Below are 138,244 nucleotides of genomic sequence, written 5' to 3' on the forward strand. Positions count from 1 at the left end.
AACAGCTCTTACTGTCAGGAAGTTCCTGCAGCGTGCATCCATTGCTTAGTGTCCTTTTCTCTGGAGCAGCAGGGAACAAGCTAGCTCCATCCTCAATATGACATCCCTTCAAATATTTAAACAGGGCTCTCATATCACCTCTTAACCTTCTCTTCTCCAGGCTAAACATCCCTAGCTCCCTAAGGTGTTCCTCATAGGACATGGTTTCCAGGCCCTTCACCATTTTAGTCGCCCTCCTTTGGACACATGGCTCCAGTTTCTCAACATCCTTTTTAAATTGCGGTGCCCAGAACGGGACACAGTATTCCAAGTGAGGCCTGGCCAAAGCAGAATAGAGGGGTACTACTACTTCCCTTGATCTAGACACTATACTTCTATTGATGCAGCCTAGAATTGCATTGTTTTCCACCTCTTGTTCGACAGATGCAGAAATTGTAGAGTTCTCTTACATGACAGCTGGCAAAATTATGGCCCTGGACTATATGGAATCTGAATTACTATTTCCTTTACAGACCTCTGTCTCTTGTCCTGATCGCCTAAGGTTGGATGGGCATCTTTCAAGAGAGCTGTAGATGTAGATTTCTGCATGGTAGGGGGATGGACTTGATCTTTGCAATTCATTCCAATTCAGTGATCTATCATTCTATCAAATATCCTTCCACCAAAACTGTTAGAACAATTCTGTCTCTCCATGTTCCCTACTGCAACTTCCCCTCCTAGCACATTTGTTTAGGAGGAACAAAGAGTCTTTTGAGCTTCTGGGTTGGTAGAGACACACTGCCTTCTGCCGGATGGATGTGGGATTTGTCAGTTATTTACCTAGATTTTTTAAAAGCAGAGGGAGAACCTAGCAGAGACTAATTAATTCTTTTGCATGAGCCCCTGAGAATTTCAGCTCACTTCTTTAGATGCTTTGATGAAAGACAGTAAGTATGTTATTATGCCACAAGTGAATTTTCAGTTTCTGCGCTGAAAGCTATATAGTTTCTGGAAACAGCACAACTTTTGTTTTTTTTAAATGCACAACTTTCCCTTCATTGCAAGGGAAGAATATACTCCTGAGTGTCCCAAAGCTACAGGATGAAAAACAGGTTGATTGTTCTTGATGTCTGTTGGGAACAGGGAAAAAAATATCGAGATTTACCACTCCCAGCATAGGTTAAAAGGTGCCTTCTTTGTTGCCATTACCTCCCAACCTCGCCACTCTTGTTCAGCTAGGAAGACAGCAACATGACAGCATGTTAACCAAAAACTGGGTGGATTTGCAAAGAACTCAAGCTGCAGTTCCTAGCCAAAGTGATGTGACTCGGGCAGGGAACGGAAAGACTATGGTTTGTACTGTACTTCCTTGAAAGAGCGGTGGTCAGTTCTGAACCAGGAAAAACAAACCTAATGAAGTGATGCAAAAAGTACATTTGACTGTATCAGTTTGATTTTTACATAATTTATTTGGTAGCCACAGGAAGGGCAGGGCAAGAGCACATCCAGTAATGGGAAAGTACAGCAGTACTTCACTATACTTGACAACAGATTGTGAGGCTTAGAACTCTGAAGCTATTCCAAGCCTTAAAAAATTGTTGTTCTGAAAGAGGATAGCATATCCTTCAACATTTCTTAGATGAAAACCAGGACACCAGTGGCCAAGCAACCTCAGAGTGAGTTCAAGATGGCAAAAGTTATTAATGAAGAAGAACAGACTAGCTAGGAAATGCTGCAGCAGTTTGCTTTTGCCTTAGTTTACAGGGAAGGGAAAGATTCTGCTACCGCCTCTCTTCTCCATCCACTGAGTTAATTGAGAGCAACCTACTTTTGCACTTCAAACTCAGTTTGTAGTAACTGAAATAAACTGAGGTGGTTGTCGAGAAACTGGGAGATTTTCAAAGCAGCTGGAAAAGTGGAGAGCTAAGGCTTCTTTCCTGATTTTAGCATAGGAAGTTGCCCTATTTCCATGTTTGAGGAAAAAAAAGAGCCACCCCATGCCAGGCATGGTGATCTTAGTTTGGTCTAAGTGACAGAGAGAACTCTGGGAAGATTGTCCTATGCTCTAGTCGGCAAGCATCCTGGGATGCAGGGGGTTACCATGCAAGAATGGTCAAGCAATCAGTTCAGTCCAGGTCAGTCACAAGATGAAGGGCAAAACAGAAGAGTGGTCATCAACCGCTCCAGGAGTCATCAGCTGGTCCAGAGGCCCAGATATCAGTAACTAGCAAGGAGTAAACAAAGCTGTCAAAGCGAAACCAGTCAAAGATCAAGGAAACACAAGTGCCAGCGTACAGTCAACCATTCAGATAAGATGGTTGTAACCAATGAAGACACTGGGGGCTGCTGGGAGATTAATGGACAGCTCCCTCAACAACTCCAGGTGCCTAATTAATCAACAATGCCAATTTAGCAGCTTCTGGATTGGAGTTTATCTCTTCGTCGCTCAGCAAAGGATAAGGATGTGTCGTCACCATCTTCGGCTTCTGCCACTTCCTGCTTGGGAACGGAGACCGCTACTGCCTCAATTCCCAGCTCCTGGGACTCAGAGAAACCTTCATTATCAAGAGCAGCAGATTCCTGGCATGTTGTCTCCTCTTCATCTGAATTGTCCAGGGAGTGAATTATGACAAAGGGAAATATTAGTAGACTAACACAGCTCCTACCTCCTTATAGCTTCAGAATGGAGGTGGGGAAAGAGCACCTTGGCCACTTTAAAATCTAGACTTCAGACCTGAAAACTTCTATTCAAGATTCTTCTTGGTTGAGACTTTATTCCCAAAAATTTCTGCCAAGCCAGAGGTTCAGAAACTTGGCCAACCTATAAGCAGTTAAAAGGAATCGTCTGCAAAGTCCCAAGGTTTATTCAGTCTGCCACTGATTGCTCCATGTCTCCACTTTCAAGGGCCTCAGTCAAACTTTTGGGTTCCTGGAGCAAAAGAGAATCAGTGGCAGGTAGGGCTCCATCTTTGGGTTTGTACACAAAACTCCCAGGGGGCCTTTTGGATCGGAGGATTGCTGAGTGGAGCCGCTGAGGGTAGCTGTCCTCTGCTAGGAGTTGAGAGGATTCACCTGACACCAAGAAAAGGCCATAGGCCTCACGGTCAGAGATGCCATACTTTTCCGCACACACTGCGCACACTGAGGCCGTGGTCATGTCAGTGGTAACTGAGATCGTCTTCTGGTTGTTGAAGGGTTCGTGGAAGGAAATGTAGAGGATGTTCTGAAAGAAGGAAGCCAATTGTTGTTTACTTGTTACACAGATATTCTGCTTTTCCTTCAACGACCTCAAGAGGATGCCTATGGCTCTCCTCTCCACTTAATGTTCACAACATCCTTTTAAGGTAGATGGATCTGAAAGTACTATCTCTAGGTCACCTAGTTGCTTTTCTAGCCCTGTGAGGACTAGAACCAGGACCATCAAAGTCTAATATACTAACCACTACTCTGGCTCTTGTGTAAACCTAAATACCCTGAAGGCACCAGTTACCATCTGGTCTGAGATGCTAAGCAGGGTCAGGCCTGTTTAGTGCTAGGAAGGGGACCACCAAGGAAAATCAGGGGCCCAATCACACTATACAATGATAGTGCTATGTTACACTGTCATGGCGGCATCCTTTGGAATCCTGGGGCTTGTAGTCTGGCACTAGAACTTTCTGGAAATATCTCTGTTCCAGATTTGGATTTAATTACAGTATGTATCTCAAACATGTGGAACATGGGAAGGATAAACTTCTGACCTTTTGCTCTGCTCTTGTTTGCAAAAGGCCAGCTGAACAGGCCCTAACATGAGGCAGGGTGAGGCAACTCCAGTGAATGGTACATAAATCTCTGCTATGATATTTTAGAATTTCATTGTAGAAGCCAAAAATGTGATTTCATGTACGTAAGCCCTTACATAGTCTGTTTTGATTCTGGTTTGGGTTATAAAACCTCTATCCCTGGAAAACCAGGGGTGAGGCCAGTGTTATGCCTAATGCTAGAAAACAAACACAAGTTCTGCATAAAGGGGGTTTACAATTTTCATAGCCATGTTAGTCTGGCATATTAGTATGCAAAAGGATCTTGCAGCACCTTTGAGACTAACTGTGCAAAAGAAGCTGTAGCATAAACTTTTGTAGACATGGTGGTTTACTTCCACAGATTGATGGAGTGAACTGATGCCCAGGGAGGACCTTTATAGACTTTAAGAATAGCCAAAGAAATGTGGGTATGCTGATGAGGTGACAAGTTCACTTTTAACAATGGTTGTTAAAGGACCTCAGGACAGCAGTCCTTGAACAAAAATACTATAAAGGAAGATTGGAAAGAGAAACAGCTGAATTAGGATATATTCACGAACTCCAGTCCATTACCAGCAGGTTGAACAAAAACAATGGCTTCCTGGTACATGGACGCCTTAGCCAGTTTAACATAGCTCCTTTCTAGTTCCTAGCTTGTACACAACACATCGCAAAACTCCCTCCACCATTCATTTAGTCCTCCATCCACAATGAATTAGGTAACATGTTCCTTTCTGCCCATATCCCTAAAGCTCTTAAAGCTGGACTTGTCACTTCATCACCATACTCACATGCTCTGCATTTCTTTGGGTCTCAAAGGTGCTGAAAGATCCCTTTATATACAAATAAACCATGTTTAACTCAGACCACTGTTTTCACAGCCTATCTGTTTAAATAGGGCTGAGTAATACCACAACCAGGGAGCAGCATATGCCCCTATGCACCTGTTTTCAATGCCTGAATTCTAAATACTAAACCACAGTTAAGTATTTTATCAGCATGGGACATACTACATTGGACTTGCCACCCATAACCACAACTAGGAATCAGAACAAGGGGACCTGGCTGCCAAGATCCTTTGCATTCCCCCATCTTTCACTTGTTTTGTCCCCATGACCAGTTCTCCTTTCACTGATTCCAACTTGTGGTACCTGGGAGTGACGCCGGATAGGATGATGGTGGTGAGGGTGAATGGTGCGTCGCCGATGCCACTGGTGGATGGAGTGCTGGGCCTCAATGCTGATTTGCCGTGTTATCATGGCAGCTGGCTGGAAGTTCGCAATGTGGAAGAGGGCCCCAAACCAGGTTGTGAGGTAGTATCCACCTAATACATAAGAAGAAGCAGTACGAGGGGACAGAATGCAAATAAACAGTTCAAGATGGCTCTGTTGTCATAACAGTTTTTCAAAAGACTGAGACGCATAGGCAAGTTTGAGGGTGACCAAAAAGCAAAACGTTGCCCACTGTTACTTTCCTTGTCAGTGGCATCACTAGGGTTGGCGTCACCCGGTGTGCTAACACATAGTGTCACCGCCCCACTGACCTTTTGCCATACCACACCATAGAAATGTTTTTGTACTAACGTTACTCAAAAATCATAATTCCTGTAGTATCACTAAATGCAATTGTTGAGACATAAACAACCAGTAAAATTAAAACCAGACTTTTAAATTACATTCTCATATGCCCAGCCTATGTATATGTATTTACATGTACACCGTTTCATGTAGATGAAGTAAAAATTTGGTACGTGGTTTCCCCTTTCTCCTCCCACTGAGCCCCACTCACATGATCTCTTCAGTGTTTTAAAGGGATGCACTAAATGCCTGTTTGTTTCTGCTGAAAGGCAGATGCAAAGTCTACATTTTGCCTGGATCATGTCCCTGTGCTCTTTGCACACCAGGACATAAGTTGAGGAGGGAGACTGCTACTGCTCCTAATTTAGAATGACATCTGAGCAACTGCAAAAGTCCAGAAAAACTGCAGTATATCCAACACAAGGAAACAAGTTCAGAAGTGAGACACCCCAATACCTTCTCCCTGCAGCTGGCTGGGATCCATCAGTTCCATCATGTACTCCACATCCAACTGCACTGAAACAATGTCACAGTTCACCAACATGTAGATCAGAACTGGCAGGAAATCATCAGCTCCAAATGGCTCTTCAGAAATAGAAAATGAAGAAATACTAAGGTTTGCAATAACTCAGGGACAGAGAAGCTGAAATATCTCTCCCTAAGCCAGGGGTGGGCAATGCATGACCCCAAGGGGTTTTAAAGACGCAATTTTTCAATTTTCTTTGCTCCAAAAGGCCTCAAGCGCCGCAAGAGCACTCCCAGGAGTCCCAGGCTTAAACAAAAATTTTACAGTTCCCCCCCCCCCCATTTCTTTTTGCTCCAAAATGCTTTCTACAGGGTGTGTGGGGCATTTCCATCATGTTTTGGTTTGACCGTGGGCCAATTTGGGTCAAGCAAAAGCCTTTTTGGAAACAGTAAGTGAATAGGAAGTAACTTCTGCTCATGTCCTTTTATTAGCCCCTCCAATAGGGTGAAAATGCCCCCCATACCACCTACAAGGAATTGGGGGGCAAAAGGTTGGGTGTTGTTATTTCTTTAAAAGAGTGGGTATAGCAGTGGGGTGAGGCCCTCTAAGGTTTCTGGGGGAGGCTAATATAGTCCTCTACTCTTCCACGGTTGTCCACCTCTGCCCTAAAATAAGAACTTACAAGTATTAAATTCTGTCCTTGGGACTGAAAGAGGTTGCCCACTCTTGTCTTCGCTTTGTACATGACACTCTTCTAAACAGGGGCACAATCCCTGCCAAGGTGCCTCCGTACCTGTCCTGCCAGCAGTCTGGTTCATGGATTCATAGAGCATCTTGCAGATCTTGAGCATCTGGGTCTCCTTCTTCCTGGGGGAGTAAGCCTGGTGCAAGAGGTCCAGCTTGGTTTGGATACGCTCCAAGCCAGCTGCATCTGGCACATTGGAAATCACTCCCAGCTCAGCCAAGCTCTGCTTGCTCATGGTGACCTGGTGCTCACGCAGCTTGTTCATGGTCCCATCGCGGGAGCGAAAGTCCAGCAGTTGGGTGTAGATCGAGTCCCGGAGTGGCTTCAGTATAGATTTGTACAGGGCTCCTTCAACCACAGAACCTAACAGGAAGAGAAGAGAGGGCATGTGTTTGTGTGACTTTGAAGGCAAAGCATGGCACTTAGGTGGAGCAAGGAATGGCAAAGAGCAGACCTCTAGCTGCAGCACTGCAACTCCCATCTCCCCCAGAAAGCACAGTCAATGATGAGGAATGTTGAGAGTTAGAATCATACAGGTGGAAGATACGCTAAGGACCATCTCATCCAAACCCCTACTGAACCTGACTAGCAAATAGGTACAAAGCATCCAAAGACGGTTGGTGGGTATCTCTGGGGCTGCCCCCCCCCCAGTTTAAATGAGTCTGTCTTGGTTTTTCTTCAGAAACTGTGCTTTTCCCCTTCCTCCAATGGCCTCTGCCGGATATGGTGCTGCCTACAACATCAGACCCTCGACCACAGAGACGCTGGCGGTTTCATGAACACTGTACTCCTGCTGACGTGGGAGCCACTGATGTGGCAATCCAGCCACGGCTCAATACAGAAACCACAGAAGTAACTTTGGCTGCTTAGAGATATGGTGAGAGGCACATATAATTGGCTTGCTCAGAAACAAACCTGATGATGTGCGTTTCCACTTTGAGGGCAGAGACTTACATTTTTTGTTTTGCCAATCCCATACCCGGAAATTTTAGTCAATGAATGCAAATCAGTGGAAACAAATAAGGAGGAATAAGGTTGCAGGATCACACCCTCCAAGTGGCCTTGATCTAGCAGGGACAGTCCATACTGATCCTCTGCTGTCCCACTTTTCAAGGGCTTTTAAAATGTTCCAGCTTATCTCTTCTACTCCCGCTTTTTGCTCAGCATAACTAAATTGGTGCAAATCAAGTTGCAAGTGCAAAAGTTGTTTGCATTCTGTTAACTCAATAAGAGGGAGAGCAAAAGATGGGATGGGATCTTGTCCTTCCCTACAGGCTCAGGCAGTGCAAACTGTGCTGCCTGTCCCGACTTGTGTGGTCTTCCTCAATACCTTTTTTCATCTTGACCACCTTCTGATTTTGCCACATGAACCCTGGTTTTCATCTGCTGATAAGAATAAGGTACTTCACCCACCATGTTGACTAGTAACTACCCATTGGAGGCATGGTGGCCAAGCAGAAGCAGCCCGAGACATTTTCTTGTCTGAAGTGAAAGAGAAGATGGTGCCACCCCCATCCCACCCAATTATACACAGAGAAAGTGACTAGATGGGCAACTAAATCTCACTTTGACATTGGTGATGGAATAGCAGACTAGTTTAGGGGGCTACAAGAGAGCCAGCTCGGTGTAGTAGTTTGAGCATTGGACTATAACTCTAGAGACCAGGTTTTAAACTCATGCACTGTGACTTTGGGCAAGTCACACTCTCTCAGCCTCAGAGAAGGGCACGGGCAAGCCCCCTCTGGGAAAACCTGCCAAGAAAACCCCATGATAGGGTCACCATGGGTCAGAAACAACTTGAAAACACACAACAACAAGGGCTGGTCCTGTAGCCAGTTCTCTGAAAGGCCTATGGATAAGCCACTAGGGAAGAAGAAGGAACCTTGTTGTGTGGCCTAGCATTAGTATTATGCCTATTAATCATGGCCATTTGAAGGAGCTGCAGCCTCAGGTGCTGCTTAGCAACCACAACTTTCTCAACACACCTTTCTCTACACTCAGGGAGATTGCAATGCCAAACTAGACTTGCCACTTCATTTACATACACAAAGGATTTTGAATTTGAATTGACATTCTCACACACCAATGGCATATATGTCTATCCCTGGCTTTCCGCTCCACAAATTCATCTGAGGAACTAGACTTAAATCTACAAAAGCTTACGCTGCCAACTTCTTTCTTTCAGTTAGTCTCAAAGGTGCTACAAGATCACTCTCCATACATTCTCAACACAGTGGACCCTCAAGACCATCTCCAAATCCAAGCCCTGCTTTGAAAATCTTCCCCGTTTCATACCCAGGTCCATCTCCTCCGCTTCGCCATGTTCACAGATCGTGCGCAGCTCTGAGCTTTCACACAAGTAGCCCTTGAGGTTGCTGATCATCTGCCGGATTTCCTGCAGCATGTCTGTGCTGGTGGGGTGCCGCATCCCGCCACCCCGCAGGATGTGTCCGACAAAGCTTTGCACGAGGCCTCCGACGTAGGACGTTGGTTCCTGGGCCAGCTCCTGCACCCGTTTGGAGACCCGTCGCTCGGCACAGAGGAAACCACCCAGGGCACTGCCCACGGCAGAAAGACGATGTAATACTTTGTAGGTCAACACAGCGGAGGAGCGGCCCTGCCGCTTATGCGATGCAGCAGGGGTGAGTGGAAGGCCTTCGGGCTCATCCTCGACGCTGCTGACTGAGAGCGAATCCAATTCTGGGATGGGGGGCAGCAAGAGGGACTCGCTCAGTAGGGAAGATTCGGAGCTGGACTTCTTCAGTGACCAGACAGGAGGGATTTCGGCTGGGATGCCTTCAATCCAGGAAACACGGTGTGGGGACTTGATCTCCTTCTGGTGCAGACCAGGGGATGAAGGCAGATCCTCAGAGACATCTTCGGAAGTATTACAGGCCAGACTGCGAAGGAGAAGCTTGCGTCGTGCAGAGGCTGAGGATGCCAAAAGGTCACCTGGAAGATGGCAGCATAGCAGGAAATAAAGGATGCTAGGTAAATTGTGGCAACGTTATTCCAAAATGTTTGCAGTAACTTTAATGGGAGGGGTGGGTAACTCCGCTGGGTTTCCCCGCCCCCGGATGGACCTTGTGGGCTGCACCCCTTCAGAAAGTGCAAATATCTCAATTTTTCCCTGAAGTCCTTCTCAAAATGGCAATAGCAAGTAACGCTGATTGCTTCCACACTGGATAAATAAAGTGGTTCGACATCACTTCAATTGCCATGATTCAATGCTATAGAACTCTGGGAACTTTGGAATAGGATTCTGAGAGACTAGGGTTGGCCATGGAAACCCACTCAGCAACCTTGGCCAAGTCACACACTCTCAGCCTCAAAGGAATTCAAAAACAAACCCCCCATGAACAAATCTTGCCAAGAAAAGTCTGTAATACAGTCTCTATAAGTTGGTACTGAATGACAAAGTATGAACACTCTCCAAGGCCTAACACTAATATTTGAAAAAAGTATGTCTGTTTTAGTACAGTACATTGTAGAAAAGCAGAATAAATTTGGGAGCAAGATCTTTAAGGTGAAGAACAACCTCCCAGTATTGCTTTTCCTTACCTTTCCCCATCTTCTCTTCTTCCTCCTCCTCAAGAGATTTGGGATTATTCTGACACCGCCGGACCTCTTGCTTGCTAGGTGCTGCTTCGGTGGAGCCATTAAAGACCTGGAGAGCTGCTCTTCTGCTGCTCAAGCGACAGGGGCCTGGTGCGAGGTCAAGCCAACTCACATCGCTGTGCACTGAAATGAACAGCGGGTTGATGATGCAGAGCGCTCCATCCTCAGATGTCACTCGGATGGAGCAGGCTGGCTGGCTAGCCTCAAGAGGCTCTCCATTGGAATCTATGGGATCCTCTTCTTCTTTGGCCAAAGTCAGCTGATTGCCAGGTTTAAGGGGCATTGTCCAGAATTCTGACAATAAAAACAAGAGGGGACAGAGAATGCTCAGATGACCTGCTTTATTATCGGTGGGGTTGTTTTTTATGAAGCTGGCAGAGATGCACAGATTAAAACAAATAAAGCTTTTCAACTTGGGAATAGAGAGACATACAGAATCTCCACTACATAAAGATCTGATCTCATTCATGACTAGAGCTGCTATAGCCAAAATAACAAGATACTAGAAAAAATGCAGAAAGATGATCTCTCTGATGATGGCTGGATAAGCTCTAGCGGACTGCTCCAGCTGAAAAACTTACAATAAAGGCTCAAGTGCCAAGAGGAGAAACAGCAAAAGACAACTTTGTAGAAATATGGAATCTGTTGATATCTCAAGGTTTGGTCTTAACAATGGCTCTGGCAACCATTATGTTTCACCTAAACATTAGGAAGAACTTCTTGACTGTAGGAGCTGTCCAACAGTGAGAGTTTGGTGGACTTTGGAGGTCTTAAAACACAGGTCAATGGGCATCTTTCTGGAGTGATTTAGTTGTGTATTCCTCAACAGCAGGGGTTGGAGTATATGACCCTTGTGGTCCTTTCCAACTCTAGGATTGTATGATTAACTCACAGGGCTTTCTGGTGTGACACTTTTAAAAAAAGCTAAAGGTATGTAATATAAAGACTGACATGAAGTAGGTTGTCCAGAGGGCAAAGGGAACAGCCAGGCAAACAGGGTGGGTGGGTTGGAATGGGTTCACAGAAACAGAGCAAGCAAGTCTTGAGAGGCAATTTGTTTCATCATTTTAAAAAAACACATCAGGAGTGGGTTTACTGGACCATTAAAATGTCACTCACTCATGCCCAGTGCAGCGACTGCATGTAACTGAGATTGTCGTGGAAGTCGGAAGGCATCCGGGAGCCTTAGCGGACAGGGCAGGATATCCCTAAAACAAATAAACATGCTGATACATTCATCAAAAATGATATCCATAGAGGCAAATGGGATCATAAGGAAGAGGGGCAGAGACCTTAGCTTCCCCAGGCATCCCCAGCCTAGTGCCTTGCAGACAGACTGGAGTAACAAATACATCCACAACCAGCATGCCTAATGGTTCAAATGGAGGCGGAAGAAGTCCGGGTCAACATCCCCTTGGATACCTCCCCAGTCCCACCTCAGCCACTCACCTGCTCACAGTATGAAAGCTGACCAGTTCCAATACATTTCTGAAATGCAGCTGGGAACCCTTGAGATAAACAGCTATGGGGAAAAGATGGGAATCAGGACAAGGCAAAGCCTCACTGAGGACAAGTCAAAATTCAAACATATAGCTGTGTTAGTCTGTAGAATCATTATGTAGTGAGATCTTGTAGCACCTTTGAGACTAACTGAAAGAAAGGAGTTGGCAGCCTGAGCTTTCATAGACCAAAGTCTACTTCCTCCAAATGCATCTGGGGAAGTAGACTTTAGTCTAGGAAAGCTCATGCTGCCAACTCCTTTCTTTCAGTTAATCTCAAAGGTGCTGCAAGATCTCTCTACATACTGAGGATATGTCAGATTCCCATTTCCCTCCCTTAATATGGACATACAAATTATTTGGGATTATACAGGACAGAAGATAGTGAGAAAACGGTGTGCATCATCATCATCATCATCATCATCATCATCATCATCATCATCTTAATTTGTATCCTGCTTTTCTCCCAGAATTGGGACCCAAAGCAGCTTACAGTCTAAAAACATAGTAGTTAAAAACTTACAAAAGTGACAATTAAAATGGAATCAAGCTATTGCAATATTAAAATAGAATACAATTAAAAGATAAAAGCATTTAAAACCATACACATTAAAACAACACACCACTGAAATGAAGCACAGGGACTCAGGGATGAATCAAATTAAGCATTTCAAGTCCATTAATTAATTAAACAGCCAAAAGCAAGAGAAGTGAGTGCGTCCCATAGCAAAGCCAAATCAACTTGTCTCCAAATTAGAACAGAAGAACAGAAACATAGACTCTTACAAGCCCTCCCTTACATTAAGCATTCAATCTTTCTTTCTCCTTCCTGTCCAGAAGATAATGATTTATATCATTGATTTGTTAAGTGCTTAAACTCTGCTAAGTGCATTAGAATAATCTCCTTCCTCTTTAAAAGCTCTTGCCTGAATGTTTACAAGAATCAATAAATGAGAAGAGGAGGAAACCGAAGAACAGAAAAGCAGACCTGTCTTCATGCAATGATTGCACATTCACAAAAAACTGCAGTCTTGGTAAGAAACTAAGGAGGAAGGAAAACACTTGGTTTTTAGGAAACCAGTAGTGTATCCATCCACACTGCACAATTACAGCAATCTATGCCAGTTCAGTTGCCTTGACCCTATCCTATATAATCCCGGAATATGTAGTTTGGTGGGGAATGTGAAATTCTCTGTTGGAAGAGCGCTAATCTACTGTGCTAGATGTCTTTAAGTGCCTCACCAAACTACAAGTCCTAGAGAGGATGCAGCCATGGCAGTTGGAGTGTCATCAAAATTCTACATGCAGCATGGATTAAACACTCTCATACACAGAAAAACAATATTAAGAGCAGAGTGGTCCTTTGTCTGATTAGATATGTGAGCCCAGACCTACTTCAAACCATGTAATTCAGATTTGGATTATACTTTGCATTTGCTCAAACCATGACCACAGAGCTGAGAAATCTGAGCCCAGTTGGTTCCCATTTGGGCCAGATTCTAGATAGTGGGACCGTCTCTCTCTTAAGTCTCCTTGGCTGTCTTTTCACAGATCAAGGAAGACACATGAGCACAGATCAAGAGATACACTTTTCTGAGAACAGGCATGACGTTTGGATTACAATAGGGCATGGCTTACAGCTTGCCTTTCTTTCTGAGCATGCATGAATTATTTGTTGGTGTAAGTAGAGAGGGCAAAGAATCGATTTCTCCCTGCTGTAAAAAAACCAGCAACAATTCAAATGCTTGGCACACACATAGAAAACCCTCCTCCTGCTCCTAAATCACTCCTGGATGAAATCTCTAGCTAAAGCAGATCTTGGGGAAAGGGGGGGAGGAATCATAGGAAAATCATGGCCAGTTCCAAGGAGAAAGCAAGGACCTGGACGCACCAACAGACACCTGACTTAGCCCATAAATAGAAGAGCTGGGCATGTTCAGCCTGGTGAAGAGAAGACTGAGAAGTGGACATGATTTCACACTTCACATTTTGAAAGAACTATCACCAAGAAGTGGGGGAGGCTTGATCTCTGCTGCCCCAGAAAGTAGGATGAGGTCTTATGGTTTTAAATTGCAGGAGGGTAGATTTTAATTGAAAATTAGAAGTCGGTAAGAGTGGTCCAGCAATGGAACTGTTGCCTAGACAAGTGATGGATGTCTTCCACTGGGCATCTTCCAAAAGAGGATGGACAGCTAACTGCTTCTGAGGATGCTCTACCTGGAGTTGGGGAGGGGGGATAGGACACAATTGCCTATGGAGTCCCTCCCAACTCTATGATTCTATGAATGGATTGATGGGGCAGAATATCCATAGGTCAGTGGTACAACAGAGGAAGAGTCTATAGAAAATCTCAGATTCAACCCCCAGACCTCTTGGATTACACTCAAGGGATAGCAGCAACTTTGGCCAAGACCTCAGGACACCGCCAAGAAGAAGAGAGTTATCAAATTAGTTTGGCACAGCATAAAACATTGTTGTGTATCATCTTTGCCTGTATCTATAATATATAAAGTATTATACCTACGAACACACCTCGAGTCCCGCATTACACAGATGCAGCAACACAGACACTAATGATACAGAGAAAACTGTACTTAAACCCACACTATAATATACTTAAACCCACTCTGTATCTGCATTTCTCTCACACAAAATGTATTTTCCTTTTGCAAGAAACATGAGGAAAGTCTTGCCTGCTCATTTACACTAGTTACAAGGTCCAATCCTGACATGGATTTACTCCTGACATGAAAGGTCCTTCTCCTCCCCCAACTTCATAACCTCATTCATTTCCTCACACTCACTTCTCTCTGAGCGTGGTCTACTTTGCAGGGCTATTAAGAGGAAACAGGGAAAGAGAGAAACCATACACACTTCTCTCAAAGTCATTGGAAGCCAGGTGGGATAAAAGCCAGCACTTGCCCTAAAAAAGAATTCCTTACCTGTTGCTGAGCTCAGAAAGAGGGAGTGTGAAGCCGAAAGCAGATGAGTAACAAAGAGCAAGTTGGCTGGAAGAACTTAAAGCAGAAGAGAGAAGGGCATTTGAAAATCCCCTGAACAGTGTTTGAAAAAAGCTGCCTTCTCAGTGAGAAAAGGAGAAAAGAGAGCATTCAACCTGCTGCAACGGAGGCTGCAGGAGCATTGGTTTCTCTCCACCTCTTCCTCTTTTAAGTAGAAGGAAGTTATGTTGCAAGATGACCAAAAGGGACAAGATAGCTGTTGAGATAGATTTTGAAAAGAACAACTGTGGGGTTGCGAAAAGGTGAGGGTTAGAGAGTAGAGTCCAGAACTGCATCTGCACTGCAGAAATAATGCAGATTGATAACATTTTTTGCCATGGCTCAGTGCTATGCACATCATCTGGGATACAGGCTAAACACATATAACTGCATACAGCACCAGCATCCACTCACCTGAACTGTCTTCCTTAATGGGAAAATGGCTGATAGCATTGCTCTTGCTTCCTTGAGTCCGAAGGAAGAGTGTCTTGGCATCTCCAGTTTCATTTCTGGTAACAACGAACGTCTGATCGAAGAAAAAGATTCGAGAAGCAGAGGGAGGAAGAAAATAGAGAAAGAAAGAGGTTGGGTGATTACTATTTCTAGGACAAGATGAGTCTCCCGTATCCAAAATGCTTGGGACCAAAAGTGTTTGGGATTTTGAAACTTTTCAGACTGTGGAATACCTGTGTTTGCCCTTCAGATATTTAAAGAGGGTTATCATGTAACCTCTCAGTCTTCTCTTCTCCAAATAAAACATATACAGGTCTCTGGAGAAACTGTTACTCCACTGAAGTGTAAGGAGGATATACCTTCCCCCTCATCTCTCCCATATCAGGCCTGTTGTGTTTTTAAAGTTTTCTAAGATTTACCCCAGGTGGTTGTGCTGAGAGCAGCTCCGCAGCTTGTCCTGGATGATCCTCAATGAGGTCCCAAATGCTCCTGGTGATGGAAAGTCTGTCCAGAAACGGGATCGGGTTCGTTTCACATCTTCCACTGACTAGTGTGTGCTGTGAGCTATACAAAACAAGAGAAACAGGAGAGTTAATAGGAGCTTAACTACACAGCTCCTGAAATTGCTCCAGCTAGCATGGCTAAGAGCGATCATCATCATCATTGTTGTTATTATAACGCTGGGGCTCAAGGCAGCTTACAAATTATTTAAAAATATTAAAAACCAATATAAATTTTAAATCACATGAAAACATCAGTTACTTATAAAGGCTGAGTCTCCCTTATCAGAAATTCCAAAATCTGAAATATTCCAGAATTCAAAATTGACCGCTTGGGTGGCTGAGGCAGTCAACACCTTTGCCGTTCGACGGCTTACTATACACACATTTTATTTCATGCACAAAATTATTGAAAATGTGGTGTATGAAGTTACCTTCAGGCTATGTGTACAAGGTTATACAAAACATAAATGAATTTTGTGGTTAGGCTTGGGTCCCATCTCCAAGATATCATTGATCATTGATCAGTTTTCATTTTAAATTGATCTTACTTTAATTTTTATTATTTTAATTTATTTATTATTATAATTTATGCTGTTATTGTTATTATTATTACTACTACTACTACTACTAGCAGTATTAGTATTTTATTTGCACCATCAAGGCTCCCATAGGGAGTTTGGGGGTGATTCTGCCATATCTTTGGCTCTCTCTGGGCACTTTCCTCGCCCCTGATCTAAAAGAAACTAAACCCAGATAAGTGCTAAACTGGGAGAACTACCCGCCCTTTATAAGAAATAGATGTGGGAGCATAACCATATTTTAATGACTCAAAAATATCCACAGTTAAAATGGAAGGAGCCCACAGAAGCTTGCGCTGCGCTCAGAGAACATGCTCCAGCGTGGAGGTATCTTTCCTCCTCTATTTTTGCTTGCTTACCCAGGTTCATTTCCTGAATGGTTCTGGCAGATTCCCGGCATATTTTCAGACATCTTTCATGCCCAGTTGTCCAGACTTTGAACATCAGTCTTTGAACATCATGCGTCTTTTTTCCCCCTCTTAAATGTTTTCCTTCAGGAGAAGAACAAGTTAGAAAGATGGATCTGGGTGACTGTTGGTCAGGTGACTGTAAGACAACAAAACCTAGCTGCAGTTTAGAGACAAAAAGTGTGTGTGTGTGTGTGTGTGTGTCTGCCCAGACATGCTTCCACATTGTAGAAATAATGCTGTTTGACTCCATTTTAACTGTCATGGCTCCATCCTACAGAATCCTGGGATTTATAGTTTTTGTGAGGGCTTGTAAAGTGGTACAAAGACACGTGGAGCAGCGTAGAGAAAGCTGCTACTCTTCCGAGCCATTTTGCCTTTCTTTTTTGTGCGGTAACAACCTTAGACCATGTAAAACTACAAATCCCAGGATTCCATAGGCTGGAGACATAAAGCACATAAAGTGATGTCAAATTGCATTATTTCTACAGTGCCATTGCACCCAGCGACTGAGAGAGAGAATGAGTATTTTAGTTTGCTATCTATCTTGGAGATCTGACATGTGAACAATGGAACTGGGCTATCTACTGTGCTGAAGTCCAAGGATAGTCCTTTAACAGAAACTGAAACCAGATTAGTGCTAGGCCATGGGAGCTACTCATCCTTCCAGGAATTGAAGTGATTGTAACAATACTTCTAAGATTAAAAAGTGTGTGTGTGTGCATGTTGTGTGCCTTCAAGTCGTTTCTGACCTATGGTGACCCTAAGGCCAATCTACCATGGGATTTTCTTGGCAAGATTTGTTCTGAGGAGGTTTGCCATTGCCTTCCTCTGAGGCTGAGAGCATATGACTTGCCCAAAGTCACCCAGTGGGTTTCATGGCCGATAGAGAATCAAACCCTGGTCTCCAGAATCGTAGGCCAACACTCAAACCGCTACTCCACACTCTACCCACAGTTAAAGAGAAGAGCCTACAGAAGAAAGCCTGTTTCCTTCCACCCTGTATCTCCTTTCTCAGTTTATTCTGCATATGAAATTAACATTCAGGGACCACTCAATTCTCCATTAATTTTTCCAAGCTCCAGATCAGAAGAAAAGGTACACATAGTTCTGTAATCTGTTTCCAACAAACTAAGTCACAGAATCACAGAATATTAGTGCTGGAACCAAAAGGGCTATACAGTCCAATCCACACCATGCAAGAATACACAAATAAAGCTCACCTGATGTCAATTCAGCTTTAGTTTACCAGGCTCCAAAGGAGAGTCCACTGTCAAATACAGTAGTTCTTACAGCAAAGAAGTTCCTCCTAATGTTGTTTAGGTGGAATACCTTCTCAAGAGCATGATATTAAGGTAATTGTTTGTTTCCAACATCTGGTCCATAAAGATAGACTACTAAGGTATTACATTTAGCTTCCATTGCTTTCATCTATACATCTCCCTTCCTTAAGTCTGTCCTAAGTCTTCCAGTTTAAGGTCACCATTCTGCTCAAAGGTCACAAACATCCAAGCGTGTTTGAAGGACAAGAGCAGAAGATGTGAAGATCACAAAAGACCTTACCTTGTGTAGGAGCAGGAGGCTGGTGGTCCTACGAAGTCACAGCAGAAAGACGACTGTACACAGACGACTGTGGAAGGGACAGCAAACCGTGAGCAAGAAACAAAAGCAAGCAAGCAGCAAAAATGGAGGAAGACAGCTCTAGAAGACAAAGGCAGGGATGTGGTTTGAACACCTCCGCCAATTGCTTTCACGTGGTCTCGGGGCCCTGTCATTGATGCTGAAAGAAAGACAGCAATCGAGAAACCTAATGTAGGGCAGAAAGATATACACACACATTTGGTAATCCAACATAAGGCATTTTGCCTATCCTTTTGGAGTTTTAGTCTTAGGCTAGGTAAGGTTTCTTAAATTGCATAAGCCAGGCATTTAAATAAACCAAGAGATTTAAAACACATCTTTTTTTGCTTGACTCTGCAACCTATCCAGGGATGGAGAACTGCAGGCCATTTCCAACTTCCAATAGGGTCCAAACTTTAAGAAAGTATTAATAGGCTTAGGACTTCACCACATGAGAAAAGAAAGGTGAAATGGATTGTGAGAGTAGTGGCATTCTCCATGCTGCTCCTTATGCCATCATTGCACTTCTGTTCTCTATGGTTGTCAAGGCGTGCCTTTTACCAAATAGGAATCCATTCCAAACACCAAGAGGTACCAAGCACTGTGTACCTGTTTAATCCTCACTGAACAGTTTGGAGGCTTCCTCCAAGGGATTTCCCCTCTTCTGAAAATTTCCTGAGTTACTCTGCACATCCATGCAATCCCCTCAAATATGTCAGTATCTCCCTCTTGTGGGTGGATGCTGCCATTTTAGCTAGATAAAGATGTATGCAGAGAAGACATTTGCTACTAGCATAGCCTGGTTGCAGTGCCAGCGTATTTTTACCTTGCTAATTTGAATTTAAGAGTATCCTATGGTTCCAGTGTGTGCTCATGAAAAGATTATTGGTTTTGAAATAGAATCAAGTCAGCAAATTGCTATTTCTCTGCGATTCAAGGTTGAGGTGCTGAATTGCTGAATTTCCACCCACCGGGCAGTTGGGGAAAAGCACAGCAAGCCTGCCAGCAAGAGAAGCCACCAATATCAAGCTTCATTGGCAGATTTCGCAAATACTTCAACCTGCTGAATGTTTCAAGAGCCAGGAACTAAAAGAACTAAGAAGTCCACAACGTTCTTTTTCTAGTTTATAGAATAATTTCACTTTAAGGAACAAACCGGGTGGGTACTTTGAAAACACACTGCAATTCTCGTGGCCTAGTGAAGTTTGCATACATCCAAGCTTGCTATACAAGATGGCATCCATGCAGATTCCTAAAAACAGTCCCTGTTCCCTTTTCTGCCACTTTGGAAGGTCTGGTTGGTGGGGACATCAGAATGGGGTCTCCTCACTGCTGTAAAAGTTGCCACCCCATCTAATTTGTTGCTTGTTGTGTTTGATTTTGCAGGCAGATCCTCACATATGGTAAGAATGCTGACACTTCTGTTATATGAGTAGCTATTTTAGACATATAGAGATATATTCAACTAGATAGAGAGGGTTAGTATAGATACACAATACTTTTGTGGCTACCTTCCAACACTTGTCCACCCCTGCTATGCCTCTAAAAGCAACCTCTGGCTATGTCAGTGTCTACTACTGCTGTAAACAAAGGCAGCTGAATTCAGACAGATCAAAAGTCCCCACTTGAGATGCGCTGAGGGGCTGGGACTTACCATCAAGGTTTATTCTTAAATAGCCCAAATGAACAATCCACAACAGTTGCGTTATTCCCCTTTGGCAGCATATGTACCAGGAGTTCTTAAGTCCAAAGTTCTTTCAGTTATGACTGTAAACTCCTGGGCCTCCATTTGTTTCATTCCAAAGCCTGCTATAGTCCTATGCACTGTGTGTAAATCTGCCATGTGTTTCTCCTTTATGTTCGCTTATCTAATTATGTATTGTTGTGTGTCTCCAAGTCGTTTCCGACTTATGGCGACCCTAAAGCAAACCTTTCATGGGGTTTTCTTGGCAAGTTTCCTTCAGAGGGTGAAGACAGTGTCACCCAGTGAGTTTCCACAGCTGAGCCAGGATTTGAATCTTGGTCTCCCAGTGTCCTAGTTCAATATTCAAACCAATACACTACACTGGCTCCCACAATTTATGCAGCCACAATTAGGGAGGGGTTGGATTACTCCTCTGGGCCATCCAAGAATGAACCTTCACAGTAAGTACCAGCACCTCATTCTCTGGAGGAGTAAACCAAAGTTAGGATATAGCCAAGCTCATCACTACTTGGCAAGTACAGCTTCCTTGTAAAATTACACAAATGACTTGGTGCAGGAGGAAAAGAATAGCCTGGAGGGCCAAAATGAAGGCATCATACCATTCTGCATTTTTGCTTTTTTGCACTGAGCAAAAAAAATTGGGGTTTTAGCTTGACGTTTCCTCCAGAAGCAAATATGCCAATTTGAAATGGCCCTAAGTTGCAGTCATTTGAGGATTTGATTAGAATTTTGGGAAACCAGAGTTTAAATCCCCGCTCAGTTTTAGAAACCTATCAGGTGACCTTGGGCAAAGTTAAACCCTCTCAGCCTCAGAAGAAGGCAACAGCAAATCTCTTCTTGCCAGGAAAATGCTATGATAAGCGCATTCATCGTGACAGAGTTGACACAAAGGAATATAACAAAAATGAAAACACATAAAATAGGTTAGCATCTTCCTTACTGCAACTGACAACCAAACAGTCCCCAGCAAAGAAGCCAGACTCGTACCTGTGGAAGTGCATGCAGAAGCTGGGTCACACACGCAGAAAAAGACACAATATCCTTTTCTAGTATCAAGGTGCTTGAATTTAATTGCCATTATGACAGCTTAATGCAAATGACAGGGGCAACAGCTCAACACACACTGCTAAAATTACTGTCCTTCAAGATAGATAAAGATAGATAGAACAAATAACTTCAAACATCACTTCCCACAGCTGCCTTCTTTGACCAGGCCAGAACTACTTCCCAAGAGTAAGTGCAGGGAGGTAGGGTTAAGATCAAGGCTGCTTTGTCCAACCACTCAACATCACCCCCAATTAGAACCATTTTCTTTCACAGATCTGCTGTAAATTAACATTAAAATAAAATAAACATGTGCATTGCTGATTTATCCACCTGACCTCACATCCATAGTTTCAGCAATTCAGTGGGACTTCCAAGCAAGCACTCCCCAAGTCAGTAGAGAAGACTTCTAGGAGTGTTGCCTTGGCTTTAATCACTCCACAGTTCATCACACTCTCTTGGATTCCCCACTGATCTCCTAAACAAAAGCCTTTGTCTAATCCCTGCTCTGATCCAGTCCCTGAAGTAAGACAAGTCAGAGAAGTCTGCAAGCCACAAGGATCGCTCAGCCAATGGCGGTTTTGATTTTTAATTCATCCACAGAAAGGGTCCCCCAGTTGGGTCCAAGCTCTTCATTCATCTTTGTTGTGAGGAAGCTTTTCTTTCTTTGGGGATGGATTCCGCTGCTGGTCCTTTACTGGAGAACGGAGGCACTTGCCCCATCACCAACAGCCTGCCCTGATTTAGCATCTATGGCAGCATGCTCCTTTCTCACCAGTTCTTCCAGCTCTTTCTGTGGAGGAAAAAAGGAAACAAAGCTAGAAATATAACCAAGAGATGGATGAAAAAGTAACCTGTGCATGGATAGCAACCCGCTCATTCTACAATACAAGGTGGAAGCAAAGAGGAACTCAGTTAATTTCTCACTAGGTGTTTGGGATGCACCCCAATGAACCCATACCAAGACACATACCTTCCATCCCAACATCTCTGCCAAAGCAAAGCAGCCTTCATCGCAATCTCCGATCCACGCAACATCCCTGAGAGAGGAGAAGACAGGAGGGTATAAGGTTCTCCCCATAAGAAATGAGTCAGTGAACTGTATTTTCCATTGGTTTCCAAGTATACCAAGCAATTCACATACATCTCAGTGAACAGGACAAAAACATCTTAATGTAAGGCATTTTATTATTCCCATACAGCAGATGGGGTGAGTGAGAAAACACTGAGGACAGCTTCTCTAGTACCAGCCAATGAACTCAGCATCTGTCACTGGCCTCCACTACAACTTACACCAATAAAGCATCAGGACTACGGCACATCTATCACTGGGATGAACTCCATTGTACAAAGCTCCAGATTCCTTTTGCCTAGAAACCTTGACACTATCTATTTACCACTTTTGGCAGCACAACATCCAGCACTCCAGCCCCAGAATCCAACTGAGGCATCTTTGGTTTATATTCCCACCATCTGCTACAGCCCATCTTGAGTCTTTGTTATTACTTGCCGGTATGCCTTTTCTGAATCAAAGTCCATCCCACATCCGAAGCCCATCAGGGACATGACAGGGTCACTCTGCAATGAGACAGAAAGCAATACCATGATAATGGCTGTTACTCTTGGGGGAATGCTTTTTTAGGTATTAACTTTCATTGTAGTATACAACTTGCTGTATCATCTTCAGATGGAAGTTTTTATTAATACTTTATCCCAATCCTGTCCCTACATGATTTGCACAAGTGGCTTGGAGTTGTGAGCATGCTTCTCATACAGCCACAACATATCTCCCTTCACCAACAATCGGCTGTGAAAATAATCTTCCCAGAATTTTGGCTTGCTAAGTATTCTGTAATTTCTCAACTAAGTTATAGGAGCTGCAGAGTATGAAAATCAAACCTGCTCAACCTTGCTTATGCATCCCATCCTTCCTATTAAAGATATGGCAGAGGATGGGGGTAGGACAACGTCCTCCCTACTCTCACTAAAGCATCCAAGGTTATATACTCGTATCACTGAGAACCAATTCAACGTCCAACAGAGGAAGTATGAACCAAACCTCGCCTCACCTCTCCAGTCTTTTCCTTATTGATAAGCAGCCGTGGTGTATTTGTGGGTACTCTGGAAGAGGAACGGGGGAAAGATGTAAACAGGATGCCTTGAATAGTAAAGATCGCCCCTTGGTCTTACAGTTGGCCCACCACATTCACAGATTCTGCATCCACAGATTCAATCATTCATGACATGAAAATATTAAATAAAAATCCAAACAACAAACCTTGATTTCACCATTTTATATAAAGAAAACTATTTTACTCCATCGTTGTATATAGCAGGACTTAGCATATAGCATCCATGGATCTTGGTATCCACAGTGGTCCTACCAAACTGCAATGGATACCAAAAGCCCTCTATCATGTTCACAGTGAAAAAATTCACCTACCTGGTGACAAGTGAGGCAAAGGGCTGGACCTGAAGAGAGGTGCCCATGATAATAAGCAAGTCCACATTGCAGAAATCCTAAAAATAGTTAGGAAGGAGAGATGAGATAGAGGGTTGTTGCCAAAGACTATGCACACAACAAAAATACTATCATGGGGTCTCCAAGCTTAATCACCTCCCCCATTCCCTATCTTTCTCAAATCATGCCATGTGGCAATCTGCCTTCTTTTCATACATCAGTTTTACAAAGCTATCAGTAATGCTGACCTAGACAAGTCACACTGTCCTAACATGGCTATGTTCATTATTGTTCATGGGAAAGCTTGAAGTTCAAAGCCCAGGAAGCCATAAGCAATTATAGCTAGTCAGCAGAGAGGAAAACCACAGATAGCTGAAATGCATGTAACGCATTAAATGGTGCCATCCTACATGGGAAGTGATTTCCAACCACAAAACTGCAGTACAGTAAAATAAGCTAAAATACACTTCATAGTGTATAAAAAAATATACAAATATACAAAGTTTACTTTCAAATCATGCCAGTTCAATGTTTACTGTATGTGTGAAAAAAATTCTTGTTGATCTAGAGGCCATGGACCTTTGTGGACATGTATACATGCGGCTACTAGAACCCTGGCCTAAAGTACTTACTGAATCCATCAGTGAGAAGAAACGGGAGGGCAAATTTTCCCCAAAGAACACGATATCTGAATAAAGGGCAGGGAAAGAGACTTTATCGTTGGTCAGGGCTGCATGTGTGCTAGGTTTCTGTGGACTAGGTTACAAAAATATCCTGCCTTCTATGAAAAGAAATAAAGGAACATGTTTCTAACCCTTATGACTATGAAGATCGGCTTATACAATGAAAATCATCTGAAGTCTCTGAAGCAAGACTTGCTGCTAGATATGATTTCCAGAAGACTTCAGACAGGTCTTCACAAAAGAAGAATCAATTATGCAAAATAAGAGTATTGGCCGCTGAACTCAATTGTTAGCACAACGGCCAATTCCAAATCCTATCTGCCAAAATAGAAATCAAAAAGCATTTTGCCAAAAGGTGCTACCAGTAGAGTGACTGCTGTTATAAAAGGAACTTTTCAAAGGGGATGCTCACCTGGCTTCACTATACTCTCACATTTTTCACATTTGGGGATGAGAGAGGAGAAGATCTTTTCTGAAAGAAAACAGAAAAGTGATCTACAGTATAATGATACAAAATGTAAATGAATGCAGACAATTGCCAGCGTGCACATTCTTTTGTCCTATCTGCTCCCCCCCTCCCTGCACACCTTCAGCTCTTATTCCCATTCCACAAAGAGCTACTCTTTCAGGAAGCCATTCACACAATACCCATGTTGTTGATACTAAGCAGTCACAAATGTTTCCTCTCTACCTTGAAATATCAAGGAAATGCTCAAGAGAGACTACAGGATGCTTCTGAAGAAAGTTCTGTTTGTTCTAAATACCTCTTTGATCCTCCATAGAAGACACCTGACAACTCCCTCCCAACCTCCACCCAACTCATTCCATAGCATCACCTTTCATCCACTCCAAGCTGTACATCTTCTTGCAGGCAGAGCTGATGCAGTGGGAGGTAAAGAAGGTGCCATGAGCTTCTACCAAGTCTTCAGTATCCAGACCAGCTACCCGTTCCAATGTATCAATGTTCTGGGACATAAATAAATTGTCTAAAATAAATGGGTGGGAACAATAACCTAAGCCTGTCAGGCATTAAAAGTGAATAGAGGCAACAAAAATTTAGGACTATTTGAAGAGATGCTCTTCCTACTCCATAGGCTAAATCTTCACCTCTCTCTAACAACACAAAACAATGGGAATCATACTCCTACCAGCAGAACTGTTAATTTTGAGGGAGGTGGTGTCAGCATTGGGTCAATCAGTTCCATATATACACTTTATACTCCTCCATCTCTCTCTGACAACCAGTGGCCCACTGACATATTGCCAAGGGCTTCAATTCCAACAAAGCATTAGAACTGAACTTGGAAGAAAACTTCCAAGATTGCTTTTCAGCCAATTTCTGGCTGAAATTCAAGATGCAGCCTGCTGTTGGAGTGGAAACTGCTTCCTACATACCAGAAGTTATAGCATGTTTCAGCCAGCCATCAAAGGGTGTTTCATCAGGAATGCATTCAACTCTTTCCTCCTGCTACTCGATTCTCCTTGCCTTATTCTTACTACAACCAGTACTTGGGTAACCATCGGGATTTTGTCCACTAGGTGACGAAAATCTTTTATCCCTAGAAGAAATATCACTAAGAGGGATTACAGTCTTCTGACTTTTTGCCCTCTATTTCTTGCTGCTCCCAGGCACTTTTGCCCACAGTGCTTTCAAGCAACACAAAAAGGATAGGCAATACTGCACTCATTACCTCTTTTCCTGGTGTTTTTAAGTTCTGTATTGAACCAGGTTTTCTTTATGATAACCAGGATCTGAACCAGATGATAACCAGAATCATGTGCTTAAGTTCGGAACCCCTTGATGAACTGCTACAGACCTGAATTTCATTCCCTCATTTATGAAAATGCTTTGCTCCCAAATCACTTTTCTAACTGCAGTACTTTCTAATATTTTTTAACCCCAACCCCACTTCAGGTTCTCTATTGATAAATCCTTCAGGACTAACACTTTAGTTACATCATCCTGAACCCACTAACTGGACTTTTCTTTTCTTGTGTTTATCAAAGCTAGCCACCTACACAGACTCTAGGAAATGCCACCAAGATCAGAGGTTTCTCTCCAATTGTTGCAGATTTAAAAACACACACACACATTTGGGCAAGACAACTGTAAGAGAAGGTTAACTGCTCTCTTTCTTTTCCAAGGAGAAGGGTACGTTCACTCACCTGTGTGTAGCAACGTAGCAGCAGTCCTTTCTCCTTTAGGAGACGCATGAAGTAGTGACAAACTGTGGGCTGAAACAGAGTAAAACTTGGATTAAATCTGTACTTCTCAGAAGTAAAGGAAGTAGGCAGACATTGACATGAGCTCTTCCTAGATCCTTCTGGTTCTGCAGTTTCTCCTTGCTATTGCTGCCTACCTGCCCTCTTCAAGCACACAAGGAGTGGGAACTACTCTTCTAGTTGCTCAAATTGGGTCCAGAGGTAATGGGTGAGTGGCAGGAACAATGTACAAAAAAGGGGGCCCTGAAGAGAAGGTGCCAAGCCTAGAGACCTCCCAAAATCCAGAGCAAACACTACTGAGAAGGCAACAAACTTGGTTGGTTTTACACAGCTAAAAAGGTTTGGGGGGGGGATTCTGAAAGAACATTATACAGCCCAGTATTCCAGACCTCTCCCATCCACAGGAAGATCCTCTTGGATCCAAGTGCCACATTCATTCAACTATCCAAGACAGAAGGAAAAACTCTGCATGCTTTTCAAACCAGAACTGCAAATATTTTTACATAGTCCAGGCACACTACTACTTTTGCTGTTATATGCCATAAAGGAGGTATGAAATCTACTTTTTTATTCTTTAATCCCATCAAATCAGACTCCAAATAACCTCCAACTATTTTAAAACACCCAACTACTTGAAAATTACTATTGGAAACAACCACTTTCTCAATCATTGTAACAGACTATGATTAGTGCAAAAAAGAAAATCACAAGGTAGAAGTCACAGTAGTGGCTCAAATCCGGGGAGAGATCTTTAGAATCCTCACCATTAAAGCCCTTCCAAGACATTTAATTTCTAGTCCCCTACCTCAGCAGTGCTCTAAGTGAGAAACAACAGGCTTACCTTAAACTGTCCTGGATACAGCTCTCGGGCCAATGCAAAAAATGGCTCTGGGTGTTGCTAAATCAAGACAGAGAAACAGAACTAGTAGCACAAAGAAAAAAACCTCAAGAATGAATTTACTGTAGCTGATGTCAGATGCAGGCAGGGGACTCAGTTTAGTACCTTGAAGTAGCCGATCTCAAAGATGGCTTCAGGGTATGGCAGGTTGTACTGCTGCAGGTTGGCATAGAGCCCTGTACCTGGGGAGCGGAAATCTGGGATCCCAGCAGCTGGAAGGGACAAAGGGATTTCATCAATAAATTCAGACAGTGAAAAAGAACCACAGAGAATTCAGAAGTCCCACTCCGTAGTTTTCATAGCAGTTGTCACTCAAAAGCACACTCTGCCCAGCTGTTCACTTTCTATGAAAATAAACCAGAGACAGACAGATAATAAATCATAGAGAGTGCAGTACAGCCACTGTTACACTCACCAGTCGAGATTCCTGCTCCAACCATACATATTACTTTCTTGCCTGAGAAAGAAAGGAAGGCACATGTTAAATGCATCCATTCATGCTTGACAATACTTCGTCCATATTTCCCACCATGTTCTTAGTTAGCTAAACTGTGTTTTAGGGTAGATACCAAAAGGAAGAGAGCCTTTAGTTAAAACATCCAAAGGAAGGGACTCAGAAAAGAAAATAATGGATCTAAGAATACAAGATTCACATTCCTTGCTAACCCAAGAACTTATGCCTTGGAAACCTTACTTTCTGTCAAACTGAACTCCTCATCTTTAAAATGGGAGAAATGAATGCTCCAATGCAAGATAACCAAATGTAAGAGTGGATCCCGATAACAGTATTCATTCAAGATTAGCGAGACAAAAGTTGTGTTTCTCCTCTTCACACTCATATCTCAATTCTCAACCATAAGCCATTTCTTCCACTCCTCTTCATCAACAGAAACAAGTACAGTGGGCCCTTGTCAGGACTTCCCATGGATACCAAAATCCGTAGATGCCCAAGTCCCATTAAATACAATGATGTCCCTTATATAAAATGGCAAAATCAAGGTTCGCTTTTTAAATTATATATGGGTTTCAAGCTATGGATGCTTGAATGCATGGATAAAGAACACACGGATATGGCGGGCAGACTGTAATTCTAAACTCATTCATCCATGTAAAAACTAAACCCATTATTCTGGCCACATAAAAAGGAGCTTGATACACAAATCTGACAGAAAAAAATAGGACATAGTTGGGTGACACAACATCTTAGAGAATCTCAAAAACATTGGTTTTTCAGTCATAAGCAGCACGTGCTCAACTCAATTGCCTGCAGAGGGAGTAAATAAATAGATGATGGAGCAAAGCTTATCATGTCATCTGAATGGGGGCACTTTCTCTTTTCTGGTTTGTTTGTTTTCCAACAGACTAGGGAATAAATCTATGGTTTGTTTTTATGTTTTGGGGGGAAGAGAAACAAACCAGGGAGATGAAGCTATTCACATCCAGAAGACACAATAAGCAGAGGGAAAAAATCTCTGTGCAAGCAAGAATTAAGCAACCTGGGCCAGCATGCAGCTCAACATGATAAATAAGGGTTCCTGTAGTTCTCTGCCCCATCTTGTTGTCTAAACCTGATTATGAGTTACTCTTGATTGATGGTAGCCCTATGAAACAAGTAGATTTAACTATACTTCTCATCCATACCCAGAAGAATAAAAACCACTGCATATACATAGGAGCATTAGCTGAGATACTGGTCTGCTTGTTTCAGCTTATCCTTGGTACCACTTTATCTCAGCACTGTATGGTTGCTTGAGAAGCTGAGGCCCCAAGGAACTAAAGAAGCAGAGTATGAAAACAGTTGCTCCTGTCCACATCCCAACCCAGATTCAGAGGGAGAACTTGCTTACATTTATCAGTCAGCATGAATCTGCTCACACCCTCCAATGTCAGCTCATCCAGCACCTTTTCGGGCTTCTCGCTGCCCAAGTTTAATGTCCGGGACAACAGATTTCGCAAGAAGTCCACTGAAAAAGAAGAAGAAATCTTTAAAGCTAGCCACAATGGCTCTCAGAAACTGAGCTCATGCCTGAAGGAAGTTCCTGTGTTGTTCAAAAGCTCACTATCCAATCCTACTAGCAGTTCAATAAAATGCCAGTTCTGAAGCGTAACATATCCTGCAGCCAAACAAGACAGCCTCACATAACAATAGACTATAGGAAAAGCAAAGAATAGCCTCATTGGTTGTGTTACCCATTTTGGAGAAACTCTGGATCTGAACAGTAAGGCAGAGAGAACTCTGATGTTTCATATTTTAACAATACAACAAATGAATGAATGAATGAAATTAACAATACCACAAGAAGAATATGGATTGTTAACCTGGAGACAAACATTCCAGATACCTAGAAATATGATGTTCCTAGATACTGAACCAATTCAGAACACCGTCCCAGGAAACGAAGGGTCAAGCAAGGCCCAAATATATAATCCCTGCCACTATACTGGCTGTTCTGCAAAAGAGAAGCTAAAGCCTGTGGTTTAGATATCACAAGTCTTATTTACTCTAGCCACAGATTCTTTAGGCAACACACACTTGGATAAGGTAATGGTAGCAGGTTGTCATAATCGAGTAGTAGATATATTTGGCCCCGATTTGTACATAAGGGTTCCTTTTGTATCACTAAATTAAAATGTGCATCAACGCCCCAAAAGGGCCACCTACTTTCAGTCAGACTGGAAGCTCCACCTTCGTCATCAGAATCTGAATCCTGAAATGAAAACAGGGACAGGAGAAAGAGCAGAGATTAGGGACTGAAGCTCCAAATTGTCAATTCTGAGTTGTCCACAGGGAAACATTGGGGGATACGTTGATCAGCATCGAATATTAGGGAAGAGTGAGAAGCAGATGCCCATAGGGAAACATTGGGGAATACTTGCCCATAGGGAAACATAGGGGAATACTTGCCCATAGGGAAACATAGGGGAATACTTGCCCATAGGGAAACACTGGGGAATACTTGCCCATAGGGAAACCATACTTGCCCATAGGGATACACTGGGGAATACATAGATCAACACCGAATATTAGGGAAGAGTGAGAAGCAGATGCCCATAGGGAAACATAGGGGAATACTTGCCCATAGGGAAACATAGGGGAATACTTGCCCATAGGGAAACATAGGGGAATACTTGTCCATAGGGAAACACTGGGGAATACTTGCCCATAGGGAAATATAGGGGAATACTTGCCCATAGGGAAACATAGGGGAATACTTGCCCATAGGGAAACACTGGGGAATACTTGCCCATAGGGAAATATAGGGGAATACTTGCCCATAGGGAAACATAGGGGAATACTTGCCCATAGGGAAACACTGGGGAATACTTGCCCATAGGGAAACATAGGGGAATACTTGCCCATAGGGAAACATAGGGGAATACTTGCCCATAGGGAAACACTGGGGAATACTTGCCCATAGGGAAATATAGGGGAATACTTGCCCATAGGGAAACCATACTTGCCCATAGGGATACACTGGGGAATACATAGATCAACACCGAATATTAGGGAAGAGTGAGAAGCAGATGCCCATAGGGAAACATAGGGGAATACTTGTCAATAGGGATTAGTAGGTTAATATGCATGTGCCACCCATGTTTCCCTATGGGCAAGTGTCCCCCAATGTATCTCTATGGGCAAGCAATCCCCAATGATCCCCTATGGGCCAATATTGCCCAATGATCCCCTATGGGCCAATACTGTTTCCCGTTGGGCGAGTGCTGTCATCTGTTTGATTTCTACAGCGTAGGTAGAGAGAAATGATGCAGAATGGACCCCTCGGCCTGGTTTCGAACTCAGGCCCCGGTTCTTCTTCTTCTCCTCACCCAGGAGCCTGGGCCCGAGTCCCTCTCTGCGGCGGCGTCTGAGGAGGCGGCGGCAGCGGCGGCGGCGGCGGCGTTTCCCGGGTCTGTGACCGAAGAAAACATAACAAAGCGGCGGTTGCCTCAGCGGGAGAGAGGAGGCCTAGTAGGCCTCAGTAGGCCTTTCGCCGCCTTCCCCGTCGGACTACGCCCCAAACCCCTCCCGGCCCTTAGCTACCTTCCCGTTTGTCCATGGAAGATCCCCCGCCGCCGCGGACTCCGGCACCAGAAGGGAAGCAACCGGGGTTAGAGCAGAGCTTGTCGCTCTCAGAGGAAAACTACAACCCCCAGAAAGCATTGCGGCAGAGGCAGGGTAGTCTCCACCAATGAGAACGCAGCGTCCCAGCATGCACTGCGGTATTTATCACCACAAGAAACAAAATCGCTGAGCTTTACCACGAGGTCGATGTCGACCAATCACAGTTCTGCAAAGGGAGGACACGCTCTCCCGGCATGCCTTGCGTGGCTGGCTATAATTAAAGGGATTGAAACTGTTACGCTGTGGGCTATTTATGTTTATTCATTTGTAATTATTTAAACGTTAAATATAATACATTTAACTTTTAAATAAGTAGATAAACATTCAATATTTATTAAACGATTAGTAGTAAACAAGTGTCTCGAGAGGCGAAGGCGGACAAAATGGCGTCCGGAGAACGAGAGTTTTAAACGGCGCAGTACCCGGATGTTGACGCGAATGGGACTACAACTCCCAGGGTTCCAAGCGAGGCGGAAAGACTACCGCTCCCGGCATGCCTCTGTGAATGCGACACAGTCAGAGGCTTGTTTTGGGGAATTCCCCGGGCTGCTCCAAAATGGCGCCTGCGTCTGGAAGAGGCGCTTGAGGAGCGGGCTCTGCGCTCTTGGAGGGCTCCCGATGGCCCTGAGGCCGCCGAGGCCGCTCTGGTAGTCGACTGCCCTCAGCATGGCCTCCTCGGCCGGGCAGAGCGCCCAGAGCGGGCCCAGCAAGGAGCCCAAGCGAGGGGAAGCCGGCGACGACTGGTGTGACAGCGGCCTGGGCTCCCTGAGCGAAGGCCAGCTGGGGCAGCTCCAGGAGGAGGCAGCGGCAGCAGGCCTCTTGGGGGCCCCGGGCCGCGTGGAGATGAGGCCTGGCGGGGAGCCTAAGAAAGCCCTCCCCGAGGAAGAGGAAGAGGAAGAGGAGCTGGAGCGCCTGGACTCGGCCCTCGGGGACTCCTTGGCGGGCGACGAGGGCCTGGGCGACATCGTGGAAGCGGTGCAGGCCGTGCGCCTGGAGAAGAGCGAGGCCTCGGTGGCGGTGGCCCCTGAGGCCTGGCTCCACCACGTCCTGGGCTTCGTCACCGAAGACGGAGACACGTACGTGCGCACGGTGCCTCCCCACGCTCCCATCGCAGCGGAGGGTCTCTCTCCAAAAGGAGCCGCGGCTTCTATTGGCCAAGATGGAGAGTCTAATACTAGAGGTTTTTGGGAGGGGGGGGGGGTTTGGGGCTACGTGGCCCTGTTCTGGAAGGGTTCATTGCTGACGTTTCGCCAGCATCTGTGGCTGCCATCTTCTCCTCTGAAGGTGCCAAAAGCCACAGATGCCAGCAAAACGTCAGGAATGAACTCTTCCAGAACATGGCCACATAAGCCCCAAAACCCCACCAAAAGATCTATGGGTGCCGGCCATAAAAAAAGCCCTCCACTTGACAGAGTGTAATACGTGGCCCACTTGGCTTGGCTCCTCCACGTCCTGGGCTTCGTCAACAAAGACGGAGACACATGCGTACGCACACTGCCACCCTGCGCTCTGTTAAAGGCAGAGGAGACGGACTCCATGGCACAGGCCTTTCTTGTGCCCCGTGAATATGGAAAAACTGCAGATAACAACAAAAACACCATGTTTTTACCTGTGAGGACACCTCTCTAGGAATCTCTAGGTCCTCCAGGGCAACTCTATGGTCAACGCCCAGCAGACACTGACCATAGAACTGCACTGGAGGAGCTACAAAGGCCTAGTAGAGTGTTCCCTTTAGGAATCTCTAGGTCCTCCAGGGCAACTCTGTGGTCAACGTCCAACAGACCCTGGCCATAGAACTGTGCTGAAGGAGCTACAAAGGCCTAGTAAGAGCATTCTCTCTACAAATAATCTCTTTCAGTGCAACTTTGAGTTAAAGCTGGCCATAGCGTTCCACCGGAGGACTTAGATATTCAAATTATCAGTCATGTTTTCATGCCTCCGAGTTTTGCCTTCTTAACAGTATCTGTTCTCTACTGCTGCCTCCAGGGCTCTCCACTTGGCGGTCATCCACGAACACGAGGCCTTTCTGGATTCCATCCTCCAATACACTCAAGGGACGGATTACCTGGACATTCAGAACGACCTTGGACAGGTTGGGTTGAGAAACACTTTGCTTTTCATTGCATGAATCTTGCGTCTCCTTCCTTCAAAACCACACAGCCAAAACTACAGTTTGCTTGTTACTAATTAGAAATCATATATTCAGTTTTCAATTAAAATCTTTAGGTGGGAAAAAACCAAGGTTAAAACATTTCAGTAAGAATAATGGCAAAGGGAGGTAAATCACATTCTTTTCAAAATGACTGCAGCAAAGAACAGGTAAAAATAATAAGATGCCAGCAAAAATAGCAATTAGAGCAGCAGGTACAATTAAAGTAATTGTTTGTCTTAATATGTGGCCTAGAAAGGGACTGAGCTGACCTCTTTAAGAAGCATTCTCAGTTACAGAGGCCCTCTTTCTAGTTGTAGCTTCATCTTTGACAAGAGATGTAATGGGAGAAGAGTATCTAGAAAAGGCCCTATTATTTGGTTTATAGGGGAGCATCCCATACTCTGAGCCTAAGCTGTATAGGACCAATATGTTTGTGTGGTACCTCAAAACATACAGGATGCCAGTTCTGCATCTCATTTCCCTTTAATGTGCTAAATTAAAGGTTGCTCCCAGCCTTTGGAGCTCCCTCCCTAGAGAGGCCAGGAAGGCTCTGCTCTTTTCTCCTTCTGGCGGTAGATCAAAACATTTTTGTGCCGACAGGCTTTTACTAACAGCTTTTAATGCTCCGCAGTTCTGCCTTTAAAGCTTGTGCGTAATCTTTTATTGAATTTTAATATTTTTAATGTTTAACGTTTTAACTTTATAAACTGTTTAAATGTTATTAACTATTATGTGTATACTTTTATTAATGCTTTTGCAAAGTTTTGGATTTGTATTTTTAAAAATACGTTGTCAGCTGCCTTGAGTCCCATTATTTGGGGGAAAAGTGGGGCATAAATGAAAACAATAGTAGATCCAGAGTTGTGCAGGAATTGTCAGCCTGTTACAGGCTGTCAGAATAAAGCTGCTTCGGGTCTCTTTGGAGGTATGCTATTTAAATGATGCATGGGTCCTAAGAGTCCAGAGGTCGCACCAAAGCCACACTCCATTCCTAAGCACTGGAGTGCAGCTTTGGTGCAGCTTCCGGACTCTTAGAATGCATGCATCATTTAAAAAGCATACCTCCAAAGAGACCCGAAGCAGCTTTATTTTGGCAGTCTGTAACAGGCCATCGAGACAGACACCTCTCCTGTTCTCTTGTATCTTTGGCTGCCTGACGCACAGAGAAAAGACACACATTGCTAAAGTTTGCTTAGAGAGGAACCATAGCTTAGTAGCTGAGCACCTGCTTTGCATACAGAAGTCTTAGTACCAGTCCTTGACGTTTGTAGTTAAAAAGAACTGAGTCACATTTGATGTGAAACAGTCCCTGGAGGGCTTTCCCAGTCAGGATTGACAGTCCTGGGCTTTAAGTCAATCCTTTATTCAGACTCTTAAGTGCAAGCCCATCAGCTAGTGGTAAAGTTAGTTCTTGGCCTTCAGTGGGTCCTAGTTCAACATGTGGCATCTCCAGTTAAAAGGATGAGATAGCAGGTGGTGTGAGGAGACACTTGCTTCCTTGAGAAAACATGAAGAACTGCTGCCAGTCAGAGTATTGGACTAAATGAAGAAATAGTTTGGCAGTTTAAGGGCCTGTACCGACAAGACAAAATAAAGCTGCCTCGGGTCACTTCGGAGGTATGCTGTTTAAATGATGCATGCGTCCTAAGAGGCCAGAGGCTGTGCCAAAGTTGTGGTCCAGTCCTTAGGATTGGAGCATGGCTTTGGTGTAGCTTCCAGCCTCTATGGCCCATAAGCTTTCTGTGTTCTTTGTTCCTGTCACTCAGCTCCCTGCTACACAAAGCCTTCTCTGCTTCAGTTGTATGCTGGATTCTTTTTAGACGCATAGGTGGCCTTTGAAAAACCACTACCATCAGGCTAAAGATTTCACTCATGTCTCTGTTCCCAGACGGCGCTCCACATTGCAGTCATTCTGGGGGCATCTGATTTCGTTGGCAAGCTAGTCTCAGCAGGAGCCGGTCTATCTGTGCAAGAGAAAGGAGGACACACAGCACTACACTTGGCATGCCGGGAAGGACAGCGGGGTTGTGCACAGAAACTGCTGGCACCAGCCATGGGACAAAGGCCTTGTGAAGGGAACAGTTCCCGGGCCCAGCTGGACTGCACCAACTATGATGGTATCTTTCCTGGGACCCTCCCCTTCAGGAATAATTTGCACTGTTCCCTTGGATGTAACATGGAATTAGTTGGGCTACGCAAGAGGAAGTTTAATCAAGTTTGTAGTCCTCATGGTTATGGGGGGGAATGGGTAAGGAGAAGACAATCGGCACAAGTTTTCTAAGGCCAGTTGTAACTCACAGTTAGACACATTGAATTAGTGGAAAGTTCATTAGTCAACACCCATGTAAGTTTTAATGATTCTCTGTGTTTCCTATAGTTAGGACTAACCTTACATTTAAGCCTAAATGTTTAAGGTCTAGACAGCCAGTGGAGAATTGGGGATGGCATAGATGGGCTTTTGCTGCCTCTAGTGAAGGTTTTCTGAGCTTTACATATGTCTGTATTACATTATTCTGTCCTCCCTTTCTGTATCTTTCTTTTAAATCTGCCTTTGTTCCTGTTGCTCTGTCCTTTATCAGTAATTTCTTTTAACTCAAGAAAGAAAACTCTGAATGTTGCAATCGAAATGATATAAATTATCAACACAAAACACATTTGTGCTCTAGAAGTTATCTATGTGGGATTTCAACATGCAGGGTGCGCATGTATAAGAACAGCAACAAAAAGGTGGGTTGTTTCTTCAGTCAGGAATCTGGGTTCAGTTTCAACAGATTTGCCTGCTTTCTCTTTCTGTAGGCTTCACACCCCTGCATCTTGCAGTTTTGCGAAAAGACGTGGACATGGTCAATCTACTGATCTCTGGGGGATCAGATCTCAACAAACCGGTTAGTTTCGGTGATGTTACCAATAAAATAGATACGTATAACTATCCAGTGCAAAGCTGTACTTGTAATGCGCATATGTTTGTCATGCCTAGGAGCTTATCAGGATGTTCTTTGTTTTCCTCGCCTTCTTTTCTCTTGCTGGCAGGAGCTGAGTTGTGGCCGGAGCCCCCTTCACCTGGCTGTGGAGTCACAGAGCCCCGAAGTGGTAGAGTACCTGTTACGTGCTGGAGCTAACCCTGAAGCCCGCATGTATGTTGGCTACACCCCCATGTACAGTGCCATCCATCGGCCCAATGAAAAAATCCCACAGCTGTTGCGAGCCTTTGGCTCAGAAGAGCCTGACTGGGACTCAGAGGAGAGCCTGGATAGCAACAGTGAGGTGAGTTTTATCTCCAGAGGAGACACCTGTGTTTGGAAAATTTGTTCCTGAGGGTAGTGTGTGTGTTCACCTCAAAAGTGCTGGTCATGACATATAAAGCCCTATACAGCTTAGGTCCAGACTGTCTGAAAAACCATATCTCCCCATACACCTGCTAGAGCCCTAAGAACTTCAGGGGAAGAATTTATCTCTGTTCTGCCACCATCATATGCTCACTTGGTGAGGACACGGGAGAGAGCCTTTTCAATGGCTGCTCCAACCCTCTGGAGCTCACTTCCACAAGAGGCTAAGTTGGCCCTCTACCTGTCCTTTTACAGGCAAGCAAAGACATTTTTGTTCAAGCAGCTTTTAACATATAATTATTATTTATTTACTAGGGAGGCTTTTATACAGGGCGCATGTTTTATTTATTGTAAAATAGTGGATATAATATGTTGTGCAATTTCAGCTGATAAGTTTCTCTCTTTCTCCCCACTAGCCTGTGGAAGTAAAACTGACAATATTTTTTGGTTTCCCAGGAAGAGTATGACGACATTGTCATCAACTGTGGACGTTAGAAAGACCAGTTCAGGGGGAGACCGCTTTGTCCCCTGGGACCCCGATCCATTAAACATGCCTCCCACCATGGCAGCTGGCTGTGATTTCTGTAGCAACTGCATCTTCACTGTGAGCTAGATCTGTTTTATTTATAAGGGCAAGGCTGCGGATGTCTAGCAGATCCCTGTGCCCCATTCCGACGTAACCTCAGTGGTTGCTTTGTTTTTCTGTCTGGTTTCCCAAGTCCTCACGATTTATGTCTGTTTTGATGTTTGATATCCAGCACTGAAGAGCATGCTTTGGGAGGTGGGGTATACCTGTTTCAGCTGCCTTTCCATCTCAGAAATGAACATCTCTTGTTTTTCTCCGGATCCCTCCACTTCCATTTCTGCCTACTGAATCTTGCCTCAGTCTTAAATGTGGTCTTAGTGAACACTGGAGCTGGGACAGTCATCCACATCTAGGCATCCACAGTGCAGAAATAATCTAGTTTGACACCACTTAATGCTTCTGGAATTCTGGAAGTAATTCGTTGTGGCACCAGAGCAAAGTTCTGGTGCCACAACAAACTACAGTTCCCAGAATTCCATAGCATTGAACCATGGCAGTAAAAGTGGCGTCAAACTGGGTTATTTCTGCAGTGTGGATGCAGCCCTAGTCCCAAGGTGTGAATTGTTCTGGACTTACAGGATTTATTCCTAATGTGGGAACCTGTTACCAGGTTTTTGTCAAAAGTTTTATTAACATCATATTTACTCGTGAGTGCTTGAAACCACATTGTGGATAATTCAGGGTCAGTATACATGCACACTCTGTCATGCTTCCTTTTTCTATTTCTTGGAGTTTGCTTTTAAAACCCTCCTCTCTGATAAAGTTAGTTTCTTGCCTTTTTAAGATAAGCAGGATTTGGATTGGGAACTGATAGGCGCTAAAAGCAGGGGACTGGGAATGGCAGCTGGAGGGGAGATCCATATCATTGTCAGTGGGTGGAACAAGAACTAACTTGTGGAATGACTCCAACCCGGGATCTGTGACATGCTGTGACTCTGATTATGTGAAGACTGCTTTTTCATTGTGTCACTAACCAGCTGGTAACCCTCCTCTAAGGTTAGGGATCATCACCTTCCTTTGTCTCCCCCCCCCTCCTTTTCCTAGAAGTAAAACCACTATCAAGAGCAGTTCTTTCCAAGAAGAGCTAGTGAGAGCCCAAAGCTGATTCTAGCTATGTAGATGCTTTTCTAGCTTTCTACCTCCTCCTGGCTATATGGTTTCTCCCTATCCCTTGCTTTCCCTGTGTATGTTCTCCTTTTAGATTCATGCCACTGTATCCTTTCTTTTGTATATGTCAAGAATGGGGAGCATGTAGCCCTCCAGATGTTCTTGGGATACAGCTGCAAGCATTGCTAAGCAGTGGCTGTGATGACTAAGCCTCATGGGAGTTGGAGTCCTGCAGGACCACAGTCTCCCCATCCCTAGTATACTTAATATCTACCAGAGCCAGATGAGCTACCTTTAGGGGGGCTGGGAGGAAGAATGGTGAGAACATCATTAAAATATAGGTATTTTTGGCTCCCCTGAGACAGGGAGAGTTCTAGAGGGCACCAGACAAGAGGACTGCCATATTGGAACTGTGAAAAGGTCAGAGTGATGCACAGCCTGTAGTTTCTGCTGCCTATGGGAAACACCTGGGATGTATAGTGGTGTTTTTTTGTGTGCGGGAGGGTGGGTTTTCCAGGCTATGTGGCCCTGTTTTGCCACATAGCCTGAAAAACCCACAAAAAACTAAGGATGCCAACCGTGAAAGCCTTCGACTTAACTTTGAACATCTCCCGGGATGTGCTTCTGCTTCTTTCCCCATATAAAAAAGGTGGGAATAATGCATAAAGTTTATGTGGTATGGCTTGTATTGTTTTCAGTAATGGAAGATGGTAAAATATTGGACACTGCAGCCCTAGCAGAGTGTCTTTCTCATGACTGCTAACCAGAAAGTCTGCCTCCCCCCCCCCCTTAGTCTGGGAAGATTAGTCTTTGGGAAAGTTAACGTTTTTAGATTGCAGTTCCCAGCGTCCCCTAGGCAGTGTGATCATTGCAGTCCGAAAAAAGGGTAACTTTCCACAGTAATAGCTGCTCTGAGGCCAGGCTGAGACATTTGAATGCATTTCTTGGGAAACTTCTCAGTCCCAGCTGCCCTCAACTAGGAAGAGACAATACCTTCCGTGAGAAACCTCCAGCCTTTATTTTGTAGGCTTCTTGAATAAATGCAAGTCAGCAGCTCCACTTCTTCTTTCGGGTGCAGAGGGGGTGGGGGTGGGGGGCTCTGTGCTTCAGTTTTGCCAGAGTGTGCGTGTTCACTAGCACAGCTGCCACTCCAAACCCTCTCTACCCTGTAAACAAAGCTGTGTCACCATTAGTGACATACATAGCATTTTCACACTGCTCAGGCCATCAGATGGGGCCTGGTGAACTCTACAACCCCAGAGGCAGCAAGAAGGAAGACTCAGCTGAGAGGGAAAAGGAAGGGAATGGGATGGGCATTGGAGTCTGAACACATCCAGAGGTCAATATATCAGGGCCAACAGCAAACCCACCATTTAGGTAGGCCATGGATTGTTTCAGGAAGTTGGAGTTTAGACTGGAGTAGGAGGCAGGACAGAGGTCTTATAGCATAGCCTTTGCATGCTGGTTGTGGATGAGGGTCTGAACAAAGATGGAAGGCACCATGTTGAAAGAGGCTGTTCTAGAGTAGATGCTGGAGGACTGTAGCAGCCATTGGTGAGCAATGTTGGGAGCTGTAGCCCTTTAGCCTAACCAGGGCTGTGGTTTTGTCCCGCGCAGAGTTGTTTTGGAGTTGGTGACATGACCACATGAATGAGGGGCTGTGTGGATTCTGCCAGCATTTGATAAACTGACTTTTGAAGCTGTACAACGCACTGGGCTTTTTGGATTGGTGAGGCATTTTCTCATCCAATGTATACACAGCCTCTGCCTGTTCAGCAAAGAGAAAACTGTCACACATTGTATACAAAACTTCAAATTCCTCCGCCCCATCTTAAGGAATTTGTTCCTCTATTCCCCGTGGCTTGATGTTTTGAAGCTACAGTGTGGTTTTCCTGTGACTTTGTTGTTTTATTCCATGTCTGTAACTCAGTTCTGTCTCTGCCTCTTTGTGTTTATTGTATTATGTAGGTCCCTCCAAACAGATCTGATTAAAAGCTGTGGATTTCTGTGTGCCTTTCTGTGTGAGTGTCATGGCTTTTTTTAAATTGATGCAGGGCTCAACATCTACATATATGGAGGAAACTGTTAAATTGCTGTGTACAGTATTCCATGGGGCGATTCCAAGGTTGCCAGCCCCTCATTTTACACAGAGGGCTTCTTTGAGGTGGCAGGTGGCATTCCTCTTAATCCTCAGAGTGTACTCTTAGCAAGTTCCCTTCTCACTTTTTTTGTGAGCTTGGTTCTGTGTATTGTTAGAGATGGCAATCATTGGCATGCAGGCTAATGGCTTTTGGGGTAGAGTAACTCATCTGAACAGTACTGGGTTGAGGAAGGCTGCTCTTCAATAAGAGCTCTTAGCGCTCAAATGTAATAAATACTTAGGGATAAATCTCATTGGAATCAATTAAACTTACTTCCCTGTAAACCTATAGCAGCTGAGCCTGTGTGGATAACTTCTAGGCTCCTGGCTAATTCACATTGTAGGGGAATATGCCTGCAAATATATGGTATATATGCAAATATAAAGGTATATGAAACAGCTTTTAAAAGTCTGAAACCAACACACATGGACATAACGCAATTCCAGTTTTCACACCGGTTATTTTATTTATTTATGTAATATTTTATTAAGTTAACTCCACACCAGAAATTAAAGCAAACCCTCCTCCATGGCAGAAATCCAAACAGAACAAAACTGTTCCACCTTTGCACTGACATCTCAAGAGGCCAGACAGAGGAGGGATGGAAGATTTCAGTCCAAACAGTCAAAGCAGTAGATAGGAAACAGGTCAGGAAGGACTGGAGGATTACTGGCACAGCAATAGCTTGTGCTGGACCTTGGCAAAACTGAGTAAAAAATACAAGGAGCTCAGACATTATTGGGAGAGATTGTTTTTTCATATACTTTTAAAAAGACCCAGCTTTAATCCTGGAGCTTAAATTGTTGCATACAGATAGGGGAATATTTGTATCTTGCAATACACTGTTCTCCTAAGTGAATGCTATAGTTAGCTCTGTTGTGGAAATCAGGGTTTGACTCCCTACTCGGCCATGCAAACCCACTGGATGACTTTAGGCAGGTCATACACTCTCAGTCCCTGAAAGAAAATGGGATACATCTGTTGTTGTATGCTTTCAAGTCCTTTCCTACTTATGGTGACCCTAAGGCAAATCTTTCAGGGAGGTTTGAGAGCCAGCATGGCACAGTGATTTGACTGTTTGACTCTGGAGACCACAGTTCAGTTCCCACCTCAGCCATGAAACCCACTGGGTGACTTTAGGTAAGTCATTCTCTCTCTCTCACCTTAGGGTCATCATAAGTCAGAAACAACCTGAAGGCACAGAACAACAACAATGGCAAACCTATCACCTTTTTTTAGGGGCTGAGAATGTGTGATCTGCCCTAGGTCACCTAGGGACCCATGGCCAAATGGGGAATCAAACTCTGATCTTCAGAGTCATAGTCCAACACTCAAACCACTACACCATTCTGGCTTTCTATAGTTAGTAGCTACTGATACCATTTTCAAAAGTCCACCTTTATTTGTGAATTAAATTTGGAGGCACACAACTGTCTTGCCCATGAAAAAGCTCGGCTTTCAGAGTGGGTAAGAGGAAGATTGCCTTGTGTCAGAATGACAGAACAGGCAGCTGCTCCCACCTCCAACAGTAGATCATTTTGCTTTTGACAGACCAACAATTGGGTGCAGAGATTCAGCACAGGCCAGTTTGGGAGAGGCAAAACTGGAGCTATTACTCACAGTACATAAAACTCCTCCAAAGAGGGATAGCTCTGTTCTTGGCTGCATTTGGACGGATTCTGGGATGGAGAGAGGCAGCAGAAGTAGGTTGGAGGCAAGTCCGTAGTAGTGAATCACAGAGGTACAACGTTTCACCTCCTCCCAAGGATGGGAAACCTCTTTCAACTAAGGACCAGGTTTCATTTGAGTAGTTCTTGACAGGAAGATATATTCCAGTGGTTGGTGTGGCCAAAGGCCAGGACTAAAATATCAAGCTCTTATTGCCAGTAGCTAAGCCTTTGCTGTTATTGTGTGCTTTCAATCATTTCCGACTTATAGTGACCCTATCATGGAGTTTTCTTGGCAAATTTCTTCAGAAGGGGTTTGCCATTGCCATCTTCTGAGGCTGAGAGAGTATGACTTGCTGAAGGTCACCCAGTGGGTTTCCATGGCTGAGCCAGGATTCAAATCCTGGTCCCCAGAGTTGTCTGACATTCAAACCACTACGCCATACTGAACAAAAGGAAGGAAACCACAAAATAATGAAGGGAATATGTAGCTATTTGAAGAAGCCCAGAGAGCTGGATTTAGCTTTAGGTTCCCCACCCTTGCGGACTCTTTTGTGTTTAATTTATATATATTTCCCTGGTACACTCATGAGGATTACAAGACTACCATATTTGACAGGCAATTACAGCATCTTCCCTGTTTTTCCAGCAGCAAAAGTGTGAGTGTGTGAGGACAAAACTTGGGGCCTCTTTAAGTATTTTGGATTTCAGCTTCCAAGCCCCAGGCGCTATGTCTAATGGTATGGGATTGTGGGAGGAGTTGTTGTATGCCTTCAAGTCATTTCTGACGTAGGATCACCCTAAGCCGGCGAACCTTGCTTGGCAAGATTTGTGCAGAGGACATTGCCTTCCCATGGCTGAGCAAGGATTCGAACCCTGGTCTCCCAGTCCAACGCTCAAGTCATGACATCATGTTAGCTCTTGCATGAGTTGTGGTCCAAAGTATTTGACGAATTAAAGGTTCCCCAACTTCCTCCTGTTGAATTTGTGTAGAAGGTCTGTGCTACCTTGGATTTACCCTCTAAAGCTCCATTGGTGTGTTTATAGAGGTGGAAAAAGAACATTTAGGATATGCCCAGGATCCTGTAAATAGTAAAGCAGATCCCGATGAGCAGTTGCCCAGAGCAAAGTGTAATTGTGGGACTGGAGCGGTCCTGAGGGACAGTCCCTTTAGCCAAGTGACAACACTTTACACAGCAAGCAAATAGGAGCCCAAGTACTTTTGCCCTTACGGGAAGATAGTGTTAAGGGTAGAGGGGTTCTGTTTTGGGGGATCTGGGTCTTTTGAAGCAAGGGGAAGCTCCATTAACAGTCCAAAGCCAAGCTGAAGAGAGAGAGAGAGAGAGAGAGAGAGAGAGAGAGAGAGAGAGAGAGAGAGAGGTTATATTTACAAAGATTGCATGTGTGGAAGGAAGTGGGAAAGGACTGGGAAGAAGAATATCCCTTTCACAGCCCTACCCAGCTCCCAAAAACAATGGATGGGGACTATCCTCTCTTGAGTGCCTCAAGTTTCTCGGCAGCCCTTTTCAGCTCTTGCTCGATCTCTTCCAGCTTCTTCAACTCCTAAAAGGACAGAGGTTGTAAGAGAAGAAGAACCTTCATTAGCTATGCATTATTATTATTATTATTATTATTATTATTATTAATTTATATCTCATCTTCCTCCCAGTATATGGACTCAAGGCACCTAACAAAATTTAAAAACAGTCCAATACAAAAAAATGCAACGCGTTAAAAATACAACATTTAAAAAACAAATATCTTTTCCAATATGTTAGCATAAGAGTCTTTTGAATGGTCCCTTCCTTCCAAACCAGCATCTCCTGCTCCTCTTCCTTCCTTCCCCCATTTTGGGTCCTAACTTTCCTTCTGTTTTTGGAAAACTTCAGGAATCTCACTGACACGGATGTCAAATCTGAAAACACCTGACCCCAGCATGCAAAATCATGAAGTACGACTACTGACCTCATCAGGGCTGGCTTCCCTTTCGTCTTCCTCCCCACTGTGGCCGTGATGTCTGCCCTTCGGATACATTACATCCTTCTCGTGTCTCTTCTTGAGGTCCAAACCAGCTCGCTTATGGTGGTGTCCATGCCTCAATTCCTCCTCTTGCTCTTCCTTCTGCCAAGGTTTCCATCCTCCATGGCGGTGGATCTGGGAATTGGAGACCTTAACGCCTTTCTCTTGCTCTTCGAACTGAGCTGTCTCCTCATCGCTAGCCTTTTCGGCCACTCTCTTTGCCAGAGAAGGCCTCTTCTTCACCTCCTCGTCTTCCTCCTCGTCCTCCCAGTTCTCATGATGACGGCCTTCATTAAATCCTCTGTGGTGGTTTCTCTTTGGCTCCTCTTCAGAGCTCTCATCTTCCTCTTCCTCCTCCACTTTAAAGTGTCTCTTGATCAATCCGTTCCTCTTATCATCCTGATTTTCTTCAAGCATCACCTCCCTGATCTTTGGCTGATCTGGACCTCTCTTCTTGATGTGGCCAAAATACTCCTTAGAAGACCATGTCTCTGAAGAGCTCCTTCTCTTCTTCTTCTTCCTTGCTTCATCCTCTTCCTCTTCCGCCTTCTCCTCGTCTTCCTCCTCCATCAGCTCCTTGACCTGCTCCTCCAAAGCTTTATGATGGTCCTCTCCTTCGGAAACCTTCTCTTCCTTCACCTTCTCTTCGGTTTTTTCTGTCTTCTCGTATTCCTTCGTCTCTTGCTCCTCTTCCTTCCTTCCCGCATTTTGCTCTCTCATCTGCTCAGAACCAGCTTCTCTGTCCAGAATTTGCTTCTTGTCCCTCTTCTTCACATCTTCCTGTTCATCCTCTTCTCCTTCCCAAGCATCACGGCCCCCTTCATGGCCCAAGCGATGCTTTATGTTCTCTGAAGAATGAATGAGAGATATTAACTGAATGGCAAAAAAAGAGGGTTCATAGTGCTTGGCAGGGCAAGGCAAACTGTTCCCTGGTGGAGAAACGTATTGTGAGAACATTTACCCTTTATGTGCCTGCTAGCAGACATTTTTGGCAGCCTTGCTTTGGCATTACTTTATCTCTGTATTAGGGCTTCAGTCACTACATAATTTCACCCTGTAGCCATGGCATGTAGAAAAAGTGGAACCCTTGGCAATGCCAGGGATCCACAGCTGCCCCCTTGGGCAGCCATAGTTGTAGCCCCCTTCTTTGCTTATAACCCACCTTGCCGAAAGTTCTAGTTCTGACTGTGGGCCTTGTTTTTAAACGTTATTTCATAAGGCTACCTGGTCAGGAGTACCCCAGGCTCAAAGAATTCATGACCAAAGCATAAGACCTAGGAAGGATTCTGTGTGATGTCACTGGCCAAATCTGCACGGCAGAATTAATGAGGTTTGACACCGCTTTAAGTGTCATGGCTCCATCCTGTAGAACCCTGGGATCTGTAGTTTGTTGTGGCACCAGAGCTCTCTGACAGGGAAGGCTAAATCTCTCACCAAATAACTCATCTCAAATTCTATAGCACTGAGCCATGGCAGTAAAAGTGGTGTCAGATTGCATTATTTCTGCAGTGGAGGTTCAGCCATTAAGCATCACAACAGCTGAATTGAACATGCCATGCAGATTTGTTTTTAAAAAGCTGCTGCGAAAGTGGGATGGCAGAGGATTAACCAAGGCTAATGTTTGGAGGGTATGCAATTTTTTTATGCTCAGGAAAACAGAAGTCTTACCTTGATGCGTGAGTTCTTCCAGTTCATTCAGGAGATGCTGGTGATGGAGCATAGCCAGGACTCTTTCATCTGAAATGGACACACTGTAAACACCTCACACACAACCACAGTAGGCGTATAATGCACACAGGCATGTACAATACACATATCACACTCAGCCTGCACCACACAGGTTTTGGATTCAAGCAGGAGGCACACAGCAACAATCCAAATACATTGTGAGGACCATAGTTACCCACTACAGACTAGAATCCGGGCATATTGAACCTTGCATTTCCACCTCACTGCTCCAGAGGTGGAGAATTGGGGCAGTTACACAGAGACCTGCTTTGCAAAGGACAGCAATATCCACTTACCCTCCCTAAGTATCTTCATGCATTCGCCGGTCACAGGGATCGGACTAGGTCTGGAGAGAGTGTCTGCCAGGATCTCCGTGATGCATCTAGTAACCTGGTAAAGAAAATCAAAAGATGTGGGCATCTATTGGCAGACCCAAAGATAGCTTCAGAAATTGCCAGGCCTTCTTCCCATACACACATATGGCCACAGAATGGGAGCTCACCCCCCTCTTTCTTATCTTTCTTGAGTCTATCCATCCTTTCCATCGCTATTCCAAAAAATAAATTTCCTTTTCCCTTCATGGCTCTACTGCAGATAGACATCCATGGAGAAAAGCCATCCTGTTGAATTTCTGTCTGCCCAAGAATGACGTGGTAAGCTTAGCATCTCTCAAACTCCATAATTATAACCCACATTCCTTTCTTATGCCATTAGCCCACTGTCATTAAGGTGTGATTTGCACTGCAGAATTAATGCAGTTTGACGCCGCTCGAACTGTCATGGCTCCATGCTATGCAATCCTGGGATTTGTTGATTGTTGTGGCACCAGAGCTCTCTGACAGAGAAGGCTTAATAGCTCACAAAACTACAAATCCCAGCATTCCATAGCATTGAGCCTTGGCAGTTAAAGTGGTGTCAAACTGCACTGTTTCTGCAGTGTGAATCAAACCCTAGACTAAAATGTAGGGGGCTCACGCTATTCCACCTACACATGTATAGATGCTACTTTATTCTTCACAGGGATCTGACGTCCTCTCTTTCATCCCTCCTCCCTTAATTTCAAACTCTTCTCTAGTTTGCTCCAGACTACAAACCCATCACCCCCAACTAGCAATGGCCATGCTGCCCAAAGGAGATAGGAGTTGTAGTCCATCTCTCCGGAGACCACCAATTTGGCAAAGTCTGTACTAGAGATCATTATAACTTGGATGTCTTTAATGAAATACTCCAGTTTAGCTTTCCTGTCTCTTTCACTCGAAATTCAGACAGATGAGACACCCACCCAGTGTTCCTCTTCCTCCCATTTTGCCAATCTTACCCTTTCATCTTCTGACAGCTGAGTGGTTAGTGGCAGCGCCAAGGCTGAAAAGGAAAGATGAATATTCACGCACACACATTAAAACAACACTTTAAGGGAAAGTGGAAGACAGTACAAAAAGAAGGAGACTTCACTATAGCTGGGTTGGTTCAGTTGAGGGAGCTGTCCTGCGTTTGAAAGACCTGAGCATCCCTTGGAGGTCTCTCATTCGGTTGCCCTAAGTCAAAGTCAACTTGATGGCAAACAAAAACAACAAAAGATTTATTATTATACATATAGCACCATAAGTGGGGAGGCCATTTTACAGAATAATGTAACCAAAAAAAAGAGAGATCTCTGCCCCAGGGCTCTTGCAATGTAAAGGAAAAAAGAAAAGCAATACCTCCCTAGGAGTTTATGCTTTATAGTAGTATTGCATTTGGCAGGATGAAAAGCCTTTGTATTGTCTCTGTCGGTGAGGGAGTGGGATAATAGAGAATCTGACAATATCCTTACCTGTCCAGGTGTTGCGGCACATTCGCTCCCTCCCTCTTTTAATTCTACCAAAACCTGGCTTATTAAAATTGTATGGCAGACAGCTGTTCAATAGAAGAAGCTTAAAAAGCGCATGCCGGGTGCCCAGAAGGCACATTGCACAGTTAATGCTGATACAGCATGTTCCTAATTGTTTTTCAAAGGAAGCTCAAACTGCTGTTTTGCAGCTCTGGGAAAACAAGGATTAAGTCTTAAATAGGAACACCTTCGTGTTCTGGCGTTCTACAAACAGGATTTCTCAAAGAAAGGCGCTGTCATCTTTTGGTTCGGATCGGGGAAATCGCTTCAGTGCTTTCAAGCAGCAGGCAGAAATGCAGAAATGTAGCAAGCACATCTTAGAATGGTACGGTTGGAAGGAGCCTCAAAGACCATCTAACGCAACCCTTTGTTCTGCAGGAATACACAAGTATACCATTGGTGCAAGATGTCCAACCCATTTCTGTTTAAATACTCCCCCGAAAAGGGAAAGTCCATGTCCCACCAAGGCGTTCTATTGCAATGTCAAGCAACTCTTAAGTAAAGAAGTTCTTCCTAATGTTTAGCTGGAATCTTGTATTTTGAATCCATTGGTTCATCCAATCTAGTCTCTGCAAGAGCAGAAAACAAGCTAGCTCCATCTTATCCATGACATCCAGATATTTAAAAACAGCTCTCATTTCACCACTCGGTCGTCTCTTCTCCAAGCTAAACGTACCCAACTCCCTAGCCAGGGCTGAGGAATGCCTGAGCAAACAGGCTGGCAACTCAGACACTGGTTTCCAAACCATCTGAGATCTAATAAATCCTACTAGTTTTAGCCTAAAAGGATAGTTGGGTGGAAGAAAGCCACTTATAGAACATGGAAGCTTCCTGGAACAGTTGTGTTTGTCTTAATGCTTGCTGGGTGGTCCGCAGTAACCGCTGGCACAGCTGGCACCAAGTGAGTGGATGGGTGGGTGTTAAACTGGCAGTTGTCATGTAAAATGAAGATGCCTCTTCATTGGCTCACTTGATCTTTCCCTTTTTCCCCCAGCTTGGCATCCTGACCATCTCTTATAGTGAGAGTGGACAACTGTGGGCAATCTAAGATCATCACTGGAAGCCCTTTCACATGGTCCAGCACACATGGCAGCATACCCTCCAACTCTCCTGATTTGGCAGGGACAGTCCAGATGAATCCTTGATCCCACTTTTTCAGTTGCTTCTAAACTGTCCTGGTTTCTCTCCTCCCGCTTTCCCTCTTTGTCCCGGGCTTATTTTTATTGCTTTGAACTGTGTTCATAGTACAAAAGCAACCCCAGCCTCCAGCCCCTGCTTCCACATTTGTGAGCGAAATGTGCTGCTACCCCTCCATGCCCCCGATAGATTTTAGAGAAACTCCATCCAGCTCTTGGAGTTAACCTGGTGCAAGCATGAGTGGATGCATCTTGGAGGTTGAGGATTAAGGCTGGGCTCCAGACCCAGAAGATGGAAGATTAGGGGTTTAAACCGTCTTGAGAGGATGATTTAGTCCTCCTCTCTCCATCTGCAAGAGGAGAGGCAAAGAGACTAATAGCTTAGATAGATAAGCCAATGCTAAGTTGTTCAGGTGAGCTGATCCTTCATCTTGCATAAGACTATTACATAAGACTAGGTTCAGAACAAAAACAACAATGGAAAGAGACTGTGGCAGTCTCTGTGTTGCAGAGGGATATGCTGAAAAGAGCAGAACCAGCTAACTTTTCCAGTATCCTTGCATAAGAATACAGTTATGGTCCATCATTCAGCTTCCTCTTTATATTGGTTTAGATAAAGGTGGGATCAATCCCTAGGTTTTTGTTCAATTCACAGCAGTGGTAGCTAAAGCTTGAAGGAGAGGGGAAGACTTCACCTCCCCAGTTCTGCATCCAAAATGCCCTTAGGAGAACTCTCAGACAATACATCTGGGAGGCAAGGGGATTATGGATATCAATAAACCAGCCCTTTAGAAAATCAAATCATCTATTAGATGGTTGTCTGCCAATGGCCTGGTCCAGAAAGATACCTATTTGTACAAACATGTTCACAAGCCAGGTAACACCTGGAACCAAAAGTGAAATAAGGAACTGAGGTTTTGCACCACTGTGCCACACTCACGCTGCAAAAGAGTCCTTGGATCACCCAGATCCAGGGTGCTCCCGGGAGAGTCTTCCTTCCTGCTTTGAGCCACAGGGATGATGGAATAACCTGGTCAAAAGGGGCCTTGCAGTCTATGAACTTGATTTATTAACCTGGGACCAGGGAGAAAACTTAAAGCTTTTTATTATTCCATCCTTACTCCTTGAGACTGAACTGTGGGGCCCAAACCTGGAGTGCAGCTTTGCTGTGCCAGGCAAAGCATATTGGCTCTCTGCAGAATGATCTCTACACAGGAATAAATAAAGTCTCCAGATGGCTCCCAAAAGCCAAACCAAGTCACAAAGGGAAGGAAAGAGACCCTCCTTGGGGTCCCAAGCAAATTGGATTGGGGAGGGAGGCTTCCATTTCCAGAGATGTCTGTCCATCTAAGGCCCGCCATGGACAAAACCCTCTCTATCAAAGCAAACCTGATGGAGAAACATGACACCAGCTGTCTCTAATGCACCAGAGGAAAGGGGAATAGGATTGAAAATGAAATTTATGGCTAGAGAGAAATGGCCCAGGAGGGGAAAGGCTGTCTGCTTGGCCTCAGCAAACAACAGTCTCAGAACAGCAGAAGCCTTCCAAAAATGCACAGTGAAGAATTAGCAGTTGTAAAAAGCACGCACCGGTTTGTTATATAGTGAGTGGGGATTTTAAAAGCCCACATTCTTTTCTGTTTAGGAACGATTGGGTTATACAATGCAGCACATGGTGCATGTCAACCTATTGGGTTGAGGGTTCTCATACACACACACACACAACAATAAAGGCAACACACAAAATGTATGCAGAGAGGATGCATCATTTCCAAAAAGCTTTCCTTGGTCATCCTAACATGAGCAGTGTCTCCCCTTTTCCAACCCGGTAACTTTATGGCTCAATTGAAATGCAACTCTAGAGTGCTGGGTTTTTCCCTCCCAAAGGCTATTTGGGGTTAAAGAAAAGGTCACTCTGCACCATAACCTTTGCATGGAGACTTGTGCCCCATGGAGCAATTCTGGGGATGCAGTTCTCTGTTTTTGGAGAAACCATGAACTAAAGCATTGATTCCCAAACACTCGCCTTCCAGACATTTTGGACTTCGGCTCCCCGAAGCCTCAGCTGTCTTGACCAGTGGTCTGAGATTCTGGGAGCTGAAGTCCAAAACACCCGGAAGGTTAGAGTTTGGGAATTATTGGGCTAAATAAAGCCTTTCTTTAACCCAGAGCCCTTCTGGATGCGCCAGATCACAAGTCCCATCCTCCTGAGCCATAATGGCTGGGGATGATGGGAATTACAGCACTTTAATACAGATTCCACCCCCCTTTGCAGCAACGGAGGGTGTTCCCACAGTGTCACTCTGATGGAAGAGCAAGTTTTTGGGGGCTGAAAGGAGTCTTAATGGATCCTGGCCACAGTGAACTGGAGCAAAAAATATCTCTATTGAAGCATTGCTGTCCAAGGTACTGAAATGCTTAGAAGGTTGGAATTGAGTCCAAGTTCTTGAGATCATCACTTTAAGTTGCATTTTCGAGGCATGAGTCTCTTCTCTGGGGAGAAAGGCAGAGCTAACAATATAGTGTCTATATGTGTCTGTAGTTGCAGGAAAACCCTTAACAAACCCCAGTTTGTGACTATCCTAACAAACCATATTGAGATAATATCTCAAAGGAACTTGCAAAGGTACCATTACATCAAAGGAACAAAAAAAGGAGGGATCTCTCTTTTCTTTTCTTTTCTTTCCTTTTTTTGGAAGGGAGGCAAGGGAGACAATATTGGAGGGAATGGAAGGAAAGAGGCTCACAGTCTTAAAAGGGAATGGTTTTAAATCATCTGGAGAACCATTAGAACATCACCAGAAAGCGTTGGAAACGATCATAAAGTGGAATGTGCAACGGAAACATAAAAAGCCATCTGTCTTTTCAAGCAATGGTTAGAAACAATGTGCAAAAGTCCTCTCCAGCCCAGAGCCCTCCAGATATGACCTACTGCAAGCCCCATCATCCCTAGCTGCCACAGCCACACTCCCAGGATAGGAAAGCTGATGCAGTATTATTATTAATTATTATCATTAATTATCATCATCATTATTTTCTTATACCCCTCCTTTCCTCAAAGCAGCTATAAACTCAATTGCATCTCACTCCTTAAGAGGAACCATGATAGCCTTAAGGATTAAGTTACTTAAGGATAGACTGCAACTAAAAAGGAAGGGGGAAAGTTGAGTATTAAACTATATAAAGGGATTGTCTTTCTCTAAGGACTCTAAGGAGGAGAGAGATATAGCTAGTAGTAGAGGAGAAGGGAAGCTCCTTTCCTGGCTTAGCCCATGAAAGAGACCTCCATCCCTTCCCCAGGTAACTTTGCATCCCAGGTAGACTCACCTGAGCAGAGGGAGAGCAGCAGGAAGGAGAGACCCCCCAAAAGCATGACTCCTCTTGGGTCCTGAAAAGATGCAGCTTCCCTTTTTCTTTCCAGAGAGCAGAAGGTTTGGGATGAGATCAGAGAGAGCTGGAAAAAAGCAAATGGATTTCAGGAGGAGGCACCGTGTCCTTGGATGCTGAAGGACTTCTTTGTGTGTCTGGATGAAACTGAGCAAAGAAGGTGCATCTGAGACAGTGGCAAAGGAGGGGGGCAGGATTTTAAAGAGGAGGGAGGAAGTGATGTCAGCTGCTCCCTCCAAGAGAAAGAGAGAGGGAGGGAGAGGCTCCTTACCTCTCTGCAACTGAGCAAAATTCACAACCAACCAACCCCCCCCCCTCCAGCCCCAAAGGTCCCAAGGCTGCTTCGAGCGCTCTCTCTATAATGCATGGTGTATCCTTTCCTCCAGCCTCCTCTTGCTGGATTCTCCTGCCTGCAGCATTTCCAGTTAGGAAGGGAAGGGGGAAAAGAATAGAGGTTGCATAGTGGAGTGGCTTCCAGTAGCTGAAAAAGCACCAGCTCTGGAGAAGTTAGGGTTTAGCAACTGGGAAAGGATGCAGTTTGCATATACTATATATAATATGTGTGTGTGTGTGCATATGCAACTAGGAAAGGATGCTCTGTGTGTGTGTGTGTATGCATGCAATTGGGAAAGAATCCAATATGCATATATACATGCAAGTGGGAAAGGATGCAGTGTGTGTGTGTATATGCATGCAACTGGGAGAGAATCCAATTTGAATATACTCTCTCTCTATAGGTGTGTGTGTATGCAAATGGGAAAAGATGCAATTTGTGTGTGTGTGTATGCATGCAACTACATATATACTGTATACTTAAAAAAAAATCTTCTTTTAACTGGTGTAGCTTGAGGACTTTTTGTGGTGTTTTGTGGCAAGCCACTGCTGAGTCCCAAACTGGGGAAAATACACATATAACAAGCAATCCAAAATGCTTAACTTTATCCCCAAACCAAATTTAACACCTTGCATGATTCATTTAAAGAGGCAGCATGGTATAGTAGTTTTCATGTTAAGACCAGGACTCAGGGAGACCAGGATTTGAATCCCTGCTCAGCCATGGAAACCCACTGGGTGCCCTTGAGCAAGTCACATTCTCTCAGCCTCAGAGGAAGGTAATGTTGACAAACCTTCTCTGAAAGAAACCTTGACAATAAACCCCTGTCCGGGTTGCATGAAGTCAGCAATTACTTGAAGGCACACAACTACAACTCCTTCAAAATTAACATTAAAACCTTGCATGCAACTTGGATGTCGTGATGAAAGATTGCATTCACTGGTGATGTGACAAAAATGATTTCATTTTCATATTCGTGTTGAAGAGTGTTGTACAGGTTTAGAGTTTGTTATCACAAGTCAACAGCAGCTGGCCTAAATTTTTATGTAACGTATTGCCTGACTTGTTCTGTACAAATTGGAAATAGAGAACTGTTTACCCAACCGCCTGGCAAAACCTCCCTTGCGAGGGCTGGCTCCACCTGTTTGCCTTGGTCGACCTCTCGCTTCTCCCATCAGCTCTGCCCTCTCTTTTGTATGTGGACTATTATGAGAAGTCTGCTCAGGGCTTTATTGGTTTGCAACCTGCTTGTCGCACAAAAGAAAAGCAGCTGCTGGGCAGGTGGGAGAAGCAATTGCTTTTCTCATTGAAGGACAGATTCTTATGCGTGACAGTCAATGCTCCAAGGAGACCCAGTTGCTCAGAAACAGGAGTGGCAGTTGTTAAACTGGAAAAGCTGCAGGACTGCTGTGTTGGGGCCCAGATGTTGGACCTGGGGGCGGATGGGTGGAAATCCAAATTCTAGTCCCCATCAGAACATTAAATATATTTTGCATTTACCACCATCAACTTTGAATTATAGCAGGCCTCTGAACAATAGGCTTTCAGCCTTCATCATCAGCTACAGCCCTTCCTTGCAAACACAGGCAGCAGTGGTTTCTTTGACTGAATCAACTATCTGTAGTGCAACCCTTTACTATTATCCTTTCCAGTGAGTCACACTGTGACACAGTATGTCCAAAGTACAACAGGCTCCATTTAGTCATCTTTGCTTCTAGTCTACACAGACAGGCTTAATCTGGAATGTTGTGTTTCATTTTAAGAGCGCTTGACAAAATGAAGTGTGTTCAGGGGAGGAGTGCAGGACAGCGAGGAACATGAAAACCATAGTGCACAGTTCAGCATCCTAGCAAATTAAAAAGGAAAAAGAGAAAAACAGAGCAAGAACCTAGCAACTATAGTTTCAAATTTATGCTCACAAGTGCTAAAGTCTCAGAAGAGTGGCTTATGCACACGCATACAATTATCTCAACTCTCAGTGTAGCTCCTTGCCTTTCCTTGGAGCAGCAAAAGGAAGCAAATGCACAGAAGTTAGTATTTTCTCAGTGCAGAGGTTCAGTGAGCTGGCCAGGGAGAAGAACATGAATCATGACTTTTGTACCTTTTAGGATGAGACACATCGCTTTGACATTTGATCCTCTAACCTTACCTCTCCCTTCACCAAGAGAAGAAGAGCAGCCAAAACCAAACGTTGTTAGAAACAATTTTTATTTTTTCTCTTTAGTGTGCGAGTGAATTGTCTTCTCTGCTTCATTGATGGTCAGTTTATACCAGAAGTAAATTGGTGGAAGGCCAGAATGTCATGCTGTTCCCCTCAACATGTGACCAGAAGTTAAAACAAATAGGATGCCCTGATGGAGAGGGCAGATTCCAACTAACAGAGATATCATGGAGTGGAAAGAGCCCAAAATTAACTCCACCTTCCCTTGTGTGTCTGGTTTCTGCACAAAACAGTAGGAGACAGCTATTTGAAAACCTTCTACAACCCACTAAGGCTGTATTGAGGAGGAAGTTGAACATTTCCCGTTACACAGAGCATGGCCACAAAACTCCAGAATGGAAGTCACTTCACACCAGATTTAAGGCTCCTTTCCAAAGCCATAACTGAGAATACTGTTCCTGCAGCTTTGCTCCTTATCCCCGGCTGCGCAGAAGGAGACGTCCGAAGGCCCCCTCTGCCTTCTCTCCTCAGCAAATGATCTCATGTTTGGGTCTCTCAAATGCTTGAGAAACCTCTAGTTTTCTAGGGCAATCCTACACTTACTGGTTCAGTGTTTTTTGGGCTGGTTTGGACCAATATATTTCAATGTTGCATAACTTGGCTTGATGATCATCTCCATACCCATCAGTGGCTGCAAGGCTTCTGGTACTCGCACACTTCCATCCTTGAGGTAAAAGGGAAAGAGAAAAAAACAGAGCTGGGTTAGGACACTATGAAGGCCCAGTACCTGTAGATGCAACATAAAACATGACCAACAGAGTCTCTGTGGCCTTAATTCAACAATAAGAGGATAGCTATATTTTAGAACATCTTTTCCCCCCACCCTAGGTCTGCCCTGAGACCCTCCCCAAATTGGAATTCAGTCCCTGAGTCAAAAATATAGGTCCCCACCCCCTGCCATATAGACATTTTAAAAACAAAATGCTGGAACAAACCTTGCACTGGTTGGATTCTATAATGGCAATGAGCATCCGGGGGATGGCACAGGCAGTGCCATTGACCTGCCAAGGAATAAAGCATGCTGGAAGAGGTCAGACGTCACTGGCACAAAGGTCCCCTTTGACTTATGTAACCAAGGGGAGTCTTTCCTTCTCCCCTAACCCCTACCCCCTCCAATCTGTATTTCTGCCCACAGATACTGCCCGGGCTGAGCTTACCGTATGTGCATAACGCAACTGCCCTTCCTGATTGTAGTACATGACATTCAGCCTCCGGCTCTGGTAGTCTGTGCAGTTGGAAGCACTGGAGATCTGGCAGGGTGGGGTTGAAAGGAAAAAGGAACACGGTTGTTATGGTAGAGGAATCAAACTAGAGCGTTCTGGGAAATTTCAAAAGAATTTCGCCCATCTACGCTGCAGCCTGACCTATGGAAGAAACAGGACTCGGGGCACAATGAGGCAGATGAAGAGGTGCAGCTTAGTTCTTCACATTTCCTACTACACTGAGTATCAATAGACTGCAAGAAGGGGAGGAGGAAAATTCTGGCCTTCAAGGGAATCTTTCACTTTCACTCTCTGTCTCTTACACACACACACACTCACAAACAGTGCCTCTCTTTACGATCTTCCAAATAAATGAATCGGAGAGTGAAATAATGCACTCAAAAACAAAACAGCAGTGGGGTCATGGAAAGATGCTGCCCTTGGACTTTGGACCTTGCCCTCTTCCACACAAAAACAATAACATTGCACCAAGGAAAGAAATGAACATTATAGACCTGAAACGAACAGGGTTAATACCCTTTACAAAAAAATATATATCTCTGAACCCCAACCATTCCACAAGCACTGCTGCACACCATCCAACCATGTCCTAGTTTCAACCTGACAAAAACACTCACCTCTCCATACTTTCCCCTCCCTGGCATCCAGGCCTCAATGTCGAACTTTCTGTAGGCAGGAAGGCCCAGTTCCTGGGTGGGCATATCAAGAACCCTGTCAGTAAAAAGAGCATGATCAGGCTTGGATGTGTTGGCTATGTTGGCTGGGAATACAGGATAGAACAGTTATCCTGGCTATGGGATTCTAAAAGTCATAGTACAAAACTCAATTTTCCAAGCTTTGAGGCTGACAAACAGTAGCAGTCCCTCTCGTTTGGAAAACCCTGCCCAAAGAGGCACCTACCTTTATCTTTTGGGGATCAAGCAAAGGGTCTTTTGAGAGCCAGCATGGTATAGTGGAGTGAGTGGTGGGCTAGGACTCTGAGAGAATAGGATTCAAATTCCTGCTCAGCCATGGAAACCAGCCTTGGGCAAGTCCCACTCTCTCAGTCTCAGAGGAAGGCAGTAGTAACTTCCTCTGAACAAATCTTGCCAAGAAAATCCCATCAGAGGTTTGCCTTAGAGTCATCAAAGGCGGAAACAGGAAGAAAGCTTTTGCTTTCTCTCAAACCTTGTACATTCAAAATAGAACACTCTGGCCTGCTGTGACCACTGGTTGTCTCACTTAGCAGACCTTCTCCCCCACACCTGCTCACTGCCACAAGTGGCCAGCATGGATCCCATAGGTAACATTGGAAATCTGCACCCCTCCTCACTTGAAGTGTAGCCCCAATTCAGAAAAGAGCTCTTTCTGCAAAGTCAGAAATTCCTCTAGCAAGGCTGCACTTTCCAATCCAGTCTCATTGGCAGTAACTCCAAACATTTCCACCTGAGTTGTAAGAAAGAAAGGGGTTAGTTAGCCACAGAGTTAGGGGAACATGTACCCCTTTACCCATCCATCCTAAGATACATTCATGATATGGAGTCCACCATCCCTCCCCCTACTACTTTTCCCATTTAACAATGCCTTACCTTGGCAAACTGGTGCACTCTATACAGACCCCACGGATCCTTGCCTGTGTCTGTTTCAGCTCTGTAACACGTGCTTGAACATACCGTTCTGGCCAAGGCAAAAAAAATCATGATTCATTAGCCAATAGTCAAGACAGCAGAAGGCACAGAAATAAACAGCAGCTAAAACTGGGCATGGGTATACCACAATGCCCTAGGAGGACAAAATGCCACTTCCTGAAAAGTCTCAACTTTCATGTAAGTCAAACAACTTTCTATCCCTCATGACTGCAAAAGTATGCTTGAAAATAGTTTAGGAGCTAGAAAGGTCGCCAAGGAAGGTTATCAGCAGCATGTTTTTCTTTGGTGATGGTGGTGGGGAAGTTTGAAGAAAAAAGCCCTTTGATACCACAGCTCCTTGTCTCGCTGTACATTAAGAGGAAAACAAGAATAAAATATGAAGAGAAGAAATGGGTGTTTGCCAAATGTATTCATGATGCAGAACCCAGCTGGTCTTGGTGAAGGCTTCAAGTTGCATGGGTGCGGGGAAAAACTAAGTTCATTTTAAGTGCAAAAGTACATACAGTCCTGACTGACTGCCAGATCTCTGCACTAAGACCCAGCAATTTTTCTAGGAGGAAAGGTCAGGAATTACACAATTTCCTTGTGCCAACACTGGTCTCAATCTGACATCCCTTCAGTATAGTATAAATATCCACATGCGGACAAGGACTACACTGAGCCATATACCCTCCCCTTGACATACTGTAAAACCTCTGAAGTCACTCCACAAGGCCATTCCATGCTTCTTAGAAAGCGAGCATCATTGGAGAAGTGGCTGACTATTTCCTCATAGCCAGATGCACAATGACTACAGAAGCACTGAGACTCCTGGAGAACACCCACTAATATCAGTATTGATGCCATCATTGACCATTCAGCTATGAAGATGTAGCCAGATACTTCTTCAACTCTGTCTCTTGCCACGAAGCACAGTATGGCAGTGCAGGGCAGCTTTAAGCACTTTATGGTAAGTCGAGGTGGATTACCAACCCTGCAAAACCAACTAACCTATGATGCGAAGGGAGGAGTTGGGTAAGCCTGATTGAAGCCAACCATTCACAGCTCAGGGAATGCTGTGAAGGTGGGCCTGATAGAAAGAAAGGACACAAAACTAAAGCTTATCTCTGACAGAAGGCAAACTGGAGAAAGATGGCCTAGACAGAGAGAGATAGGGGAAAGATGGCCTAAAGCTGACTCTCGTGTGGACTAGCTCCTGATTATTCCACCAAAGGAAATCCTCACCTGACAGGCATATCTTTGAGATCTACTGCATGATCCATGAAGTACCCTGGTGGGAATAAAAAGAAGTCGAAAAGGATTTGGCTAAGAAATAGGGGACATAAAACAATTTCTTCCTCCTTCTACCCACCCCCCACCCTCTTTCTCACTGAAGATAAAGACAGAAAGAGGTAGTCTTAACCATTCATGCTTAATGTTTTTAACACATCAGAGTTTCACTTCCACATTTTCAACCATTTACTCTCCACTGAGAATCTGAGGATGTGTGAAATAATATATATCCAGAATGCTCAAACTGAAAATAAATCCCTGGATGCCTTATCTCACTCAATTACGTTTCCTAAGCTCTGGATTGCAACTCTCATAATTTGTAGGCATTCTTTTCCCTAGAGGTCCTCTTCCACCCACAGGCTAAAACTTCTCCCTTCTAGTTTTACCTGCAATTCCAACCTCAGATGTGCCTGCCAGACTCAGGTCTTCAAAGCGGGAAGGGTCTATGTTGTACAGCTGGGAGGGACTGGCATCAGAAAGCATGCCACATCCTTCCTGGTGAGGAGAAGGACAAAGACACCACACATGTGATATTGCCCAGGGCAACATGCCATTTGGCCTATTCAGGTATCCAGGGCACAGCCACTGACACAGATTTGTGTAGGAACCTGGCAGGAAGGTAAGTAATGCTAGCTGAAGCTGGCAGAGAAAAGAGGGCAAATAAAAGACCAGTGGGGAACCTCAAGCCCTGGAACCAAATTTGGCCCTTTTGGGATGCAAATCTGGCCCTCTAGGATTCCCCCAGATGGCAGCCTCTTCTTTACATTTCTGTTCAGATCATTCATAACACTCTCTTCTGTGAGCAGCTAGGTCCTCACTAGGTCTCAATGACTTAATAAGAGAACAACTGCCTATAGGCTTTGTAAATGCCAAGGAAGTACTAAGACTTAGAACCATAGCTCATCTTTCCCCAGCCCTCCATAGCATTGGCAGGAGCAGCAGACAGCAGGGATGCTCAAGGTGCATGCATGCATGTCCATGCACACACACATGGTTGACAGAAACATCCTTAGAGTTGCACAATATTGCTGCCCTGGAAGCTTTCACAGCACAGAAAGAAAAGGGAAAGGGGAAAGAGTACTCACAAACACAGCTCCTTTAAGCAGGTCTGGAACACTCATTGGGATGAAGCCCTACAGTAAAAACAAAGAAAAGGCAAGCAGCTGCAGAAACACGGTGTCATGCCATTGCACCGGGCTTCTCATTTGTCCCTACATATTACAATATAACTATATTTATATATGTACTAGCTTGCTTTAAAGCCCATGTTTCCTACCTTCATTATACTTTATTTGAATTATGTAGTAAAGAGGTCTTAAACCTAAAGGTAAACAGAGACACAGACAGGGTGATTGTGCTAGCCCTGGGGCTGAGCAAGAATTTTCTTCCTCTGTCTTGGGCAAACAAGAGAGGGCTCGCACACCCCCAAACCTGTGAACATAATCCCATAAATTCTGGAAGGCTAACCTGTTTTGGGACATAACCCCCAAAGGAAAGACCCATTCTTGAGAAAGAGAACCAATGGGTTCAAATTACAACAATTTTCACCTAAACATTAGGAAGATTTTCTTGACTGTAAGAACTGTTTGGAAGTAGAATGGACGATTTCAAAGAATGGTGGACTCTCCATCTTTGGATGACTTTAAACAGGGGATCATCCAGGAGCGCTTTAGTTGTGTATCCCTGCATGGCCCCTGTGGTTCCCTTCAACTACAAGATTCTAATTTGGTGGGCCCCTAACCAACTCAGTGGCTCGCTTTATGGCTGATAATTGCTGGGAAATGTGGCCACAAATACTAGACAAGGCACACCTCGGACAGGCCTAGCCTTGCACGTTTTACATGTCCTTGTACAATATTACTGAACCAAAAGGAGTTATATTTAAAAAGGTAAGAGATATCTAGTAGGAAGTGCTGTTTTGTACAGTTAAGACACATCATTTTCTGTACCTTTTTCATTAATTTGTTGAGAGCAAACTGTACCAGGGCTTGCTGGAGCATGGCTCCTGCCCCACGAAGGTAGTATGACCGGTTACCAGAGACATGTGACAGGCGCCTGGAACAGTAGAAGAAGAGAAGGAGAAATATATTAATGAGTTTCTTGGGATGTAGCCTGATTTGCTCCTGTGAGCTCTCCCTGTTTTGGGGTGAAGTGCAGATAATCTATGAAGCCCCTTCCAGGTTCACAAACAGCTTAAAGACAAAATCCTTGGCATTTCTTTGCTCTCTGACACAATTAGCCTAAAAGTGCAGATGAGGACCAAACTTCTTTTTTTATGTGCTGTAAGAAATGTACATACTGCACAGGTTTATTGTCACAAGATGTGAATACAAACTGTGCATGCATGCTAACACAAATAAGTCAGTTTTAAAAGAGCTGCTAGATTCATCACCCCACTGTCAGAGTTCTTATTCTTCTTAATGGTGAAATAAACAAACAGTCCAAGGAAAACAGTACCAAAAAGTAACTTTCCCAAACTCTGCCTTAGCTTATGTGCTGCCAACATGTTACGTGCTTGGCATTCAGAGGACCACCTGCCAAACCAGAGTCAGATTGTACTCTGAAACAACCACCTGCAGCTACACAAGAGTACTAACTCATTTGAGTTCAGAACAAGATCAACCTTCTTCTATGAGAGGCAAGCCTACCTGTCCTGCTTGCTTTGCCCCAGGGCTAGAGAGAACTTTGTGAAATTGGGAAAGGAGAAGAAAGAAGATTTCTGTTGGAAAATCCCAGGGGGCAAAAGCTTCAGCTCAAAGGGAAAATATGAAATATTTATTCCTGTTCTGGGAAGGAGAGGGACTTGCAATCAGTTAATGGGTGCGTGCAGAGTCTGGAAATAACTGCTCAAAAGGAACCAGGCAGAAATACAGGTGGAGTATTCTGTCCTGTCTGGATCAAATCCAAAGCTTCATTTGGTAAATACTCTGGGTCCTGTAACCAATCAGCCCTTTTCAATGCTCCTTCTACCCACACAAGTATGATGGAACAATAACTTTTCCTAATGTGTTTTCAGGAAGTGCTGATCTTAAACGGACTGAAACTGGCTTCCATGGATTTTGAACTCATTCTTCAGAAGCACTGATAGAGTACAGCATTAAGCCACAGGTATTTAAGAACAGTTGTGGGAGTGGGATCAGAGTGTGATGGGATACAGATAGATGCAAACTGAGACCCTAGTAATCAAATTTCAAAGAAGTGTATAAGGTGACGCAGGTCTGTCAAGCAGCTAGACTGTGTGAAAGTCTTTTTAGATTGTAAGCCTGAGGATGGGGAACTGTCTAATTAACAATTTTGTACGCTGATCTGACAGCATTTCTAAAGAGCAAGGTATACATACAATAAATAAATAAAATTCAGTGGTGACAACATATGCACGAACATGGCAGCACATCCATGTGCATGCATTGCCATTAAATAACATGGGGCATGGTGATCTGCAGGCGATCAAATCTGTGAATATTCAAGTATTTTTTAAAACGTTTCTCTGCCAGTAGATGGCACAACTGCTCCATATTCTTCAGCTTAAAGAAAAAGTAATACATGCTGTCTATCCAGTTCCTTTTCAGAATGCCCTATAAAATATTTGAGTGGGGTGAGAAAGACAGAGATTGCCTGTTAATAGTGATCCTCCATTATAAAGCCCACAGTCTCTCATACTGACCTTTGCCTTATGATTCCCAGTTCTTCTCCAAGTTCCAGATGTCCTTTCACCTGGAAGTCAAATGCTGTTTAAAACAAAAAACAGAGCAGAGAGGTAAAAACAATGAAACCAAGAATAAGAGGAGGCTGCCAACAGGTCTAACTGTTCAAGGAGGGGTAGAAAGCTCTGGCAAACCTGGAGGCAACTTTTTTGACCCCCTTATTGCCATGCTTAGAAATGGGCGAAAAATACAGAACAATCAAAACCAGAAGTGGCTGGACATCTATGTCTGGCTTTGATTGGCAAGGATGGCACAGACTGAGAGCTCCTGTGCTCTGTGCCATCCTTGGAGCTCTCTATAAGCAGAAAAGTAAATTTTGTACTATTTTTCTTTCCCGAAGAAAGAGGCTTCATGGGAGTCTCAGAGAGGCCAAAAACATTGTTAGGCCTGCCTGCAACCACATATCTCCGTGGCAGTAGAGAACGGGCAAACTCTATGGTAAGCAGGGAAGGGAGTTTGGCAACCCTGACCTCACCCCTTGCAAGCTGAGGATCCCCTTTCCTACTTCTTACCTGGTTTCGTTCCAACTGTCTCCACCACTTTCGCTTGGCTCTCGTCTCCAATTGGCTGCAGGAATGAAAGGTTAGAGGGTAACGCACACAAAAATGAGATGAGCTATTTCTGTTCTTGCCATGGGAATTACTACTGCCTTCAAACAAAACAGTTACATTGGCAGGCTTAGGAACTCTTATGGGATGGGAGAACACAGAGGGTCCCAAATTTGCAGCAAGATTTGAGCTTATCTATACTATTAATAGTGACATTGAAGCTATTCACAGCAATTCATATTAAGAGGCCACACATTTCCCCATTCAGAGGTTGTGTTGGTGTAAAATTGTGAGCTTCCCCAAATTATTTTTGGCCACAAAGAGACCCATGAGTGCTCCTGTTTTATCTGCAGTGGAGGGACTGATTGAGGTAACCTCAACAAGGGGAGTATGTTCAACTAAAGAGGCACTATTGGATCTTCCTGGCCATGTCTCCAAATGTTAGGATGCTTTGCCCATTCCGAGCCCCTACATCTTCCGGGTTCTACACGTCTCTTTACCACATCAGGATGGGTCCTGTTGGGCAGCCTGAGGGCAAGCAGGTAGTATTTTTCATCCAGTTCCACCTCCTCCTGACGCAAGGCATTGAGACGAAGGCGGAGATCCCTCCCTTGCTTCCGCAAGGCATTGTAAAGAGGGAGCTGGACAGGAAAAGAGAAGGAAGACCATCAGAGTCGCATTAGCTTGGATTAAAGAAACAAGCCTCAGTCCAAATGTTTAACAGCACCACGAAAAGGAGAGGAACTCTTGGGAAAAGTGGGTAACAGGGTACTTTCTCAGAGGAATTGATTTTTGGCTTAATTAACTTCAATTTCCAAGTCAACTTGGATACAAACAACTCCTTTGCATCTCTCAGTACCAGCTGCTGTGGCATGCCACCAGGAGGGTTTTTTAGTCCTGCTTTGGAGCTTCCCACAAACAGGGCATAAAAGGAAATAAAATGCTTCCCTGTTGCCCTTGCCAGTACAGGCAATGGTACTGAATGCTAGAAGTTGCAGTCCAACATATGGAGGACCACAACATTCCTACTTCTGCTACAAATTTGATTTAGTTTATGTAGTTAAAAAGAAAGAAAGAATATATCCTTACTGATTGCAAAGTATTGCTGTCTTGAGTTTTCTGTAAAAAAAGAAGGCAAAACAGTAGGTAAAGAGGGTTTTTTAAAATTCAAAATGTTATAATTAGAAACAGTTAATAATAATAATAATAATAATAATAATAATAATTTATTTCTATACCGCCCTTCTAAGCAGCACTCAACTCAAAATATCTACAAATGGTTCTAGCTCTAACAAAACTACACAACAAACCTAATAACCAGGATTTAGGGCTAGACATTCCCACTGCCTATTTCTTAAAATAAACCCAATTTTTCCAATTCTCGTGTTTGCAACAAAACCCAAACTAGATATAATCAACAATGAGACATACACTCAGTTATGTATGTTTTACACTTATTTACACATTTTCACTAGCACTGGTCATGTTTCATGGATTTTCCATGACAGTCACCATCTTATGGACTTACCACAAGATTTCGCACACTTTCAGCAACTTTCTCTTTTTCAGCTTCGTATTTTGCAATCTCCTCTTGCACTTCAAGCAGTTTCTGCCAGGTAGCAACCTGGTCGGCCATCGAATTAAAGGGATAAAAAATAACACAGCCCAACTTTAATTTCATAAGATTATTAAAGAAGAGAAAAAGTAGACATGGGCATGTGCCCTCCTACTTGAAACTACTGTACCAAAGAGAGAGAGAGAACAATGGGAAGCAGCAGTGTGTTGTTTATATTGTGTTTAGGCATAAATTTGGAAGCTCTTCCCAAAACACTCCAAACACTTGGGAGCCACAAAACGCTGACAAGGTTTCTGTGTATTTAACTGCTTCATGACTAGAGAAAAGGCAGATATTAACACAAGGTACACCTGAAGATTTTGGAAACCCCATAATCACTCAGTATCAGCCATGCCAGTTAGAGTGGATGGAAGCTATAGAGCAAGTACATTTGGGGGGTCAACAGTGGCTGATGATTTATTTAGCAGACACAGCATTGCCCAAGAACAGCATCGCAAGGGAAGAAAAAAGGTTGACCCACTAAATTCTGGCACACAGACAAGGCAAAGCAACTCTGCCTTAACAGAAAAGGAAACAAGCATTAATGGGACCAGACTGCCTTTGACACAGGCTCAGAAGTACACTCCACCTCATTATTATTTCATAGATTCTGCCGTGAGGAAACATGAGGAAACAGTAGCCCAGTCCTGAGAGGAGGGAGGCTCTACCTCGGTGACACAGAAGTTATAGCAACAGCAAGGACATTTCAATACAGCTTATCAGTGAAACAGCGTTTCCTAAGCAGTTGACAATCTGTAAGACAAATTGTCCCCATCAAGCTGGGTATTCATTTTACCAACCTACAAAAGGATGGAGGGCTGAGTGGACCCTGGAGCCCTGCCTGGGATCAAACTCACAACCCGTCCCCAGGTACAATTCCTAGCATCTCCAAGTACCACTAGTAAATGTCAGACCTTGGAAACATTACTGGTTAGAGGACTGGGGGAGTTGCAGTCCAACAAAATTACTCCTCTAGGGATGCATCGACACCAGTGATCCCCAAACTCTGGTCGTCCAGGTGTTTGGGACTTCGGCTCCCAGAAGCCTCTGCCATGTTGGCCAGTAGTCTGGGATTCTGGAAGCTGTAGTCCAAAACCCCTTAAAGAGCACAGTTTGGGGACCACTAGTGTAGAGGCACCCTCTAAGCAATGCTGAGGCCCAAAGGCCAGCTGTCTGCTTCGGCCTAAGGGGCTTTCCCATGGCCCAGCCTTTCCCAGTCCAGCCAACTCACAACATGGCGGAGGTCCTGGGGTCCCAGGGGCCCCTTCCGCCTCTCCAGCTCCTTCTCGGCCTCGCCCAGCCGCCCCTTCAGGGCCTCCACGTCCAGCCGGGGCCTCGCTGTCCAGCCGTCCCTCGCGTGGTCGTAGAGGCGGCTTCTCACCCCGGCCGAGGCCGCCCGGCTCCCCTTCCAGAGCCCCCCTCGCAAGGCTAAGCAACGCCGCCCCAGACCCCGGCAGAGCCCTATGGGCGCCGCCATCTTGGTTGGTCATGTGACACGGAGAGGGCCCGCCAATGGCAGAGCGCGCCTCGGCGACGTTCCAATCAGAACGCAGCCGGGCCCGCCTCCGCTCGATCTGGTTGCCATGGAGATGTTGGGCCTACAAAGTGTGAAGGAAGCCAGGAGGAGCCAAACTTTATTGGATGTTCAAACACTAATAAAGCTCTGACGCCTCAGAGTTCCTGTGTGTCGAAATGCAACCTTTATTACATACAATAGCCATAAAATTCAGCAATAAAGCATTTATATCATTCTGTCACGGAACCATCTTTTTCCTCTCCACCCCCATAAACCCCCCCCCCACACACACACTCTCTCTCTCTCTCTCTCTCTCTCTCTCACACACACACACATATATATACTGTATTTCATTTATATATACATATACATGTATACAATTTTGTCATGGAACCATCTTTTCAGGCCTCCCCAACCCCATCCCATAAACAACAATATACTACACACACACACATACACTGCATTTTATATATAGTGTGTGTACATATATTCTATGTGTGTGTGTGTGTATATAAATATATATATATATATACATACAATTGTGTCATGGAACCATCTTTTCAGGCCTCCCCACCCCATAAACAACAATATACTACACCTACACACACACACACACACTGTATTTTATATATAGTGTGTGTACATATATATAGTACTCTGTGTGTGTGTGTGTATATATATATATATATATATAGTCATGGAACCATCTTTTCAGGCCTCTCCACCATAAACATCTCTCTCTCTCTCTCTCTCTCTCTCTATATATATATATATATATATATACACACACACACACACACACGCCCTATAGTATATCGTGTGTGTGTGTGTCTGTCTGTCTGGCTGGCTGGCTGGAAGGAAGATAAAGATATTACAATGCCTCTTTATGGCAATCTTCTTTTCTTATCCCAACCTTTTAAAACCTGTACTCTTCAAACCAGCATTTTTATTCCAGCGTCACATGTATTTTTATAGCTATGTTATGTATTTCTTTTCAAAATTATCTCTGCTGGTTTGTTCTTGTACTGCAGCTGTTTTTAATATATATTTTAACACCTCCCTTCCTTCTTTTTATCCTAAACCTTTATTTTAAAGGTTTTGGGTCTGTAACCAAGTCCTTTCAGATTCCTTTGTGATGAGCCATTCCACTAAAGGATATTGTATATTCATGCTGAATCCATTATTTCCCTACCTCTTGGGATCCCCTTTGTAATTCCACAAACAAAGCTGACATTTCCAAGCCCGAGTCCGTAAATAGATGCGAAAGCATTGGCAATTTTGTCATCTTCTTTAAAAACCAGTCATTTTATTAATGTGTTTATGTGCCTTTTTCTCTTTTCTCATCCACTTTCCCAAGGGTGTTTCCTATACTCACGCGTGACTTCTGCTCCTAGACCCAGGCCCCCAAATAACACCCTTTTGAGTTTATTTTCGGACTACGAAATGAGAAACCTTTAACCCCGCAATGGAGTGGGAGAAACCATCCACCCCACAATCGATTGGGAGACTTATTATTATTTGACTCAACTCAGTGATCATGAAGAACGCACAGAAGAACTCCAGGTTCAATAAGGCCCATATCGCCAACATTTCATGGATGAAAAGCAGGACAGATGTGGCTAAGAAGCAGCAGAATGTGGTCAAACTGGCAAAAATTATTAATGAGGCAGAACAGACAAGCTAGGAAGGCTTACAGCAGTTTGCTTTTTGCCTGAGCCTACTGGGAAGGTCAAGATTTCACCATCTTGCTGGATATCAGCAACATTGATGCGAACAATTATATACTACTTCACATCAGGTGGTCTTTTGGTGCTAGATCTTGCCTTCTTCAATCTGGTGCCTTTCAATGTGCTAGATTATAATTCCCATCGTCCCCCACCTACATGAAGATTAATGGGTTCATTGTTTTATTGCATGTGGGGTCATGGTCTAGGGCACTGGTTCTCTACCTATCATCCTGTAGATGTTATGGACTTCAAATCCCAGAATCCCTGCCCATTAGGCATATTGGCTGAGGCTTCTGGAAGCTGAAGTCCAAAAACATCTGGAAGTCCAAAGAAAACTGGTCACTTGGACTCACATCATCAGATGCATGCAGCATTATTATTTATGCATTTAATTATTTATTTATGTAATTATTATATTAATTATTATATTATATTCATTTGTGTCCCGCTTTTCTCCCAAAATTGGGACTCAAAGCGACTTGCAGTCTAAATATTTATAATTATTCTCAGTCTTAGGTCAAGGAAGATCAATTGTAAACCATGGGACCAAATTACAACAAAGTTGTCACTGTTCACAATTCTACGGCTGTGTCTGCACTGCAGAAATAACCCAGTTTGACACCATTTTAACCACCATGGCTCATTGCTATGGGATTCTGGGGCTTGTGGTTTTGTGAGATATTTAGTCTTCTCTGTCTGAGAGATTGCCTGCCAAAGCAAACTACAAATCCCAGAATTAAAGTGGTGTCGGAGTGAATTATTTCTGCAGAGCGGATGCAGCCTCGGTTAAGCTTCGTTAGACAATACACACAGAGTAAACATTTACAAGAGCGGAAGTGGATGCTAACATAACAATCCAGGCTTTGTGTTAATTATCACTCGAAGTGAGAAAGGAAACCGTCTTCTGGGTTTAAGCCTAAGCAAACAGAATCAAACCTCTAGATAAGAGAGATACATGATGCTCCTAACACACTGAATTGATGACTCTTCTTGGCTTATAAGTGGGTTGTCCATGCTATTAACAAAGTACAATTAGAGCATATGGGAGGTTAGGAGTTCCTGGAAGACAGGATTTTATCTTCTAGCAGCACAGCAAGAATAGCCTGGTTTCTAGGGAGCTCCGGTATAAAAGATATAATTAATGTCAATAAGCAGTACTTAATTTGAAGAAAGGGTCAATCCTCTCCCTTGTTTTGAAAGCGAAAGCTGCTAGTTTCTAGATTAGGCATCTAATTTTTAATCACTTCTTCCCTCTGTGTCTTTCAGAGCAACTCAGAATGGTCGAAATCAGCAAATGAACATGGTTATCGTCTGGCTAAAAACACCACCTTCTGCTTTCCGCAAATTATGCTGCTTTAAAAGCACAGGCTCAGAGGAGCCAATTTTTTTCTGGTAAGTTGGCACCCTAACTATAGAAACTAACCATGAGGAGGAGAAAAGTGTATGTATTGCAAAGGTAGGAAAGATGTTTTTTATCTATTGTTACATAAATGCAACCTGGCTTGACATATCTGGACTATGCCAACAGGGTCCTGAGTACAAGGTTTTTGCTAATGTTTGGGGGCAATTAGCTTACAGTTGTAAACCGCTTAGAGACTGCTTCGTTCAATATGAAGCGGTATATAAATGAAGCTACTATTGCTATTGTTGTTAAGCCTGGATTATGATTCTGGAGACTAGAGTTTGAATTCCAGCTTGGCCACAGAAACCCACTGGGTGATCTTGGGCAAGTCACACTCTCTCAGCCTCAGAGGCTGGCAATGACAAGCTCCCTCTGAAGACATGTGCCAAGAAAACCCCATGATAGCTTCACTGTATGGTAGCCACAAGTCAGGAACCTTTGCCAAGAAGACCCCATGATAGGTTCGCCTTATGGTTGCCATAAGTCAGAAACCAAGGCACACTACAACAGCAAACCCCAAAATAAAAACAAGTACTTCCCCCTCTTTTATCTTGTATATTCTCCTCTATCCTCCCCATTTTTTTTCTTTCTTCCTTCTCTCCTTCAAGGAATAAACTAAACACCCACAGAGTGCAACTCTTGTAATGGCAGATATCTCACTTTGGGGTGACATTTTCCTGCGTTGGTTCATTTTTTGCACCTTTTCCCCTGACCTTTGAAAAGTAAACATCCACAGCCTGCCTTTCCACTAATGGCGCATACAATGTGCTGTGAGTTATTCCTCGCCTCCACAAGCTGGACTCCCCTTAGCAGCCCTTCATTTCTGTGTATGAGACTAGATGAGGTTCAAAACAGCCAAGAAGCATCTTAGAGGATGCGCAACCGCAAAGCCCCAGAGGGAGATGCACATGCGACACACGTTCCATGGGTCCCAGAGGGAGAAGTTGAGAGAACCTCCACCTCCTGGTACTTCTTTGCCCCCATCCCTCTTCCTCCCATCACCATCATCATCATCATCCCCCTCATTCTACTTCTCATATGTCACCCACTCCTCCTGGCAAGGCGGGGGAGAAAGTGCCTTTAAACCCCAAGCAGTGCCAACCCAAGCAAGATCGGAGACGGATGGCAAAGAGAGGCAGGAGGAAGGAGAGAGAAATCACACTCACCTTTTGCAGGTAAGAGAGCTGGTTGCCTTTTCATTCTAGTAAACAGAGCAAGACTTTGGGTCTGTTTTTCTTTTGTGCTCAGTGGCACATGAAGTGTGTTTCTGTGTGTTCATCTTTGATGGCTGCCTCTGGTCTTAAGTTCTGAATTTGAGCACACTTTGGGATGTTTGTGAAGGCCTTGGCATCTTCCCGGTTCATTTCGTTTCTTTTATTATGGCAAATAGCCGGCATAATAAATCCAATAAAGACATTACAAAATAATCAACTAGGTATAATGCAATGGGAAGTGGGGCTGGGGGAGGAAAACCTTTCTTCTTTCTTTCTTTCTTTCTTTCTTTCTTTCTTTCTTTCTTTCTTATGCTTTTAGCCACAACCCTGTTCCAAAACTGTTAGTAGCGAGATGATAATGTTATTATGTCCTTAATAGCCCAGTTTTTGTAGACATCAAGAGATAGGGAGAGTTCAGCAATATCACTAGTTAATGCTTACAGAGGTGGGATAAAAAAACAACTTGTCAACTGTGATAAGGTATATCCCTGAAACTGCATTCAGCCTGGAGCTTGGAAAAGTTATTTTGGTGGAAGAAGCGTCTATTCTGCTATTCTGGGGGATTTGGAAAGATGCAGTTCCCAAAAAGGAACGTTTATTTCCAAGCACTGAAACCGATGGATGTATAGTTTGGAGTAGAGAGCCCATGTAAGGATTACAGGGGTGTATCCACACTGCAGAAGTAATAAAGTTTGGCACCACTTTAACTACCACGGTTTAATGATATGAAATTCTGGGAATTGTAGTTTGTCGTGGCGCTGGATTTCTCTAAAGAGAAGGCTAAATGTCTCATTAAACTGCAGTTCTAAGAATTCCATTGGACTGAGCCATGACAGTTAAAGTGCTGTCAAACTGGATCAATTCTGCAGATGCAGCCAATCTTGGACTAGGGAGACCAGGTTTGTAATAATCATTTGGTCATGGAAACCCACTGCGTATTCCATGATATGTTATGTTCTTTCAAGAAAATCCTATGCTCATGGAGTTATAAAGAGTTCCCATGAAGAGGAATTCATTTGAAGGCATGTAACACAAGAGCCGGCATGTTGTAGTGATCGAGTGTTGGAATAGGGACTCTGGGAGACCAGGGTTCGAATCCCACTCTGCCATGGAAACCCACTGGGTGACCTTGGTCATGTCACACACTCTCAGCCTCAGAGGAAGGCAATGGCAAACCTCCTTGGAAGAAACCTGGACAAGAAAACCTCACAATCGCCATGCTCAAAAACAATTTGAAGGCACTCAACAACCACATTTTTGGAGTAGTGACATTAGAAAAATGATGAGATTTGGTTGTGAGTAAAATTGCTTTGGACTGGCCATAAGAAGGCAGGATGAGGGCCTCTTATTAGCGTACAGTATTTATTTTTTGCAACTGATTAACTTAATGTTTAAGAAAAGACACAGTACAGAACTGTTTCTGGTCCTGATGTATTGGTCTTTCCGACTATTCTGGTTTCTGCCTGGCTTTCTCCCCACCCCCATTTTTTTAATCAAATAAAAAGATTTTTATTTAGTTTATACATGAGAAGCAGACAGGAGATGTCTGTCTGCCTCCCTGGCCACAGCGAGGAGAAACACACAACAGAGAAAAGACCTGGAAACAGTCGTGGAAGTGAGCCAGTTGTAGGAGCGCGTTGGTGTCAGATGCTGAGCAGGAGTACAAAAAGTGCACCAGGAATGATAAGAGTTTAAATGATCTGAAAGTATGTGTAAGCTGCCATCCTCATCCTGCTGTGGGAGAGGTTATTAATTTTTGCAACTGGGGCCTAAGTGGGGTATTTTACTTTAATTATTTATTTAAAAGACATTCCCACTTACAAATAAATCGCTTTGTGATCCAAATTGATGGATCGGTTCGGTAGCAGAACCTGGATTCACACTACATTTGCCCCGATCGCATTTTCCTGCTGCAAAATAAAATAAGAGAACCCACTTGCAGTTCACATTGACGAGTGAATTGATTCAAAATGGACCCGCTCCAGCCGACCAAAGGGCAAATTTAAATCGATTCCGATCCGCATCTGGTTCATGCTTGCGCGGAATTGATTCATCCAAAAAGACATGGGGGAAAATCAGCAGCAAAAAAACCCGGGTTAAATGGGTCTGGTCCGTGGCTCCCCTCTACGAATCGTTTAAGCAATTTGGTTCAATTGCGAACCATGGTCATTTAAACTGGTTTAAACCAATTTGTGATCCGGTTTAAAAAGTAGTGACAATGAAGCCCTGGTCTGTAAATCTACAGTGCTATATAAATAAAGTTTAATAATAATAATAATAATAATAATAACAATAACATGGGAGACAAAGCAATGTGGCAAATGTATCATGGGGCTTTCGTGGCAAGAGTTGTTCAGATTAGGTTGAGCATTGCCTTCCCCTGAGGCTGAGAGAGTGTGACTTGCCCAAGGTTGTGGAGTTCATGGCCAAGTTGGGAATCGAACCCTGGTCTCCAGAGTCATAATCCAGCACTCAAACCGCTATGTCCTATTTGCTCTCACAATGGTGCATCTGCACTGTAGAAATAATGCAGTGTGACACCTCTTTAACTGCCACGACTCCATCCTACACAGAATCTGCTTCTTTCCAGCCAGACCCAACCCTTGGACCTCTAACTCCAAGCTACATAGAGAGAGAGAGAAGTTAAAATGTAAGTGTCCTAAAAATAGGTCCTTCCCATCTCATCCGCTGCTGCTCCTGAGGGTTCTCACGGGAACCGGATCCCAACAAAGCAGCGCTGGTGATGGCTGAGTGAAGCAGGATACTTTGTCAAGATGGGAAGAGGCTGGAAATGGAAGGGACGGCCTTTCTTTTCCTTCCATGCTAAGTTTGGATGAGCAATTCCATAGGAGGGTGACCAAAATGGTGATGGGTCTGGAAACCATGCCCTATGAGGAGCAACTTAGGGAGCTGGGTATGTTTAGCCTGGAGAAAAGAAGGTTAAGAGGTGATATGATAGCCCTGTTTAAATACTTGAAGGGGTGTCATATTGAGGCTGGAGCAAGTTCTGCTGCTCTGGAGAATAGGACCCAGAGCAAGGGATGCAAGATACAGGAAAAGAGATTCCACCTAAACATTAGGAGGAACTTTCTGACAGTAATGCTGTGTGCATCATCCATTAGTCCCTTGCTTCTGCACAATGATGTTTACCTTGCTAAAAGCTGTCAGGAAAAAGTAAAATTGAAAATCAATGCTAACATCTCAGCGCCACTGCACACAAACAACCAGGAGTCAGATGCATTTTTAACTGGATGCATTTTTTTTCTTTACAGAGAAATAGAGGTTCGATTGAACTGTGTTTTAACTTCTTAAGGTTTTTTTAAAATTGTATTGTGTTCTTGCTGCATGCTGCTTTTTAAAAGTTGTAAATGAGAGACAGTGTGGCGTAGTGGTTTGAGTGTTGGACTATGGTCCAAAACTCTCTGCAGAAATAATCCAGTTTGAGACCACTTTAACAACCCTGTTTCAGTGCTGGTGAATCCTGGGAGTTATACTTTATTGTGGCACCAGAGCAATCTGACAGAGAAGGCTAAATGTCTTACAAAACTATAATCCCCAGAATTCTCTAGCATTGAGTCAGGGCAGGGCAAAGTGGTCTCAAACTGGATTATTTCGGCAGTGTGTTTTGGACCAATGACTCTGGGCATCAGGGTTCGATTCCCAGCTTGGCCATAAAACCTATTGAGTGACCTTGGGCAAGTCACAGGCTCTCAGCCTCAGAAGAAGGCAGTGGTGAACCTCCTGTGAAGAAATCTTGCCAAGAAAATGCCATGAAAACCTTAGGGTTGTGGTAAGAAAGAAATGACTTGAAGGCACACAGCAACAACACCAACAACGGTTGATCAACTGGGATCTGCTAGGGATGCAAAATCGGTTTTATGTGTCTGGAGTGTTTTTAGGTTCTGGGGCAGCAAAGCAAGACTAAGGACTGTTCACTCAATATGTTTCTTGTGATGGTCTCTGCTCCCTCTTCCAAAGAAGGCTTCATCCCAGTGTGACATGGAAGTGAATAGAGATTTCCAGTTCCAAAGCCTGCTAGACAAGGAGTCGTGAGATGGATGCCTCTCCCTGGCCTCATGCCTCCGTTGCAGCCAAAGCATGCGAGAATCCCTGGAACTCTTACTACTGTGTGCATTGCTCCAGAAGAATGCACAGGTAAGAAGATGAGGGACAAGTAGGTTAATTCCTCCTATCCCATTCTTTTGCTGTTCAGAAATTCAGTTTGGTTCTGCAAATTGTGTTGTTTTGTCCCCCTGAGCTGTTTTTATATACATAATGGAGAAGGGGTGCCATCTCACAATTCAGGGTAGGAAACATTTGTTCTTTAAGGCCAAGAGGCAGGGTCTACAACACAAAATTGGACAGCCTTAAGCTGTAGGTAACTTTCTGAAGTTTGACCCCAGTCATAAGGGACACTGGCCAATACACTGCCTAGTTTGCAGCCTTTCTGTGCCTCTCTGAACTCTGCTTTTCATCCTGGTTTCTTTTCCTTCCCTGTCACAGACTAGCTCCATTGGAAGTTCAGCCAAAGATACGTTTGCAGCATGGCAGCAATATCAGCAAGACTGCAGTCATAAGATGTTAGCGGATCCGCAGCCCACAGGTGAGAGTGCCTCCTCTCCAGCCATATGCTTCCTAGTTTCCATCAAGTGTTGCAAACTTTCTATCTGAAAAAGAATGACTCAACTTAGTTTGCAACAATGGAAGTAAGCTGAGCACAAAGGTATAAAGTGGGAGGAGGAGAGAGAAACTAGGACATTTTAAAAGCAGTTTATAAAGTGAGATGACAGAGGATTAATCGGGACTGTCTCTGCCAAATCGGGACAGTTGGAGAATATGTAGGTAGTTACTATATTGTGATAACTTCTTTATTCCAAATTGGAAAGGCCCTTTGAATACTATCTATCTTGATGGGAGGTGGTGGATTAGGGGTTTGCCACTCTGCCTCAGGCAACGAAACGTTTCAGGATGTCCCTGATAGCCATAGAAAACCATCTCCATCTCCCATCATCTTCTGCATCATCTCCATCTCTATCATCTCCATCATCTCTGTCTCCATCATCATCTCCATCTCTATCTCCATCACCTCCTCCTCCTCTAGCCCCCTTTTCAATCCACCAGATGAGCCAGTGGTCAGTCCGCAATAACCCCTTCCTTTCTTCTAACCCATTTCCAGGCCTTGTATGCAACCGTACATTCGACATGTATGCCTGCTGGGGCGATGCCCTTCCCAACACCACTGCCAGGGTCCCCTGTCCCTGGTACCTCCCCTGGTACCAGCAAGGTGAGTTTGGTTTGATGACTCCTCAAGTAGTTTCATCCTGAGGTCACCTGTCATCTGTGGTGGGTGGTCCCTCTCTCCGTTGCAGACTGTAAGCTCCCTGACTCCAGAGAACTGTCTATTTCTTCATAAAGCATCCACTTTATATATTGCTAAGGAAATACTCTAGGAATGGGAAGGAATGAGACTAAGAATGGAAAAGGCAGCTAGTGAAAGGAGTAGAGAAGATCCTAAAGAGTAAAGACATACAACGGAGTCCTAGAGTCAGAATCGCCCAAGCCTTAGTATTCGCCATCACTATGTACAGATGTGAGAGCTGGACAGTGAAGAAAATGGATAGGAAAAGAATCAACTTATTTGGGATGTGGTGCTGGAGAAGAGTGCTGAAGATACCACGGATGGCCAAAAAGACAAACAAATGAGTCCTTGAACAGATCAAATCAGAAATCCCCCCTGGAAGCCAAGATGATGAAACTGAGGCTATCGTATTTTGGCCACATCATGAGAAGGCATGAATCATTGGAAAAGACAATAATGCTAGGGAAGGTAGAGGGATATAGAAAGAAAGGAAGACCACATGCCAAATAGACAGACTCTATGAGGGAGGTCAGGGTCCTGAACCTACAGGACTTGAGCAGAGCAATGGAGGACGGGGGCCTTGGAGATGTCTCATCCACAGGGTCACCATGAATTGGGGCTGACCCAAGGGCAGTTAACAACAACAAAAGGAAATAACCAACAGCTCAGGATTGTCACCATCTACTAGTCCTCTGTCCTGCTTTCTTTACAGTACAAGGTGGCTTCGTGTTCCAGAAGTGTGGGGCAGATGGACAGTGGGTGGACGATGGGACAGGCCATCCTTGGCGTGATCACTCCCAGTGCGAAGCCCTCTATGAAGAGCTTCCCTTCCAGGTAAAATCATTGGGCTAAAATAGGGGTGAGAATCATGCAGCCCTCCAGATGTTCCCAGCATTCCTCAACACTGGATAATAGCTTTTGCCTACTTGGCCACACACTGATGTTGCTTGGCCACACATGTCCCAGTTTTGACCTGTGAAATGTAGGCATTCACGACACACTGGGTGCATTATTGTCCGAGGGAAAGTAGTAAATCTGTTGTGGAGTTGACATTTGCAGATGCTGGTATTCCAGCTGGCGTCTGACCTTTGCTTCTGTTTCCTTCCAGAAACATTTGTGGATTCTGGAGCAGTTCCGACTGATGTACACAGCGGGTTATTCCATTTCTCTGGTGGCTTTGATCGTGGCCCTGGCTCTGTTGTCAGCCTTCAGGTACATAGAGAAAAACCAATAAAGATATCAGATGGGAAGAACTAGCCAGTTGTGATTGGGGGAATGGACTGGATTAAACACAGAAACAAACTCACAACAAGAACCAACAGCAATTCTATCACTGTAGTGTGATATTCAGCTAAAATGATGGTGATGATGATGACAGTCATGAAGATAATATAACAACAGCTCCCCCTGCTGGTAGCTAAAGAATAGCCATATGATGCTGGTCAATGGAGCTTGGGGCTGTCCAGTATACACTAGTACAAATATAAGCCTTGCCCCAAAAGAAATCCTATATAATGGTTAGGGACAGAGATAATGTCACTGCTTGACTCCTCCCCAACTCTTCCTCTCATCCTTCCCAGGAAACTTTGGTGCATCCGCAATTACATCCACATGAATCTTTTCCTATCCTACATGCTGCGGGCAATCTCCATCCTCACCCGGGATGCCCTTCTCCGGTTGCGTTTCCCTGAAGACCTCCAGGATGAAGGAGATCTCTCCCGCCTTCCTATTGCACAGGTAACAGATCCCCATTCAGTGGTGATATTCTAATGCATTCCAAGGAAACAGGTGGATAGCAAAGGTTGGAAGAGTCACTTTGTAAAGACTACAGCTCACAGAATCCCCAGCCTCCATGCTTTCTCCTTTGTGGCTTTTTTGAGCTCTGGAAGAGAGGCATCAGGAATCAGAGAGGAAGTACTGTATAGTAAATGGTGGGCAAAGTGTGACTGTGGACCATATCCTTTCTCAATTTTTTATGTGTGCGCAAAACAAAACATTTTTTGGGGTGTGTGTGAAGGCATTTCCACCACATTTGGGTAGTGGCAGACCAAGTTATGCCCAGGAAAAGCCCTTTTTGTATTTTTCACACTTGCCCACCTCTGTTATAATGTTCTAGATTTAAGATCTGTGCCCTCGTCTTTCTTTCTTTCTTTCTTTCTTTCTTTCTTTCTTTCTTTATTTATTTATTTATTTCTCTTTCTCTTTCTCTTCTGTTCAGGCTGTGGGCAGCTGTCGCCTGGCACAGGTCCTCACCCAATACTGTGTCTGTGCAAACTACTACTGGCTCCTAGTGGAAGGACTTTATCTCCACAACCTGCTGGGACTCATGGCCTTCTCCGAAGAGAGCTATTTCCCAGGCTATCTGTTTGTTGGATGGGGTGAGTCAGCCAGCTGGTGCCATCTCCCAAGGAGGAATAAGACCCTGTGGGACCCTCTGTTTTATTTTCCTATTTGAATGAATGGCCTGGGATTTACTCTGCGTACTCTTGTTGTGCAGTTTGTTGCTGCTTCAAGTCATTCCCTATTCATGACAACCCTACAGAACCAGTGTGGTTCAGTGGCTTTTGCATTGGACTATGACTCTGGAGATCAGGGTTTGAATCCCCCTCGGCCCTGGAAACCACTCAGAGTGCATCTGCACTGCAGAAATACTCCAGTTTGACACCTTTAACTGCCATGGCTCCATGCTATGGAATTTTGGGCATTGCAGTTTTGTTATTTCTGCCTCTGGCAGCAAAGTTTCTGCTAAAGAAGTAATGCCTATGAATACCTCAGCATTGTTAATGGTGGTAGAATACTTTGCTCCAGATATTTATAGGAGCTACCCATGGTTCTGAATATAATCGGAAGACATAGTTCAGCAACTTAGGGCACTTCCAGAGACACAGTCCAAGAAAATAAGAAAAAGATTAAATCTGAAATGTATCGCTGTTGTTTTCCAAAAGCAGTGCAAAGAAGCCAGCTATGCATTCGTGAAGTGAAAGGGAAGGCTGAGAACTTCTGTTGTGTAGAAGACAATTGTACCCATTATGCAGACACTTAAGGTGAGGCCTGTTGTTGATGTCTCACTTCTCTTTCTGTGTGCAGGATCACCAATTCTGTTTGTCATACCTTGGGTAATCGTGAGATATCTCTACGAAAATAATGAGTAAGTCTGTATGGTAGAAACCTGCTTGTATTTTGAGATCTTTTGATGTCCCGCCATTCTACAAGTACATTTGGTGGTCTTTAAACAGAAGTTGGTTGGGTGGGCATCTTCTGAGTGTGCCTTCATGGTGTATTCCTGCATGGCAGGCGATTGGTCCAGGTGACCCTTGAAGTCCCTTCCAACTCTATGATTCTGTCACCAATTCTATGACTCTGACCCCTTCACAAAGATTAATTCTTCCACCCTTTCTCTCTCGCTCTCACTTTCCTTCCCAATTCCACTAACATCTTCTCAATTTTTTTCTCCCCAGATGCTGGGAGAGAAATGACAACATGGGCTACTGGTGGATCATTCGGTGTCCTATCCTGCTAGCCATCTTTGTAAGTGTCCTCAACCAAATGAGAGCCCTGGTCTTTCTTCCCCAATATTGACTGCTGTAATTGGGAATAGCTCTCCAAAATCCTGGCTGGAGGGCTCACCTTCTCCCAGTTGGCTTCCGGGTCAATGGGATGGTCAGTCTGCCCTGGGTTTTAGTTTAAATTTTAAAGGAGCTTGCCAAAGCACTTAATTCACTCCCGAGTGTAGATTTAGCCCCTTGGAAAGCTTCTTTAAAGTTAAAAATAAAACCTGTAGTGGATTCACTGCCTGACTGATGTGGAAGTCACTTAGCCTCCACCACCAATTGAGAGACAGTCCAACCCCAGTGGTATGTTCCCAGACTTACCATGGCTAGCAAAAAAAACATGGATAATGGTGAATGCTATTTTTGGCTGGAAGCTGATCATAGAGTTGGGCTGGAGCACCTCCAGATGCCTGTAGAGCTGGTCTCTATTGGCTTTCCATTGGGCCAACTGGTTGTGTTAAAGTAGTTTTGGAAGAGATGGCCTTTGGTCTGATCCAGTAGGATTCTTCTTACATTTTTAGGGTGGTAAAGCTTACTGCAAGTCAGATACTTTATTTGTGTGTGTGTGTGTTTCCCAGGTCAACTTTGTGATCTTCATCCGCATTATTAAGATCCTGATTTCCAAGCTCCGGGCCCAGCAGATGCGTTACGCGGATTACAAAATGAGGTAGGGAACAAACTCTGGGACAGGCAAAAGAGAAAATGTTGTCAGTGATATTACTTGGATCCCTTACCTTGGACTTTATTCATCAAAGTTTTTTTTTTCTTTTGGTTTTCCACTTCCACTTTCCCATTTTTAGGCTGGCCAAGTCAACGCTGACTCTCATTCCCTTGCTGGGCATTCATGAGGTTGTGTTTGCTCTGGTGACAGAGGAACAGGCTCAAGGCACCTTGCGCTATATCAAATTCTTCTTTGAGCTCTTCCTCAACTCCCTCCAGGTAAGGAACACATTTTGGATATTAACTATAAGAGGACTTCTACCGGCCTTTGGTCCATCTACCTCGGGCTTGTCTAAACTGAGTGGTCATCCAGGATTTCAGCCAGGAGTCCAGCTCTGCCTTTTGTTCATCATCCTACTTGGTGATGAACTGTTTTGCTGGCTCCTGCATGCAAAGCAGGTGCTCTAGACCTGATATACAAACACTCCCTTTACTAAATAAGCTATAATATCTAGGGGTGCATCTACACTGTAGAAATAATGCCTTTTGACATCACTTTAACTTACCATGATTCCACCCTACAGAATCACAGGGTTTGTAGTTTGGTGAGTCACCAGCACTCTTTGGAAGAGAAGGCAAAAGACCATGTAAAAAAGTATAAATCTCAGGTTTCCATGGGATGGAACTACAGCACTTAAAGTGCTGCAGTATTTGTACAGTGTAGACACATACCAAGGGTGACTCTCCTTACTGAATATGTTTCTCCCACCTCTAAATGCTTTATCTAAATCTATAGGCCACAGATAGGTTGTCAGCTGAGGACCATCCCAGACCTTAAGTTTTAATGGCCCCAAATCTGATGCCTAGGGACATCCCCTTGCGAGGTCACGGGAAATCCCTGGAAGTGTCACAAGGGTGATGTCATAAGGAGCACCTCCTGATGATGTCACTGAGCATGATACACCAGCGTCAACCACAATGAGCAGAGCATGCTATTTAAACAAGCAAACAAACAAAAAACCAAGGCAACAAATGAGGATAGAAGATATAAGGACCTTGCGAAGCAGTGCTCTTATCTTGAGATTTCTCCTCCTTCCTCTGAGGACTGGAACACTGGGGACAGACCCTGACGTCTGAGAATCCTAACTATGTGCAGCCTCCAAAGCTTCCTCCAAACCCACTTATTTTAAAACAAATCCTAAAAATTACCTCATGACTTCTCTGGCAACATGGGGGCAATCCTGCCATATTTTTAAATTCCTTCAGGATGTTTCAGACTCAGCAAAGTCCTTTTTAAAACTAGAAGTTTATTTCCTGGTTTTAAAAAACAATGCTTCTGGGCTTGAAACATCTTGAAGGGGGGTGGGGGTGGGGGTGTTCAGATTAGCAAAATCGCCTTCCAACTGTGCCCTCCAACTGTCTTGATTTGGGCAGAAACTCAGACCACATTCACCATCCCAGATACATGGAAGGTGCCAACCACCACCGCCTGGGTCAACCCACCTTTTTCTGCCAACTACTAACCAAAAGCATAATGCCTTTGAACCTAAGTCTTGTTGATTTGCTTGACTGACACCATTCATATCCTTAAGCTGGTACAAAGCCAGTTCATGCTAGCAGTGTGGATCCATCACATCTTATTTTGCTTTTTGTTAACCACCTGCAGGGCCTTCTGGTGAGCATCCTCTACTGCTTCATCAACAAGGAGGTAGGTAGTCTGAAAGACAATCCCCTTGACTCCTGTTGTTGTGCAGATCACAAACACGGCTGGCTCAAATTTGTTTCCTGCCCTTTGTGGGGTTGTTCCCCCAAACCCATATGTGTGTATATTACCAGAATAATTTATTAACAGAAGATCAATATGCAGTGGGACCTTGGTATCTGCTGGGGTTTGGTTCCAGGACTCCATTTAGATACCAAAATCCATGGATGCTGAAGTCTCATGAGCATTTTTGAAATGTATACATTTGCTTTTGGGAATGTATATATTTCTAAAATATTTTCAAACCGTAGATCCTTGGAGGCGTGGATAAAAAAATCCACAGATACAAAGGACTGATTGTCTAGTTGGCGTACAACAGTTATTCAAACTCTAGCCTCCAGCAATGGGTTGATGCCAGCAAAATCCATTTCATGACCACCACCATCATCACCTCCGTCCTTCCTCAAGTGGCTAAGATTATTACATGCAGGTTTTAAACCATGATTACACCTGGAAAATGCTGCTTTAGCAAGACTTTAGCAATGCTGTTCCCCAGCCCTCAGAGGGAACAGGCAAGCTAGAAAAGGTTTGGCGTTTGTGGTTATTATCCCTGCTGATGAATATGTCCTGGTGCTTCAACCCTTTGAATCTAGATTTCACGACACCGCTGTTGCAAAGCCAAATTCTCTTCTTCTCTCCTTCCAGGTCCAATCTGAGATCCAAAGGAAGTGGCAGAGGTGCCAATGGGGAGCTGGGCTGCTGGAGAAGCAAGGCCAGAGCCTAAGCCGCTGGGCATCCTGGCGCAGCCGAAGCAGCCACGGGAAAAAGGCTGGCTTTCCAGGACAACCAGGTCTCCACATAGGCCTTGAGAACCCAGGAGGCGCACGGTTCCAGCAGACGCACGTTGGCGGCCAATCTTACGGTTACATCCCCGTCAGGATGAAGTCTGAGGACAAAGCGGAAGAGTCACCCGACCCCAAGAAGGCTCTCGCCTCCACCGCCGGTCCTGAAAACGCCAGCTAATCCTTGGTTCCTGTTGAACATCCAAGGGAAGTTTCGGACCTTCCGACATTTCACAGATGAAAACCAGGACATGTGTGGCCAAACAACATCTGAGCATGGTTAAAAAGCCAACCCATTATTAATGAGGAAGACCATCCAAGCTAAGAAAGGTTGCAGCAGGTTGCTTTTGCCTGATTCCACTGGGAAGAAAAACCTCTCTGCTGAGTTAACAGAGAGGAAACTATAGTACAGTTGGCCCTCCTTATCCACTGACTTTTTATCCATCGATTGAAGCATCCATTCCAAGCAGAGCTTGGAAGGTTACTTTTTGAGAGTAATTTGGTTCCATAACCTGTTTCAGAAACAATTCTCATTGCAGTGTTTGGAAAGAACCTCGTTGTATTTATTATCTGATCCTTTTTGCTACTTTGTGGGTATGTGTGTGTGTGTGTGTGCGGAAGGGAAGATTTAGGATTGACTAAAACAATAAAACTTCAAATATTTCTATCACAGTGGCTCCAAAAAATGCTTTAAAAATTGCCTTAGAGAGGAACTTAGAAAATTAACTAAAATGTAACTGTTACAGGCATCATTTATATGATATGGGATTTGAGAGGCCAAACTAAACCTAATCATATAGTTGCAGAATTGGGAGTCCCAAAGGTCATTTAGTCCAACTCTCTGCCAATTAATATTTGAGGACTGCTTTTATCTTTTAGAAAACATATATTACTTTGGCGTTGCACCCTTCGATCTTTGCTGAACTATATAATTCCTGGGCAGGCAATGCCATGCTACACCCAAAACTTACGGCTCCCAGGATTTTGTAGCATGGAGGCAGGGCAGTTAAAGAGGCATCAAACTGCATTATTTCCAGTGTAGATGCACCCAGAGTTATACAGTTCTGCAAAGAGCCAAGGGTGCAACTACACTGTAGAAATAATAGTTTCACACCGCATTATTATTATTATTATTATCATCATAATTTTCTCATATCCCACCTTTCTCCCAGCATAATAATAACGCGGTGTCAAACTGCATCATATCTACAGTGTAAATGCATCCTTGAATCTTAACTGTTAATATAATTCTGAGACAGGCAATTCCATGCTAGCCCCAAAACTACAGTTCCCGTGATTTTGTAGTATGGAGGCAGGGCAGTTAAAGCCGCTTTGAGTCCCTATGCTGGGAGAAAGGTGCGATATAAGATAATAATAATAATAATAATAATAATAATAAAGTGGTCTCAAACTGCATTATTTCTACAGTGTAGATGCACTGTCTTAAACTGTATTATTTCTGAACCCTTGGGTCTTTGCAAAACCCCATAATTCTTGGGCAGGGAATGCCCTGCTGCTCTCCAAAGGGCATTGCACAGAATGGCACTTAAAAGTGGTATCAAACTGCTGTAACTCTGCACTGTGTGGATGCAGCACTCACAAACTGCTGGGAGAGCAGCAGAGCTGGGGAAGCAGTGACGTCACCCCAGACGGCTAGGACTACAATTCCCAGGTGCCTTTGCGGTTTGCAATTGGAGCTGATGGAGGGGGGTAGTGGAAAGGGGGGTCCTGGTCTTTGGAGGAGCAGGAGGGCTGGCGCATGCGCCTTGGCTCTCCAGGAAGTCAGAGGAGTAGCTGCTGCTCCTGCAAGAAGGCAGGTAAGGGAGTCCAGGTGGGGGGCAGGTAAGGAGGGAGAGGGGCAAAGGAAGGGGAATGGGGATAACCCTGGGGGAAGAAGAGGAGGGAAGGGGCTCAGAGGCTGAGGCTGCCAACTTCTTCCCCCCAACTCTGCTCCTCTGCTCTTTGCAAACAGCCTTCAGCAGAGGCTGCCATTGCTTGGCATTAAAAGAACAGGAATCTTTATTTCTCCCCTGAATTCCACTCTTTAGTTTCCTCTGTTCTGCTTTCTGCAACCAGCCTGGCACACTGGCTCCAAGGTGGCATTGCTTGGCATTAAAAGAATAAAATGTGGGGAACCTTTCCCCCTTTAATTTCATTCTGCCAGGGAGAGAGAACAAAAAGGTGGCGCAGGATCCACTTTCTCCAAGGGTGCCAGAGGTGGCAACTGAAAGACTTTGTCCCTTTAGTCACAGTTGGTTCCAAGACTGCAGGGATCTTTCCAAATGCCCAAAAATGAGAATGGTGGTTATATTGCAGAGGGAGAAGGGTAAGGCACTGGAGCCCTGGCAGGGAAGAGAAAAGGTATTTGAAGAAGGAAGGGAAAAGAGCCCTCTGTTTACACAAAGGGTTTGTGTAAAGGATCTCTGCCTGGCTGGGAGAGGGGTGTGTGCTGGTTCCTTAGGGATACCTTGCTTAGGATGGCTTGGAAGGAGGCCTTTTGCAGTGGCATTGGTGTGTTGCATGAAGGGCAAAGGGAGGAGAAAAGCTAAATTTTGGGCACATGTATGGAAATAGACAATTGGCTTGAAATGTTGTGTGTGTGGTGGGGAGAGAACACACACCACAATATGTGTACGTGCAGACTATCATTCAAGAACCTTAATCCACTTTGTGTATGTGGCAATACAGATTGAGTCTCCCTTATCCGAAATGCTTGGGGTCAGAAGTGTTTTGGATTTCAGGGTATTTTTTTTGGGGGGGGGATTTTGGAATATTTGCATATCTATAATGAGATATCTTGGAGATGGGACCCAAGTCTTACCACAAGATTCATTTTTGTTTCCTATATGCCTGATGCACATAACCCTTGAAGGTTGTTTTACGCATGATTTTCTTCATAATTTTGTGCATGAAACAAAGGTTGTGTACCTTGAACCATCAGAAAGCAAAGCTGCCACCGTCTCAGCCATCCGTGAAAAAAGTATCTTGTGAAGAACGCAACTTACTCTTACAAGCAAGCGTTAAGAGGAGAGTTGTTAGAGAGCCTAGCGTGGTGAACTCAAGAACAACAGTTGCCACATACTAAACAGGAAAGAATATTAGTTCCAGCGATGATTTTCCCCCTTTAGAGTTGACCACATCTTATGTGCTGCTGTGAACAAAGCATATAGCATTGCTTTTTGAACTGTTGTTGTTGTGTGCCTTTACCTTCTTTCCTTAGGCGATCCTATGGTAAATCTGTCATGCAGTTTTCTGGGGCTGAGAGTATGTGCCTTGCCCACATTGGTTTCCACGGCTTAGCAGAGAATCAAACCCTGATCTCCAGGTCATTGTCCAATGCTCAAACCACTGCACCATGCTATCTTCCGCTCTTTTGAATTACAATTCCCAGAATCCCCCAACCAAACACTATCTTGGGATTTCTAAGAATTGTACCCCAGCCTCCAAACACAGAGGACTTTCCCCAACTCTGTCCAGAAATGCTTGTTGCTGGCAAGCTGCGTATGTACTTCTTTTAAGTGTACTGAATTTGGACAGCAGCAACATCTGTTCTCTGGTTGGCTCACGGATGGAAGAGAACATCCCATTATAAAATACAATCATTACAGCAAAAGCAATCCCATATAGCAATACCACTCCCCTTGCCTTTTCTGAGCTGGAAATAGAATCCCAGCTTAGTCATCTGCTCTACTCAGATCTCCATCTCCTCTGGCTTCAGATAGTGTATGCGGGATTTTGCCTATGCCTCCCCATCTCCAAAATTTGACTGCATTAACCACTAGGCTTATCCAGACTGTGCTATGTACTGTTATTTATTTGCCTGTTTTCATCAGCTGGACTGCTTGGACCAAGCAACAAAGGCTGCATCTGCACTGGAGGAATAATCCAGTTTGACACCACTTTAACTGCTGTAGCTCCATGCTATGGAAGTCTGGGAATTGTAGTCGGTTGTGGCACCAGAGCAAAGCTCTGAAGTCCATAGCATGGAGTCATGGCAGTTAAAGTGGTGTCAAACGAGATTATTTCTGCAGTGCGGATGCCGCCTAAGTCAGCTGCCATGGCTTTGCTTTGGTGCCAAAACCAACTACAATTGCCAGGTTTTCCATAGCATGGAGCCATGGCAGTTAAAGTGGTGTCAAACTGGATTATTCCTCCAGTGCAGATGCAGCCAAAGTCAGCTGCATCTGCTTTGTAAAAAGCAAAAGGTGATTAACGCTCCCAAAATATAGCGCCTTGGAAAGAACCAAGGCATGCTTCGTGACTCAGCTCAAGTGACAGTGCCCCGGAGCATTTAGTTCCAAAGCTCAGTCTCTACCTTTCTCCTTGCGCAATCGGAAAAAAGGGCTGCTTTATGGCCTTCCAGCTTTCTCTGCCCTTTCCAAGCCATGTTTTGCGTTGGTGAGTTACATAGGATTAATTACACTGTGGCGGGTGCGACGCTTGCTGGCTAGATTTTAATTTCAAGCAAGTAGACCGCAGAGATACATCCAGGCGCCTAGTCGGTGACTTTAATATTCGCACGAGGCCATCAATCCCTTTTCAGGCTCTTGTGCCTTCTCTCGGTTCACAAACCTCTGGCGTCACACAGAGAGCTGTGACTGGAACCCTGGGCCTGTTTACCTGGAAGGAAAAAACCCACTGATCCTGATGGAGATTCCTTCTAAATAGAAATTTCGGAGAGTACAGTCGATCCTCCTCATTCACTGATTCTTTATCTACAATTCAAGCACACATGGCTTGAAAATATTCCCCCGAAATATAAATTCCAAAAAGCAAACCTTGATTTTTCCCATTTTAGGTAAGGGACACCATTTTACTAAGCCATTGTATTTAATGGGACTTGAGCATCCATGGATTTTGGTATCCGTGGGGAACCAAACCCCAACGGATAACAAGGACCCAATGTATTTCTGAGCTTCGGTGTTCCCCATCTGTAAAATGGGACCTTGTGTTAAAGAGTATAGACATGACGTGATACCAAGGACCCACTGTATATCCACCAGGCAGTATACTAAAATTCAACTCAGACTCATCTATTTTTCTGCTGTTTGGCTGTGACTCCTTCATAAATGGCCAATGTATATCAATTGCTAATTTTAGTTTGCAGCGTGGCAGCAGTGCGTTGTGTGCCTTCAAGCTGTTTCCGACTTATGGCGACCCTAAGGCGAACCTATGGTGGGGTTTTCTTGCTCAGAGGAGAAGGATTGCCATAGTCTTCTCATGAGGCTGAGAGCATGAGACTTGCCCAAGGTCTACCAATGGGATTCATGGCTGAGCAAGAATCTGGTTTCCAGAGTCGTAGTCCAATACTACACTCTCATAGGCCAGTGCCATAAATACACACTCAACCAGCAAGGAACAAGTACTGTTTCCAAATTCTTTTATGTCTTATTTCTGAGTTCTAGATGTTCTCATATCAGCAGAGCATGTCAGGATGTTTTGGAACAGTGCACAGAATGCCATGTACAGATATAACTCGACTTGCAATTGCAAAGAGCATACAGTATTTTCTAAGTCTAAACAAACGTCAGTATGATTCTTTCTTACTTACGGTCACTTTCGGACTTTTCCGTTTCAGTGACCTTCAGTAAGCCAGTATCTCTCCTTCCACCTTTGCAAAATGGTGATAAGAATCACTATCTCTCAGGGCTATTGGAAAGATAACAGCAGTCTCCTTAATCCTTCTTTCTCCTATCAAAGTGGCTCCCAACATAGACCGAAACAGAATTGAGCTAAAAATCACTTGTAATTTTAAAGGGAAATTTTAAAAGCATTAAAATAAGTCAGCATAGTGGAGGGGTTTGAGTGTTGGATTACGACTCTGGAGACCAGGGTTCAAATCCCGCTTGGCCATTAAACCCACTGCGTGACTTTGGAAGAAAGTTGCCTAGAAATCCCAAAGAAAGGACCTTTGGGTTGACATAAGTTGGAAAGAACTTGAAGGCGTACAACAACAACAACAAAATAACTATATAATAATAACAATAGGTGCATCTTCATGCAGAAACAATGCAGTTTGGCACTGATTTAAATGCCATGGCTCAATGGAATGGAGCCCTGGGGTTTGTATCAGAGAGCACTCATGCCACCGTAAACTACAAATCCCAGGATTCCATACCATTGAACCATGGCAGTTAAAGCACTGTCAAACTGGATCTTTTTTCTGCAGTGTAGATGACGCTACAAATCTACCCTCTTTTTCTGTTTTCACCCGAAACAACGCATTTTTAAAAGACGGAAGAAAAATGTTGGCTTGTTACCATTACAAATTTGTTGTTTATCCTCCCCTAAAGAATATAGAGAAGGCAAAATACAAAATACAAATGACAAAATGTGTGCCTTTAGCATGCCTAACTCATACACAGTGCGCTTTGAATTGTTGTAAAATAAAGAGCAAATGCCCAGCCGATAGAAACAAGGAACTGGCCAGAAATTTGGTTTCTTATGAAATCTGGTTTCCTGTGTTGTTTCAAACGCTAAAATGTCTTGTTTTGCTTGTTCTGGGTTCCCTGTTGCTTCAGACCAAAAAGAGCAGCAACAGCAAAGTCTTTACTCTGATCCATAATACAGATGCTGAATACTAACACACTTTCCCTGTCGATGCAACACAACACGACACAATGACCCCTGACTCCTCCTTAATGGCCTCCTTGTTTGCCATTCTCTGGATTGTCGCCATCGTGTTTTCAAAGGAAGATCGGAGGAAGAAATGGATGCTTTCCTTTCTTCAACCTATTATAAAAATGTGTGTGTGTATTGGGGGGATCTGCACAATCCCTGCAAACATGTGCTGTATGGGATTTGTGTGTGTTTTGATCACATAACCCAGCGTACGTTTGGAGTGTGCCGTCTTTTGTGCTGCACAGAAGCTCTGACCACCCATTGTGTAATACAAACTGCTCTAAACAAACTGTTGACCCATTAAAAAGCAGTCCACTTAAATATCTTCCTTGTTTTTAAAGAGTACCCATGGAGAGCAGTGTGTGTGTCTGTGTGCAAGAGAGAGAAAGAGAATGGCTGGGTGGGTGGCTTTTTAGTTTGTATCCGCACTGCAGAAATAATCCAGTTTGACACCACTTTAAATGCTCCTGACTTACTTCTTTCACTGAGTCTCAAAGGTGCTACAAGATCCCTTTGCACATTGGTTTTGCAAAACTCATGCACCCAACTTCTTTCTTTCAGTGAGTCTCAAAGTGTGCCACAAGATCCAAATTTTCCTAACCAATCCATCTTTGCAGTCTCTCAAAGTGTGCTACAAGATCACTTTGCACATTGATTTTCCAAAACTCATGCTCCCAACTTCTTCCTTTCAGTGAGTCTCAAAGTGTACCACAAGATCCCTTTGCATACAAATTTTCCTAACCAACCCATCTTTGCAATCTCTTAAAGTGTGCCACAAGACCCTTTGCACATTGGTTTTCCAAAACTCATACTCCTGGCATCTTTCAGTGCATCTCAAAAGGTGCCACAAGATCCCTTTGCATACAATTTTTCCGAAGCTCATGTTCCCAGCTTCTTTCTTTCAGTAGGTCTCAAAGGTGCTACAAGATCCCTTTGCACATTGGTTTTGCAAAACTCATGCTCCCATCTTCTTTCTTTCAGTGAGTCTCAAAGTGTGCTGCAAGATCCCTTTGCATACAATTTTTCCTAACCAATCCATCTTTGCCATCTCTCAAAGTGTGCTACAAGATCCCTTTGCACATTGATTTTCCAATGCTCATGCTCCTGGCTTCTTTCTTTCAGTGAGTCTCAAAGTGTGCCACAAGATCCCTTTGCACACAATTTTTCAAAACCAACCCATCTTTGCCACCTCTCTCCCGCGTCTCCTTTTTCGTCGGCATCTCCAAAGCGGAATTGCTCCACGGTCCCTAACTGGAGAGTGGGGATTAAAAAAAAATTGTGTGAGTATGAGTGTGTGTGTGTGTGTGTGGTAGGCTGAGACTCTGCTGCCATCCATATATGGGCATGCCCCAAACTCTGCTTTCTGATTGGCTGCCAGGGTGCATGCATATGTCTGTCAACAAATGGCTGAGCCTTGGGGATGGTGTGGGGATGTGGAAGGGAATGAGAGTGTGGCAGCCTGGCATTTAAAGGGCCCTATGGGTTGCAAAGGAAGGGGGGCAGATGGGGGGCAAGGGAAGAGGCCTGCTGGCCCTTTAAGAGATCAGGTAGCTGGCGCATGCATGCACACACACATAGAAGGGGGGCTTTGGTTACCAAGAAAATGCATCCCCCGCCACCAATGCACTGACTGATCCCTCCCTGTTTTTTATGTTTTTTTCCAAAAGGCTCTTCTTTATTTTGCAACCTGTGGATTTTCGTTGCGTCCTGCCCTCAGTGTGAAATTTCGCAGGCCTCCAAGCCAAGGGTGTCAGCTTTGAGCCGAGGCCTTTCTCTAGATCAGATCCTCCTCCCCAACCCTCAAAACACACCCACCTACCCACCCACCCACCTACCCATGGCTTTTGGGTAACAGGTAAGAAGGGGAGGTTGGGGAGACGGTGTGTGTTGGGGGGCGCAAGAGTGGAAAGATCTCTTTTCAAATACAAAATTGCAACTAAGGCATCGTCGGCCTCGGTGCAACAACATCTTGGCACCTTGTTGCGATGTCGGTGCAACACTAGCGTTGCGGTCTTCTCAGGGTGGATCTGAAGTGTGGGGGCTTGCAAGGTGGGAGCAATGGGCACATTTCACTCATGTGTTTTGTTGTTGTTGTTGTTGTTGTTGTTGTTGTGATGTACACCCACCTACCCTAAGACTGAAATCTGTGGCGTAAAAGGGCATCATCCCTTGTCCCCCTGGTAGGATTGATACCCCAACCCCTGTCTCCTATGTGCAGTGTTTAAATTCATATATATTTTAAGGATTGGGGTGAAAGCCAGAAAACTGCCCCAGCATAGAGACGCTGGTACCTGAGCTTGCTTTCTCCCTCCTGGACCCGTTTCAGCAGATTTGGGGAGAGGAGTCTCCTTTATTGGTTTTTGCAAGGATGGGTGACCAGAAAGGGGTGTGTTATCTTGTAGGTGGGTTTGCGGTCCCTCTCACATGTTGATTTCATATGTGTTTTTCAAGAATGTTATGGTGTATGTTTGGAAGGTGATATTAGAGACCAGGGTCTGATTCCCAACTCAACCATGAAACCCACTGGGCAGGTCACACTCTCTCAGCCTCAGGGGAAGGCCATGGCGAACCTCCTCTGAACAAATCTTGCCAAGAAAACCCTGTGATAAGTTCGCCTTAGGGTTACCATAAGTCAGAATCACAACCACCACCACCAATATGGCCCTGCATTGAATGTCTGGTGGAGAGAAACCACCTTTGAGGATTCCTAAGGAAGCCCTATGACATTCATGGGGTGGCTATAAATCATTAGGCCATTTGTTTGTTGAAATATAATTTTTATTATTAAATATTACTTTTAAAAAATGACAACATCGAACATTTGACTGCGGTTTTGAAGTCGCACGCAGAAAATGTAAAACCCCAGAATTCCAAAGGATGTTGCCATGGCAGTTAAAGTGGAATCACATGGCAATAAGTTGTGTAGTGCGAAAGCCTCCCATGGTCAGTCAGTGGAGGCCACAACAGAGGTATAAATAGTTCCAGCGCATGACCCAGTTCATTGCTGATAAACATTAGATATATTTGTTCCAAATGCTCAGCAGTTGTGCAGAGTCACACAACACTTGGTCCTTTTCTGCAAGGCCCTTGCTGACAGGTAGGTGACATTGGGGAGAAAAGAAACATTTTTCTGTAGTGTTAGCCAGGAAATGCTAGACTGTCAAATCCTCCTTCCTTGCCCACCAAACTGTGTTTCCTTTATCTGGAATTCTGAAATTCAAAATATCCCCAAAACCATTCTTTTTCCATAGGTGGCTGAGTTAGAGACACCTTTGCTTCTTGATAGTTCAGTGTGCACAAACTTTGTTTCATGCACAACATTATTGAACCTGTTTTATAAAATTGCCTTCAGGCTATATGCATAAGATGGATATGAAAGAAATGAATTTGGGTTTTAGATTTGAGTCTCTAGTTTTTGGAGTAAGAGTGACTCAGAAACACCTCTGAATTTTGTGTTTAGATTTGGGTCTCCAAGAAAGGAGACATTCTCCAAGGTCCGTATATAATGATATATCTTGGAGATGGGACCCAAATCTAAACCCAACATTCATTAGGTATAGGTTGAGTCTTCCGTATCCAAAATGCTTGGGACCAGAAGTATTTGGGATTGGAGATTTTTCTGGATTTCTGAATATCTTGCATATACGTACATCAGGAGATATTTTGGACATGGGACCTTTTTAGATTTGTGTGCCTTCAAGTCGATGGTGTCTTATGTTAAAACTTATGTAGGGTTTCCTTGACAAGAGATGTCCGGATGGGGTTAGGCATGACATTCCTCTGAGACGGAGAGAATGTACCTTTCTCAATGGGTTTCCATGGTTGAGTGGGGGTTTGGTCTCAAGGAGCACTCAAAACACTATGCCACCAGGCTCTCAAGATTTATTCCAAGGATTTTTTCCATCACCTTCTTTTAAGGCTGAGAGAGTGGGTTTCCAAGGCTGAGCAAGAATTCAACCCTGTTCTCCAGACTCCTAGTCTGATGACGCTCAAACCACTACACCATGCTGTCTGGAACTGAGATGTATGCGCTCACCTTTTGCTTCCTTACGGTTAAGCACATGAACTGGGTGATGGCTGTTATTTTATGGCTTGTTTAGATGGAAACAGCAGACTACACGTTTCATATCTGATGAAACCTTTGTGCCTTTCTCTATAATTACAAGTTCTCTGCTTCTGAGCGCGTGGGCAAGGCAAAGCGATTGAGGTTTAATGCATTCGCTCTGGGAGCTCAGATACCTTTAATCCCGTTTCATGGCTACTATTGTTCCAGCGCCAGGAGACGGTTCTGGCTTGTCCGTGCCGGGTGGCCAGTCCGAGATTTATCCCCTTGGAGGTCCAGCGAGAATTCTGGAACCAAATATGAAAGGATTCATTTGGGCCTTTGCTGCTAATTGTTCATCTCTGGGGCTATAAGGATTTTCATCTATGGGAACGCGGACAGCCTTTTCAGAAACTGGTTTTTGCATAAAACATGAGAAAATTACTTCTTAATGGGGGTGTATAATAATAATAATAATAATAATAATAATAGGTACTGCTTATATTGTTTTGAGTGGTCCGACTTACATTATCTGAGTCTGCCTGACAGCGACCCTTTAAATATATCCGGGCATAGCTGTGTTGGCCATACAGCAAAGTACAATAACATCCCAAATCCACAAAAATGCCTTTATCGGGCCAACCAAAAAGCACGAAATACTTGATGCAAGCTTTCAAAGCTTCACTGCCTCTTCATCAGGCAAAGGTCTTTAAAATCATAGAGGGAAAAGAAAAATCTACATGTTGTTGTTGTCGTTGTTGTTCTCAGTTTAGATGGTATGGTTCAATATCCATGCATGCAAAGGCCATTCGTTTTGGCTAACTGAAAACCAGCCCTTTAAGGTGGTCCAAATGGTTCCAATAGAAGTCCTTTTTATTCAGAAAGGCTGGTAGCAATTTTGTTGAATCCCCGTAAAACGGGCTTTTAATTGAGGCAGCAATAAAACTTAATTTGTTTTTAATAGCGCTTAGGGTGGCTAATGTCTTAATTCCTTAGGTTTTCACCTGCATTCATTTTATTTATTCTGTTGTTGGATGTCTTGGAGCCCATTTTCTGGATGAAAGGCAGGGTTTGTTGTTATGTGTCTTCAAGTCACGTCCGACTCAGAAGTCAGAAACGACTTGGATGTACACAATAACAACATGCAGAGATGACAAGTAACAATTAACACGGGTAGTCCAGGTTGCTAGGTGCCTTTTGCAAACTTTGCGGGATTGAGCCCAACCTGACAGGGATGTTGTTGTGATTTGCAAAACAGCGTGTGCTGAACAGAGTTCTGGAGTTGGAATGCCAGACTTTTCACTCCTCCATTGTCCAACTGACCAACTCTGACTCCTTCATGTATGGCAAATGTATATTAACTAGGAATAACAATTTTACTGTACAGTCAGCCCTCCATACGCACAGATTTCTTATCCAAAATCCAAAACACTTCTGATCCCAAGCATTTTTGGTATGAGAGGCTCAATTTGTACTTGAAATCTAAAGGCCCTGGCAAACCTCCTCTGAACAAATCTTGCCAAGAAAACCCCAGGATAACCTTAGCGTCTCCATAAGTTCCCCTTAGGGTTGCTATAAGTCAGGAATACAACAACAAAGAAGATGCACCTCCAGAGAGCCAACTGTTTGTGAGTTCCTACCCTTTCCTTTCCCAAAAGAGTGTGTTTGCCTCCATCATTCCTTCCCGGACAGCTGTCCCTTTATACCATGGCTACCCACTTGGACCATCTGTTGCCGCCCTCCACAGCTGACCCATAGCCACCCTCTCCAGCCTCATAGTTGGATCTGTAGTCATGTCCGGCTTCTCTTTCCTCTGAATTATGCACCAGGCTGCAAAGAACCTGAGCCGGCATCCGGAGGGTGAGGGCAGGACCCGAAGCGTGTTGGAGTTGGATCTCTGTGCTGCCCACAGCTGCTTGGATTTCGGAGTAGGAAAAGGTCAAGGAAGCTGGGGAAGAAGGCACCAGCTGGGAGGGAAGGACAGGTGGCATTTTGTGGGCAACCACTGTGGGCACAGAGCCAGGAGACAGAAGAAATAGCTGTGCAGAGGTTGCTAGAAATGCAACCATGCCTCTCTGAATTGTGTCTAACCATGGTCAAGGGGTCCCTCCTGCTCTGGTACTTTTTATGTAATCATGAGGACTATAGACCTAATTTGAAACCAAAACAGAAGTCCTTTTCAGAAGAGGGTCTTTTTGGTGGCTGCTGCCATCCTTTGGAACTCCTTCCACAGGAGGTTAATCTGGTCCCTTCCTTCCCTGCTTTCCTTTCACTGGCAGGCAAAAATTATTCTTTTTATGCTGGTTTTTAATATGTAATTGCATACAGGGAGATCTCTTAATAGGGCATTTTGCTTTGGTCTGTTTGTAATGGTTTTATATTTTTAACTTAGCATGTTGAAAGGTTTTGCATTTTTGACTATTGTAGGAATGCAGAATTTCAAATACTGCTATTGTTGTTTTTGTTACTGGCGAGAGTACTGAAAAGCATCTTGAAAAGCAGAAGGCAGCAGTGAGGAAGACAAGCTTAAAAATATATAAAATCTAGAAAGAAAACCTTGATTTTGCCATTTTATATTAAGGACACCATTTTATTATCCATTGTATTTAATGGGACTTAAGCATCCATGGATTTTATTACCCATGGGAGGTCCTCGAACCAAACCCCAGTGGATACCGAGGGCCCACTGTACACCCAAACTGTGCTGTTAGCCATTGCTTATTGTGGTTGGCACAACTACTGATGTTTGCCTGTCTTTTTTCCTTTTACCTTGCAGATTTCTCCAAGGCTCTGGGAGGCTCTGGAACCACAACCCATCATGAGCTAGGGGAGAAGGCCTGCCTTCCCCCCTGCTTTTCTGCCATGAGAGAGTGATGGATCAGAACACCTTCTCCTCCCACATCCAGCTATGGTGCCCCCGTCCCTTTGGCACCTACTCCCAGAACAAGCAGTGCACTGGAGGCCAGGTGAAAAAGACCTTTGGGGACTTTGCCTGCAAAGCCAAGGAAGAGGAAGAGGAGGGTGGCGAGGCCTGCTCAGAGAACACCCCCCCTGCCCCACCACCTCCTCCACCACCCCCTGCCGTCTCCCCAAGCCCTAGCCAGGTGGAGGAAGGACGGGTGCTTTTGGACACGTGGTACGTGATCAAGCCGGGCAACACCAAGGAGAAGATTGCCTTTTTTGTCGCCCATCAGTGCAGCAGCGGGAGCCGGGCAAGTGCCATGAAGGTGAAAGGGAACTGGGGGAGCGACAGCTCTAAAGCCAAGCGCCGGAGGAGGTCTCATGATCCCAGCAAAAGCAAGCCTTGCCCGGTCAAGTCAAAGGACAGTGGTGGCAACAAGGAAGCTGAAGATGTGTGCCTTTGTCCAGAGTCCCATGCTGACCCAGCTGGCGGAGATACCACCGACTTGCTGTCGGTTGCTGAGATGGTGGCCTTGGTGGAGCAGCGGACAGCATTGGCCCTGCAGAACTACTCCAGACCCACCCTGCCTGCCGCCCCTCCTTCCCCCATGGTTTTTGTGTCCACGGAGCAAGAGCAAGGGGAGGGTGGAGAGAAGAAAGCACCCCCTTTGGGGGGAGGTTCGGACTGCAGCCGGGTGGCTGAGGCTGTGGCTCACTTTGAGTCCCGGGAGCGGAATGTCTTGCGCCAAAATGGCCTCTGCCGGGAGTCTCCTGAGTGTGTGGCCAACTCCCAGCACAGCCCTGGTGAGGTCCGCATCGCCTTCCGTATCTCCAGCAGCCGGGACCCCCGCTCACCCACTGAGGGCGGCTCCAGCACCCGCCCCAACTGCATGTTCATGAGCTGCGGTGGGTCCCCTACAGGAAGCGCTGCCCGTGCCAAAGACAAGATCACGTGTGACCTCTATCAACTCATTAGCCCTTCCCGAGACACCCTACCCAACAATGTGGACTTCCTGCTGGCAAGTGCCTCCCCCAAAGGGGCCGACGGATCCGGCAATGAGCCCCCGGATGTTGAGATGACATGTGGGGAGAGCCAAGGCAGCTCTGGGAAACTGGACGCTCTTTCAGAAGGTAGCAGGGCTGGTGCCGAGAAGATGGGAGGCCCGGCCGCCACCGCCACCGTGGCCAGGGATTGCGTCTCTGGATTCCACGTGGACGTGGTGGTCACGGGGGTGGTGGACCAGTGTGTCTTTTTTGGCAAGGACAGCACCAAGAACATGAAGGAGGAGACGGTCTGCTTGACCGTCAGCTCACCGACTCAAGAGGTGTTGTGTTCGTCATGTGAGGACCCTCCGCCAGGGCAACTTTTCTTCCTCCATGCCCAAACACCCCGGCCGGAGGACAGTCGGGATATAGACAGCAACTACCTGGACCCTGTGAATGGTGGTGAAGGTGGGCTTGACAGGGCCGATGGGTCCGGGCTGGAGCCGGCAGGTTCAGATACCTCTCTTTGCCGCCTGTACCGCCACGTCTCGCACGACTTCCTGGAGATCCGCTTCAAGATCCAGCGGTTGCTGGAACCCCGTCAGTACATGCTGCTCCTCCCTGACCATATCATGGTGAAGATTTTCAGCTACTTGCCCACGCAGTCGCTGGCTGCCTTAAAGTGCTCCTGCCACTATTTCAAGTACATCATTGAGACGTTTGGCGTTCAAGCCACGGACTCCAAGTGGAACCGAGACCCCTTGTACCGGGACGACCCCTGCAAGCAGTGCAAGAAGCACTACGAGAAGGGGGACGTCTCCCTCTGCCGATGGCACCCCAAGCCCTATCATCACGACCTGCCTTACGGACGCTCCTACTGGATGTGTTGCCGGCGGACGGACAAGGACACACCGGGCTGTCGGGTGGGACTGCACGACAACAACTGGGTGCAGCCCTGCGACATGTTGCGAGAGAGAGCAGCTCGGAGGGAGGATGGGAGGTGAGGGGTGGGAGGGTCTGGGGGGGAGGCAGCAGAGAGGAGGGGGATTTGGGGTAGAGAAGGTCTCCCTTTTCTCTCCCCTTCTCATTTTTCACACTCCCTCCTTCTCTCTCTCTCAGCTCTCCCTCGTGTGTGAGAGGGTGTGGTGTGAGTGTGTTTTACAAGAATTCTGTTGTGTTGAAGTTTTTTTTTAAGAAAAGAGAATTGCTTGGTTGTGTTTTGCTGGTTTGGTTTTGGTTTCTGCCCCCTCTCCCCCCGTGTCACCCCTGCCAAGTTACAGGGGGAAGAATTAAAGACACAAAATGATGAATGGAGAAAAAGAAGAAGAAAACGTATATTTAAAAAGCCACAGGGTCCTTAAAAAATTGGGGGAAGGGAGAAAGAGGAAGAAGCTGTCTCTGTCTGCTGCTGCCGCTCAACATCAGGTGTATGAGAATCATGCAAATAATAATAATAACAAGGCATTGACTCTTTGTCCCTGGGGCAGTTTTGTTTTTTGTTTTTGCAACGTGGTCCAAATTAGGCACTTTCTCTCACCCACTGCATTTGGCTGCACTTTCTGGCCTCCCTTCCTGAACATTTGCATCAAAAGCTGAGAGATAATCTTGCAAGGCTGCTGATTCTGCAGATATCTGTGGAGTGCTGGTGGCATTAAAAATTTCTGTGCCCCATTTTCTCCCCCAAACTATGTTCAGTCCTGCATCACTTTTCATGGCACACAAAAAGTAACCCTGGGAACTGGAAGATGGCAGAAGAATCTGTCTGCCTCTCTCTGCATCACAAAAAATTCAGTTTTGTCACAGAACTACACTCTCGTGGTCCCTTTGGGCAGCCATGGTGGTGAAACTGGTTTCACACTGGCATCGTTGTCTAAATGATTGGGGAAGGATGTTTGTTTCTTTAGGACAGGTAAAGCCTCCAGAGCTGGCTGGATTGCAGCTCCCATCACTCCAGCATATGCTAGCTGGGGGTTGATGGGAGTTGGACTCAAATAATAACTTGAGAATGTGTGTGTGTGTCACAGATTTATCAAACCTGCTTTAAAACATGGGAAGGTAGCTTTTTCTTCACTTTGTACAAACTTTTGACACCTTCCATCTCCACTGCCATTGTCGGCTGCCAAGCACAACCAGTTAAAGCAGTGGTTCCCAAACTTTGGTCCTCCAGATATTTTGGACTTCAGCTCCCAGAATTCCCGCTGGCTGGAGCTTCTGGGAGCTGAAGTCTAAAACACCTGGAAATCCAAAATTTGGGTATCATTGAGTTAAAAAGAGTCTGTCTACTAGCATGCGACCTTTCTATTCTGGCACCTTCTCTCCACCCTAAACCCAGTTCTTCCCTGCTGCAATTGTGTTTTGAGTGGAAGCCTGTTTCCCTCCCTTTTGAGTGGAATACAGGCCTTTTAAATTTTCTTCCATTTGGGTGTGATCCTAATCCTCCATCCCAAAATCCAGATCATGGAGGAGTGCCTTTTTTGGACTACAACTCTCAGAATCCCTAGCCAGCATGGTCAGTGGCCATTCTGGCTGGGAGGATGGGGATTTGGAGTCCAAGAAGAGAACTCTCACTGACATTGCTTCACCTCCTTGGTCCACCTCTCTTCCACCGTCCTATAATTTCAAACATCAGTCTCCCAAAACCTTCCTTCATGCCTTGCTCTGCCAGTAAGCCTTTCCTCCTCCTTCTTCTCACTTTTCCCCTTTGCTAGTCTTTCCAACCTGTCCTTCCTTAAAATGGATTCACATGAAGCCTAAATCTCTGGATCTAGACCCACAAAATCCATCTCTTTCCCCACCACACACACACACACACACACACACACCTTTTGCTACCGGGTTCCTTTTATTTAGTCCTGTGCCTCTCCCCAATTGGACACCTACCTTAGTAGCAGAGATGGGTTCCCCTTTCTGTGCTACAAATCCCATGGGAAGGCATTGGTCACAACACCCTCAGTGCCCTTAGCTGAGTGCCAGAAACCCAAGGGTCCATTTTGCCATGCTAGGGTGAGGATGGGGCAGATTTAAACCCCTGACCGCCTTTCACACTACCCAGTTATAGTGCCACGAGTCCACATAACTGCCACAGTAATGGCCTATGGAATTCTGGGATTTGCAGTTTAGTGAGCGGCATCTGGAATTCTCAAACTACAAATCTACCAGATGCAGCCATGGCAGTTAAAGTGGAACCATAGTGCTATAACTGTATAATCAGAAAGGGGCCCTGGTCCACATTTCTGTTGCACGGAGGTGCCTTTCGGTCCCAAATACCCACTGGTGAGCTGCAAAAAAAGAAAGGAAGTGTGTGCAATTTTTTTTTGTGTGTGTATATATATGTGTGTGTGTGCAAGTAGACTTGGCAACGCTCATTTTTTAAAACTGGAATTTCCAATGCATGAATACCTGGCACTAAAACATATCGGGCTGGATTGTGGCAGCTGAACCCGGCAGCCAAACCATATCTCTGTGGCTGCCTGCTGACTCTTGCTGACAACCGAGAGGGGCTGAGTGCCATGTTTGGCCCAGCCCTGGCATTCCCCTGTTGCATGCCAGCTTCTCTCTGGAATCACTCAGTTCACTGAGCAGTCTCACCTAGTGGTTGTGGGAGGAGGAAGCGAGGAACCAGCCCAGCCGCTGCAAAGCTTTGTCTAGAAATTACTTCCCAACATTCCTGCTGGCGGTTCATCCTAGCACCAGCTTTCACCGCAAGAGCTGGGTTTTACCAGTCCCAGGGCATTGCCCACCACTGTTGCTTCCTTACCCCGCTGCCTTGGATGCTCACAGCATCATCTTAGGGCTATGAACTCTTCAGTTAAGGGCTTTGCACATCAGGTGTGATCATCTTTTGGCGGTGGGGTGGCAAATAGGGTTAGAAAGCCACTTTGCCTGGACACCACTGGGGTTGAGGTTGGCCAGCTAGCCTGCCCACCAAAGAAAGGGCTACTTTCCAACTAAACATCTTTTTATCATGTACCCAGGCCATTCTGGACCTGCCATTGCATGGGATTTGCAGAGGCTAGGGGATATGTTCTTTGCCGCGTCGTCCTCTTCCCACCTATATTTGCAATTTAAGAATATTCCATATTCCTTCCAAAGAAATGCCAGCTGCCCTCTCTGATATGGAAGGGTTTTGGGGAAGTCATGCAATTGTCTGTGATAACATCTCAGCCCACCCTGCACTATTGCAGCATCTCCATATTGCTAGATAGAGCCTTGTAGCAGTCAAAATCCCTCCCAAATGCCCCCCAACAAACACCCTCAAAGAGGGGCGTTTTGACTAATGTCTTTGGAAGGTCCATTTGGATTTGGATTCACTTTTTTTCAAGGCCTTTCCTAGGACTAAATTGACCCAGGGGGTGGGCAAATGCATTGTTAAAATGCCCTCAACCATCTCTAGAAGGGGCATTCTGGTGAAAGTGGCTCTCCTAGGTCTTTTGGAGGGTTAATGCAGCCCCCTAACCTTTGGCAGTTACCCATGCCCATTTTAGCCATATGCCCAGAATTAAAACTTATTTCTTTACCATGTTCTTGAACACATTCTCCTCATTCTTTGCTCAGAGGTTTGGAGACTCCAGTTTACAACTAGACGCAACCTATGGTGGGTTTTTCACCTGGTCAGCAGCCTAACCCCTAACACATACACATTGTGTTTGTAGACCAGTTTGTGCAAGTGGGAGGTATGCTGCCGGTTTGCATTCATCCACCTGGTCTTTGGCAAGGTTTACAAAGTTCCATGGTACCTACCTCTGGTCCAAATCCTTTCTCCAAAGCCTCCAGTGGGCTTTTGACTGTTCTCAAGTTCTCAGGCTGCCACTTTCCCATTTGTCGGCAACTTTCCCATATGCCAACTTACCACTCCATGGGGCAGAGCAGGTGCCTTTGGATATGTTCACATGACAGAGCGAATGGTCCCCTTCAGCCCAGCGCTTGGGAAAGTTGCTTTCCAGGACTGCAACTCCCAGACCCCTTTCCTCTCCAGCCAAGCATGGCCCAAAGATGTCACTGTGTCCCAAGCCTGGAAACTAGCATGGCAAGAGAAACTGCAGGTTCTTAACATTCAGTGCTGCTGGTCTATAGACTCTTCTAAGCCATCTTCTCAACATACAATCTGAGTACAGTTCCCCCTCCATGAAACTTCTTTGCATTTTAAAATTTAGGATGAAATTTCTCTTGGGTTTCATTTTCTGTACATTGCGTTTGAAAGTGTCACGTTCCTCCCCAGTTGCGCACTACGGACCCCAATGTCTCCGCACTATCTCTGTGTGTGTTTCCCCTCGATTTTTGGGTTCTTAACACCGTCGCCCCTTTTAACCCGTCCCTCAAAAACCACAGGGTTGGCATCTCTGCCCCTTCCCAAACTTTGGCCTGTCCGCTGTCTTCCTCCCCGTCACCAAATTCACCTTTTATCGACGTCAGCAACTCAGCGCCGCTCGGGTGGCAAAGCCAAAGGCCTCCCGCTCCTCCGGTCCTGTCCACACTGATATTTATATGCCTGTTTGTCTCTGTACCTGTGTGACATTTTTCAAATGACTGTTGAGTGGAGAAAAAAAATTAAAACTGCAGGAAAAATATATATTTATATATGACTTCATTTTCTGACAGTAGTTTTAAACCTCTTTTGTTGTTGTGTGCCTTTGAGTCGTAGTCCGGTGTTCAGGCTGCTACACTTCAACTTCGTTTTTAGTCACTAAGAAAGAAGCTAGTTGTTTGGTATTTATGCAGAGGCCAACTTCTTGCATTTGGGTTTAAAAGACAGAGGTCAGGAGAATAATTACTTAATTATTATTATTATTATTATTATTATTATGAGGCCAATTTCCTGCATTGGGTTTTTAAGGATAGAGTTAAGGAGCAATACTTCAATTATTATTATTATTATTATTAACAACATCATCCTGCCTTTTGCCTGGTTTGGGACCCAAGGAGGGTTGCAAAAGATTTCCTAAGCTGCTACAAGATCCCTTTGTGTCCTTATAGTCCAGACTTAACACAGCTGTGTCTCTGGATTTCCAAAATGCAGTTTAGGCATCCGAAGAATATTCTGGTTTAGTTTCTGCTGTGTCTTCTAATCTGATCACGTTTTAACGGTTCGTTTTTATTCCTTATTCCACCTTCAAACGCTTTATTACCGCTTGCCATTCTTCGTCTGTCATATGATCCGGTTCATCCGTTATCGTATGCATCAATCAGTCCGCTCCTTTCGTTTGTGGTATTTTGCAAACCCATTCCTCAATACACTTGTCCCTCCACGTTTGCGGCTTTGACTATTTGCAGATTTGGCCATTCGTGAGTTTTATTAATATGTTCTCTCTAGGGGTCTCTGGGTCCTCCAGCGCGACTCTGCGGTCAACTTGAACCAAACGTCGCACTGGAAGACCTATAGAGATTCCTAGAGAGAGCACTCTGCTAGGCCTTTGTAGGTCCTCCAGTGCCATTCTGTGGTCAGCGTCTGGCAGATGTTGCACTGAAGGACCTAGAGGTTCCTAGAGAGGTGCTCTCAAAGGTAAAACCATGGTGTTTTTGTTATTTATGGTTTCCCCGCATTCACGGGGGTCCTGTGCCCCTAACCCCAGCCAATGTGTATTAGCTGTTTCTTCTTGCCTCCATAGATATACAGAGCTGCGGCCTTTCTGCTGCAGTGCCCTCCTACCAGCAAGTGCATTGCTTCCAAGCCAGGCTCCAATCCCATCCTGATGCTGCACTTTTACATAACCGCATTTATGCTTTGCGATTGATGATGATCTCTTTATCTGTGGCAGGAGCCCAGCGATGCATCGCTTGGCCTTTGGAGCAGAACATACCTTAAGTGAGACCCACTCCTGGGGATCAGCTAAAAATACTTCTCCCAGAGGACTCCTGCTGCAGCCCAACAGATATCTGCCCTGGGACAGAAGCCAAAGAGAAGGAGATCTGAAAACAGTGCATTTATTTATTAGAGACATTCTGGGCATCAGTCTGGTTCGATGATTTAGCTACCTATGCTAGCTTTCCTTATGGAGATGGCATATGTTTCCCACTTTATCAGCACAACAGCCCTGCAAGGTGGGCTACGCCGATCGTGAGCATCATCTCTGACTGGGGGTTTCAATTTGGGTTTCTCCCTCAGTCCAAGGGTGCATCTTTGGCTGCATCCACACTAGAGGAATAACCCGGTTTGGCACCGCTTTAATTGCCCTGGCTCAAGGCTATGGAATTCTGGGAGTTGGAGTTCGTTGTGGGGCCCAGAGCGGAACACACAATAAAATACAATTAAAGTATTAGCAGTTGCTAAAACAATTAGTAACACCAGCTGCCGCTCCATCCCTATGGAATCCTGGGTTTGGTAGGTTTTTTTGAAGGTCTTTATTAGCCTCCTCTGCTAAAGCTACACAAAAACTACAAATCCCAGGATTCCATAGCATGGCCTTTGAGTGCCTCTACCCTGCAGAAATAATGCAATTTGGGTATCACTTCAAGTGTTGCAGCTCCATCCGATGGAATCCTGTGATTTTTTTAGTTCCAGCAGGTCTTTCAATTTCTCTGCCAAAGCTACGAACCCCCAGGGTTCCATAGGGTTAAAACGGTATGAAACCGCGTTAATTCCGCAGTGCAGACGCAGAAGCCAACGCGTCCTTAAAGCCGCGTGTCCTTAAGAGAAGGGAAGCGGGCGTGGCTTCCTCAGACTCCGCCTCTCCGCTCGGATAGGCTGAGAGCGGCGAGGAGGCGCGGCGCTATTTACATAAAGAACGCCGGCGCGCCCAATGGGAAGAGGTGGGCGTGGCTTGTGCGTGGCCACGCCTCCCTGTGGCTTCCTCCTCGGTGGTCCAGGTGGAGGTGCGGCAGGTGGGCCATGCGGAAAGGGCCGCGCAGGGGCCGGTCTGGGATGGAGCCTGGAGCCGGAGGAGGCGGCCCCGGGGGGCCTTCCAGGCGAGGGCCTCCTCGGCTCCCCCTCCGCCGCTTTGGGCTCCCTCTGCTGCTCCTGGCCCTGGCTGCCCTGGCATCCCTCCTGGCGCTCTACCTGCTCCTCGGGGAAGAAGGGGCGGAACAGCAGCAGCAGCAGCCGCCGCCGGAGGCAAGACAGGTAAGCACCGCCAGGGGAGAGGGAAGCCCCAAGCCCATCATCCACTGGGAGTTGAAGAGGCAGGAGTCTGGGGAAGGAGCATGCATGGGTTGAGAGAGCACTCTAAAGCCCATCGTCCACCTGGAGATGGGGGAGGGCTATTGCAGGGCAGGGGAAGTGCATGAGGTGCAGAGAGGATTCTAAAACCCATCATCCACTGAGAGGCAGGAGAGGGCTATTGCAGGGCAGGGGAAGTGCATGGGGTGCAGAGAGGATTCTAAAACCCATCATCCACTGGGAGTGGAGAGGGCTCTTGCAGCGGCAGGAGTCTGGGAAGGGAAATGCATAAGATTGAGAGAGAGAGAGAGAGAGACCTAAAGCCCATCATCCACTGTTGCAGAGGAAGAGAAACGCAAAACGGCAAGAGAGGGAGCTGCCCATAAGTTTGCAAGGAGGCGATTCCAGGAATAGGGAGCAGCAAGGGGAAAAATACTCTCCTATAAATAACAACTGTCCATCTTTCTTCCCCGGAGGAGGAGCACAAGCCCCGGAGTTTGTCCAGCGCCCGGCTGAAGCGCCTGGCCTCCCAGGTGGATCTCCAGCGCCTTTGGAAAAGGTACCTGCAGCCCATGCTGGTTGAGAGGTACTCCGGCAGCTCTGGGAACCAAAGAGTCCGACAGGTGAGTTGGGGTCCAAAATCCACTCTCTGGACTATGATTCCTATCAAATTTCCCCAGTGATGAAGGATGATGGGATGCTGTTGCTGTTCTAAAATTATTGTGCCTTCTATATGCTTTGTATAAACTCTCAGGTCCTAAGGGACACCTGTTGCTATTCTAAATGGTTGTGCCTTCTAGACTTCTTCTATACTGGAGGATTGTGATTCTGGAACTCACTAGAACTCGAACCTTGGGTAACCTCATGATTGTGAGGTTCTTTGCATTGCAACCCTCCTTCTTTGCTCCTAGTTCATCACAGAAACGCTGCGAACGCTGGAGGCTTCTTGGCACGTGGAGCTGGACTCTTTCAAGGAGCGGACCCCTCGCGGCGCCGTGAGCTTTGCCAATGTGGTGGCAACGCTGGACGCGTTGGCGCCTTCCCGCCTGGTATTTGCCTGCCACTACGATTCCAAGTACTTCCAAAGCGATGAGCGCGGCCGGGCGTTCCTGGGCGCTACAGATTCGGCCGTGCCATGCTCGGTTTTGCTGGAGCTGGCGACGGCGCTAGACAAGGAGTTGCTGAAAGCCAAGACGCAGGTGAGGAGGACAGGAGGGGTGCTCAGTTGGAACCCATACTTGTATTATTGTTATGATAAAGAACGGCTATTAAAAAGATCTCGGTGATTCTTCCTTTTGTCCCGTTTTTCCTTGAATCACTGATTGAAATCTAACAAATGCTTCTCTGTGGTTTAGAGTCCCAAGGTGACGCTGCAGCTGCTCTTTTTCGACGGGGAGGAAGCCTTCAAGGAGTGGAGCGCAACCGACTCTCTCTATGGGGCACGCCACTTGGCTGAGCGCATGGCGCAAACTGCCCACCGCCCAGGCATCACCCAGCTCCAGGCCATCGTAAGTGCTGCTCTTTGCCAATGGCTTTGAAACAAAATGGTTTGGATGATGAGCAAAATCTCAGTCGTAAAACCTTCCCCTAGAGTTGGCAGAATGTCTTGAAAAAATTCTGGCTGAGGATTCTGGGAATTGTAGTCCAGAGAAGTTACTTGCCCAAGCTCTCTCCTTTTCCCTACTGCTTGCTGGGAATATAGGTTGAGTGTCCTTTACCTGAAATACTCCAAAAGGTCACTATCTCAGCCACATTTTTCATGGGTGGCTGAGATTGTGACAGTTTTGCTTTTTGATAGTTCAGTGTACACAAACCTTGTTTCATGCACAAAAATCATCCTATTGTAGAAAGTGACCTTTGGGATATGTGTGTAAGGTGTACATGAAACATAAATGAATTTTTTGTCCCTCTATGCAAAGACAGGTATTTTAAAATCCAAATGCTTCAGGTCCCAAGCATTTTGGATAAGGAAGACTCAGATGAGGAAATCTTTCCTACAGATCTCAAGGATGTTTTAACCTTCTTTCCTCTTTTCAGTCTCTCTTTGTCCTCTTGGATCTGCTGGGTGCGAGGCAGCCAACCATCCGAAACCATTTTCCTGCTACGGCCGGTTGGTTCGAAAGGCTTCTTGGCATTGGTAAGACGGTGAATCTTAAGGATGCACATATTTTATAAAAACATAGGGTTTTGGCATAGCGCAGCAGAGTTGGGTAACAAAACAGAGTTTTGGGTGGGGTGCGGGTATTGCTTTTAGGACAGATTACACTCTTGCCTTTCACCGGGGGATGGTTCCTTTTTAAATAAGAGTTAAAGTACATTACTTACTTTGACCCATAGATAAGTCGACTCAGTTTTTTGGGGGTCAGTTTTTTGACCTAAGTTAATCTAGACTGATACATGAGTATATACAGTAGTTTTTGGATCTTGCACTGATAGGAAGAAACGCAGAAGTTCCAAGTCCCATGTTATTAAATGGCAGCGAGATGAACGTGGGAGCATCAGCACATTGTATTTTATGTTGCCGCCATTTAATAATATGAGATGATGGATCTGTGCTTGGTAGAATTTGCAGATCAAGAGCCCACATATACAGAGGGCCTACAGTACGGTGCACTTTATCCCTTTTATTCCATTTTAAATTTAAAAGCTCTGTGCTTTGAACAGAATTGTTTTTAATTCGATTTAATTATTGGTTGACCAATCAGTCCATTATTTAATTCAAGCCACTTGGCAAGCCTGATCCCTTTTGTTGCCTTCCGCAGAGAAGCGTCTCCATCGACTAGGCCTCCTGGAGTCACACCCGCAGGAACAGCTGTATTTCCAGAGAGATCCCATCTACAGCCTCATTGAAGATGACCATGTGCCCTTCCTCCGGAAAGGTAGTTCCTTCTCATTCTCCTCTCTCCTTTTTCTCTCCTTGCCCTCTCTGCTTCCACTAGAGCTTGGAAAACATACATTTGTGGACTGCGACTCCCCAAATCTTCCAGCTAGTATGGCCACTGGGCATGCTAGCTTGGGGATTTTGGAAGGTGTAGTCCAAATCTTAAGCCCTCTTGCTGATCTATGCCCAACTCTCCTGTAATGTATGTATAAGTCCTTCTCTGGATACTATACAAGGAGTATCCAGTACCTCCTTGTGCAATAATTTCCCCCTGAATGTTCAACCATGGCTGGAAGGCATCTGGGTGCATCTTCCCATTCTCTCAATGCAAATATTAGCTGCATCATGCTGCCATTGTTCAGTTAGTGAATTAATTCTCCTGAATACCCACCACAAATCAATGGAGGAGCTTTATGTTCTGCCATTGTCCAATAGGATTTTGGCTCAAAGTAATTTTCCAGAGCTCTGTCCTCCACTCCTCATTTGACATTGTTAGGTGCCATCTAGTTGGCTTTGACTTACAGCAACCCTCTGAATCAGATACCACCAAGAGAGACCCTTTTATGAACTCTCAGGTCTTGCAAGCTCAGGCCCATGGTTTCCTTACCTGAGTCATTCCACCTTTAATGTGGTCTGTCTCTTTTCCTATTGCCTTCCACTTTACAGAACATTATCATATTTTCCAGCAAATTGCATTGTGTCATGATAGGCCCAAAGTATTATAGCCTTAGGCCCTCATCTGCACTGCAGAAATGATGCAGTTTCATATTGCTTTAACTGCCATGGCTCAATACTATGCAAATCTGGGATGTGTAGCTTTGTGAGATATTTAGCCTTCTCTGTCAGAGAGCTCTGGTGCTACGACAAACGACAAATCCAGGATTCCATAGCATGGCACCATGACAGTTAAAGCAATGTCAAACTGCATTATTTCTGCAATGCAGACAAGGCCTTTGTTTAGTCCTTCTGGCATCTAGTGAGAACTGAGGCTTAATTTGCTCTCAGACTCAGTTGCTTGTCTTTTCCCCCAGTCTTTAGTACCAGCAGCACTCTTCTCCAGTACATTTCCATTGAGTGGATTTTCCCTGCTGTCAGCTTTCTTCCCTGCCCAGCTGTCCATATCTAGAAACTGGCCTTCACCATTGCTGTTTGTGCTTTAACTATGCTGTTTATGACTGGGTTTTTAAAAAAGTTACAGCAGGGGAAACAAAGTTAGTTTTTAAAAAAGAGAAAAGAAATGAAAGAGGCAAGGTTCTGTTAATGATAAATCCAGAAGTAAGCCTGAGAAAATGGAGGAGGTGCTGTTCATTTACTTGCGTGTTTTTATGCAAGAGTGGACAACTGTGCAACCGTCTAATTAGTTTTTTGTTAACTACTTCCAGGCTGAAAAAAATTAAAAGCATGGAGAGTTGATTCCAGAAGGATATGGTTTGCATGATGGCATTTCTGGGGATACTAATAGTCTGATCTTGGAAGCTAAGCAGGGTCTGCTCTGGTTAGTACTTGGATGAGAGACCACCAATGAATACCAGGTGCTGTAGGCTATATTGCAAAGGAAGGAAATGGCAAAACCGCCTTACCTAAGAAAACCCTATGACATTTCATAGGCTTCCTATAAGTCAATAGGCAACTTGAAGGCACATACACACACAAACTTAGGATAGGCAAGTCACACTCTCTCAGTGTTTGAAGTAGGCAATGGCAAACATCCTCAGAATAAAGCTTGCCACCACCCGGAAAAAAAACTAGGATAGAGTCCCTAAAATGGCAGTGACTTGAAGGCACATAATAACAACAACAACAAATTATGATGTTTAAATCCGTTACTTTTTTCTTATGAAAACATGTTCTCTCCCTCCTTTTTTGCACGTTGGAACACATTTAGCCATGTAATCTTCATAGATCACCCTGAACTTTGGTGATCCATCTTCAAAGCTGTCTTGCAGTCTTAAGAACGAGCAAGTTGCCTTTTTAAAAAAGAAGAGTAGATTGTTTCAGAAAGTTGCTCAGTGGAATAATCTTGCATTTTCATGGAATTGCAAATGGTCTTCAACGTATGTATTTGTGTTTGCCTTTCTGAAAGGTGTTCCCGTCCTTCACCTCATTGCCACCCCTTTCCCTGATGTCTGGCACACGATGGAAGACACAGAGGCAAATCTCCATCCACCCACCGTCCAGAACCTATGTAAGATCCTGGCTGCTTTCCTAGCAGAGTATCTGCACCTGTAAGCAGATGCAACCCATTCAGTGCTGATAACCTGAGACACGATAGGACAAGAGCGCACAACAACCACAGAGGATACCTGTTACAAGAATTATATAAGTGCCTACCAGGGATTTGATCTGTGACTACATAAAACAAATTTTGGCTTGCAATCTAAGGGGAATGTGTGATAATGGGACAATCTATATGTACTTTGGGGAAACGATGAACTCCTGTCTGGCATACTGAGTCCTGCAGAAAGTGTGGCCAAGCAACCAAGAGGACTACTGTCTGTAGGTGGAATTGCCAAGTTGCCACAGATTAAGAAGGCAAGAAGGAACAGTGTCGGGAAAAGACTCAAAAGACTTCTTCCTTCCCTTGATAATTTTTTTTTGGACCGAACAAGAGTTGCCAAAGATATGGAGAAGGACATCTCTCTCTCACTCCTTGTAGGAGTGTCTTGGGCTGCCCAAGCCCAGTGTGGTTTATGGCTTGTTCTCATAGCCCAGGGATGGGCAAATCCTCTGATGCTGATGAACTGCAACTCCCAACACTCCTCAGCATTGTCTATACTTGCTAAGGGGGGAAGAGGGAAGAAATGTCAGACAATAAAGATGTGGCTGCTCTGGGCTCCCAGGGGAAGGAAAAGGAGAGTGCACTCCATTAGTGAGCGCATCCCCGCTTCTTTTCCCTTTTCAGCTGAGATTGGCTGTTTCTTCATTATCTGAGTTCTCTCTCTCTTACAAATAAACAACAAGGACCCTTTTTAGACTTCCATGTAGTCCAGGGACTATTCAGCAAGATCCACACTTTGCCCATCCCCATTGCAGCCCTCCTTGGCTTGCAAATCCAACAGGGTACACATTGCTAAAAATAATAATCTTGCACAACGTTCCCTTCCTCAGCCATTTTGTACTGGGAGACCTCATTTCATGGCTGCGTCCTAAAATTGTCCAAATGCTCCATCACTTCACAGTTTCACAGATCTTTGGACTGTGATGGAAGCAGTGTGCCATCCAGGATGGTCTCAGCCACCTATCTCTGCCCATGTTCTGTTTTTTATACCCAGGAAAACAGGTCTCTACTCTTTTTAAAACACATTGTCCGGCCTGAAGGCCTTTTCAGGTGTAAAGAAATTGCCATATGTGGAAAGTGTCATAGGTGGAGATAAATGGTAAGGTTTCTCACCAGCTATGGCTGGAGTCTCACCATGCCAGCATAACTGGGTAGTTCCAATGAGGGTACTTTTTACATACTTAGATTAAGAGGTATTCAGTACCTGCTTCACTCCACAGTGCAGAAATCTGACTCAAAGGCTGGTTGGTACACCGGGCACCAAAAGCCATTACAACTTCTCTTGTATGGGAATGGATCTCAGTTTATATAGAGGGAACGCTGTAACCTGTGGAGTATGTCTGAGTCCTACTCAACTCACAGCAGAGACCAGAGAGGGAAGAAAGAGGTGCTATTTCTTAATGCTCAATGTTTGAGCATTAGCATAACTGGGAGATAGAGAACGATTCTGGACTAGTATTTTCACCCCAATGCTAGCTTCCAGATAATACTGTCTCTTCTCCCCCTTAAATATCAGGTGAGCATTATGTAGTTTTTCCAATTTCCGGTAACCTGCAATGTTACTATTTATTTTTCCATTTTAAAGATACTGCTAGCATCTCTTGCTCCTGCTTGTCTTGACTAGACCTCTTCCATTCCTCTCTTGCAGACAAATCTTAATAAGCAAATGTTTCAGTAAACGTTTCTTCTTTCCAATCCTTTGCCTGGTGCTATGTTTTTGGCCAGTTTGTTGGGAAGGGTCAGCGGTAATGTCTCCATAGAGCAAGCATCCACCATCCACAGGTCACTTTATTGGGCAACATGTTGCAAAAAAACAGTGGGAGGGACAGGGAAAGAGAAAAGGGTTTTTAAAAAGTGGACCTGATCTTAAAGTCTTTACGTGGCCAACATGCCTTGATAGGGAAACTATGTAATTCAGCCTTAGGTTGCATAAGTATTTTCAGCGGCTGCATCGCCACAAAAAGGTGCAACATGCCTTTGCCACCAAGAGGCAGCACTAGTGCATAGGTGTGCCAACATGAAAACATGGCACGGTTTTTGTAATAGGTGTTGGTTTTCCCAGTTTAGAGAAAATAGAAGGCTTGCAGGCCAGGGATGTAACTACAGGAGTAGGCTGAATTCTATGCCTGCAGCAAAGTTTTCCTTCATTTCCCAAATTTCTAGCTTGTCTGTGGGAGAGCATTGGTGCTTCGGTTCTGTGTATTCAAATAGTTTCTGACTTATGGCAACCCCAATATGAACTTATAATTGAGTTTTCTTGGCAAGATTTGTTCAGAGGAGGCTTGCCAATGAGTTCCATGAATGAGCGGTGAATCGAACCCTGGTCTCCAGAGTCACAGTCCAATGCCCAAACCACCAAACTACAAACCCCAGCATCCTGTAGGATAGAATCATGACAGTTAATGTGGTTTCAAACTGCTTTAATTCTGCAGTGTGAATACACACTCAGCCATATGGCAGGTTTCTACGTTTGTCAACATAACTCTGGGATAGAGTCTAGCACTTTAGAAAACACCTTTAAAATCCAGACTACAATCTGGAACAGACACGGAAGCCATGGCTGCTACTTATCCTCCTGCCAAAGATGCCCTCTTCATTGGCTTTCTTTGTATTGTAATACATTCTGCAACAGGTATTTCAGATTTGTTTCTGAATCTGAATCTACATTTCTGTCAACCGGGGACATTTGCTCACGAACCCATTTGACTTAACCAACCCTTGATGCAATTTGCCTGATTGAATCGCTTGGTAGCTGTTCCAAAAACCTTTTCAGATCGGCTCTTGAATATTCCATCTTTAAATGCATTGCTGTTTTCTTCCTTCTTTTAAGTCTTCAATTGTCATTAGACGCTCCCTTCTCTTCTTTGGAATAATAAGCGTGGCATTTGAATGCCGTTTCTGTGCCATAATGGCTCTTTTGCTGTTATCTGGAACGCGGCTCCTCCATCATGTTCCCAGAGAGGCAATTTCAATCAATTATTTTGCTTCGGAGTCTGAAGATTCTTCATTTAGAGAGGGCCTATTTTGTGCTGGAATAGTGCTTTATTTTTCTCCTTTTGAAGAGACAGAAAAGAATTACCTTCAAAAAGAAGTGCATAAAACCAATTTGCAGTTATGTACACTACAAGCAAAAAAAATATGACCATTATTACCGCACCTACTTTTCAACTCTCCTTTCCTCCTCTTGATGGCTATGACCAAGGAATTTAATATCCATTACCTACAATGTAAAAAATCTTATTAATAGTTTCCCTAACTTCATAGTACCCCTTTTCAGCTTTAATTTTCTGGACCCAAAGCCCCCGTTTGTCCCACCATTTCCTTTCCTTTATTGGACCATTATATTTTCCTTTCCTCTTCCTTAAATCATCAAATAGGAGACATTTTGCAATGCGATGCGGCCAATTTTTTTCCTACCCAACACTGTTGATTTTTCCTTCTGGGTTAGCAAAATCTAAAGGCTAGATTAAACATGTTTTTCCAAATGGATATTAGTTTTTGTGACTGCTGTCACCCCATATCATTTCTTAGGATGTCTGGGGCTGATGGGTTTTGCAGTTGAATAAGATCCAGGGGCCTTATCCTTGACAGTAATGTCAGGAGAGGTTTCGTAGTTCCCTGAAGGCTCAGGATGAAACGCAAGGAAAGGAAAATCTATACATTCAAGGGAAATTAAGGGTCAGTTTTATAAGCAGTGGTTACTGCCCTCAGGAAAAGTTCTGGGCCTCGTCTCTGATGTCTTTTCTTTCACCTTTTAATTAAAGAAAGCCGAGTCTTGCTCTTTTTTTAATTAAGAAGATGCTAAAAAACAACTCAAGCTGGCAGCTTGCAGTTATTCAATAAAAGTAACATTTGCTCTGACCTGGGATTATTCAGATCAGTAAGCAGAAAGGCATTTTGAAGGATGATTTGCAAACATATTAATTTAGGAGGGAAAACATTATTATTATTATTATTATTATTATTAGAATGTTATTTTATAAAGATTAAAAAAAACAGCTGATGTTCATGCTATTTTGACATTGGCTTAGGATGACACATCTACCATTCTCTCTTTCAACCTGGCCCATAAAATGTTTCGTTATTGGCTTTGTGCATTTCTCCTTCTTTAATATGTATCAAGGAATTTGTGAACCCTGGCCCTTATTTGTCAATGTGGCTGTTTGCAAGAAGAAGGGCACTGGAAGCGAGCCGAGGGTCCCATTTTCTTCAGGTGGGGTTGGGATGAAATAAACGAAATCCTGAAATTTGAACGATTGCTCTTTTGAAGAGAGGAAGGTGGCACCGAAGAACTTGGGAAGAATGGATCTTCAGCCTTTCCAGCACCTTGGACAGACCTTGGTGGTTGTTGTGTGCCTTCATGTTGTTTCCAACTTATGGCAACCCTAAGATGAACATATTGTGGAGTTTTCTTGGCAAGATTTGTTCAGAACAGGTTCCCCTGAGGCTGAGAGAGTGCGACGTGCCCAAGGTCACCCAGTGGGTTTCATGGCCAACGTGGAAATGGGCTGAGGCCATTATCCTGGACCTTCATGCGCCCGCCAAGTGTTTTGGACTTCAGATCCCAGAAGCCCTTACCAGTTTAGCCAGCGGTCAGACATTTGGGGACCTGAAATCCAAAATACCCGGAGGACCAAAGTTTGAGAGCGATTGAACCATGTTTTGTTCTGCATTGTCACTTCAGCAGATGGAAGTGGCAGTTGGCCTTCTGTCCAGCAGAAGGACCCGAGAAGACCCTGTGTCTTGTGTCCCATGTCTGCAAAGGTAATGATAGGAGCATCAATCCCAATGATCTGAAGAGGAGCTTCATGCCATCCTATGAGTATCTTTGTGCCCATGATATGAGCTTTCAGGATACCACAGTAAGTTTTCGCCCACAGCATTAAGAAGCCACCATTTGTCATGCAGGATCGTATTTTGTCCTGCAAAAGAGGCTGTACATTCCTAGCATGTCTGCTGCCTGCTTTTGGGAAACGGTTGCTGTTTTGGAGACCAGTGCCAGGGACCCAGTTGCTCCTCCTTGCTCAATTTGCACCTTTTTGAACAACGCACACTTCCAGCATCTTCCCCTGACAAGGAGGCTGACCCCGTCAAAGGCTGTTTCAAGATCCGCCGGTTCTTTGGAGAAGCAAAGGAAGAATTAATTGCCACCAGAGCAATGTTTTCCTCCCTTGTGATACTTGTAAAGTCCATCTCATCTCCTTTCTCATTAACCTGTGGCTTCGTCTGCGGACGAAGGGAAGGCTGTAGCAAACCTTGCCAAGAAAACCCCAGGAGAGGGTTGTCATACGTCAGAAACAACTTGAAGGCACTCAACAACAACGATAACCACTGTTTGGTGCTAGAATTCAAAGACATAGCTATGTTAGTCTGTAGAATCAGTATGCAGAGAGGTCTTGGAGCACCTTTGAGACTCACTGAAAAAAAGACATTGGCAGCATGAGCTTTCCTAGACTTCAGTCTACGTCTCTCAAAGGTGCTCCAAGATCTCTCTCTGTACTGTTTTGTGCATTTAGGATGTTATAGTACTGATCGACAGTGAGATACGGCAGCCCCAAAAAATCAATGCAATTCTGTGCAATTCAGGAGTCTGATGTCGAGGGAAATATTAGCGCCACTGGACTCTGCATTTGGTCAGGGCAAAGAAGACCAAGGTGGATGGTGGAAATGGGAAGAAGGAGGTCGATAGAGCTTGCAAGACCTCTCTTTTTAGACAAGGGACGGCGCTTGTCACTTCAGTTGCCATGTCTACGGCAGTTCTCCAAATTATCTCAATTGCAGCATTTCAGTGTTTTATTTTTCTTTCTTTCCCTGGCTGAGTTTCTCGATGGTCTCCCTAGATTCCCAAAGCCGCTGTGATCCTCTTTCCAGCTGGTTCTCAGGAGGTCCGAGTAACAAAAAGGTTGGGGTTAGTAAGATGTTGGCTTACTGCACATCATGGCAGCAACCCTATCTATAGCCTCTTCTTCCTCCTCTGAAAAAGCATCCTCATTCATATCCACCTACATTCTGTCTTTTCTGGTCCTGATGCGCAGAAAAAGTGAGCATATCCAGGGGTCACTATGTTGGCCATACAACAAAATGCAATAACATCCAAAACCCATGAAACAGCCATATCTTTCTTGTGTGTATGTGTGCTGTGTGCCTTCAAGTTGCTTCCAACTAAGTCCAATCTATCATGGGTTTTTCTCACCAAGATTTGTTCAGAAGGGTTTTTTCTTTACCTCCTTCAGAGGCTGAGAGAGTGTGACTTGCACAAGGTCAAGGGCTTCATGGCTGAGCAGGAATTGAACCTGGTCCCCAGGTTCAATAATGGTTCAATAATGGCCTAAGAAAGGTATCCCGAGACATACTATGCTGGCTCAGGATACCTTTCTTAGACCGTTATTAGGACAACCAAAATGCACAAAATCCATGTTGCAAGCTTTCGGAGCTCCACTGGCTTCTTCGTCAGGGAAAAGTGTTAAAAACCATATAGGAGAAAGAAAAAATATGACGATGTTAGAAGCAGAAGCCTACATTTTGTCAAGATGTAGTTGTTCTCAGTTAAGATGGTATGGAGGGATATTCATGCAGGCAGGCCATTCCTCTTTATGTGGTTCTGCTACTTTACTTACCTTCCTGTTTGGTTCTCATTGCTTGCAAAATGTAGTAGCATTCGGCACAAGACAGCGCTGGTGTCTTCCTTTGCATTCCCACACTAAAGTTCTCAGGCTGGATCCACACTGCAGAATTAATGCAGTTTGACACTACTTTAACTGCCACGGCTTAGTGATATGGCGTTCGTACCCTTGTGAAATACTTAGCCTTCTCTGTTAGAGAGATGTGTTGCCACTACAAACTACAAATCCCAGGATTCCATAGGATGGTGTCAAACTCCATTATTTCTGCAATGTGGCAGCAGCCTGCTTCTAAGTCTGAAATTCTTGGCAGCATCTGGTTTTGGGAAGCGAGATTGTTGGGCGACATGTGCCCACTTTGGTCTGATGAGCAGAGCACATATGTCCTTAAGCATCAAAAGATGGCAACAGCTTCTGTTATCTTCAGAACACATTTAATACTTCCACTATGGTGGCAGCTGACAAAACATATTGGGTAGCGGGCAACAAAGATTGGCGATGCAGGAGGTGATGGAATGGAACACAAGGCGGCTGAGCCAAAAAACGGGCTCCCAGATTGAAATTGCACAAATTGGAGTCTCAGCAATGGCAGAAAATAGAGTGCATTGCTTTGCTGAGTTTAGGACTCTTCCAAAAGTCAAGACAGATGCCTTTCTCATGCTTGCTGCTTGCACTCACTGGGAAAGTCACTTGCAGATCTACACTGTACAGCTGCAGAAATCTGATACCACTTTTAATTGCCTTAGGTCCATCCTATGGAAACTTGGGATCTCTAGTTGGAGTGAGATAGTTGGATTTCTCTGCTAGTGATGTGTCTCAAGCGACTGGACTAAAACAGTGGTTCTTAATCTTTGGTCTTCCAGACATTTTGGATTTCAGATCCCATTTTCATTTATCTTTGGGCCAAGATGGCTGGCGCTCTGGGGAGCTGAACTCCAAAACACCCAGAAGATTAAAGTTTGAGAACCACTGGACTAAAGTCCTCTAGAAGAATATTCCAAAGTCCCTCTCCAAACTATAAATCCCTGGAGTCTGTAAGGCGGAGCCATAATAAGTTGAAAGGGTATCCAATTGCTAGAACTATAGCAGTGTAGATATATACTGATATTCTGCATAACTAAGGCTGCTGCCACACTGCAGAATTAATACAATTTGGCACAGCTTTAATGATGATGATTATTATTACCATTATTATTTTATTTCTTACCTTCCTCTCCTCAAGGCTCGAGTTAGGCTACAACATAGATTAAAATACATACAACCATTTAAGCATGTAAAAACATGGTTAAAACATTGTTAAACCAGCCGGAAAAATTCAGTATTGTTTCTGGAGTTCGCCGGGTGTCAATTGTGGTAATCCAAAATCCAAAAAGTATTATCCATTTTCCATCCACTGCAAAGGTTACCTTCCACTTCACTTTGCCAGTCTGTGGATTCCTCATTCAGTTATTACCACTGTGACTTCGGTTTCGGTGCCTGGGCTTCTTTGCTCTTCTCAGAAAGCTTTATTGTATTTACAAAAGCCTTTCTAGTTCTTTCTCTCCCATTTTTTTCGGGCCGCTTCTTAGTGATTTCTTTGCCCCGAATGAGCCTGGAATAGATAGCCGGAGAGAAAAGGCCATCCTATTGTCCTCACTTCAATTCACACTTCAAAATGGAATTGATCCTCGCTTGTTCTGCCTTACTTCAAAAACCATCCTGTGTGTTCCTTTGCATTCCTTATGAGAGCCAAATGCAACATCTGTGTGTTGTTTCGAGATAGTGAAGTGCCAAAGGGAGCATAAAATTAAAAGTTGGAAATTTAAATTTTGGACTTATTTTGTGTTAGCTTCAGGTATACATTCTGCAATATCTCTTGCTTCAAAACAGCACACAGATGTTGTGAGGATATTTATATAGGATATTAGAAAAGCGTACAGTTTTTCTGGACACTGGGTGCTGCACCCACAAAAACACAGCCCTGCAAACATATCCAAGGGTAGCAGTATGTCGGGCGGTCCGTGTAACCTTTATCAGTGTGAGTATTGACACACCAGCTGAGGTCCTTGCTTCTGTAGGTGAGATGGACATTGGCCTGAGCCTCGTCTTCTTGCTACTCACACTCTGGTTGTGTCAGGGACCAGGCTGAGGCAGGTGTTGGCTTGGGCTGACTTGGAAGAGAGCGCATGGCCATCACGGATGTTCTTCCTCCGGCAGAAGACGAGGCGAAGGTGGGCTCTGAACTTGTGGTGGAGCGAGGCATAGATGAACGGGTTGTAGCAAGCTGAGCTCATGGCAGTGAAGTGGCAAGAGAGCTGGACCACATTGATGTACCTCTTGCTCAGGATGGAGAAGTCCGGGTCCAGGTCACGGAGGAGGTTGAGGACCTGAAGAGGCATCCAGCACAAAGAGAAAGCTAAGATGGCGGCCACCAAGAGGACGAAGGCCTTGCGCTTCTGCTTGTTCCACTGAGCCTGGCTGGAGTTGGCCAAGCCCGAAATGTTCCGGCGATGAAGATGGGCCAAGATGGAGCAGTAGGAGATGGTGACCGCCAAGAGGGGGACCATGTAGCTGATGAGAAGCATGGCACAAGAGTAGACCAGCCGCTGGCTCTCCATTTGGCTCCAGAACTCCTCACAGATGAACAAGTTGTGCCCAGTGCTGCTGAGATCCAAGTAGACCGAATTAATGGAAGGTGGAGTGGCCAGGGCCAGAGACACCACCCAGATGCCGGCCACCACCAGACCGCAGTACCACAAGGAGATACGCCTCCGGACGGGGTAGGCCACCACCATGTAGCGGTCTATGGCAATGGCTGCGAGGGAGAGGGCCGAAACGTAGACCGTGGCCGCCTGGAGGAGGATGACAGCGTGGCACATGGCTTGGCCAAAGAGCCAGCCATGCGGCTCAAAGGCGTACGAGACAGTTGGCGGCACGCAAGCCAGGCACATCAAGAGGTCACCCACTGATAGGTTGCCCAGGAAGAAGTTGGTGGCGTTGTGGAGCTTCTTGTCAGCCATGATGGACAAGATCAAGAAGGAGTTGCCCAGGAAAGCCATGGTCACCAGGAGGCCGTAGAAAGGGATGAAGAGTGGCTTGAACCTCAGCAGAAGTTGGAGTCCGACGAAAGCGTCTTCTCTTTCAGAAAGTGTCCAGTTGTGTGGGAAAGTCGTGTTGGGCTCCATAATCCAATTCCTCTACAGAGGGAAGAGAAGACAAGGTTTAATTAATTAATTAATTAATTTGTTTTATTTATATACCGCTATTCCAAAGATCATAGCGGTGAACAGCAAGTAAGCTAATTAGCAAGTAAGCTAATTTGCCCCCAACAGTCTGGGTACTCATTTTAGCGACCTCGGAAGGATGCAAGCCTGAGTCAAGCTTGGGCCCTTTTGCTGGTCTTGAACTCGCAACCTTGTGGTCTTGAGTGAATGGCTGCAGTACAGGCATTTAACCACTGCGCTACCAGGTTTATTATGAGGCCATGAAAAAGAAAGTTCCCTTCCTTGAAAAGGAGAGGACTCAACAACTCAGTGGAGGAGGAAAAAATATTATCATTGGCTACATAAATTGTAAATACATTGGATAAATAACTAAATTATTGAATCATAGAATGACGGAGCTGGAGGAAGAGACCACAAGGGCCATCTTGTTCAATCCTCACCAGGCAGGAACACACAGCTAAAGCCTTCTCTAGAGATACCCAACCAGCCTCTGTTTGAAGACCTTCAAAGAAGAAAAGTCCACCATCACCTTCCAAGGAAGTCCATCCAGCTGCCTGCCCTACCTGTTGCTGGATGGTGGATGATGGTTTTTGTATTCCAATGCATCTGGAATCTGGCTTAGAACCAGAGACAGCTATCCTTCTGTATGGCAGATTTGAAGGCGCAGTCACATTTCCCATATGCCTTAGTCTGAGTGATGATCGTTTTGAGCAAATTGGTTGCAATTAAAGGCCACTGGGTATTCAGTGCCATTATTTTTTCTCCCTCTTTTCTTTAACAGCAACAGCGATCAATCTTTGAACTGCTTCTCTTTGAACAGAAAAAAGAAGCGTGGCAGGGAAAGCACAAGCAGCAGAGTGGAGGTTTTCTGAATCTCGGTGGGTTATTTTGTCCCCAAGGAAAGTAAATTGGTTGCTTCTTGTAGCAACATCAGAAAATGGCTGGGTTGGACCTGAAGGGTTGATCGATCCAGGTTTTCTTTTCTCTACAGTGTAGAAAATGCCTTACAAAACACGAATCCTTACAAAACCTGGTCGATGAGAGAGAGGCCCTTCTCAATGCTCCTAGACTTTGGGACTTGCTTCTTTGGATAACTCCCTACTTGGTCTCCTTCTGCCACCAAGCAAAAAACATTTTCATTTTGACAGGCAATCGGGATTGACTGCAATGGCTTTTTCATCATGTATTGTTTTGTTGTTGTTTTTAAATATCCTATATTTTTAATGGATTTTTAAAGTTATATATAGTCAGCTCTCTGTATCCACAGATTCTTTATCCACGGATTCAACAACCCACGGCTTGAAAATATTCAAACAAATATAAATTCCAGAAAGGAAAACTTGGTTTTCCATTTTATACAAGGGACACCATTTTATTGTGTGTTCACATTTAATGGGGCATAAGCATTCACAGATGTTGGCATCCACTGGGGTCCTGGAACCAAACCCCAAGGGATGCCCACTGCAGATTGATCAATTGCATTTTAAGATAACTTTTACAGTCTAAAAGTATCCGCTGGGATTTGGTTCCAGGATCCACCATGGATACCAAAATCTGTGGACCATCCAAACTTTAACAGATGAAAACTGGGATGCATATGGCCAAGCAATGCCAGAGTATGATAAAGATGGTGAAAGTTTTTTAATGGAGAAGAACAATCTAGCCAAGAGAATCTGCAGCAGTTTGCTTTTGCCTGAGTCTACTGGGAAAGGAAAGACTCTGCTTCCACCTTCCCTCTGGGTTCACGGTAAAATTAAACTACCTTTTGCACTTTGAATGCAGCTTGCAGCAATGGAATAAGCTGAGCACGAAGGGATGGGAGGAGGAGAGAGAAAGCAGGACACTTCCAACAAGGGAGAATGGGAATTGTAGTCCAGGAACAACTAAGTGTCCAACACTTGCTATGGGAACAGAGAATGGGAAAGGTCCAAGGTTAGCTGTTTCCTTGTAGAATGTGAAATGTTTCCTTTAATCCATAAGGAACAGTCACAATTGTTGTGTCCACAGATCTGACACACTTTGCCACCCAAATGCGTCTGAAAACAGGGCACAAAGGATGAGATGCTTGAGACAGCATTGCAAAACAGTTTGTAGGGTGCAAAACTGAGTGAATCAAGCACAAGGGTTAAAATAGCAACCTCACAATATTGCACAATTCAGCACTGGTGGTAATGTAGTTGTTCAATGCAGTTCCTTTTCTTTTTCTACCCATAAGAAGGAAAAACCCATTGAAATAGGTGCTGTTCCAACCCAGTAGATCCCATTTTCCTCCCCAAACTGGAATGATGGTTCTAGATATTCCACCCATCCACCCAGTTCTTTATTCCTTCTGCAGATAAAAAACCAAGAGGTCCACAGCACACCAATGCTAACAACATCCCAATGTTCATCCCCCATAACACCTGTGACTTCACTCTCTTGCTGGAAAAAGAAATACTAATTTCCAATATGCATTCTTTTCCTCTGTAACAAACCCAGTGGGAGACCATTTGGATCTGACCCTTTCCTGCCTTCTCTTCTAACCCCTTCTCAAGTGTAACCACACTAAATAACTCTGCTTCCCTCTGTATATATACATACACGTACCAACAAAACCGAGGACTCGCAATCCCACCCATGCTCTCTTTGTCTGCAGGTTTTGAGTGACAATTGTCAAAAAAAAGGAAGAGGGTTAGAAGCATGGGAATGCAACACTGCTGTACTTACCTGGAGTGCTTTGGGAAGGGAGAGGTCACATCCAAACTGAAGACTGTGGCAAGCTCATCCTAGACACATTCTGCATGACGCTCCTTCTGCATGGGGCTTCCTTTTCCTCTGACCACTAGGTCCCCTTTGGATGAAACTCATGGCTGTTCCTTTTCTCTCTTCTCCTCCTTCTTGGGAAGCTGGTGCTCAGTCGGTAACCCTCACTTTGCCAGAGACGTGCACAGCAGCAGAAAGACCATCGTGAGATCAAGCCCAAGCAGCTTCATCAAGAATCCAAGCACAGCCTTGCTGGAACTGATTTAAAAAACACTGGGGAGCTCAGTGCTGGAATGTGGAAATAAAAGAGGCGGTACCCCTGAGCATGTGCCGAGGGCATTTCCCTCTCCGCAAGGCTCGGCTTGACCATCTTTGCAAGGTTTAACCCTCATGCCAGCTTGAACTTGGAAAACTCAAGCCCTCTTGCCTCCCAATCTTCTTTTAAGCATCAGCTGCCAGATTAGAAGGATGCTAATAGCATCTTTGCATTTAATATGCAGTGGTGGTATTTTTTAAAATTGGATTTCAACTCCTAGCATTCCTCCCTATTGGCTTTGCTGGCTCAGGCTGATGGGAACAACAGTCCAACAACAGCTGGAGGATGCTATGATTCCCAGCCCATCTTTACAAGAATCTTGTCAGAAAGAGGGAAGAAACAGAGATGAAGAGGGCAGCTTTTCCCAGCCTGGTGCCCTCAGACATAGAATCATAGAATCACAGAATCGTAGAGTTGGAAGAGACCACTAGGGCCATCCAGTCCAACCCCCTGCCATGCAGGAAATCACAATCAAAGCATCCCCGACAGATGGCCATCCAGCCTCTGTTTAAAGACCTCCAAGGAAGGAGACTCTATCACCTTCCGAGGAAGTGCGTTCCACTGTCGAACAGCCCTTACTGTCAGGAAGTTCCTCCTAATGTTCAGGTGGAATCTCTTTTCCTGTAGCTTGCATCCATTGTGGATAACACCCCCACACACACATTGACGGGGATGATGTGAGTTGTAGTCCAGCATATGCAGACCAGGCTGCCAACGGAGAAGAGACTGGCTCAGCCTGAGGCTAGTAATTTTATGACAGATGAAATCTGGATTGTGAATTTCCAGCTCAACAGATTCTCACTTTTCTTAAGCATCCTGCGGCACAAGAGCCTCTCGGTACAATAAATATAAACCAGGAGCAACCAGCAAAAGTTTAATTTGATTTTGTTCACAATCCTTAGGGATTTAGGGTGCATAACAGATTAACAAAATTCACAGAACCCTGGGCTTTTCATGTCACCAACTCTTGCCTTAAGAGTTTCTTTTTTTAGATTTTGATTTAACATCTGAGTATGTCTTTCTAATAAGATTGTGTTAAATTTTACTCACCAGAGAGCAAGATGATTATAGATGTCTATCAGACATTTTGGACTTGAATCAATCCTATCACCAGGGAGTAGATGGGAGGAAGAGAGTTCATATACTAAAGAGAAGCAAGGCCTATGACACTTTGAAGACTTAAGGTATTTGACTTGGCGCATTTCACGAATTGCCTTTATGGTGCCACAAGACTTTTCCTTTGGTTTGGCTTCTGTTCCCCTCTCTCTCATCTGGGTCCTGCTGACGCCTTGCTGGGCATTGATAATGGCTGCTCTCTCTTCTTGGAGCTCCATATGGACAAATCATTCCTCAATGCAATGGAAAAACATCATCTTCACCTGATCATCGACACAAAATTAAGTTTGCAGAAATACAGGCACAAGGCTGGGGGCAAGAAAGGTTTGCTCAGATAGATTTCTGAAACTCAAAGTACCAGGGCAGTCTACCAGAAAGCATCACTGGAGAGCACTTCCATGCTTTGCTTGGGGATTTCTGAAAGGCACCTCTTCCTCCTCACCAACCCCAGCAGCATGCCAGGCTGGATCAGAGCCAGGAAAAGTTACTTTTTTATGGCCTTCGCAGAATCCCCCATCCAGTATGGACAGCTGGAGGATTTGGGAGGGTATTGTCTGAAAAACATAGGTGGTGTCGTGGTTTGAGTGTTGGACTACAACTTTTGGAGATCAGAGTTCAATTCTCCGCTTAGCAATCTTGGGCAAGTCACACGCTCTCAGCCCCAGAAAACCCCACGATGAACCTAAGATGGAAATGACTTGAAGTTACACAAGAAAAACAATATTGACCATGCTGGCTATGGGATTCCGAGACTTGTCCAAAAAAGAAACTCTGGGACCTGGATGTCCCCTGTTCTGACTCAACAGAGCTCTTCTACAATACTTTGAAAGCTCAGCAGTGCCAAGAGACACAACCAGATCAAACACAGACCACTGGCTTAGAGGAAAATAAGGTTTATTTACAGAAAAAGGATCACAGCACACAGGGCAAAAAATTCAGTACTAGGCCCCACACAGAAAGATGGAGAGAAGAGGCAACCGCTTCCAAAATCAGAAGCCAAGAGCAGATTTTCGGGAATGATTTGAAGAGATTGCACCAGCCTGCTAGGCAAGGCAGCCAAAGCATCATTCCAAGCATCACCTTGGAAAAGTCAGCTTCCAGACTATAATGTCCAAAATCTCCCAGCGTGGCCACTGGCGACAGTGTCCAGAGAAGTCTGGGACTTGCAAGGCAAAAAGTTAAACTGTTTCAAGCTTTGAGACACCCACCAACAATGGAACTGAGATTCATGATGCAGTGGCCAAAGGCATCTCCTGGGACACTGGTTCAAATTGTGCACAACTGAGGGAACCAAGACATCTTATGGACACACATACATGCACCTACCCTGATCTCCAGAGTTTAAAGAGCCCAGAGGCCACAAAAAAGCAATTGCTGTGGTGCATGGTTAATACTAATACCATTGCAAACTCTGCCTCTCTTGAATCTCTGTCCCAACAGAGAAGCAAAAGATGACTACTAGCATCCAAACTGATTATTTTAAACTTTAGAAACTCGTGCCTCCCAGAAGTGGCATGAAGCTCTGAAGGAAAAGCCTATGACTGCTGCTCCCCTTTGCTGTGCTTTTGAGGAAAGAATTCAGACTTCTGCATCAACCCTTCCCCAACTGAGTCACCTCCAAGTACACTGAAGTACAATCTCTATGCTGGGGACAATGGAGAATACAATTCAACACGTGTCCAAAGGTTGCCCTACATTTGTGTCTAGGGGAAGGAACTCTATACCTAAATAAGATACGTATCCTTCTCCTCCAAACCCTTTAATTTCTCTGCGTTGGATAGGACTGCATAAGAGGCCAAGGAAGTGGCTCAGCCATTAGAGATGTACAGCATGAAAGTCAGTGAGAGGTCGGCGCTTTGTTCACCCTGGAACATGAGGTGTTTTAAAAAGGTTCAAAATTAATGGGGGTGGCAGAGACTTAGGTTTGAAGAAGAGTGATCTAGTTGCCAAGGGGCACTTACTCTCATACCCTTTTAAGGCAAGACTGCCTAATCCCAGGCCTAAAGCAACAGACCTCTCCACTGTCGCCATACATTCTGTGCACTGCAGTACCAAACCTGAGCAGCATTAGAAGAGTGTGCCTGTGTGCTTTTCTCACGCTTCTGCTTCTCCACAAAAACACCCACTGACATGAATTGTCCAGCGTCCTATTAATAATATATGCAGGTACAAGTCCACCTTACTGCTGCCAATGTCTATTGGGGAGGGGGGTTGTTACTGTGGAGGTTGGTATTCTCTTCCAACCCCCACAATGACCACAGGGCCACTCATGCAGACACACTGTTCATCTTCCAAAGCCATTCTGTTGGTTACATTATCCACCAAGACCTACGAAGGACCCCAGTGGATCTCAGTGGATGATGTAGCCATTCCATGTCTGGCTACTAGGACACAGCCAGACACAGAAGAGCCTTGGGTTAACTGGTGAGTCCGGGGTTTGCTGGGGACAAAGATATAGCATAGCTCTGTGCGCAGAACTATTAACCTACCATGTGATCTCAGATGCTACATGTGTCCAAACATTAATAATTCCATGATTGCCCCCCCTTCCCCCGAGAATCCCTTTTGGGTCATCTCCTTGTGTAAAGAGTGGAGAAAAGAGGAGTCCCAAATGGCAGGTGGTTCAGAAATGATGCCCTCTGTATTTTGCCATGTTCTGAGCAGGTGAGCAGTCATGGCAGCATCCCTTGTTGGACAGCTGAGCAACTCCCAGGTTTCTGGCCACTGCAGGAACTACGTTCTTGTCTCAAGTTTATTCATGTATTCCTGCAATGCTTGAAGCCGAGCATCTATCTCAGAGAGGTCAGCGGATGGCTCATCGTACAGATTCTCTGTCGGGGAGGAAACAGGTGTTACCACAGCCAAAGCCCAGGGGCAGGAATTAGGGAAGGCACCCACACTGCCTTGCATCAAGAACTGAGGCAAAAAGCTTTCCCATAATGCCCTGCATCAACAGGGCAGATGAAGAAGGATGCGACAGTACACTCCTGATTTACACAAAGGGAGCAAATCATCTTGCAGAGTGGCGAACGTTCCCAGGAGGAGGTTTACTGAAAGATGAGATTTTAAAAAGCACAGGACTATTTGGTGTTCAAACAGCAATGCGTGCACATGGGCGCACATGTCCCATTACCACTTTGTGGGCACATTTCAGAGAGGAATCCCCCACTCCCACTTCCCTCTAGTCTTGCCACTTGTCTCTGGTTTTAGCTGGAGACCGCCTGAGATGCCAAAGGCCTTACCTTTATCTGCTCGCTTGCTCAGGGTGGGAGTGCTTGCCAAGTGCTTCTGGTGAGTGCTGTTTGCACGGGGGACCTGGATAGAGAAGGAGGAGCTGTGAAGGCTTCTACTTATCCCACCGCGATAGCTGCCTCCTCCTGACCCACTACTATGGCATTAAATGTGGGGACCTTCTAGATTGAACTTCTAGGATGAACTTGATGCTCATGAGGCCTCTATCAGTTCTGAGATTCTATGATTCTGTTCTGTCCATTGAGTGGCCTGTAGCAACTGCACCCATTGAACCATTAACAATCTAGCCAGGGACTTCCACCAGATGATGGCGATTCTGGAAGAGGAACCTTCCCTGCAGACCACCTACCATGGTGGGGCCATTCCAAGATGAGGAACTCAGGGGTTTCCTGCTCCTTGCCATTCGCTTCCGGCCCCTGAGGGACAAATACACAAAAAATCAAAGTGGAATAGTGAGAGCACTGACATGGCACTATGAATGTTCCCACTTTAACCACAGGTAAGGTATATAAACATATAAATAAACCCAGTCTATTTCTGACCTGTGGAAAGACTCAAACACCTTTGCTTCATAAACCCTGTCATCCGAAAACTGGCGGGGGGGGGGGGACAACACTCTGGTCTCCTAGGACTCTATGGTGCCTGCAGACAGTCTGTTGCCCTCTAGCATCACAGTGCCACAGGCAAGTGAATTACAACAGCAAGTGCAAGAGTGGGAAGAAAAGGCAGCCCACAAAAGGATTCTGAGGGAGAGGCAATGTGCCTCCTTCTATCCACAGAGAGTTACCCACCCCTAGATTACAGATTAAATTGAAAAATTACCATTGGAAATTTAGTAGGATATGACCTTAGCACTCCATGCACTTGACAAAGTACAAAAGAATACACCAGAGCCTACCTTCCCTCTCCTCTTTCAGTTCTCACCTTGGTGCAACAGGTTCTGAATACTCGTCCATCTCACTCCCTGAGCTTGCAGAGGAACGCCTGCTGCGGAAGCTTTCCACTGCAAAAGATAGGTTAACCCAAGGTGAGATCATGTGATAGGAAAACCCTGTCTATAGGTATTGACCTGGGAAAACTTGTTTTGCCCAAATAAGTCACCAAGAGATGAAGATACCAGTGGAAGCCTGCCCTTAGCATATCTAAACCAGGCATGTTAAGTAAAATAAAACCAGGTAATAAGCATCTGTACAAAAAGGAAGCAAAATGATCATCACTCTGACTGGCAGACAAACAGACTGCATCCTTCTGCAGCAACATCCCAACAAGACCCACCTGAGGAACTCCTGCCCCTGGTTTTCCCAAGGCCACTGTTGTTGAAAGCTGAGGGGCCTCTGGACTGGGTACGGTGGTGCCACCCGGTTGGCGGGGTGTCTCCCATTCCCCGTCGGATACATCGCTTGCTAAGAGAAGAGAATTAGCACCAAAATACTCTCAAATAAATCATTAACGACACAATGGACCCTTGGTATCTACTGGGGTTTGGTTCCAGGACTCCCCATGGATACCAAAATCCATGGATATTCGAATCCCATTAAACACAGTGACACAGTAAAATTGTAACCCTTACATATAATGGTAAAATCAAAGTTTATTTTTTGGAATGTATATATTTTTAAAAATATTTTCAAGATGTGGATAGCTGAACCCATGGATAACAAATCTGTGTATACAGAGGTCCAATGGTACGTACAGTGGACCCTTCCTAAACACTGCGGTTTGGTTCCAAGATCCCCCGTGTATAACAAAATCCATGCATGTTCAAGTTCCATTAAATATAATGACATAGCAATATAATGATATAAATATAATGATATTTGAAATTTATACTTTTTTTTGGAACATTTTCAAACCATGGATGCAGGAATCCATGTATAAAAAAATCAGTGTATAAGAAGGGCCAACTGTATTTATTTTTGAACAGCTCTCAGATGCACTAATTTTAGTATTCCTTGGACAGGATTTGCGTTTATTATTTTCTCACATTACTTCTATACACCTTTGTTTTGATACTGGGCTTATAACATGCAAGCTGCCTTCTGGAATGGCTTGCGTCTTGAAAGACGGTGATCCAAAACTACGTTCAGGTAAGTAAATAAATGCTTCTGACTTGAGCACTGGACATAATCAATAGATCACTGATGACGCCATGGACTGGGTGGAGAAAAGCACCTTTGGACAAAAACTACTCACTTTTTCTGTTCTGCCTCTTTCTGCTTGCGCTCTTTCGCCTTCACAAAGGCTGTGGGGTCAAACCGGGGAGCCCGGGTGCCTACCGGAAGGAAAAAATTGGGGTTAAATCAAAGCAGACACCTTGAGAATGTTCTGTTTCAGAGGACAAGGAACCTGGTCTTTTTAAACTTTAGTTGCTCTGGGAATCTCCAGATTTCCAGTCACAGGGTGAGACAACCCAACCTGTAGCTCAGAAACAGGTCAGCACCTGGCAAGGGTGAATTGCTCTTCTCACCGGTTGGAGACGGAGACTGTCGAGGGACACGGCCTTGGCTTCCGCTGCGACCCTCCCTGGATGTGGACCGCTGCCGGCTGGGGCCCCAGACCCCACTGCGTTCTCGTGAGTTTGACCGTTCCCTTGAGGTAGAGCGGTGGTCTTCTCTCTTTTTGGTGCCACCTCGGGTCAAGGCAGGCTGACCAAAATGGCGGGAGGAGGTAGACTTGTTCTGGGGAGAGGGTCCAGTGGGGCTGAAGTGCCTGATGAGGGAAGAAGAAGAAGCATTCACAGTTCAAGAGGGAAGAAGCAATTCCTGAAATGGCACAAACGGCCAGCCCTTAACAACAAGCAATGGGATTGTCCCAGAGTGCTCACCCTTTCCTATATAAGGCCAGCTCATTGGTCAGGTTCTTCATCCGAATCCGGAGGCTCCTCTCCGTCGCCTTCATCTCTGCCAGCTGGAATAGTCACAAAGATCTCTTTTTACAAAGGGGTTAGGCTGGTTAATGGAGAGCCTATGAAAACGAACTCCCCTGGCACTGGGAGGGGTTGTGAAGGCATACGCAAAGCAGATGTTCCCTACATGTGGTCTAACCCAGGCTTTAGACAGTTGGGTGAAAAAAAGGCCTTGTACACAGGAGGCACTCCGTAGCCTGCTGAGATCCAACTGATGCTAAGCAGAAATACTGTAAATTCTGCAAAGTAAGAGGAATAGTGTGTATCTGCATAATATATGCGGGTTGCAGAATTCCCAGGCCAGAATAATCTGGTCACAGAATGTTAACGAGTAGCACAGAGCTCCCATGTTGCTACCTTTGAGGGCACATTTTGGGGCACCCTCAACCATCTGTCTGACATGTCTCTCTCCCAACTCCATTCCAAGATTGGAGGGGAGGGCTACGCACAGCAAAAAGTTCAGCTCACCTCTTCCGCAAGCTGTTGGTTCTCTTGAAGACGCTTGCTAGAAACCCGCTGATGCTTGGCCCGCTCTTTGGTCAGTTCCTCCTCCAGACTTTGCACCACCTTCTTGAGGATCTTCACTTCCTTCAGGGCACTGCTTTTGTTGGTCAGCTTCAGTTCTTCCTGGAGACCCAAGAGGGCCGTCTCCACCACCTGCTTCTCCTCCAAGGCATTCTGTAGCCTGTTAAAGTGAAGGGAAGGGGAATCAGAGGGCAGGCAGCAGACAACAGGTAGGAGCCAACATATGGCTACTTAAGTCTAACACGGTTGGTGTAACTATAAAAACAAGCAGAGGTTTTGCAAAGACTTTGCTTCTTGCTCACTTCGAATGTGACAATGTTTGGGCCAACTGTGCAACTCTCCAACTTGCCCGTCCCCATGGGATTTGCACCTACCTTTTTAATTCACTATCTCTCAAACTGGTGACCACAGGTGATGCTGTGTTACTTCTGGCCACCATTTTGAGAAAGACTCTTGACTCTGCCCAAGCACAACAAATCCACATACTGTGAGGGAATATTAAAACTCATCAGCTAAAGGCCTGTGTTACTTTCCTTTGTAGTACCACCTATATAGCAGTGATGTGTGTTAGTTTTCAGCATTAAATGAAATCTTGGAAAGGCAGCAAGTTCCAGCTCAGAAGATGCTTCATCAGGATTCTCCGCTGAATTGGCATCTCCTGAGATGGTAAATGCTCAGTATGCCAGCACAGACCTGTTCAAGGGAACACTCCCTCCACTCCACCTCTAACTCACTCTTCCCGGAGCCGACGGATCTCAGCATCGCGGAAGTCCTTCCCTGGTTTTGCCTTCAACAGAGCCAGCTCTTCTTTTAGCTCCCGAATCACCTTCTGCAGGACGACTGGATCTGGCTTCCCTACATAGGGCAGCGGGAGCGGGTAATGGATCCTGTCAGAAAGTAAAGCCACAAGTCACAATGGCAGATGGGTGCTAGTGTCAGAGCTCAGAGGAAGGGATTGTCCTGGAAGGGGGTCAAACACCTTCAATTGAGGGTCCCTTCTCCATACACAAACATGCACATACACCCCCAATGATGGTCACTATTGCTATCTGTTCCACCTTCCCCTTCCCAAGGCTTCTTCAGCAAGAACTGGATGCAGAAACTGGATTGCCCTTCACCTGTCAAATTCCACGGAGTAGATCAAGATGAGGTAGCGCTTGGAGCTGAGTGGAGAGCTCTTGGTCGCAGACAAGTGCCGAGGACCCATTCCGATTTTCCTATTCCTCAACGCCTCCAAGTCTGAGTAGGTAAGAAGGTCCAGGGTGACTGACTCGCTGCTCTGTAGCGGGAACAGAAACCAGGTATTTTTTGCCCACTCCTCAGGGCAGGAACTAGGCAGCGCATATTGTTCTTCCTCCCCTGCTCACGTCATCCACACAACAAACGGTCCTGTGAGGTAGGCAGGGCTGAGAGACAGTGACTGGCCCCAGATCAGTGCTTCTCAGACTTTGGTCCTCCAGATGTTTTTCAGTTTCCACCTCCAGAATCGCTGGCCACTAGAGCTTCTGGGAATCAAAGCCCAACAACATCTGCATGACCGAAAGTTAAGAAGCACTGGAAACTTCTTGAAGGCGGATGGTGCTAGCAGTCTTCACCTTGGCTCTCCATAAATTTTAAAATTTATTAAATTTATATCCCAACTTTCTCCCTTGAATCTCCCAGGATTCAAGGAAGCTCACAAAAGTTAAATAATAATAATAATAATAATAATACAGCTTTAAAACTATTAATACACAGGTTTTTGTCACTGCCCTGTTCTACAGAAGTCACATGCAAGTACATAGAAACCCTGCCACAAACCCATCTACAAAACAGGTAGTGAGAGAAGGCAGAGGAGCTTTAGAAGGGAGGCAAAGGAGAGAAAACTGTTCATGCCAAGGGAAAAAGAGGGACAGAGAGAAGGCTGATGGATGCCTGGAACCAATGGAGGTCTCACCTGAGCCAAGGCTGACTCCAGCATGTTGCAGAAGATCCCAAACTGCTTGAAATTCCCCGTCTTGTGTGTCAGGTCTTCAATGACTGTGGGGGAGAAACGTAACAAACAGGAGAGAAAAAGTCCATAGCTGAAAAAGGAGAGGAAGATTGGGCCCTAGCATGTCCCACTATGGCCCTTGGCTCCTTCTCGGCTTCCTCCATCCTCCCCATACTCACAAGCGGCATCAAACTCCCCCCGCCACTGGTCAGTGGTGAGCCGGTCCTCCACCTCCACCTCCAAGAGATTTCCTTCCACCGTCATTCGAACGATGTGCTCGACGCCCCGGAAAACATAGTCAGCTTGTAACCCATGCAGCTTCGCCATAGTGGATCCAAGGAGCTCCAGGAGATCCTGCACATAGGATGCAAATGTTACAGCCGGCCAGGTGCAGCGGTTTGAGCAACGGACTTAGACCCTGCAAAGCCATCAAAGCCCAGTGAGGGGCCTTGGGCAAATCACATACTCTCAGCCTCAGGGGAAGGTAAACCCAAAGACCCCCAAAGAAATAAAAATGGAGTGAAATCCAAGAATAAGAATATATTCTTCTATATACTCCCAAAGACCACTCACTTGTAAGGCACAGGGTAGGCCTCTTGGGGGCTCTGCCATAGAAATAAGGGCTCCAGGAGTCAAAAAGGTTGGGAGCAGTGGGCAGGGAGGGTCTGCAGTGGGTCAAGGAGAGGGGAGAACTGGAGGGGGGGGGTCAGGAAAGATATTATTGGGGGGAGGGCAGAAGGGAAAGAATCCAGTGGGGAGGGGGCTAGGAAAGGTAACTGGGGAGGGAGATTAGCAGTGGGTCAAGGGGAGGGGCCAGGAAAGAGATCCATGGGAGGGAGGGAGGGTCGTGAGGAGGAGGAGGAGGGGGCTCCAGGGGGGCAGGAAGGATACAGAGGGTTTGCAGTGAGTCAAGGAGAGGACTAGAATGGGGAGGGGGCCAGGAAATAGATCATGGGGGGAGGTTCCAGTGAGGAGGGGGTCAGGAGGGAGGGAGGGAGGGCTAGCAGTGGGTCAAGGGAAGGCAAGGGCAAGGAAGGTATCAGTGGGGGGGGGGGGGAATGTCAGGAAAAGGATCAATGGGGGGAAGGAAGAAGGGAAGGAAGGAATCAAAGAGGGGAGGGAGGGAGGGGGGGAGGGCAGGAGGAAAGTGGGAGGGGGAATGGGGCAGTTTCGGGGGGGCTGGAGGGAAAGGGGCGACCAATGGGGAGGGAAGGCGAATATGGGAAATGTGGGGCGGGGGGAGTCAGGGTGGAGATCCATGGGGAGAAGGAGGGTCAAGGGGCCTGGGACCCAGGGGGAGGGAGGGGCTGGGCCAAGGGGGCTAGAGGGACAGTGGGACTGGTCTGGAGGGGAAATAGGGGCAGTTTCTGTGGGGTGGAACTAATACAGAGGTACATTTTAGGGTCTGGAACAATAGGGCTGCTCTTGGGAGGCAAACTGCCCCAACTCAGGGGTAGTACTACAACTCCCATGAGCGGCCATGAAGAGGATAATGGGCATTGTGGTGCGATACTTTAGGGGTGCGTCGCCATGACAACCGGGCCCCTTCCTTACCTGTCCGCAGTCCCACCTCAACTGCCGCCTCGATTGAGAAGTTTCCCTCTCCTGCCTCTCCCATTGGCTGCCCGCTCAACCGCTTCCTCACCCTCGTTGGCCGGGAGCCACGCCACTCACCCCGTCCTCGCGCTCTGAGACGCCGAAGCAGCCGCCAATCAAGCAAATGTCACCGCCTCCCCGCCTCCTCTGTGTACCTGTTCACCCATAAGAGCAGGGCGCTGATTGGTTCATATGGAGTTATTAAGCTCAGAAGCCCGCCCCACCTCTTGGCGCCGGCTATTGGTGCACACGCCTGTCAATCCTTTAAAGAGGCCTGCTATGCAGAATGGTATAAGAGGTAGCTCTTTATTGCCCCCTAGAGGCGGCTGTGCGCATAGCGCCTAATACACCTGAGCCATTCCTGGTTGAAGATGGAGCTCTCCAACTGCAGAAGATGCTGGAAGATCTGGACCAATTCCTGGCAGGTAGAGTCCTGGGAAAGGGGTTGCATTGCAGAAACACCAACTGAGAACCACTTTCCTGCATTGGCTCAGGCTAAAACACATGCACACCCACCACACCCAAGTCTAAAATCTTGCATCTTACCTTTATCGCACATATAGCAAGGACACACTCTCTATACAGTTGGCCCTCCATATCCACAGATTCAGCCATCCATGGCTTATATATATCTCAATTCCAAAAAGCAAACTTTGCTTTTGCTATTTTATATAAGGGACGCTACGTTACTACACCATTGAATAGAATGGGAGTTAAACATCCCTATATTTTGGTCCTGGAAGCAAACCCCAATGGATACCAAGTGGATACTGTGCTTCTTTATCGCTCTCAGATACCAACTTTAATATAACATTTAATATAGCCAGATTCTGTGCAGCGGTGGTTAAAATCCATCAGACGATATTCTTGGTGAAATACTAATATCAAACATGTCTAGATGCATTGAGGCCATATAACTTGATGGGATGATTTTAAATATGTTCTAACTTGCCTTCTTTTATACTGTACCTTTTAACTTGCGCTGGTCTATGACCGTAATAAAGAAATCCAGTCTTTTGTGTTTCATGTCAGCGAATTAAAGTGTTTTGAAAGTCCATAACAGACCTCAACCCCTTCCTTACTCCTTGCAGGACTGTTCTTTGTGGGATCGTTTCATTCAAAACCTGGAAACATCAAAGCAAGGTGTGAAAAAACCCAACGCGGTGGTGCAAAATCTGAGGTGATTTTGGGGTTTAGGATTCCTACAAAACCAGTGTCTGTTTTGCAAAAAAGTATTTACGATCCTCAGTTTTGCAAACCTGTGTCACAAATGAGAGAACTGTTGGATCTGGTGGGGATGGATTGAAACATACATGAGATGGATCTAGTGACCATGAATTTGGAAAAACCAAAATGTAGTTTATAAAATGCCAGGACAATCTCTCCATAAGCCTAACCTAACCCTAAACCTAACTAAATGCTGATCCTAACCCTAACTAAACCCTAAACCTAACCCTAATCCTAACTAAATGCTGACCCCAACCCTAACTAATAATAATAATAATAATAAGTTTTATTTATAAACCGCTATTCCGTGTTGATCATAGTGGTATACAGGTAAAAATTGCAATATCAAATACAAAATACAGGATAAAAATTGCAATACATAAATAAAACTTCAATAAAAGCATTTCAAAATACAGATTAAAACCATACATCAAATCCAGGCCAGCTAAATATGCTCAATAATGCTGTACATATGGGGGGAGTCATATCATTAAGGAGCATTGGGGAAGGCTTGCCGAAACAGGAAGGTCTTGAGTCTCTTTTTAAAGAGGTCCAGGGAGGTGGCGGAGTGGAGTTCCAGATCCCAGGGGCCGAGATAGAAAAGGCCCTTTGTGAGGTTGATACATATCTCGTTATCGGGATCCTCAACAGATTCTTCCCAGACGACCTGAGTGTGCGGGGCGGACTATATGGGGAGAGGCGGTCCTCCAAGTACCCTGGGCCCAAGCCATTTAGGGCTTTATAGGTTATAACCAACACCTTGTATTGGGCCCGGAAGCAAATAGGCAGCCAATGGAGATCATGCAGAATCGGTGTTATATGGTCGGCTCTGGGACATCCAGTGACCAACCTAGCTGCCATATGGAGCCCTGGTGGCGCAGTGGTTAAATGCCTGTACTGCAGCCATTCACTCGAAACCACAAGGTTGCGAGTTCAAGACCAGCAAAAGGGCCCAAGCTTGACTCAGGCTTGCATCCTTCCGAGGTCGCTAAAATGAGTACCCAGACTGTTGGGGGCAAATTAGCTTACTTGCTAATTAGCTTACTTGCTGTTCACCGCTATGATCTTTGGAATAGCGGTATATAAATAAAAAAAACAAACAAACAACAAAAACATATTCTGCACTAGCTGAAGCTTCCGGGTTTGGTACAAGGGTTGCCCCATGTAGAGCGCATTACAGAAATCCAACCGAGAGGTTACCAGAGCATGTACCACCGTTTCAAGGTCCTCCCGGCCTAGGTAGGGTTGCAGCTGGCGTATCAGCCGAAGCTGGTAACAGGTGCTTCTGACCACCGCATCCACCTGAGAAGTCAGCTGGAGCAACGAGTCCAAAAGCACCCCCAGACTGCGAACTGAGTCCTTCAGGGGGAGCGTGACCCCATTCAGGACAGTGGACAAATTTCACCACCCGGACCGGGGGAGCCTATCACTAGTACTTCTGTTTTCTCTGGATTCAAGCTGAGTTTGTTTTTCCTCATCCAGCCCATTACCGACTCCAGGAAACTACAAACTACAAATCCCAGAATTCATCCATTGCTTGGTGGCCATGCTGACCAGGCAGCCTCCAGCCCAGTGTGCATTTACAGCGCTTTATGAATAAACCTTCATAATAATAGTAATATTTAATAATGCATATTTAATCATAATAATCTTGGGCGACCGTGGGCAAGTCACACTCTCTCAGCCTCGGAGGATGACAATGCCAAACCTTGCTTGAAGAAATTTGCCAAGGAAACCCCCATGATTTTATGGCCTTAGGGTCACCATAAGTTGGGAATGACTTGAAGACACAGAAGAACGTTTTCTTCTAGCCAGAAAGCAGATACAGAAGAGGGGAGATGGTGAAACTGAGTATCGCAACTGGGAAGGAAAGAAGATGCTAGCTGAGTAAATACACACACACACACATATACGCACATACACACACCAAGCGAGAATCTTTGCAAGTAGCAAAGCAGCCAATGACTTGGATGA

General features: G+C 45.0%; 9 protein-coding genes and 1 pseudogene across 20 annotated transcripts; 4 read left to right on the forward strand and 6 right to left on the reverse strand.

Moving 5' to 3' along the window:
- Nucleotides 1–1,419: 1,419 nt before the first annotated feature.
- LOC149304575 (ras and Rab interactor 2-like) lies at nt 1,420–16,683 on the reverse strand. Its single transcript, XM_089478806.1, has 11 exons — nt 16,559–16,683; nt 15,538–15,682; nt 15,080–15,191; nt 11,617–11,689; nt 11,287–11,375; nt 10,111–10,461; nt 8,845–9,501; nt 6,598–6,912; nt 5,795–5,923; nt 4,913–5,085; nt 1,420–3,202 (listed from the first exon to the last, which is right to left on the reverse strand). The coding sequence occupies exons 1-11, from the start codon at nt 16,609–16,611 to the stop codon at nt 2,846–2,848; spliced, it is 2,454 nt and encodes an 817-aa protein (XP_089334932.1). The 5' UTR covers nt 16,612–16,683; the 3' UTR covers nt 1,420–2,845.
- Nucleotides 16,684–20,973: 4,290 nt separating this feature from the next.
- On the reverse strand, nt 20,974–31,394 carry LOC149304576 (NAD-dependent protein deacetylase sirtuin-2-like; annotated as a pseudogene). Its single transcript, XR_016271912.1, has 16 exons — nt 31,280–31,394; nt 31,066–31,148; nt 29,903–29,948; nt 29,088–29,204; nt 27,656–27,697; nt 27,346–27,452; nt 27,184–27,240; nt 26,286–26,354; nt 24,956–25,085; nt 24,532–24,591; nt 24,069–24,124; nt 23,419–23,495; nt 23,045–23,096; nt 22,486–22,553; nt 21,949–22,015; nt 20,974–21,768 (listed from the first exon to the last, which is right to left on the reverse strand). The product of XR_016271912.1 is annotated as an NAD-dependent protein deacetylase sirtuin-2-like (transcript).
- Nucleotides 31,395–31,639: 245 nt separating this feature from the next.
- On the forward strand, nt 31,640–40,544 carry NFKBIB (NFKB inhibitor beta). Its single transcript, XM_089479457.1, has 6 exons — nt 31,640–32,436; nt 33,347–33,452; nt 35,401–35,629; nt 36,309–36,397; nt 36,543–36,776; nt 37,295–40,544. Exons 1-6 carry the CDS (start codon nt 32,027–32,029, stop codon nt 37,331–37,333), a joined length of 1,107 nt encoding a protein of 368 aa, XP_089335583.1. The 5' UTR covers nt 31,640–32,026; the 3' UTR covers nt 37,334–40,544.
- Nucleotides 40,545–41,128: 584 nt separating this feature from the next.
- On the reverse strand, nt 41,129–52,793 carry LOC149304578 (uncharacterized). 3 transcript variants are annotated; one of them, XM_089479455.1, is made up of 7 exons: nt 52,420–52,793; nt 47,405–47,448; nt 46,383–46,476; nt 46,027–46,095; nt 44,305–45,206; nt 43,798–43,902; nt 41,129–43,663 (listed from the first exon to the last, which is right to left on the reverse strand). In XM_089479455.1, exons 1-6 carry the CDS (start codon nt 52,463–52,465, stop codon nt 43,825–43,827), a joined length of 1,233 nt encoding a protein of 410 aa, XP_089335581.1. In that variant the 5' UTR covers nt 52,466–52,793; the 3' UTR covers nt 41,129–43,663; nt 43,798–43,824. The 3 variants fall into 3 exon arrangements, with proteins under 3 accessions (XP_089335581.1, XP_089335580.1, XP_089335582.1); XM_089479454.1 differs by having other exon boundaries at nt 41,129–43,902; XM_089479456.1 differs by lacking the exon at nt 47,405–47,448 and having other exon boundaries at nt 41,129–43,902; nt 52,420–52,792.
- A 2,226-nt stretch (nt 52,794–55,019) lies between these two features.
- SARS2 (seryl-tRNA synthetase 2, mitochondrial) lies at nt 55,020–67,875 on the reverse strand. 2 transcript variants are annotated; one of them, XM_089479452.1, is made up of 16 exons: nt 67,733–67,875; nt 64,938–65,033; nt 64,499–64,528; nt 63,910–64,050; nt 63,374–63,428; nt 62,822–62,885; nt 61,107–61,212; nt 60,243–60,290; nt 59,544–59,652; nt 59,110–59,155; nt 57,826–57,913; nt 57,570–57,682; nt 56,875–56,968; nt 56,192–56,284; nt 55,970–56,035; nt 55,020–55,698 (listed from the first exon to the last, which is right to left on the reverse strand). In XM_089479452.1, exons 1-16 carry the CDS (start codon nt 67,823–67,825, stop codon nt 55,582–55,584), a joined length of 1,359 nt encoding a protein of 452 aa, XP_089335578.1. In that variant the 5' UTR covers nt 67,826–67,875; the 3' UTR covers nt 55,020–55,581. The 2 variants fall into 2 exon arrangements, with proteins under 2 accessions (XP_089335578.1, XP_089335577.1); XM_089479451.1 differs by lacking the exon at nt 67,733–67,875 and adding an exon at nt 66,256–66,501.
- Nucleotides 63,225–83,623, forward strand: LOC149304580 (gastric inhibitory polypeptide receptor-like). 3 transcript variants are annotated; one of them, XM_089479448.1, is made up of 16 exons: nt 63,225–63,299; nt 69,534–69,659; nt 70,278–70,844; nt 74,865–75,038; nt 75,387–75,486; nt 76,060–76,167; nt 76,955–77,076; nt 77,351–77,454; nt 77,823–77,979; nt 78,461–78,620; nt 79,330–79,390; nt 79,701–79,770; nt 80,372–80,460; nt 80,594–80,732; nt 82,120–82,161; nt 82,861–83,623. In XM_089479448.1, exons 4-16 carry the CDS (start codon nt 74,982–74,984, stop codon nt 83,176–83,178), a joined length of 1,527 nt encoding a protein of 508 aa, XP_089335574.1. In that variant the 5' UTR covers nt 63,225–63,299; nt 69,534–69,659; nt 70,278–70,844; nt 74,865–74,981; the 3' UTR covers nt 83,179–83,623. The 3 variants fall into 3 exon arrangements, with proteins under 3 accessions (XP_089335574.1, XP_089335576.1, XP_089335575.1); XM_089479450.1 differs by lacking the exon at nt 63,225–63,299 and having other exon boundaries at nt 69,223–69,659; nt 70,732–70,844; XM_089479449.1 differs by lacking the exons at nt 63,225–63,299; nt 70,278–70,844 and having other exon boundaries at nt 69,223–69,659; nt 74,862–75,038.
- A 7,484-nt stretch (nt 83,624–91,107) lies between these two features.
- On the forward strand, nt 91,108–105,295 carry FBXO46 (F-box protein 46). 4 transcript variants are annotated; one of them, XM_089479437.1, is made up of 4 exons: nt 91,108–91,165; nt 91,286–91,473; nt 96,437–98,545; nt 104,151–105,295. In XM_089479437.1, the coding sequence occupies exons 3-4, from the start codon at nt 96,534–96,536 to the stop codon at nt 104,233–104,235; spliced, it is 2,097 nt and encodes a 698-aa protein (XP_089335563.1). In that variant the 5' UTR covers nt 91,108–91,165; nt 91,286–91,473; nt 96,437–96,533; the 3' UTR covers nt 104,236–105,295. The 4 variants fall into 4 exon arrangements, with proteins under 4 accessions (XP_089335563.1, XP_089335564.1, XP_089335562.1 ...); XM_089479438.1 differs by lacking the exon at nt 91,286–91,473 and having other exon boundaries at nt 91,144–91,165; XM_089479436.1 differs by lacking the exon at nt 91,108–91,165 and having other exon boundaries at nt 91,204–91,473.
- A 10-nt stretch (nt 105,296–105,305) lies between these two features.
- QPCTL (glutaminyl-peptide cyclotransferase like) lies at nt 105,306–115,061 on the forward strand. 2 transcript variants are annotated; one of them, XR_016271911.1, is made up of 8 exons: nt 105,306–105,601; nt 106,114–106,260; nt 106,549–106,836; nt 106,993–107,145; nt 107,675–107,774; nt 108,400–108,516; nt 109,901–110,013; nt 110,602–110,690. XR_016271911.1 is itself a non-coding variant. In XM_089479440.1 (7 exons), the coding sequence occupies exons 1-7, from the start codon at nt 105,371–105,373 to the stop codon at nt 110,745–110,747; spliced, it is 1,182 nt and encodes a 393-aa protein (XP_089335566.1). In that variant the 5' UTR covers nt 105,306–105,370; the 3' UTR covers nt 110,748–115,061. The 2 variants fall into 2 exon arrangements, 1 of the variants encoding a protein (XP_089335566.1); XM_089479440.1 differs by lacking the exon at nt 109,901–110,013 and having other exon boundaries at nt 110,602–115,061.
- A 3,601-nt stretch (nt 115,062–118,662) lies between these two features.
- On the reverse strand, nt 118,663–125,361 carry LOC149304583 (prolactin-releasing peptide receptor-like). The gene is made up of 3 exons (XM_089478699.1): nt 124,728–125,361; nt 123,326–123,528; nt 118,663–120,592 (listed from the first exon to the last, which is right to left on the reverse strand). The coding sequence occupies exon 3, from the start codon at nt 120,578–120,580 to the stop codon at nt 119,513–119,515; it is 1,068 nt and encodes a 355-aa protein (XP_089334825.1). The 5' UTR covers nt 120,581–120,592; nt 123,326–123,528; nt 124,728–125,361; the 3' UTR covers nt 118,663–119,512.
- A 7-nt stretch (nt 125,362–125,368) lies between these two features.
- Nucleotides 125,369–135,057, reverse strand: CCDC61 (coiled-coil domain containing 61). Of its 2 annotated transcripts, none has more exons than XM_089478698.1 (14): nt 135,002–135,057; nt 133,627–133,801; nt 133,412–133,494; nt 132,594–132,754; nt 132,210–132,362; nt 131,419–131,635; nt 130,870–130,952; nt 130,513–130,754; nt 130,239–130,317; nt 129,321–129,448; nt 128,970–129,048; nt 128,395–128,461; nt 128,036–128,108; nt 125,369–127,624 (listed from the first exon to the last, which is right to left on the reverse strand). In XM_089478698.1, the coding sequence occupies exons 2-14, from the start codon at nt 133,772–133,774 to the stop codon at nt 127,527–127,529; spliced, it is 1,611 nt and encodes a 536-aa protein (XP_089334824.1). In that variant the 5' UTR covers nt 133,775–133,801; nt 135,002–135,057; the 3' UTR covers nt 125,369–127,526. The 2 variants fall into 2 exon arrangements, with proteins under 2 accessions (XP_089334824.1, XP_089334823.1); XM_089478697.1 differs by lacking the exon at nt 135,002–135,057 and adding an exon at nt 134,021–134,378.
- Nucleotides 135,058–138,244: the final 3,187 nt, after the last annotated feature.

Source organism: Sceloporus occidentalis, unplaced genomic scaffold (genome assembly GCF_023333645.1).
Source record: "Sceloporus occidentalis isolate IW3139 unplaced genomic scaffold, rSceOcc1.0.p SCAF_13, whole genome shotgun sequence".
Lineage (NCBI taxonomy): Eukaryota > Metazoa > Chordata > Lepidosauria > Squamata > Phrynosomatidae > Sceloporus > Sceloporus occidentalis.

Excerpts from the sequence above, each read along its gene's own strand:
- LOC149304580 (XM_089479448.1), top strand. The coding sequence starts at position 74,982 with ATGCGAGAATCCCTGGAACTCTTACTACTGTGTGCATTGCTCCAGAAG. Across the intron at positions 76,168-76,954 it reads CCTCCCCTGGTACCAGCAAG|TACAAGGTGGCTTCGTGTTC; the intron begins GTGAGTTTGGTT and ends CTTTCTTTACAG. Across the intron at positions 80,733-82,119 it reads TCTTCCTCAACTCCCTCCAG|GGCCTTCTGGTGAGCATCCT; the intron begins GTAAGGAACACA and ends AACCACCTGCAG.
- NFKBIB (XM_089479457.1), top strand. The coding sequence starts at position 32,027 with ATGGCCTCCTCGGCCGGGCAGAGCGCCCAGAGCGGGCCCAGCAAGGAG. Across the intron at positions 32,437-33,346 it reads GTCACCGAAGACGGAGACAC|GGCTCTCCACTTGGCGGTCA; the intron begins GTACGTGCGCAC and ends TGCTGCCTCCAG. Across the intron at positions 36,777-37,294 it reads GCCTGGATAGCAACAGTGAG|GAAGAGTATGACGACATTGT; the intron begins GTGAGTTTTATC and ends TTGGTTTCCCAG.
- LOC149304583 (XM_089478699.1), bottom strand. The coding sequence starts at position 120,580 with ATGGAGCCCAACACGACTTTCCCACACAACTGGACACTTTCTGAAAGA.
- SARS2 (XM_089479451.1), bottom strand. The coding sequence starts at position 66,501 with ATGGCGGCGCCCATAGGGCTCTGCCGGGGTCTGGGGCGGCGTTGCTTA. Across the intron at positions 64,051-64,498 it reads ACAGCAATACTTTGCAATCA|CTCCCTCTTTACAATGCCTT; the intron begins GTAAGGATATAT and ends TTTCCTGTCCAG. Across the intron at positions 62,886-63,373 it reads GACAGTTGGAACGAAACCAG|CATTTGACTTCCAGGTGAAA; the intron begins GTAAGAAGTAGG and ends TGTTTTAAACAG.
- CCDC61 (XM_089478697.1), bottom strand. The coding sequence starts at position 134,059 with ATGGCAGAGCCCCCAAGAGGCCTACCCTGTGCCTTACAA. Across the intron at positions 130,953-131,418 it reads ACCAACAGCTTGCGGAAGAG|CTGGCAGAGATGAAGGCGAC; the intron begins GTGAGCTGAACT and ends TGACTATTCCAG. Across the intron at positions 127,625-128,035 it reads GAGCAAGCGAGCAGATAAAG|AGAATCTGTACGATGAGCCA; the intron begins GTAAGGCCTTTG and ends CCTCCCCGACAG.
- LOC149304578 (XM_089479455.1), bottom strand. The coding sequence starts at position 52,465 with ATGCTTTTGGGGGGTCTCTCCTTCCTGCTGCTCTCCCTCTGCTCAG. Across the intron at positions 46,477-47,404 it reads AGCTGTCAGAAGATGAAAGG|GTTACTAGATGCATCACGGA; the intron begins GTAAGATTGGCA and ends TTTCTTTACCAG. Across the intron at positions 45,207-46,026 it reads GGAAGAACTCACGCATCAAG|AGAACATAAAGCATCGCTTG; the intron begins GTAAGACTTCTG and ends TTCATTCTTCAG.
- QPCTL (XM_089479440.1), top strand. The coding sequence starts at position 105,371 with ATGCGGAAAGGGCCGCGCAGGGGCCGGTCTGGGATGGAGCCTGGAGCC. Across the intron at positions 105,602-106,113 it reads CGCCGCCGGAGGCAAGACAG|GAGGAGCACAAGCCCCGGAG; the intron begins GTAAGCACCGCC and ends TCTTCCCCGGAG. Across the intron at positions 106,261-106,548 it reads GGAACCAAAGAGTCCGACAG|TTCATCACAGAAACGCTGCG; the intron begins GTGAGTTGGGGT and ends CTTTGCTCCTAG.
- LOC149304575 (XM_089478806.1), bottom strand. The coding sequence starts at position 16,611 with ATGTCTGAAAATATGCCGGGAATCTGCCAGAACCATTCAGGAAATGAA. Across the intron at positions 11,690-15,079 it reads CATTAAGGAAGACAGTTCAG|CTGTTTATCTCAAGGGTTCC; the intron begins GTGAGTGGATGC and ends TTTTCCCCATAG. Across the intron at positions 6,913-8,844 it reads AGCGGAGGAGATGGACCTGG|GTTCTGTGGTTGAAGGAGCC; the intron begins GTATGAAACGGG and ends TCTTCCTGTTAG.
- FBXO46 (XM_089479437.1), top strand. The coding sequence starts at position 96,534 with ATGGATCAGAACACCTTCTCCTCCCACATCCAGCTATGGTGCCCCCGT. Across the intron at positions 98,546-104,150 it reads GCTCGGAGGGAGGATGGGAG|ATATACAGAGCTGCGGCCTT; the intron begins GTGAGGGGTGGG and ends TTGCCTCCATAG.